Source organism: Rhododendron vialii, chromosome 3a (assembly GCF_030253575.1).
Source record: "Rhododendron vialii isolate Sample 1 chromosome 3a, ASM3025357v1".
Classification (NCBI taxonomy): Eukaryota; Viridiplantae; Streptophyta; class Magnoliopsida; order Ericales; family Ericaceae; genus Rhododendron; species Rhododendron vialii.
In genome coordinates this window covers 28,638,191-28,777,675 of record NC_080559.1, presented here as the reverse complement: position 1 = coordinate 28,777,675, position 139,485 = coordinate 28,638,191, and the positions used below count along the sequence as shown (strand labels likewise).

The 139,485-nt window shown below is 38.4% G+C and overlaps 15 protein-coding genes, 2 long non-coding RNA genes and 1 other non-coding gene across 23 annotated transcripts; 12 read left to right on the top strand and 6 right to left on the bottom strand.

Annotated features, from left to right (window-relative positions):
• Positions 1-10,978: 10,978 nt before the first annotated feature.
• On the bottom strand, positions 10,979-13,359 carry LOC131319642 (scarecrow-like protein 8). Its single transcript, XM_058350000.1, has one exon. It carries the CDS (start codon positions 13,152-13,154, stop codon positions 11,268-11,270), a length of 1,887 nt encoding a protein of 628 aa, XP_058205983.1. The 5' UTR covers positions 13,155-13,359; the 3' UTR covers positions 10,979-11,267.
• Positions 13,360-15,312: 1,953 nt separating this feature from the next.
• On the bottom strand, positions 15,313-17,754 carry LOC131321316 (uncharacterized). The gene is made up of 3 exons (XM_058352313.1): positions 17,738-17,754; positions 17,589-17,675; positions 15,313-15,736 (listed from the first exon to the last, which is right to left on the bottom strand). The coding sequence occupies exons 1-3, from the start codon at positions 17,752-17,754 to the stop codon at positions 15,313-15,315; spliced, it is 528 nt and encodes a 175-aa protein (XP_058208296.1).
• A 19,622-nt stretch (positions 17,755-37,376) lies between these two features.
• LOC131319641 (rRNA 2'-O-methyltransferase fibrillarin 2-like) lies at positions 37,377-41,334 on the top strand. Its single transcript, XM_058349999.1, has 7 exons — positions 37,377-37,519; positions 37,621-37,946; positions 38,816-38,911; positions 39,037-39,114; positions 39,219-39,395; positions 40,732-40,800; positions 40,982-41,334. Exons 1-7 carry the CDS (start codon positions 37,504-37,506, stop codon positions 41,156-41,158), a joined length of 939 nt encoding a protein of 312 aa, XP_058205982.1. The 5' UTR covers positions 37,377-37,503; the 3' UTR covers positions 41,159-41,334.
• Positions 40,171-40,241, top strand: LOC131321434 (small nucleolar RNA snoR60). The gene has a single exon (XR_009198480.1). It is a non-coding gene; the product is annotated as a small nucleolar RNA snoR60 (small nucleolar RNA).
• Positions 41,335-41,922: 588 nt separating the features above from the next.
• LOC131319640 (pectate lyase 1-like) lies at positions 41,923-44,572 on the bottom strand. Its single transcript, XM_058349998.1, has 4 exons — positions 43,417-44,572; positions 42,734-43,089; positions 42,461-42,593; positions 41,923-42,317 (listed from the first exon to the last, which is right to left on the bottom strand). The coding sequence occupies exons 1-4, from the start codon at positions 43,852-43,854 to the stop codon at positions 42,087-42,089; spliced, it is 1,158 nt and encodes a 385-aa protein (XP_058205981.1). The 5' UTR covers positions 43,855-44,572; the 3' UTR covers positions 41,923-42,086.
• A 143-nt stretch (positions 44,573-44,715) lies between these two features.
• On the bottom strand, positions 44,716-48,192 carry LOC131319638 (small ribosomal subunit protein uS9m-like). The gene is made up of 4 exons (XM_058349997.1): positions 47,491-48,192; positions 46,342-46,782; positions 45,472-45,552; positions 44,716-45,207 (listed from the first exon to the last, which is right to left on the bottom strand). Exons 1-4 carry the CDS (start codon positions 48,107-48,109, stop codon positions 45,116-45,118), a joined length of 1,233 nt encoding a protein of 410 aa, XP_058205980.1. The 5' UTR covers positions 48,110-48,192; the 3' UTR covers positions 44,716-45,115.
• Positions 48,193-51,503: 3,311 nt separating this feature from the next.
• LOC131319637 (BAHD acyltransferase DCR-like) lies at positions 51,504-54,130 on the top strand. Of its 2 annotated transcripts, none has more exons than XM_058349995.1 (3): positions 51,504-51,621; positions 52,550-53,008; positions 53,115-54,130. In XM_058349995.1, exons 2-3 carry the CDS (start codon positions 52,856-52,858, stop codon positions 53,934-53,936), a joined length of 975 nt encoding a protein of 324 aa, XP_058205978.1. In that variant the 5' UTR covers positions 51,504-51,621; positions 52,550-52,855; the 3' UTR covers positions 53,937-54,130. The 2 variants fall into 2 exon arrangements, with proteins under 2 accessions (XP_058205978.1, XP_058205979.1); XM_058349996.1 differs by having other exon boundaries at positions 52,524-53,008.
• A 1,856-nt stretch (positions 54,131-55,986) lies between these two features.
• On the top strand, positions 55,987-57,245 carry LOC131319636 (protein SRC2 homolog). The gene has a single exon (XM_058349994.1). The coding sequence runs from the start codon at positions 56,112-56,114 to the stop codon at positions 57,033-57,035; it is 924 nt and encodes a 307-aa protein (XP_058205977.1). The 5' UTR covers positions 55,987-56,111; the 3' UTR covers positions 57,036-57,245.
• Positions 57,246-61,736: 4,491 nt separating this feature from the next.
• On the top strand, positions 61,737-65,014 carry LOC131319635 (UPF0496 protein At3g49070). Its single transcript, XM_058349993.1, has 3 exons — positions 61,737-62,075; positions 62,296-62,378; positions 63,740-65,014. The coding sequence occupies exons 2-3, from the start codon at positions 62,333-62,335 to the stop codon at positions 64,912-64,914; spliced, it is 1,221 nt and encodes a 406-aa protein (XP_058205976.1). The 5' UTR covers positions 61,737-62,075; positions 62,296-62,332; the 3' UTR covers positions 64,915-65,014.
• A 7,329-nt stretch (positions 65,015-72,343) lies between these two features.
• LOC131319634 (BAHD acyltransferase DCR) lies at positions 72,344-77,608 on the top strand. Its single transcript, XM_058349992.1, has 2 exons — positions 72,344-72,905; positions 76,297-77,608. The coding sequence occupies exons 1-2, from the start codon at positions 72,447-72,449 to the stop codon at positions 77,176-77,178; spliced, it is 1,341 nt and encodes a 446-aa protein (XP_058205975.1). The 5' UTR covers positions 72,344-72,446; the 3' UTR covers positions 77,179-77,608.
• Positions 77,609-80,726: 3,118 nt separating this feature from the next.
• LOC131319632 (N6-adenosine-methyltransferase non-catalytic subunit MTB-like) lies at positions 80,727-87,891 on the top strand. 3 transcript variants are annotated; one of them, XM_058349988.1, is made up of 8 exons: positions 80,728-80,904; positions 81,745-81,864; positions 82,627-84,799; positions 85,624-85,707; positions 85,836-85,940; positions 86,048-86,156; positions 86,558-86,709; positions 87,314-87,891. In XM_058349988.1, exons 2-8 carry the CDS (start codon positions 81,815-81,817, stop codon positions 87,503-87,505), a joined length of 2,865 nt encoding a protein of 954 aa, XP_058205971.1. In that variant the 5' UTR covers positions 80,728-80,904; positions 81,745-81,814; the 3' UTR covers positions 87,506-87,891. The 3 variants fall into 3 exon arrangements, 2 of the variants coding, with proteins under 2 accessions (XP_058205971.1, XP_058205972.1); XR_009198009.1 differs by lacking the exon at positions 87,314-87,891 and having other exon boundaries at positions 80,727-80,904; positions 85,836-85,899; positions 86,558-86,710; XM_058349989.1 differs by lacking the exon at positions 81,745-81,864 and having other exon boundaries at positions 82,582-84,799.
• Positions 87,770-91,196, bottom strand: LOC131319633 (sec-independent protein translocase protein TATB, chloroplastic). The gene is made up of 6 exons (XM_058349991.1): positions 90,822-91,196; positions 90,606-90,727; positions 89,349-89,408; positions 89,092-89,251; positions 88,262-88,408; positions 87,770-88,191 (listed from the first exon to the last, which is right to left on the bottom strand). Exons 1-6 carry the CDS (start codon positions 91,054-91,056, stop codon positions 88,130-88,132), a joined length of 786 nt encoding a protein of 261 aa, XP_058205974.1. The 5' UTR covers positions 91,057-91,196; the 3' UTR covers positions 87,770-88,129.
• A 6,198-nt stretch (positions 91,197-97,394) lies between these two features.
• Positions 97,395-102,400, top strand: LOC131319629 (uncharacterized). 2 transcript variants are annotated; one of them, XM_058349986.1, is made up of 2 exons: positions 97,395-97,653; positions 100,775-102,400. In XM_058349986.1, the coding sequence occupies exons 1-2, from the start codon at positions 97,561-97,563 to the stop codon at positions 101,981-101,983; spliced, it is 1,302 nt and encodes a 433-aa protein (XP_058205969.1). In that variant the 5' UTR covers positions 97,395-97,560; the 3' UTR covers positions 101,984-102,400. The 2 variants fall into 2 exon arrangements, with proteins under 2 accessions (XP_058205969.1, XP_058205970.1); XM_058349987.1 differs by lacking the exon at positions 97,395-97,653 and adding an exon at positions 97,729-98,506.
• LOC131319631 (uncharacterized) lies at positions 98,513-99,607 on the top strand. The gene is made up of 2 exons (XR_009198008.1): positions 98,513-98,893; positions 99,029-99,607. It is a non-coding gene; the product is annotated as an uncharacterized LOC131319631 (long non-coding RNA).
• A 3,430-nt stretch (positions 102,401-105,830) lies between the features above and the next one.
• On the top strand, positions 105,831-109,274 carry LOC131319628 (silicon efflux transporter LSI2-like). Of its 2 annotated transcripts, XM_058349984.1 has the most exons (4): positions 105,831-106,072; positions 106,431-107,640; positions 107,752-107,941; positions 108,877-109,274. In XM_058349984.1, the coding sequence occupies exons 2-4, from the start codon at positions 106,525-106,527 to the stop codon at positions 109,137-109,139; spliced, it is 1,569 nt and encodes a 522-aa protein (XP_058205967.1). In that variant the 5' UTR covers positions 105,831-106,072; positions 106,431-106,524; the 3' UTR covers positions 109,140-109,274. The 2 variants fall into 2 exon arrangements, with proteins under 2 accessions (XP_058205967.1, XP_058205968.1); XM_058349985.1 differs by having other exon boundaries at positions 105,872-107,640.
• A 6,020-nt stretch (positions 109,275-115,294) lies between these two features.
• On the top strand, positions 115,295-123,382 carry LOC131319626 (mitogen-activated protein kinase kinase kinase YODA-like). Its single transcript, XM_058349981.1, has 12 exons — positions 115,295-115,589; positions 117,705-118,428; positions 118,610-119,308; positions 119,590-119,677; positions 119,794-119,856; positions 120,245-120,405; positions 120,568-120,643; positions 120,899-120,958; positions 121,043-121,150; positions 121,284-121,523; positions 121,892-121,983; positions 122,194-123,382. The coding sequence occupies exons 2-12, from the start codon at positions 117,872-117,874 to the stop codon at positions 122,711-122,713; spliced, it is 2,664 nt and encodes an 887-aa protein (XP_058205964.1). The 5' UTR covers positions 115,295-115,589; positions 117,705-117,871; the 3' UTR covers positions 122,714-123,382.
• A 371-nt stretch (positions 123,383-123,753) lies between these two features.
• Positions 123,754-129,613, bottom strand: LOC131319627 (short-chain dehydrogenase TIC 32, chloroplastic-like). The gene is made up of 8 exons (XM_058349983.1): positions 129,314-129,613; positions 127,725-127,956; positions 127,501-127,580; positions 126,848-127,001; positions 125,806-125,884; positions 125,118-125,202; positions 124,479-124,525; positions 123,754-124,203 (listed from the first exon to the last, which is right to left on the bottom strand). The coding sequence occupies exons 1-8, from the start codon at positions 129,417-129,419 to the stop codon at positions 124,045-124,047; spliced, it is 942 nt and encodes a 313-aa protein (XP_058205966.1). The 5' UTR covers positions 129,420-129,613; the 3' UTR covers positions 123,754-124,044.
• Positions 129,614-130,374: 761 nt separating this feature from the next.
• LOC131319625 (uncharacterized) lies at positions 130,375-131,877 on the top strand. Its single transcript, XR_009198007.1, has 2 exons — positions 130,375-130,522; positions 131,064-131,877. It is a non-coding gene; the product is annotated as an uncharacterized LOC131319625 (long non-coding RNA).
• The last annotated feature ends 7,608 nt before the right edge of the window (positions 131,878-139,485 follow it).

Below are 139,485 nucleotides of genomic sequence, written 5' to 3'. Positions count from 1 at the left end.
TCTTAATCACCAAGTCCTGCATGTTAGAGGGACGTGGGGGCTCTGCTGCCCAAAGGGCGCAGCAGCCCCTACCCAGACCACTTAAACGGCAACGTTTTGGTTAAAAAAAAAATACTTACCATCAATTTGCAATCCTATGGAGCAGAAACGTGATTATGAGAGCCTTAGAGACAAAATTTGATTATGTCTCTTTAGAATAATATGATCAATAATAAGATCTTCACATCCATTCAAACGGATTAAAAATTAGCATATTTTTTTAATATATAAACGGTCTCAAAAAATTAAATGTTCAAGTTTTCACTCCGTTTGAATCGGTGCAAAGATCTTGTTATTCTTATCATATTATTCTAAAGGGTCGTAATTTATTTTTGTTTATAGAGCTCTCATAATCACATTTCTGTTCCATAGTGTTCTAAATAAAGAACATATACTTAATATGAGAGCCCTAGAGATAAAAATAAATTACGACCCTTTAGAATAATATGATAAGAATAACAAGATCTTTACACCGATTCAAACGGAGTAAAAACTTGAGCACTTAATTTTTTGAAACCGTTTATATATTAAAAAATATGGTTAAAAAATTAAGTACTCTAATTTTTAATCCGTTTAAATGGATGTGAGATCTTATTATTCTGATCATATTATTCTAAAGAGACATAATCAAATTTTGCTCTAAGGCTCTCATAATCACGTTTCTGCTCCATAGAATTGCAAATTGATGGTAAGTATTTTTTTTTTAACCAAAACGTTGCCGTTTAGTGATCTGGGTAGGGGCTGCTGCGCCTTTAGGCAGGAGAGCCCCCGTGTCCCATGTTAGAGTTATGATTTGTACACAATCAATAATATATCATTTCTCTAATATTCACACTATAAAGTTCAAGAAACAACACACAGTGCCTAATGAATAGAGTTCATGCTAGTATTTGACTGAACAAAAACAAAAAAAGAATCGGAATTATCTGTTTGCTCAACAAGGAAACAAAGAGGAAAACAGATTAGACAAAAAGACGTACTTTGAAACCAAACATAGATATGAAACTAGGGTTTGAGATAGAGAACTCAAGGGCGACCAGATTTGAGATCTTTCTTGATTGCAGAATGGAGTTTTCTTGGGCTCTCCAATTGAATCGTTTGTTCAGTTTTTGAATTTGATCTCTTGTTCTTTTCGTATGCAATGTAGTTTTCTAGACGGCCTTCAAATTGGGTTCGCCTGTGTATGAGAAGCAGTGGAGTTCCAACGGTCAAATTTCTCGCTTGCCTAAACGCTCCCATGGGTTTGGAATGTTCAGCGAACAACAAACACTTATTTGCTTTACAGAAAGACCACTAGTACAGCAGTACGCAGGCAGACAGCGCGTACAGCGTGCTTTTTGGTCCGTCTTGGGTCCAAAAAATATAATCGGAGCCCCGCTCATTTTGTTTAAGGTTTCCATGAAAAATCAACTCTATCCGAAATCGATAAGGGCATTTCCGAAACGTCCAAAATCACTCCAGAATTTAGCCAAATCGCTTCAGAAGTTGGGCTAAATTCTAAAATGATTTGGGACGTCTCGTAAATTCCTTTACCGATGTCAAATGATTTTTTACGGAGATCTTAAACAAAATATATTAAACAAAATGAGAAGTTCCGATTATCTTTGTTAGATCTGAAACGGGCCAAAAAGTGAGCTATACGCGCTGTCTTTGCACGTACTGCTATACCAGTAGCAGCTCTCTTTGCTTTATACACTTGACCGAACCTTTGGAATTAGCCTACAAATAATGGGTTTGTTTGCCTATATCTATCTCAAATGACAACGTACTCCATGTGAAGGAGAGAAAAATGCACCACTAGTGGCAGAATCAGGATTTTGACCCAAAGGCATCAGCTTAGCAGACATATTTTTTACTGGAACTTATATTTATTGTCTCATAAAATTTTTATTTTTTAATACATTACATTTATTCATCGAAATGATTATAACCTAATATAGTTAAAGTATACCAATCATTTTATTTTTTTCTTGAAGTTACTTCGACTGTCACATGTTTTTTTATTTATGAAAGAAATTGAGAAATAAGAATATAAAATGTCGGATTTTTCATCAAATCAAACCAAAAATATTAAGATTGTAAGTAGCTATACACGAATAATTATCAATAATATTCAAAATCAGGTAAATATACAAAATAAAAATCTTGAACGCAGGAACACGGGGTTCCGGGGCCGAGGGGCCTTTGCCCCAACATAGCTCCGCCCCTGTGCAGCAACACGCCAAGCTGGACAACACACTCATACTATTTCTTTCGTCTTTTTTTTTTTTTGAAAAAAATGAAAGTGCATGTTTGGTATCCTGTCACATTTGTCACTAAGTATTGCTCAATCACGCCACACCATTATTTATAGGGTACCTTCCGCATCTATCTCAGGATCGAAGCTAAAATCTAACCACATGTAAGTGGTGTTACTGGTATGTTTAGCCCCAATGATGAATTATTCGAACTTGAACCCGAGTCTTCTCCAACTAAATTCAAATTTTCAACATTGAACCAATTCCTTGTTGGTGACACCCCTCATGTTTCATTTATTTGGGATTACTCATGGATGGCCTGGGATTATGAATTTATGAGCATTGGGTAATGTAACAATTAATGGACTGAAAATGGTATTTGGACGTTCTAAAAAGGGCCGGAGGCCCATCTGAATTTTTTTCCCCCACGGAAGAGGCCCATCTGAATCAGTGCTCTTTTTTTCGTCGAATAGTATCACTAATGTTTCTTTTAATTTATTTATTGGAAAAATGACGGCCCAGGACGTGTTTTGATAATTAATACCTGCTAAGGACACACTGAGACATACTGAGAACATTTGTTAATGCTGAAAATGTTCTTGACGGATATTAATTATCAAACACATCTTTGGCCGTCATTTTCCCTAAGAAAATTGTCATTCCCCTCAACTCTCTCTGCGCTTCGTTCTATTTGGAGGGATAAAAAATTGTCTTTCGGAGGGATGGTTGGTTGAGTAGTTGATAGGTTACTCCATAAATCCGTTAAGAAGCAAAGTTTCAAAATCCGAAATGGACCAACCAATTCATTGTCGACCGGCCATAGCTCTACTCTGCTCCAATCCAGTCGGCATTGGTGTTGAAACCCAAGTTGAATTGCTCGGAACCGATGACCTGAGAGCATCCACAATGGGTTTACCAATTAGTGTTTTAATTGTCTATGTTAAGATTTAGCAAACGAAAAAATAATTTTTGTGCCACAATTCTTGTATTAGTGTGTGTGCTAGAGTGTGTTCAATCTTATAGTGTGCTAAGTTTGACAACTATACTAACAAACAATAAATGGGTCTCACATTTACGATTCAAACTTCAATCATAAAATATAAATGTCTATATATATACACTTGTGGGACCCATTTTTTTATTCTAACAAATATTTTAACAAACAAATTTATCAAACTCATTTTTATCCTAATACACATCTATATTATAAAATAGAGCAGCTTTTGTCTATCTCTATTATAAAACAGAAAGGTGTGGGGACAAGTTATTGGAACGGCTTAGATTCATTTGATCCAAAGGCTGTAGTGCATCCTCCCACTTTCTGGTTAAGTGTCCACGGTTTTTACCTAAATCACACAACTGTCATCCCCTTTCAACCGGGATGCGTAGTGCCGTAGGCACGGGCTAGCACTAGTACATATAAACTCAGCACTCTCTACAATCATCCAATCAATATTTCATGTTAGTTGTAGCCGTCCGATTGAGAGAATACTTCCTAATATAAACTCCTGTAAACTTATGACTGATAAATTCTTTCACTTGATTACTTTTATGTTGTTTACTTTTAAAAATGTTTTCTTATTTAATTTTTCTACATCAAACTCAATAATTGCTTTTAATTTTGTTTCTTTTTAGGTTGATTTTTCTACATTCAAAAAGAAAACAAACCTTTTTTGATTCATATACTAAAAGGAAACAATCCTTCTTTAAAGTTGATAATTACATTATTTCCTTAAAACGGAGTAGCATTCACAAACGTTTCCCTTCAAGAAATGAATGTATGTTTTCCTTAATAATCTAATTCGTAAGCTTCTCCAAGAAGAGAATATAGCCTCCTTCATACCTGGATTGGAGAAAGAGAGAGGGTCATTACCTCTGCTTTGACAGAACAAGAGATAGTCAAATTTTTTTATTTTTTTCGTTATTCTAATTTCTACACATTCTCTCCCTCTCTCTAGGTTAGATATTTTGAGGCACTTTCGTGTCGTGTTGTGTGGAGTAGTACACTGTTTCTCTCCATGGATGTATTTTCTTTTGTATGAAAATAAATGAGATGTGTTAGGGTAACATCTATACAGGTAATGATCACCCGTGTTGGGATGAATAAATGAGATCTATGGTTAACGTAACTTATTTCATCACCATTTTGCTTTACAAGAGGGAATTCTTACTCATGTAATTATTTTTTGTATGTTTTTATATTGTTATTCATGTTCTTAATTTTGTTCTTTAGATGAAGTATATAGGTGTGTGTTCAAGGGTGATGTAGACAATTGATGATATTTCGAAAATTGATGACGATAAAGTTTAAAGACATTCATGGTTAGAAGTGACAGATAAAAAGATCGGGAAGAAGTATACGAGGAAGATACCTCTTTACACTTCTGTTTTGATATTCATTTTTTGTTTTGTTTATTGGTTAATATTCCATGTGAGATTTATTTATGTTTTAGGCATTTCTAAAGTATTACAGCAAATATGCTATTTTTTGACATATTTTTTGGGTGCATTGAATTGATGCATGCCATAATAAATTAGATGAAATCTAAGCGTAGTTGATTAGATGAAATCTATTTAAAGCATATCTGAAAACACTACTTTTAGGAGAAGTCAGTTTAATTGGCGGTGTGGTCAATAATAGAGAGGAGTAATATATTTAAATGGTGTTCAGAACACATTGCTTCATGCCTTTAAGCACATGCAATCTCTAGTTTTAACAAATATTTTAACACACAAATATACCAAATCCATTGCGGATGCTACGATTGATATGGCCACAGTTCAAAAGAAACGGTTGGACCAAACTTATAAGGCAAACCATGTAACATTTCATGCCACGAGGCACTTGCTAAACCAGGAACTAGTCTTGAAAAATTATTAATTGTATTTGAAGCACGGCTATGTGATGCTCCAAGAGCCTTCTTCACCACACATTAGTGTGATCTCCACCTTTAAGTGACTCTCACACAAATATGTGGCAAAAATTGCTCCTGAAACACCATATGTCAGTGCTTCAAAAGCATTGAATAATCACATTACCAAATGAGGTGAACCTGTTCCTGTAGTTACCGATGTGGGACTTATGGTAATGGCCTATCACCTTCAGAAAGGAACAGAAACTCACATTTCTTCTTTTCGTTTAGATCACCTCGTAAATTAACATTGAATACAAATATTGCCACTCTTAATTTTCTTCGATAATATGTCTTTTGGTTACACCTTTTTACTTTTAATTATATAATTTTTGACATAGATCATTATGACGTCACGGCTCAATTCCAGTTCAACCACTGTAGAACCAGTAATCCGTTCACCCAATTTTGTTTGCCATTCACTCCAATTTTTGATTTTCACAACATTGTTAAGAAGTATCAACCTTATTAAACCATAGTCATTTGAAAGAATCTCACCACATCTGTATCAGATTCGATTAAACGTCTCACCACGTGCTACGAGCGGGAGAGAGTATGCTTAGGCCCAGATTTGAACTCATTCAAATGTGGCCGGCTTGCTATAATCCCATTAACAACAAACTAAACTTGAGGACAATGTAAAAAACTCGTTAATTGTTTAAATTAAGTTCGAACTTAACAATCATCACAAAAAAACTGTACTAAAAAAAAAGAGTTACACTGCCGCTAGTGATCAGATAGTAATAAAATTCACTTAAGATCTAGTTGAATATTTATTAATTCAGGTCGCGGGATGTCTCCCCTTCTTGCCGAGTAATAAATAAACTTATTCCAAGTACATTTCCAAAGCTCATCACATTTTAAAATCGAATGTAAACAACTCATCCGGGTCGGGAATTAGAAGACCGGTTTTTGCACTCTGATGGACTTCTGTGATTGCATCTGATTTGCTGCGTTTGACTCTTTCTCTAAAAAAATAGGTTAACACAACGGTCGGAGAGCGGAGGGGTATGAAAGTTCCATTTCAGAGAAGGACGACGACGTTATTCAACTAGCCTCGACGCATTTACCATTCCATATCCACCAAGCGAATTTCGGTAACGATCACTAGAGAGGCCTCCCAAACACCTTACTCGACGGGGCCATGTCAAGTTTCTCAAAATGGGCCAAGTTGGGATTAGATAGGTGAGTAAAAGAATGGTTATGGGTGGATAATTATCCTATCCGCAACGTGGTTGCTTACCCGCAAAGGAGAAAGAGGTCTAAAAATCCACCACCACTGAAAAAATATCCACCCAACTTTCACATTCCTTTTTTTGGTTGTTGTTATGCAGGGTGTCCCGGGCCAGCTTGTTCGCACCTTGGACTAATCCCTACAATCCCATCCACAGCCGCACGCGTGGGGTGAGGTGGACCCAAGAGTTATTGGCAAGGAAAATCGAACCTAAGACCTTAAGATAGAACAAGCAACCAAGTCTCAGGCCAAGACTACTTGGCCAAACCCCTCGGGGTTGCTTCTTTCACATTGTTTGGACACCATTCACTTTCCCTTAGCGATTCAATGTGCCTTTCCCTCCTCCATTCAATATGGTTTTCAATTTCTACCCATATAAAGTCATTAATTTTGTTGACAGCTGAATCCCATTTAATTTTTCACTTTACTTGTCTCCTTTATGCGGTTTTCCTACTCTCTCTCACTGTGCACTGGATGAAACATTCATAAGTTACTGGTCGAATGTCTTTACTTTTCCACCACCTTGCAAAATGCCCTGTCCCTCAGACATTACTATGTACTAATATCCTTGCAAAAAAATATATATAGTCCATCCAACCTACTTTTCCGTAATATATTCTAACAAAAAATGTTAAATTCTTTTGTCCTTAGAAGTTCCTCCACCATCCTAAAAAGATTGCATGGTAAAACAAAAAAACTTTAAAAAAAAAAAATGCATCTTGTGACCAAAAAAAAAAACAAAAATTAAAAGACTTAATTCATATCTAGTAACTTTTGAATTTTTTTGACAAAATGTATAATATTCACGTTCTCATTTTGCTGACTAGACAAATTTTTTTTGGGGCAACGTACAGCAGAAGGAAAAATGGGCTTCAAGAAATTGTGCGCAAGCATGTAAATGCGATTGGTAGCTTTTTCACAACCACGTACTGTGCAGGGCACAGCACGGTGCTGTCTCGGAGCCCGCTTTGGTCTCGTTCCGATAATTGAAAATGTTCATTTCGTAGAGTTTGTCGAGTAGAACAATTATGTAAAAAATCAGCTCGATCGGATATTATTAAGTGCTTGATTGAAATATTTTTATTTTGAAAAAAAAAGAATGGATCCGAAACAATGGATCAAATCCACTGGATTCCATTATTGTTAAGTTGTATGTGCTCGAATCAGGCACTTAATGACATTCGATCGAGCCGAGTTTTGCATGGTTGTTTTACTCGACGAGCTCTACGACGTGAACGTTTTCCGATCGTTGAACCGAGACCTAAGCGGGCCCCACAAAGCCGTGACAGCACCGTACTGTCCCTTGGAGGGCACAGCACGGCCCCTGGTTCCCTTTTTCACAACCATATATTCAATTCAAACTCGACTGGCTTGATCTCTACTCTGAAAAATCCAGGCCCAGAAAAGATTTATTAACCCACTACTCAGAGAGAAGTAAATAGTTCAACATAACATTCACCTTAAAAAACAGATCTCCAATGGTTGCATCATTTTCTGGGCCACTGGGGTTATCCGGTCATTAACTTTAGGCCACCGGAATTAGTCGAACTACAAATACATTGGCCTAGACATCCGGGTTATCGAAAAGAAAAACAGTGTAAGATTAGCATATTTAACATTTTGAGGACAATGATGCATAAGAGCAAGTTCACCGGTGGATTTTAAAATGATGTTGTCAAACTCATGGTTTAGCTTGTCATAGTGTTCAAAAGCTTAAAAAATACTTACAATGTTGCTGCACCGACTCTGGGATATTTTGGCTCAATCATGAATTCAAACTATTGAATTATATAATAAAACCATAAAAAATAGTGATGTTGCTGCACCAGTTTACTAATATTTCGGCACAATCTCATATTCAAACTATTGAATTAAACTCATCTCATTTTTTCGGTAATGCGGTAAATCAAATTGACAAAGTCAAAGTTGCTAACGAATTTTTAGTACCAAAGATGAGTTTTGTCACTTTTTGTTCGCCCTAACATTTTCACAATGACAGAATATAAAGCATTTTTCTTTTCAGGAAACAACATAGTAATATATATATATATTTCTATATATAAATATTTCCATAAACTAAATATATAGTTACAAAAGAATCACCACTCTCGAAAATACAACAAGAACTTAGAAGGTCCGAACAGAAAAACAAAATGCAAGTAATTGAAAATCTTAAAAAAGAAATTGACATCTACGATGTTAGAAACCACTAATCTGCTCATGGATGCGGCTGGAGGAAGTTGGAGGAATCACATCGGCACTGGAGCACATCGCCTGGTGCTACCACAATTGCTATTGGAAAATGCATTATCCCGTCACCAAGACTGATCAGATCCGAGAGTCAAACAACTCATAAGTTTTCTATTTCTTCTCCGAGAGAAATGAATATTGTAATTTATTTCCGGCTTCGCACAATTTTGGCTGTCTATTTCGGCAATCAATGGTTTAGATATATTTTTTAATTTTGACCGATAACAATCAATTTTTACCGATCAAAATTAATTTTCAATTCAGATTGTCCAAAACACTTTTGGATGCATGCGATTAAGCGCAATAAACTTTATTTACGAGTTGCTTCGTAAAGAAGTTTTTCTCTTCTTTCTTCAGAAGGTGAGAGCATTAATGAGAAACCCATCACGATCTCCTACCCCCACCCATCAACGAGGAGACCATTACCACAGTGACAACAACAACAAAAGTTTACACTTTCCACAGGCGTACACGTATTTACAGTTCGCTAGTGGAATCGCATTCTATTACAAAATATTCAAAATAAATTACTGTATACGAGCTTATTGAAATTAAATTATACGGGGCAGGATCTTTTATGTCAAAAATAACTCATGTGCTTTTGTGCTAAGAGATTTTTCAGTCGTTAAATTTAAACCATAAAAAAAATCACATAATTCAACAGTTAAAAAACCTCTCGGTATAGAAATTTTCGGAACAGAAGAGATCGCAACGTAAAAGACAAACAAATCCAAGTAGAATCAAAGCTTAACACGCGAACGTCAAATCGAATGTACCTGTTTAACAAAACAATTAGTACTGTAATATGCATTAGAAAAACAATAGTAATAGTAAAACGAAAAGTGGGTATGGAAGCCAATATAAAATAAAAACATACTTGTATCGAAAACTACCTAAAAACGACACCTACCGTACGAATAAGTATAATCTAAAGCGGAGCCCTCTATTGGCGGCGAGCTCAATTGAATTAATGCATGTCTTTTTCCATTCCATTTACTTAGCCAAGGAAAAAGAAAAAAGAAAAAGAAGTCGTCTATTTCTAGTATTTCTTTTCACCAAATAATAGTAATTAAGAAGAGGCAATCAATCAGCGTAATAACCTCATTTGGACATGATCATAGGAGTTTCAAACAATTAACTTATGGTTGTGGAATGCTACCTCTTGCGAGATAGCTGCCGTTCTAGAGGACCCGTTTCATCCCCACAATTTTAATAAAGTACGAATTAATAAACAAACGTGTGATTCACAAGGCTATTATCGCAAGTGGATTCAAAATCAGGATTGCATGAAAAGGGCGGGAGTTTCACCTCTTAAACTTGCGGATCAAAAAAAAAAAAAAAAAACCTCGTATACTCTTATCTTTACTGTATTTTCAATTGGGGAGAACAAGAGATAGTCAAATTTAGACTTATTTCCTTGCAAAAATGGCTCCAAACCTGTTTTTTTTTTGGTACTAATTCGTAGTTCAAAAGAAAAACGTGCATTCTTCTTCTTTCCATACTTTGAAAAACAAGGCAAGAGACAAAAAGAGAGAAAAAGGAACATGGGATCGAGTTGAAGTAATCGTTTTTTTTTTTAATAACATCATGTTTGGCCCAACTTACATGTATCTCGACTAATTTCTGAACTCTGAAAGTAAAGACCGGGGCATAACCTCCAATGTTTATAATATTTGGCCTTCATAAAAATAGAACATGTGATCTCAATGAAGAGCACTTATTGCTTTCTTACAAACATTTGACCAAGTCCCGTGAGGTTTGAGTTGAAAGTAATTGTTGCCCGTATGAATCCATACAAGTCAAGCAAATGCAAAACACTACTTTCACTGTTTCACACCTTAATCCCTATGCTATGTTTTGCCGATATGAATCCATACAAAGTCATTAAAAGCGAATTCAAATTAAAATACTTCTTTCACACCTTTTCCCATTTGGGTATTAAAATAGGAGTACAAGTTAGCGAATACGAGTACTTTTTTATCAGCTCACATCCAAACAAGCCGCTAGTTTTAATTTATTTGTTTTGTGTGCCTTTCTTTCATGGAAACCTATATGATATAACATTCATCCAATGATACACAAATTTTTTATATACTATTTATTATTATCAACGCGGAAAAATTAACGAGCGAATAGTTACTTTCCCATACAAATTGGCGGTCCATGAAAGCCAATAAAATAAGAAAATACTATAAAGTACCCATGAAGCGAAAGGCTGTCAGTGAAAGCCAATGAATTAAGTATGCGTAACCGGATCACATCTAAAAACTACCTAAAAAAAAACAGACGAACCATAGACAGAAGAAGAAGAAGAAGATATATAATCTATTGAGTGGAGCCCTCAATGCCACTTAAACGTGAGCTCATTCCATACAAGTCAAGCAAATTCGGGAAAATTACTATTTGCCCCTTACTTAAAAAACATTACACAGGTTTCCTCACATCCAAACACGCCGCTAACTTAGTTCGTTTGGCGGGTCCCTTTTTTTTTCTTTTTTTTTCCACGAAAAAGCATCAGATAATATTACAATTAATTACTCTCCCATAATATAATTCTCCCAATGAGAGAGAAAGAGGAGAGAGAGAGAGAGAGAGTTAACGCCAAGCAGATGCAACTGAGAGTGTGCGTCCCATCCAACCAAAGCAGATCCCACCGCTCTCTTCCTTCACGGTAAAACCCGGGTTGCCACACGTCTCCGAGTTGAGCCGGACACGTAGCGAGTCAGCGACGCTTTGACCCAGCGGCTTCAACGCAAACCCGGCCATGCGCATCCGGGCCCGCCACTTGCCAAACACCTCGCACCTTTCCACGCGGTCCCTCCCCTCGCACGCAACCGAGTTGGCCGCCCTCCGGCCCAGCCCTTCCTCGATCCTGACCCGGTCTGAGTTCTCCAACCCCGCCGTCGCCTCCAGCGAGTCGAACAGCGCCCCGTAGTATGCGCACGCCTCCGCCACGCGCGCCGGGAACGGCGCCGTGTTCCCGTTCATCTCCTGCTCCACCACCGTCACCACCGCCGGGCCCAGCCCCTTCACGCGGCGGAGCAGCTCGTCGCGCAGGTTCTCCGTCGTGACGCTCTCATCCGGCAGCTTGTACAGCTTGAACGCCAAGTTCACCGCCAAAACCTCACCCTCCTCCACGCCGAGTTTCTCCGGACTCAGATCAGTTACCTTCAGAGATAGAACATTGAAATCGAACCTAATTCCGTTTTCAGCAGCCAGCGATTTAAGTCGGTCTCCAACACGCTTCAACCTCTCTTCACCACCGTTTCCAAAATCCGCAAACGTCGTGATCCTCAAACAAACCGGATTATCGGCGGTACGACCGGCGAGCGTGTAAATCAAATGCTGGTACTGCCCGCCGTTCCCGACGTCGAAATCAACGACGTGGAGCTTGCAATTCTGCAGCTGCTGCGACGTCGCTTCGAGGATGGCGAGATTGGCGGCCCTGAACCCTAGCTTCAAACACTGCGATTTCTCGTACAGCAACTGGGTGGACCCCACGTGGTCCTTCCCGTATAGATCCGAGACCGGAGGGGGAAACTCCGCGGGGTTCACGCGCGACTTGAGGGCGGAGGCCATGTAGGCGGTTAACCTCTGCTCGGATGTTCCCCTGACGTTGGACACATTTTTCAGGCGCGTGAGTATCTCGGCCGCGACCTCTGCCTTGCCTTCGGAGATAGCCGACGCGGCCTCCATCAGCGACTGCTTCGGGCAGGAAATCGGCGGGGAGGCCGACGAGGACGAACACGACGACGAAGACGAGGTTGGAGAGGGCGAAATCGGCTTGATAAGATTCTGAATCGTTTCGGACCACTCGCTGTTTGTAACTACGGACACAGCGTCACCCTCTCCTCTTTCTCCTCCTCCTCCTCCTTGTACGCCGTCGATTTCGTCGTCGTCGTCGTCTAATAGCTGTTTCTCGAGCTCCTGGAGCCGGTTCATCATGTGTTTCTTCTCCGATTCCTGCCCCGGCTCCTGCTTCACGGCGAATTTCGGATACGATGCCCCGGAAAAGTTAGGATTATTCAAAGAAAAAGAGTTAATCCCGTTACCAAACAAGATGGGTTGCTGGAAAGTGCGTTGAGGAATTGGCAAGCCGTAGCGGGAAGAAACAGAGGAGTTATTAGAGGAAATTGAGGAGGCGTCAAGGGAAATCGAGGCGGAGAAATCGACGGGGGGAGAGATGGGAGATATCGGAGAAGGTTGTTGGAAAGTCCGTTGCTTTATGTTCCTGAGATAAAGCCCCAGAGCTTGTTGTTGTTGCTGGTAGAGGTGGTTTTGTTGCTGTTGCTGCTGGTTTTGGAACTCGGCGAGAGAACGCTTCCCGATCAAATCGGGTCTCCGTTGGTGGATCTGCGAAGCCGGGTCGGTGAAAATACCCGCCGTGTAGAGATTCTGGGGAGTGTTTGTGGCCATGGATCGTCCCGTGAAACCGCCCGTGGTGTAGAAGTCGTGACCCGTCCCGGAGAATCCTGACGACATTCTGGCCGGTGAGAGAAAATTAGAAAGGACAATTACAACAAGCTTTAGTTTTTACACAAGCCCATCGTAGAGAGAGAGAGAGAGAGAGAGAGAGAGATTGGAGGGTGTGGGTGGTTTGAGGAGTTCCGCTTAAGCTAATGGATTGATTGTTATCATTATAAACAGAGTTGTATGAGAGAGAGAGAGAGAGGTTTCCAACTGGCCCATTGCACTCTGGTTTTGTGATTTCCGTGCGTTATTTTTTGTGAGAAACTATGCTAGTCTACGATCAGATGCACAGAAGTAGGTGAAGTCTAAACTCCTGACCGTTCGATTGTCCGAAATTTGGTCAACCGAACCCGATGAAGGGACACAATTCTGAATTACCCCTATGCAACAGGTACACCTCGTATGACATCCTATCAAAGCTCCGTCGGAGTTAGGAATTTACACTCTTCCCACGCCGAATATCACCTCGTGCAGCCCACGCACAACATATTTCACCCAGAGCGTGTGCGTCACGAGCATTTATTGAGTCTGGAACTACAACTTCCCCCACCCTCTGAAAATGAGATGATCTTTATGCATGTTTGATCACGTCACCACAAAAAGCACAATGACTTCCTCACAGCCAAGCGAGGACAGTCCACTGCGAATCAATCGACGGTCCGTGAGAGTTTCGAACGTTACGGTGGCGTTACTTTTACGCAGGACGAATCTGGTTTGGCGAATTCGAATTCACCGCCGATAGCCGGTTGGTAGGCATGGGGGTGCGCGCACACGTGTCGGTGGACAACTGGCGTTACGTCTGAAAAGAGAATTTTTTTGTTTTTTTGGCCCGAAACCTAAAGGCTGTCTACGTTGGCAAAGCCCCAACCACTGATATGGAAATTACGCCACTTCCGACATCCAATTGGAATAATTTCAACGCATGATTATTAGTACTAAGTAATAACCAAAGGAAAAATTAAATTTTGTAGACCTAAAATAGTGCCGAATCTCGTATTGAAAAGTAAAATTTTCAGTCTATATTCCGCTAAGCCCCGTTCCACAGCATCTTCATAAAAAAATATATATATATATATTCATTTCATATTTTCAAACTCAAAAATTATTTTAAAAAATAATAAATTTTTATATTTTTTTGTACTGTTCAAAAGATTTCAATGAGATCTATCAAATAAGATCCGTATTACTAAAAAAATTATTTGCGTAAACACATTATAGAGTATCTTTGAGATTGAAATTGTCTTCTTAAAAAATAATTATTTAAACAAAGTTATGGAACACACCAAGGATTCTTAAAAAAAAAAAAAAAGTATTTATTTTATAAGTTTTAAGTTTTAAAATAATGAACTTATTTAATTTTTTTTTTTTGCAATATTGATCTCCTTGTTCGATAGATCTCTAATTTTTAAGCTTAAAAATAATGAACTTGTTGAGATAATTTTTTTGCATTATAGATCTTCCAATCCGACAGATTTTGATGAAATCTTTTGAACGATGCAAAAAAAAAATTATAAATATATATTTTTAAGTTTAAAAATTATAAATAAGTACTTATTTTTTAAAAATCCTTAGCGAAACAATACAGGGTTGCTACCCCAAATGACACGAATGCCATGCGGTTACGAAAGTTACCTACCAATTATATTCTGCTCAAAATGTTCTTAACACGTTTTTATTTAGGCTACGTTCCGCTAAGAAATTTTTTAGCTTTATCAATGATATTACAAAAATAATTTGGGTACACATAAAAAAATTTCAATTTCTCTCGTCGAGACGAACCAATAGAAGTAAAAAGTTTGTCACAAAACAAACAAATGCAAAAAAATTTAAACAAGAACAAAACAAAAAAAACCCAAAAATCTCTTAGTGGAACTTACCCTATGGGATATTCTAGAACTCAAAACAAATCAGTGTTCCTCAAATCATCGATTCCCACATTTTACGCCATCTTGTTTCCGGATATATTGAAATAAATATTATATTTTCTCATAAGAACACATTTAAATAGAACTTACCTCTTTATCTATGCTAATTCGGTCCATTTTCTTGGTTTAACTACTTCTTCTTCTTCTTTTTTACAAAAGGGAGAAGATTTTATTAATCTGAGAGACGGAAAAACGCCTAAACATCAGAGAGAGAGAGAGGAACCCCATGGGGGCAAGGTAGTTGTCTACAGATCAGACAAACTACAAGAAATGGCTTTCTTTGCATAAGCATGTGCAGCCCTATTACAATCACATTTGACAAAACTAAATTCACACAACTGAAACGAATCCTTCAATGTTAAACAATCTTGTACAAAAACTGCGATATCAAAGGGTGGATCTTTCGACATGGAACAGCTTCGGACGATCGACTCCGCATCCGATTCAATGAGAACACGTCCTACATTCAAAGCAACACTCAAATTCATACTATTTCTAACTACCATAGCCTCCGCAAGCTGTGGAGAGGTGAGACCTTCATATGACTTAATAAGGATTCCCAAAATGGAGCCATTCGCATCCCGAGCAATTGCTCCTGTTCCAATAGTGCTCGTTACCTTTGATACCGCTACATCAGCATTAATTTTTATCATGCCTTCATCATGTCTCCTTCAAACCAAAGTATCAGAATTTGAAGAAGCCACTTGATAAGTAGGGAAAGGCTTGACATTAGTCTCTAGAAACTCAAAAAAAATCTGCTTGTGCCTTTCCATTATCTACCTCCGTAGGCCAACTTGCTGGTGGATCTGATTTAACTTATTCAAGTTGGATTATAACTAAAAAGCTTCCCACTCTAAAGGACGTACGATAGTGACCATTATAAAGCTATTGGTACCGGCGGGTACCATATCGAAAATGGACCGACAATTGCGCCTGGCCAACTCCAGCCACCGGATGGCCGATCCTAGCCGTCCAAAAATTCTATTAAAAAAAAAAAAAACAAGAGTGCTTACGTGAGAATCAATGATATCCGATATGTGTAGGTGCTCGATCCAAACACTCCATTTTTTCGTATATATTGCTCTTTGATGAGGGGGTCAGCTAACATTAAGCATTTTAACTTGAAAGAGAATGGTGTGAAGAAACAAACGTTTGATGGAAAGAAGTTTCTCGTTTATACATAGAAAAAGCATGACGACTCAAGCGTGTAAAAAAGAATAAAAACTCAACAATCCGAACAGAGGCGTGAGTACTTAACACACACGGAAATACTCCTACGTACCAAAATTGCTGTCCATCACTTAGTTATTATCATCTCTTTATTATACGCATTACAAGGACTAACATTAATGTAGATGGCACATGTCAGCGGTGTGTTAATTAATTTGTAATCTTAATTAATTAATCGTCCATTTTTTATACACTTGAAAAAAAAAGTGAGGCAAGGTTAAGTCTCTAAAACTCAAGTTGGACATTGTCATCAATCATGAAACAGAGTGATCAGTGCAGCAAATTGAGTGGGAAAACAATAGAGTGTATTTGTGTATTATAGTGAGTGGTTTGTTTTTTTCTGACTGCGATGTCTAAAAATGAGGGAATAAATGGACAAAGGCAATTACTATTGGACATGGGAGTAGCAACCAACACAAAGAAAGAGAAATGACAACATTTATTGGGACCCAGGGGTACCACATATTAAAATCCCATAATACCTACATATATATATATATGTACACTTGCTTCCTCATAATCCTTTTCTGCTCTCCATTCCTTTAGAACCCTGTTGGGTTATTTCGTAATCGAAAATGTTAGGATACATAATTCATGGAACCCACTTTCATGTTCTGTACTAGTTCTTACTCATCACATACAAGATAATGGGACCCACTCTAGTAAATGCGAACTTCGAGACCAATAATATAATAGTTTTTAATGGAGTAAATTTTAGGTGCTAAATGGGTATATGTAACCTTTTCCTATTTAAATTAAGGAGCACAATTGTTGTGACAACCTGCTCCAGTCCTCCTTGAAAATTTGTTGTTGCCTAATCGCGCGACTCAAAACCGAGCTAGCGAATGTCTGTCTGTGCCTGAAGGCACGAGTGAACATGGCGTAATATTGCTTCAATTGACAACACCAACTAATAACATCAATTGCTAAATCCTGATCATGTCAATGTATGAATCAAATTTAAATCTATCAAATCAAATTCTCCATCAAATTTAAAATGCAAAATGGAAATGAACTACCAAAACATGTGTTAAATCTTTTAAAGATTTAGCCGCAAAGAGTATTCTCAACAGGAGAGAGACTAAAGGCACATATAGATAGTGAAACTCTACTTATATATCCCATATTACATTGGTAACCCACCAATGTGGGATTATTATGTACTTATCAAGATAGGATGCTACAATTATATTACGTAATTGAAGAAGCAAAAAAAGTATGTAGCCTATGGTTTGTCGTTGAATGGGCAATTTTATCAAGGTTTAATAACATGCGGCACACAGATTCTTACCAGATAACGGAACTCACGTGAGCAAATACTGCGAGATCCATAGTGTTACTCTCAAGGGTTAAAACTTTTGATAGTATGCAGTAACATCTTTCAATTTCAAGCAAAAAGAAAATGGAGTAGTATTTGTAGTTCTACTTGCTAACTCTTACAGAAAATAGCCGTACATGGCTTATATCATTATATATTTATATGGGTGATTTTTACTAGGTTGATCAAAAGAACAGTAAGGGTAGCTTTAGTTAAAACATATTTGCTTCAGTGCACTATGTTATAATCCGAACAATAGATGGTTCGTATCTATAGATCTGAGCTATTCGTGTCGAGACGGACGACCGGATTGATCATACTACACGGTGTAGTGCTGCTGGTGCACTACCGTGTTTCCCATTCCCCACAACTCATGAGGTAACTGATGACATTTCTTAGTAAAGGTTGCGTGCAGGCAAAACCCAGGAAGAATTGGTTAGCAACCAAAACACTATCGGAAAACCCACCACTCACAATTTCCTATCCTACGAATAGGCATTATAGTAGTAACAAGTGTCTTTCATACTCACTGACCCACCTGTCAAGCATGGGAGGAAAAATTGTGCTCTCACTTATCTCATGCCTAACCCAACCCAACCTCTCCCTCTGCCACACAAATCCTTTTCTCCCCCCAAAAAAAGCTCTTTTATTAACTCCAAAGTTACCTAACTATTCCCTTAATAAAACTCCAAAAACTTGTCACTCTAGCTTGCTTCGTACCCAATACTCCACCTAAGTTGTAACTAACCAATTATATAGTATATAATCTTGCTCCAGGGGCATTTTTGTCATTTGATGGGTACCTGTTGGTGGGAAAGCTTTTGTTTATGTGCACCTACTTTTTTGTCTTCGTTACAGACACCTTCTCATGTCTACTTTTCTTCTTGGTTCACCTGATCACTCTATCCTCATCTTTAACCTCCAAATGCTACTCCTAGCATGGGTGGGTGCCGACAGAAATGAATGGGATCCTCTCCGGCCCTCTGAGACGGTCTTGTACGGGTCGTTTTCAGGCCTTTTTTTTAGGTCTATTTTGATGATCGAGACAACTTAATCGAAATTTTAGACATCGTCGAGAACATTAGGTACACAAGAAATCACGCTTATCGGATGTCTTTCGATGTGTTATTGTAACATATTTGGCTCTGGAGAATATATTTTTATCCAGTGTCATACAATGTTTTATGAACCAATTTTTTTTTCCGAGAGAAATGTGTTTCAAAAATATATTCAACGATATTCGATTAATATGAAATTTGAACATGCCTAATGTTCTCGGCGAGGTCTAAGACCCTAAAATATCAATGATCTTGACAGTACCGGCTCATGGGGTAAGCCGAGGAAGCGGCTGCTTCTAGCCCCACATTTGAAGCCTAATCAAGGGCCCCAGAATTACGGTAGAGCCCATATATATGTTATGTTCGGAATTAATGATTATACAATATTCACCCACCGAAGTGTTAGGCACAACATCAGAAACAAAAGAGCCATCTTGCATTTCTTACTCATAGGTGTGCTAGATCCACCAAATGCATATTTATAGCAGCTAAAAGAGTCCTCTTTCTTACACTATCAACGTGGGATAGAAACAAATACTGTATAAAACTGTAAAGCAAACTTATCGCCTTCACAAGCTTGGCAGGTGTAAAAAATAGAAAAATAAAACCTTCTTTGAAATGAATGCAGTTTAGATTTATTTGCTTGGAGATTGTATTAGACAACACTTTATATCATTAAGAAGCGTAAAAGTCCAGCTTTTTTAATAGAAATGCGTGTGTGCCTTTAGTTTGAACTTTGGAATAGTAAGGCGAATTCCATAGCAATTACATATTCTTTATTTGTTTCGAATTTGCTATTTTGATTTCTTTTAATAGAAAAACGTGTATAGACTTTATTTTCAGAGTGCGCTTCCGACCCTCGAAAATCTTGAGCCGGCCCTGGTCTTGACCACCATAATAAACTCAGGAAGGGCCCGAGACAAGACCGCCCAGTCCCTTTTCACGAGGAGAAAAGGTCGTTTACCAAATGCTCGAATTGTAACGGGGAAAATAATTGAGCGCGGGTAGTGAAATAAGACGTGCATGCAAGTATGAACTCTCTTCGGGTTTTTTTCTGGGAAAAAAAAAAAAAGCCGTCCGTTACGAGAAGTTGGTGGAGACGGCCTAACAGAAAAAGCGAATCAGCCAAAAACTCGCGCGAGCCGGGGGGCAAAATGGTATATTTGCGCAGAGGATGTGGAGCCCTGTTTGGTTTACGTTGTTTTTTGTTTTAAAAAATGTGAATTGACTAGGAATTGGATGGATAGTTCTCTTCTTCTCTGTGTTGGATTCCATTAAAAGGAAAGAAAGAAAGAAAGAAAGAGGCTTGCACGCGCCTTTGGGAGGCGTGGGTGGCAACGCACGCACAAACACGACGTTAGGGCCACACGAAATGCACACTTCTTCTTGTTGACAGGATCTTTGAGAGGTTTTTGATGGGGACAGAGAGAGTTGTGTACAGGTTAACTGGAGCCACCTGTCTTTGATATCAACACTGAATATGTCAATTTATTTATGCGCGGCGCTCTGTTTCACCGCTCTTCCTACCGCAGGGCATAATTTTACCGTCCATCTAGACAGTCAATGATCCGGACAAACTCTTTTCTTAAAGAGTCTTTTAAAATCCAAACTGTGCAAAACACTTTTGAACGATGAAATCGAGAGCGGTAAAACAGAGCAGTAGAGGTAGACTTTCTGTTATCTATATGCTTGTGTTGGGAAGTTGTTTACGAGTTAGTATTTTATTGACAGCTCAGTGAAAGGAAATGTCAAAAAATCACATACCGGAAAGCAATTTTTTCAATTCTTAATAATATACTTTTATACATTTTGTACATATTTTAATATGGAGTACATTTTTTTCGACCTTAATTACAGCTCATTGGACTATTTCTAATATTTTTCTTCACTTTTAAGGATTCAAAATTTTTAGCGACATAATATCTCGCACACATTGTATTTAGAATCATTTCCGTGTATATTAAACCACTCTAAACACAATTATATTCAAAATTGTATTTGAAAATTTGTTCCTAGCAGTCCTGTACATGAGTAGAGTTACCTTAATGTTTCTATTCGGGTTTTTTTTGTTGGTTCTTTCCGAGTCCACTTCCAAAATTGAAATGCGATCAGAATTATAAATGGAAATCTCCAATCAAGAACCTTAAATTAAAAAAATGTTATGTCAAATGAATGAATTAACGTCGGTTAACTCCTGTCAAATTTTATACACAACAAAATAGGGTGTCAAATCTTTTATTACTTTATTGTTCAAAATTTATTCAGGTCTCTAAAAGGGAAAAATTGACCTCCCTAAAATTCAAGTCCCCTTTCCGCTTTCTTTCTAAACATTTCTTTTCAAAAAGAAAGTAATTTCGAACTCACATATTATGAAAATAAAAAATAATTTTTTGATTTTTTTTACATTGTTTAAAAGATCTCAATGAGATCTATCAAATAAGATCCATATTGGTAGAAAAATTATTTGCGTAAACACATGATTTTTTAGCTTGAATTTACCTTCTTTAATTTTTCAAAAAGAACTTTTAAAAAGAAAGTGGAACACCTCTTTAAAAAAAATAAAAAAACTGACCTCCCTAAATTCAAGTTTTTTTTTTTTTTTGACAAGTCCCTAAATTCAAGTTCAATGTGGGAGATGCTTTATGAAATGTCAATGGCTGACCGTTCCGCTTTCTTTTTAAACCTTTCTTTTCAAAAAGAAGATAATTTTAAGCTCATATATAACAAAAATGAAAATTAATTTTTCAATTTTTTTTACACCGTTTAAAAGATCTCAATGAAATCTATCAAACAAGATCTATATTGGTAGGAAAATTATTTGCGTAAACACATGATTTTTGAGCTTGAAATTACCTTCATTTTCTAAAAGTTCTTTTTCTTCATCCAATTATAGGCAACTGGAGGTGCGGTTCCACCGAATTCGTGACTAAAATTCAATATCTAAGTCGGCCAATCAATTCAGAACACTACCTAGCGTGGTTGGTTCTTTACTCTCCCCGTTAAAGAAAAGGTTCTAAGTTCAAGTCCTCATGGAAGAGGTATTCGACTCTCGTTGTAACACCTAACAACTAACTCGTAACATTCTGTCGTCTGGAAAAAAAAAAAAAAAAACTATTTACCATTTATGTTTTTAATTATTATTCCTTGGGAAGTCCACGTGTTTTCGATATAAGGTAGTCAGCTGTTTGTTGAGTGGGAAATCGCTGGCCCTCACCATTCACTGGAACGTACGCCAAGTTTTGGTTCCAAAAGGATATTGTTTTACTTGTAGATAGATAATTAAAGATATGTAAATTATTATTCCTCCATATGATCTTTAATATAATAGTTGATCAATTTACATATCTTTATTTGATTCCCCATGATATATATCCAATCCAATCCAAACAATAACATAATTACTAGCAAAAATTATGAAAAAGCTTTGCGGTATTTATTAAGTAAGATCCTATTTTATTTATCAATCCAAGGAGTATTTGTGCATTTAATTTCCCTGAAACTAGAACCATTCACAATCTATGTTTATGCTACCTTTGAAAATAGGGAGACTTAAATATTCATCCTCATCGGTCATGCCACGTAAGTTTTCATCCCGCCCATTTTTCGGAGTTATGTTTTCATCATTTCAGATGGTGAATTACCTGTCTTACCCTTTTAATAAGATATCCATATGTGCATATAAATTGACTTCCTAAATTACTGGGATTCAGCCATTTTCTAATTTAGTGGGATTCAACCATTTTCTAATTTAGTGAGATTCAATATTTAAGAACTCCTTGAAAGGGAGACTTAAAAAACTCCTTGAAAATATGATTAATGTTAACTTATTGCTGATAAAAGTTCAAGAACAATAATTAGGTTTTAGAAGTGAATGTTAAGTTTGAGGTTTAGAGTGAGTTTTTTTTTTTTTTATAAATAGAGTGATGATTTGGAGTTGGCTTGAATTGAGTGACCTTCAAAACTAGTTTTCTTATAAATGATACTTCCTCCATCCCCAAAATAAGAAGCTAGTATTCCATTTCTGCCACCCTTAATAAGTACAGTAAATTTTTTTTTTTGAAAAGTTAATAAGAAAAAGTTTATGCAATTACGATTTTTGTCTTTCTGAAAGTTAATATATAGGTAAAGAGTTGATGGATAAAAATGAAGGATAATTTTGTAAAAATGGAGGTAAAAAATGATATGAACGACATTACGCACAACGCTACTTTCAAAATCTAGTGGGGAAATTTGGTAAAATATCAAAATGAAAAAAAAAAGTTGCTGATTTTGCCACTTTTTTTTTTTAATAACGACATTTCCTTGCAAGTGTATTTTTCTTGCAGGAAAATGACGTTAACAAAAAAGGATTGACAAAATCATTTTTCAAAAAAAAACGTTGGATTTTTTTATTCGGAAATCTGAAAAGTAAAGATTTTGAAAAGTAGGAGTAGCAGCAAGTTGTGGTAATCGAAGAATATGGTCTGGCGGGCCCACCGGCGGCAGACGGCTGACGGCTTGATGTCACGAGAGCCGTCATCACCTTTGGGCTTATTTTAATAACGGAGCGCCGTAAATCAAAGTACTCGCATGCCAGAACCTCAACCGTTGGATATGATGTGATAGGTTCGCCAGAGAACTACGTGTCGATGAATTATTGGGTGATTGGAAGAAACGCCTCACGCCGTCAACGGCCGGACACGCGTTCTAAAACATGGTTGACTCGAATAGTCGTTGTTGTTGTTTTTTTAACCTTTTTGGGCTGCTTTTTTTTTTTTTGATCCGCTTTTTGGGCTGCTTATTGATGGACTCGTAGAAGGAATGGGTTAAAATCGGTTCGGTTTGATCTGGATTTTTCAACAAATTTCGCAACCAAACTGGTTGATTCAGTTTGTCCTGCTGGAGGAGGGAGGTGGAAGTAGGAGGCAGCTGCACCCCCAACACAAACCCTAAGGGCCCGATTGGATCCAGTATATCTCGGGTGTATTCACTTATAACCCCGGATAAGGGGTGATGGGACTGGTTTAGGATGCTTTGGCATCGCTATTTTGCAGCTGTATTCGCTTCTCCCCCTTCTTCGCGTATTCACCCCAATACGGTGGAAGAGGTACTAAACCTCTGGACCGAGCAATAGATAATCCGGCTGTATACAGCTGATTTTCTGACCTTTCTGCCCTCCCTAATCCCCCTCTTCATTCTCGGTCGCTTTATCTCCTTTCACACTGTACAAAAACGCAAAAAAGCTGTCTTTTGTTGTGCGATTCTGTGTGATTTTGGTGGTGATTTTGAGCGATTTCTTGCACAATTCTGGTAAGCTATACACCTGCTCTTGATTTTGATTTACACTAGCAGGAACGATCTGTTGTTATTTGTGATTTGTGATTAGGGTTTTTGATTTTGATTTCGATTTGTAGTTAGGGTTTCGATTTCTGTTAGATTTCTTGTATATGAACTTGATTATGGTTTCGTTTTTGTTGATTTCAGCTTGATTTGTTGGTATTCTTCTGTTAATCCCAGAGAACAACTGTAAACCCCAAAAAAAATCTACTGTTACTTGAATACAGAACATGCAAACCAGAAAACAGTAGATTATGCCATTTTTTGGTTAGGATTTCCTGATATTGAGCATCAACTGGTTTTGCAATATATACGTCTAACTCTGTATATACTAACAGAAACAGATGTGCTCATTACAAAAAAATAAAAAAGAAGAGAGAAAGAGATGTGTTCCTTGAAATTTGGTAATTAAATTTGTATCTCAATAATCTTGTACCAGATACTTCTTATTTCTTAGTTTTACTGTCACCGTTGCATTGCATGTATATCACTGATAACTTGGTTCCCATTGTAGTTTTCCTGTCATTTTGAAAAAAATTGTTAGTATTTATTAATGGCAACATTCTGCATTGGAAAACATATTAAAGAAAAATTTGGATATGGTTAGTAGTGTCCTTTTGTGATTAGGTTGCCTGGTTCGGGCAAGATGTGTTTGTTTTTTAGGTCCATTTTAAACTCCATTGTACAGGTAAAGGTTTTGGTGCCTTCAGTTGATCATAGTTGACGAAACAAGTTGAGCATTAGCCACATTGAGCATCAACTGCATTTTTTCCCTCATCTTGCTCTGTAATTCCTTTTCCTTTTTTCCTTTAATTTTTATTGTTTTTTTCTTCTTTTCATGTTTTAGTAACTCATTGAGTCTGTGTTTCCATGTGCAAGCATGTTTGTAGATTCTGAACTAGTATACATATATGGGTATTTACTAATTATGTATATTGAGGCATACGTGCCTAACGACATACAAACGAGAGAGAGAGAGAGAGAGAGAGAGAGAGAGAGAGAGAGCGCTAACTGAGGTTGATGTTGCCCAGAGAGAGAGAGAGAGAGAGAGCGCTAACTGAGGTTGATGTTGCCCATTAATTCCCCCCTTGGGTGGATTAAATAGTCCCAGGCATAACTCATCCCGGTATTGAAATGGGCTGCCAAACGGCAAACCTTGGTTTATGTGCTAATCTGGGCAGATAAGCTTATCCCCCTTGCTAAGGCTGCATCGAATCGGGCACCTTATTTGTTATTTCATATATAAGTTAAAATAGTGTCTTGATTGTATCTTGCTGACAGATGAGAGAGAAGAAACAAAGCTATGTGTTGATGCAAATAGTTGGTTAACTAGTTTGGGTAGTTTGAGAGTTGAATATAGAAACAAGCTTATGCTAATAATTCATTGAACTAAAATGTCCACATCTCATACCCAAATTTAGATGGTTTGTGTTTTAGATATATTTGACCGTCCTATATTTTAGGATAGAACTTTATGCGAGTTGTTTCTCACCTATTGAACGTCTCTGCTTTATGGCTATTGTTCTTTAGGGTTGATAGGATGACAAGATTAAACAAGACCCAAATAAGGAGAAGAAGAAACGAAATGGCAATCATGGCGTTATTCGCCTTTGTTAGTTCTACATTGGCTGTGTTTTGCCTCTACTTCTTCATCACCTCCACAAAACGACGTCCATGTCCACACTTGTCTCTTAATCCGAACTTTTACCAAACCCAAGTAGATAACCTCAATAGGCTTGTGAGGGGTAATGAAAGTGATTGCTACGATCAGTTAAGGGTGAATAGACATACATTTATGAGGTTGTGCTTTTTAGTCCGAGGTGTTGGATTAGGGGATTCACGCTACGTATGTCTTGAGGAGAGGGTTGCCATTTTCTTGTGGATCATTTCACACCATACAAAGCAGAGGCGTACGAAATATGAGTTTTGGAGATCGGGTGAAACAGTAAGCAGGCATTTCAATGTCGTGCTTCAAGCCATCTTGCGGCTTTACAACATGCTCTTAGAAAAGCCCGAGCCTATTCCTCCTAACTACCACGACAGTAGATGGAGTTGGTTTCAGGTACACTCGAATTCAATGAATGCTATTTCTTTCATTTTCAATCATAAACTCTCCCATAAGTACGCTTCCCCATAAGTTCTCACTTCACTTATTTCATAATTTCTTCTAGAATTTTCTTGGGGCTTTGGATGGGACATACGTACCAGTTAATCCCCTGGCAGTTGACAAGCCACGGTATAGGTCAAGGAAGGGTGAGATCTCTACTAATGTCTTAGATGTTTGTACTCGAGATCAAAAGTTCTCTTATGTATTGTCTGATTGGGAAGGCTCGGCCACAAACTCTAGAATTCTTCACAATACCATTACAAGACCCACTGGCTTGAAAGTCCCGCATGGTACATTTCAAATTCTAAGTTCATGTTTTCTTTTGAGTCCATTACATTTTCCGCAGTCAATGTCGTAACTTCCATTGGTTACAGGACATTATTACCTTGTGGATGGTGACTACACAAATGGGGATGGTTTTCTAGCACCGTACCGTGGCCAACGATATCACATTAACATTTGGAGGCAAGGTGGCGTCCCGGCTACGAAAGAGGAGTACTTCAACATGAAACACTCCCAAGCTAGAAATGTCATTGAGAGAAGCTTTGGTGTTCTTAAGATGCAATTCGCACTATTGAAATGTGCCTCCTATTACCCCATAAGGACTCAATGTCGTATTGTGACAGCTTGTTGCCTTGTCCATAACCTCATTAAGAGAGAGATGCCGAACGATCCTATTGATGCCGAGTATACGCAATGGGAACAAGACAATCTACATAATGTGGAGGTTGATGACAACATTGGTACCGTCGAGGCTTCCAATGAATGGACTGCGGGGAGGGATGCATTGGCTACCGCAATGTTTAACAATTGGTTAGGCAATGGTGGGAGACTTATGGAAAATATTTGAGACATTTGTATATTAATACGTGTTTGAAGTATTTGTAATTGAACTTAGTAATTGTTGTGTGCTATGATCTTGTAACTTTCAATGCTTTTGTATTGCGACATCCAGCTTTCCTAGTTAATCGAAGTCATTATTCAATGTCATACTCCTTTTATATACCTTGTACTACTTGAATGCACTTGGCAGCAATGATTACCGAAGAACCCGAACTTGTTGAAATTGAAGGTCCTTCCAAAAAGCCCCGTAAGACTTAGAGGCAAGTGGAAGAGTATACCTTACTCAAGGTTATGATCAATGAGCTTTCTGAAAAGTGAAAGTGGCCTGCTGAAAATGGGTTTAGACCCGGGTTCTTCACACACTGTGAGGTCGAGTTGACAAAGTTGTTGCCAGATGCACACATTAAGGCCAACCCCCACATCGACTCAAAAGTAAGGTATTGGAAACAAACATACCATAAGATACTTGACATAACTGGTCTTAGTGGGATGAGTTGGGACCATACCAACAAACGCATTTTGGTCGATGACTCAACGGTGTGGGCGGAGTACAAAAAGGTAACTATCAATGGTTTATTTGATAGTTAATGCATCAGATTTCGTACTAATAACTTACAATGTTTGTGTAGGCCCAATCAAAAAAGGCCAAAGGCATGAACATAAAGCCATTCCCAATGTTTGATGATTAGGTTGTCCTCTTTGGAAAGGATAGGGCAAAGGGGGAGGGTGCGGAGGATCCGGTGCAAATGGCAATGCCGGATGTATTTGGTGGACCGGATGATGTTTACATGCTCCACTTTGGTCCAGAATTCGACGGTTCATTCTTCAATGAAACCCCTTCCACTCCCACCCTTACTTCCACACGTCCGAACTCCACACCTCCGGCCTCCACACCGCATAGGTCACTCCCGACCACCACTCCCCGACCGACCTCGACCCCGGCTAATCCTGTTCCTAAGAAGGGGAGAAATAGGACAAGAATGGGTGAGGAGGAAGAATCCTTCCATGCAAACATGAATGCTTTTCTGAAGGATACCTCTAGCCATATGGGGGCAATGGTGAACTCAGTTGGGTATGAACGATACCTATCAGAACGTCGATAGAACGTTCAGAACGAGCTCGGGAAGCTTAATATCACACTTACACAAAAATTCAAGTTAAGTGTTGTTATTTGTGAAGAGGAACAGAGGGTGGACAACTTCTATGGGTGTAAAGAGCAGGAGAGACAAGAATATATTGAGGCCATCCTCAATGGTGAGATCTATGGACCAATTTGAAGTGGCCAAGAGTGAGAATATTGGTACCTATTTTTTGAAGAGGCCAATATTGCAAATGATATAAATAGGGTTGGCATTTTTTGTGTAACTAAGTAATTTTATAACTAGTGGTACCAATTTTTTGTGTAATTAAGCGCCGATGGATGTGTAATCACTAAACTTTGTAATCTTTTGACACTAAACCTTGTAATCTTTTGACACTAAACTTTGGTTCGATGATGTTATGTATTGTTGCATTTGGTGTACCTTTTGGTAAATGTGAGATTCTAACGGAAAAAATATTTGCATGACAGGTTATGGGCAATGATGAATGAGTTCACTTGTTAATGAAGGTAGATACCTTGGTGGGGTAAAATTAAATGCAGCCATGAGTACCATTTTCATTGTCAACTTATATTTGCTGAGCCATCATCATTTTTTAGTTGTGCTTGCTGGCAACTAGACAGTGTGTGTGTGTGTGTGTGTGTGTGTGTGATTGCAATCCAGTGCAAAGTGCAAGTATCACAGGTTTTACTTAGCACTAGACACTATGCTAAACTGCAGAAAACAGCATGCCAAACCCAGAAATCAACTACATGCAGCCATGAGTACCTTTATCTGGGCAATGATGAATGAATTTAATGAATAATTAAGGTAGATATCTTGGCGGGGTATAATTAAATGCAGCCATGAGTACCTTTATGATTCCTAATTTATATTTTCTGAGCCCAAAAAAGTTTTCAGCTCTGAGTACCCTTTTTGCAGGCTATGTTCATGGGTTTTCTTGTTGTTTTGTGCTATTTCTGGGTTTACCATGCAATTGGCAGGCTGTGTGTGTGTGTGCTCAGTTAAGTGCTGTGTGTGCAGCAGGTTTTTGGTTCAAAAGTGCAGGTTTTGTGGTTAAAAAAAAGGCAGATTTTTTGTCCAAGTTAAGTCTTGGTTGATGATTGAAAATTCAGTGGTTTGTTGGTTAAAAAACCCCATGAACAACAGGTTAGTTGGTAAAATTAGTGGATTGGCTATGATGATATTTGTTCTGAGCCTAAAGATAGGTGGTTTGACATATATTGGTGGATATTAGGGCTGTTACTCGAAACCGGAAAATCGATCGAAACCGAAAAAATCGGACCGGACCGGATTTTTAAAACCGGTTGAATAATTTCGATCCGGTTCCAGTTTATAAAATTTTATAAACCGAAAAAATAATTTCGATTCGGTTTATGTGTTTTAAAAACTGGTTGAAACCGGACCGGTTATATATATGTATAATATATACATACATACATATATATATATATATATATATATATATATATATATATATATATATATAACATAGGGGAGGGGTTGAATTATGAATTTTTGGTTGATATTTTGAGGTGTATAATGGTCTAATAAATATATTTATTATATAAAAACTATTTTTATGGGCTTAATTATGTTTTTATGGGTTTTTTTTTATGTATTGGGCTCAAAATTGATCTTTTTTTGTTGAGCTCAAAAAAAAGGGTTGAATTATAAATTTTTGGTTGATATTTTATGGGTTGAATTGTGAATTTTTTGATGTGTTGAGCAAAAAATATGCCCCATGAATGAAAACCGGATAAACCGGACCAAAACCGGTTGAGCCGGTCGAAACCGGACCGGTTTTATCTCAACCGGTTCCGGTTTCTAAAAATCTCAAACCGGATATCCGGTTTCGACCGAAAAATACACCCAAACCGGTCGAAACCAGACCGGTATCACCCCTAGTGGATATGGTCTGGCTATGACTAGCTTAGCTTTCTGTTTGTGCTGTTGCTGCTGGTGTTTCAATTGCTATGTTAAGTGAGTGTGTGTTACAAGTGGCTATGATGTTGTAAAAGTTGAGCCAAATTTGATTGACAATGTTGTTTTCGGCTGTTACCATGTTATTTTGTTCTATTTGAGGGCAGTTTTCTGCTGTTACCATGTTATTCTGTTCTGTTGGAGGGCAGTTTTCTGCTTATGAAGTGATATTTTCTACATTGACCATGCAGTTTTCTGCTGTTTAAGTGTTGTTTTCTGCATTTACCATGCACTTTTCTGCTGTTTAAGTATTGTGTTATGCATTTTTCTGCAGTTTTTATGGGTTATGAAAAGGTTATATAGTTGGCTATGATGTTAAGTAATCTGAGCCAAAAGGCACAAAAAAACATGTTAGGTACTGCCGATATCATAATCCCACTTCTCAAGTGACTTTGGATTTAAAACCAGTGGGGCAGATTTTTGGTTCAAGCTTATGTGTACAGCAGGTATTTGAGCATGCTTTTTCTGATGGGTGTGTGCGTGTGCGCGCCTCATCCAATGTGTGCTACTGTTTTCGGGCATCGTTGGGGTGTGATTTTGGACTGTTTTTGGGCTGCCCCTCTGATTTAGATATATTTGACCGTCCTGTTGTTGTGAGTGTGTGCATCAGCAGGGCTGTATGTGGTTGCCACTAGACACAAAACAACATGCTAAATTCAGAAAACAGCATGCTAAACTCAGAAAATAGGTATATGGGCATGAATGTGTGTGTTCTCTTTATTTATGGGCAATGATGAATCAATTCTATTATTAATTAAGGTAGATACCATGGCGATGTATCATTAGATGCAGCCGTGAGTACCCTATGATTCCCGAATTAAATTTTCTAAGCTCAATCCAGTCTAGCTATGGGTTTAGAAACCTATTTTCTTGATCTGCATGTTGTTTTCTGCAATGTAGAAGGCTGTTTTGTGGGTTTGGCAGTGATGATATTTGATGTGAGCCTAAGGTTGCTTTCAAACTGCATTGGTACCTGTTTTTGGACTGTTGTGTGTGTTGTGTTGTGTTGTGTTGTGTTGTTGCTGCTGCTGTTATTTTTGGACTGCTGAAAGTTTTTGGACTGTTGCTGCTGTTCTGGAAAGTTTTGGGTTACACTTCGGCATGCAGTGTGCAAGGTTTTTTTTCAAATTGATTGTTGTGTGTGCAGCAGGTTTTTGGTTCAAACATTTTGAGGTTTGAATGCAGTTTTACTGCACATTGCTATGCAAGTGCAACTGCTGCTACTGCTCTATGTGTGTGTGTGTCCAAACTGCAGTTTTAATAGGGATTGGAGATTGTTCTAGTGCAATTTTTTGAGGGATTTGAGCAGGTGTACGTGTGTGTGTGTTCTAGTAGGTGTGTTTGTGGTTTTAGCATCCAAAGAGGTGTTTGTGTTGCTGTTGTGTCCAAATAGGATACACCTTTTACAAAATCTGGTGCTGCTACTGTTATGGCTGATTTTTTGTTCAAATTGACTGTCGTGTGTGAATCAGGATTTTTGTTCAAAAAATTAAATGTTTGAATGCATTTTGGGTTCCAAACTGTGTCCAAGATTGTGCTTGATGTATCAACCGGGCCCTTATCTAGATTTTTTTTGGCTATGATGATAAATTTTTCAAAGACGTGTTGAGGACTTAGACGGGGCAACATTAGAAGGTCAAATTGGGCACTAATGTTGCAGCCTACTAGTCCTTAAAAAAGTGGTCTTGAACTTACAAATTATCTAAGCCAAATGTTAACAACTGTTCGATACGTATCCAAACACGCCACCGAGTCCTACAGGAAAAAGAAGCAATGGAAGACCAAGAAGAGGATGAAGCATTGCAATTTTTTCTTAGGTTTCATATGTTGTATTTTGTTGGCACATTTTATTCGATTCAGAATGAAGGTGTAAGTATAAGTTTGAGAATTTCGAAATGAAGATTGTCTTATGTAGAGTAAAATTTTGTGAATGGACACGAGTTGTTTATTTCTTGAATGGAATCGAGTTGTTAATTTTGAATTTCTTCATTGGATCATTACTATAACTCTTTTTTTAGACAAATGATTTTTATTGGTAAATTGCGTGTCCCTCATGTGTCTAACTCGTGGATTCAGCTACAAAAAAAATACATGAACAATATGAAAAATCTTTGCTAAACAAGAGTGTATATAGAATTGCAACATCTCCTCCTCCTACTCGCTCCAAGCCCGGTGTGCCATTCAAATGATGCAAAAAAAACAAAAATGTAAAACTAGATATTTAAATGGAGATTTGTGGGATGAGATAGGAATAATGAATGCTATTTATAATGAAATTAACCAATATTAATGAAATAAAACAAAATATAATAACCCATTTTAAAAACAAAATTTTCATATTATTATAAAAATGGAAACATGTGGGTGGTATTTAACTAATTTAAAAAACGAATTATATGTTTAAAAAATGATTTTTTAAATATTATTATATTACTTAACGAATTTATTATTGATTATTTGTGAAAAAATTAAATTAAAAGTTGGATTTCATAATTATATGTTTAACGTAATAAATAATCAAATTATACACTGCACAAGGGCAAATGAGTCATTTGACAGCTTTTTACATCATACACCCAATTTATCCTTCATCCAAACCAAGTATTAATTTATCCTCCTTCTCTAATACATCATCCAAACCATTTACTTTTTAATACACCTTCTATAAATATCACATCAATGTGGGTCCTCATTTCTTAACTAATACCCCTTACTATTTTATCCTCCCTTCATAAATAATACACCCAAAACTCATACCGCATCCAATCGGGCCCTAATGGTGGAAAAGTAGAGAGAAGCAAAAGCTAGCGTTATTTTGTAGAAAGCGAGTCTTTGTTTCGGATCATAGTTTATTATTACTAGCCCTGGATTTCCCTCCCCCTATCTAACTTGATGTATCCTTATCAAAAAATTTTAATAAATTTTTGTTTGCCGATAAAAAAAATGGTCTACAATTGAGATAACCACATAGCGATGAAAAGGAGAACAATGATATGCAGAGGTGGAGCCAAAAATTTATATTAGTAGGGTCAAAAATATTTTTTATATCCTAATCTAAAGTGTAGTGATATTAAGATAAGATATTATTTATAAGATAGATTACACTAATAATCTAAGTTTGCTTTACAATTGGCACCAAAGACTTACGGAGTATTATATTTTGGAAACAATGAATGATAGCCTCATTTATTATATTATCAACTCTCGAAAGAAAGAGAACGCATGTGATTTTTAAACATTTGAAGCAAGTTGGTGCAATTTATCGAAAAATCTTGGGAACACAATTTTGCAGACACGCTGTATTTAGAATCATTTTCGTGTACATTAAACGACTCCATATAAACACAATTATATTCAAAATTGTATTTAAAATTTTTTCCCTAGCAATCCTGTACAGGAGTAGAATTACATTAATGTTTCTGTTCGGGTTTTTTTGTTGGTTCTTTCTGAGTCCAGTTCCACAATTGCAATGCGATCAGAATGATAAAAGAAATTCTCTAATCTCAAATTAAAAATGTCATGTCAAATGGATGAATTAACGTCTGCTAACTAATGTCAAATTTTATACACAACAAATATGGTGTCAAATCTTTTCGATCTGTATTACTTTATATTCTTCAAAACTCAATTCAGGTCTGTGAAATAAAAAAATTGACCTCCCTAAATTCAAGTTCAATGAGTCTGTGAATTTTTTTTCTTAACCTCCCTGAATTCCAGTTCAATGTTTGTGATGCTCTATGAAGCACGTAATTTTTTATATCAAAAAAAAATGTGGGGGACTCAATGGACAAAGATACGTACTTTCTTGAGTTTCTTCATCCAATTATAGGCAACTGGAGGTGCGGTTCATGTGCTTGGTATTAGTTTTATACTTTTATTTTCTGCGAACCTGATTTCGCTAGGTGAGTTTGAAATAGGACTGCACATACTGTGTTCTGATTGCCCTTTTTAATGGTTTGTCCGGTCTGTGGATGCCCATTTGCCCTAATGAGGTTCCTCTTTCTTGTGTAGGCTTTCGCCTCACAATCGAATACAACTGCTCACATTTGAAAAAAAAAAAAAAGGTGCGGTTCCACTTCCACTGAATTCACGACTAAAATTCAATACCTAAGTCAGCCAATCAAACAATTCCAAAAACCACGAAGCGACATAGCACGGTTGGTTCCTTATTTTCCCTCTGAAGGAAAATGACCTAAGTTCGAGTCCTCATGGAGGAGGTGTTAGACCCCGTTGTAACAACTAAAAAAACTAACCCATAACATTCTATCGTCTGAAAAAAAAAAAAAAAAAAAAATTCAAGCAATTCTACCATTTTTATTTTTAATTATTATTCCTTGAGAACTCCACGTGTTTTCGATATGAGGTAGTCAGCTGTTTGTTGAGTGGGAAATCACTGGAACTGCAAGTTTTGGTTCTACAAGAATATTTTTATAGCTAGTCTTTCCTCCATATGATCTTTATTTGATTCCCCATGATATATATCCAATCCAACAAAAACATACAAGTAATTACCAGTAAAAATTATGAAAAAGGTTTAAAAATTTCCTTCCATTACGGTATATTTAGATCCAATTTTATTTATCAATCCAAGGAGTATTAGTGCATTTAATTTTCCTAAAACTAGAATCATTCATAATCTATGTTTATACTACCTTTGAAAATATGATTAATGTTAACTACTGCTAATAAAAGTTCAAGAACAATGATTAGATTTTAGAATAAAATGTTAAGTTTGTGGTTTAGAGTGAGTTTGTTATTTTTTAAAAAAAAAAAATTAGAGTACTGAATTGGAGTTGGCTTGAATAGAGTGACCTTCCATTTAACTAGTTTTCTTATAAAAGATACTCCCTCGATCCCCAAGAAGCCAGTATTCCAATATTTCTGTCGGTCCCTTAATAATTAGTATTTTTTTTTTTTGAAAAGTTAATAAGCAAAAGTTTATACAATTATGATTTTTGTCCTTTTGAAAAGTTATGGGAAAAGAGTTGATGGATAAAAGTGGAGGATAATTTTGTAAAAGTGGAGGTAAAAAATAACGTGAAATGTGTAATGATGATGTCTATTTAATAAGTTAAACTTACGATACTTAAAAAGGGAAAGAGCATAGTTCTTTGATACTCTTGAATAGAGAAATTAATGCAGGTAAAACTAGAGTATTGTTCAGTAGACGCTCTAATTACATGACGCCTGTAAACATTTAATTTCAGTAGAGCGTCTACCATACAGTACCCTTTAGGCTCCACATATCTCCTTTCATCTTCACACATATAATTTCATCTTTTTCGCTTAATCAATTATAATCTGCAAATAAAACGCGGCATTTATTAGACTACAAGGCTCTAGTTTTTTTTTTTTTTTCATTTACTAACCCCATGACTATGAGAGCATCAAGTCGTAAAAATATTGTATGGATGTATTCTTACAAAAATTTATCAATTGATCAGTTGAATTTTTGTCCATTAGATTTTTTTTGTGTAGTCACTTTTATACGTTTTCGATCAAGGCTAGGCCAGCTTTGAGTTGTTTTGGAGCCCTGGTGAATTTTCAAAAAGGACACTTTCATATTTTTCAAGAAATATAATTCGATAAGATACATATATGCGGTAAAAAAAAATCAAAATTTAAAACCACAAAAGTTGCAAATTACAATAAGAATTCCAAAGTACAAGACCGGATTGGGCTTAATGAATTTATATGTCTTTCGGATTGGGGCCTTATCTGTAGGCTGTTTTGGAGGGGGCCTAGTGGGTCTTTCCATAGGGTCGAATATACTAGAAAATAGTATTTAGTAGAACGTTTATAACTCGGTGGCGACGCAAGCTGGCTTGGACGTATGATTATGAAGGAAATAATTACTATTTGTAAGTATATGTTGAAATCAAATGTTTTATATACTTCTAAACGGTGTTATGTTGGAGTATTTGCTAAGAGAATAATTGAAATTTTAATTAATTGAGACTTATTAATACTCTGTTTTGCTTGATTTGCACTTTGAAGGGTTTTTTTTTTTTTTTTCCCCTTTTCGTCAACTCACTATTGGAATTCATACTTTTTTTTAGTTGAATGACATTACGTGCAACACTACTTTCAAAATCTAGTGGGAAAATTTTGTAAACTAACCAAGCGAAAAAATAAGTTGATTTTCTATTCCGAAAACTGAAAAGTAAAGATTTTCTCTAATTTTTTTTTTTTTGGAATTGAAATGTACACTACTCCTAGCAAGTTGTGAAATCGAATAATATGGTGACGGGGCTGCTGGCTGTAGACGGCTTGATGTCACAAGAAGTAACTGTAACCTTCTTCACCTTTGGGCGATTTAAATATAACGGTGATACACCCATCACACACTTTCATCGCAATCCTAATCTCACCGTTTGTCTCGGTAATCAATAGTTGAGATTGTTTTTAAATTTTGACCGTTAATAAGTAACTCTTACCGGTAATAGTCCATTTTCAATCCGGACTATCCAAAATACTTTTGAAATATGAGATAATTGTAGCGGGCTGTTCACAACCTCTATGCGGTGGGCGTATCATTTTTTATTTAAATAACGGAGCGCCGTATATCAAGTACTCGGATGCCAGCCAGGACCTTAACCGTTGGATGTGCTGTGATAGGTTAGCCAGAGAAATGTCATTCCTTCGACTTCAACCATAGACATTTTTTTTTTGAACCGCTTCAACCATAGACTTTGAAAACGACTTCAACCATAGACTTTGCAAACTTACCTAAGTGCCCACACATGACTGCTTGAACTACTGCTCTGGGCTGATAGGGATAAATTTTGGTATCTCTATCATGTTCATATAATTTGTTTATTATCTAATAACATATATTAAAACAAATTATTTGGTTTTCAAGTCTCCTATTTTAAAGAGAGAATTACAACTTACTATGGAAACTGGTCGTCTTATCAATAGAAGAATCCTTATGTGTTATAAAAAAATAAATAAATCAATAGATGAACGTCTATTCTTTTCTCTCTCTTAATTGAGTTGAAGTCTTATTTTTTTGGCTCATCTCGTCTCGTCGAGACAATCTAGTCAAACACAATAATTTGACATAAATCTAACAGATGCGAAAAAAATTTAAATAACAAAACAGAAAAAGGCCCAGAGCCTCGGACTTTCTTCTTTTTTCTTTCGGGAAACTAGGCCTTACCCTAACTTATTCAACCCAAGCCCAAAAAAATACGTTGGGCCTCCGCCCCATCAAAATCCTATTGCCATCAAGTAGGGCAACTGTATGCCACATCACAGTGAGCTGTCGTTTCCTTACTGGTCCGTTCTAAAACCCTTGTGCACACCGGCGTCACCTAAACAAGTTGCAAAATTGACAAAACCCTAAACCCTAATTCCCCCAGTATAAAAACCCTCGCGACCCTTCTAAAGTTCCGTCGCCTCTCTACCCTCATCTCTCTCTCTAGACCGATATTCTCTAATCTCCACTACTGAATCACTCCAAGTACTACTTTGCAGACATGAGACCCCCATTGAGTATGCATCCTTCAACTCCAAATCACTACTTCTTCCTAATTTTTCATCGGTTTGGAAACAGTCTTTAATTTGCGTGAATTTTGTTGAATTTTTTTTTTCAGGCCGTGGTGGCGGCTTCAGAGGGAGAGGTGATGGAGGCGGCTTCAGAGGGAGAGGCGATGGAGGCGGCTTCAGAGGGAGAGGCGGAGGCAGAGGGAGAGGCGGCGGCGATAGAGGTGGAAGCACGATGAGAGGCCGCGGTCGTGGCGGCAGCGATAGGGGGAGGGGTCGCGGCCGCGGCGGAGGAATGAAGGGAGGGAGCAAGGTAGTGGTGGACGCGCATAGGCATAAGGGAGTGTTCGTTGCTCATGGGAAAGAGGATGCGCTTTGTACTAAGAACTTGGTTCCCGGTGAAGCCGTGTATAACGAGAAGAGGATCTCTGTTCAGGTAGTTTTGAGTAACGTATATTTTCCGGCTTTCGATATCAAATCGGTTCTGCTGTAGGTTATTTGTGTCGAGATTTTTGATCTAATTGATTTTGGTAATTAGTATTTTGGATGAAGCTTATATGTGTTGAGTCTGTTGACCCTAGTATTTGTGGGCTTAGGAAGCTGGTTGAATAGAATGAAAATGTTAAATGGAGTGAAGCACTACAGTAAATGTGTTAGAATTTGGATTTAGTAGGGAAGTTTATTCTGAGGCAGAAGAGATCTTTTGGTTTATCTCACAAGTCTGCTGTAGTAGTCAAAGGAGGCTGCACTTTTGATTCTTGCCATGACAGCTATCATTACATCATTTCTTATGAAAAAGATTGTGCTTTAATATTTGTTTGTCATGTACTCTTTTGTATTTTTTTTTTCCCCGGGTTTTTGTGTATAAGTTTTTCTGAACCGATTCTAGTTTTTCAGGGAATCTTCGCTTTTTTTTCCTCGATGCTTTTAAGGACTATATATTGTACTAGTGCTTTTTAACTTATATTACCCTTAACATTGACTTATAAGGTTTAAGCCTTAAGGTTTCCGTTTAAGATGCTAAGCCCTTGCATGCCAAAGAGTTTATCGGTCAGCGACTTGGTTTGTTGTAACTTGGTTCTTCGTAAGTGCGATTGAAGTTGGTGTTTTGCAATGTTGTAGCTATCGATTTGCAATGTCGTAGTTGTTGATTAGTAATTTTGCATTGCTGAGTTTTTGTTCGTTGGAAAATTTAATTTTGCAATTGTCCGAGATGGTACCTTTGGTATGGCCCTATGGGTATAGATTCATAACCTTTGCAAGTAATATATCTCCTGATGCATGTAGTCATTTTTTCTCCCACAGAATGAGGATGGAACCAAGACTGAGTACAGGGTCTGGAACCCTTTCCGCTCTAAGTTGTGTGCTGCGATTCTCGGTGGAGTTGATGATATCTGGATTGTAAGTTTGTCTGGTTCTTGTTTATTTTGCCTTAAGTTTTAGATCTTCAAGTAGGCATTTGTGAGTTATAAACTATCTATTGATCGGTGCTTGGATCTAATTGCCTTTCTTCATATTCAAACAAGGTGCCTGGTGCCCGGGTCCTGTACCTTGGAGCTGCTTCGGGAACCACTGTATCTCACGTGTCAGACCTTGTTGGCCCTGTAAGTAATCCTGGAGCTATTGTTTCCTCTATCTATTACCTACCGGGAGCTGCAGTTATTGATTTTCTCTCTCCCATGTTTCTCTTGCTCTCTTTTATTGGTAGGATGGAGTGGTCTATGCAGTGGAATTTTCTCATAGAAGTGGTAGGGATTTGGTAAACATGGCGAAGAAGCGAACAAATGTTATACCTATCATTGAAGATGCTAGACATCCAGCCAAGTACAGGATGCTGGTGGGCATGGTTGACGTAATCTTTTCCGATGTTGCTCAGCCTGATCAGGTTTGCTTTCTATTGCTAGCGTCATAGAGTGAAATTGTCTGCTAAAGGATATTGTAAGTCAATATCTGATGGGTTTTGGTGATGGTTTGAGAGGGTTTCACCCATTATATTCCAGTGTTCTAAAACAAGGAATTAATTGCCGATTAATTGTTGGCGGCGCCTATCCGATTAGGTCCGAATATGCACCGGTTAATTGCCGATCGCTTGAAGGTGGCTGACCGACCGACTAGCGCCGAACGACTTTTAGAACATTGATACATTCTTGGTTCACCATTTTAATGCTCATTAAGAATTTGATCGACATTTCTTTTTCCGCAATAGCATATAGTTTATAATCTTAAATTTTATTTCCTAATCTTGTTTTCTTGTAAGATATTTGCTTTCCCCTACTATAGGGTTCCTTGGTGAAGGTATCCCCACTTCTTGCTTCTGCTCACAGAAGCTAAACTGTATGCTTTAGGTTCTTAAATAAAATTAAGTTCATGTTGCAAAGCCTAATGTTTTGGAACTATGTTTGTATTTTTGCATGCGTGGTGGTGTGACCCTTTCAAGTAAACAATAGTGCATTTGGAATTCATGGCTTTTCAAATTTTCTGATTGTATTTTGTTCCTCCTCTTCTTGATGATATTTTTTTTTCCCTCTTTTTTGAGTTTCCTTTTTGGGGTAATCTTGTTGATATTTCTTGAACTTGACTAAAACTTGGTTTCAAAGATTCCATTCTATTTTATTTTACTTTCCTTTGCATATATTTATTTTGAAAATTTTGTTATCAGCCTGCATATGATGAGTTACTCGGATTCCCCTTCAAGACATCATGAGTGATGCAAAACCGAGTTTCTGATGCGCTTGTAGATATGGCTTATAGATATGGTTTGATAATATGTTTGTAATTTTACCCCTTAATGAACCTATCACCGCCTCTTGTATAGTTATTAAGTTTGTTATCCAATAGTGCGTGAACACTATTATTAATGATGAATATATATCATGTGATCAATATATTGGGTTTCACTTCCTGACTTGTATAGTTGCTTGCTTACTTACTAGAATTGCAGTTCAACCTGAGCATGTAAGGGTGAGATCAAAGCTCTGACTTTTTTTGCGTTGTGGGACTTCACTTTGCTGATAATCCTCTTCTGTGTCCAATACGTTGCTAAATTGCTCTAATCGATTCAATCTTCTATTGAGCTACTGCAATTATGTCATCTTTGTTCTCAAAATATTGGACACAGAGAAGCAAACAAGTTTTAAAACAGACTCTTCAATGAAGTTTCTTACCAGACTTCCTCTATGTATTATGCTTTTATTTTTTTGCTTATACCATTTCCTTTGCAGGCTAGGATCTTAGCCTTGAATGCATCATATTTCCTGAAAGCTGGAGGCCATTTTGTAATATCAATCAAGGTTTGTAAGTTAGGATTAGTGTGCATCACTTTTCCATTGACAACACTTACACAGATCAAATATTACAGGACATGTGAAATTGACAAAACCTTTTTTGTTAATCTTTTGTTGTTGGTTATCTTTAAAATGTTCCTATGAGCTCTCTATGTGCTGATTTTCTGTTTCTTTCCAATGTCTTAAGGCCAACTGCATCGACTCAACTGTTCCTGCTGAAGCAGTATTTGCGCAGGAGGTGAAGAAGCTGCAGGCCGAGCAGTTCAAGCCCATTGAACAGGTCACTCTTGAACCTTTTGAGCGGGATCATGCTTGTGTGGTTGGTGCATACCGCGCGCCAAAGAAACAGAAAGCAGCCTCCTAAATAGCAGTGCGGTGTTTCCTTTCCTCAACAGCATGGGTACTAGAAGCTGATGGGATGTCTGAAATTTCTTATGAGTGGGAATGTATCGGTTTTTAGGTTATTTTGTTGCGCCTTATTTATTCTCGCATTTGTCAAACAGGATTTATTTGTTCCAATGTGAAACTCTAGTTTAGTAACTTCGTTTGGAATGTGAAAAACTATGCAAACTTTGTTGATCGTCCACCTCGTTTAGATGCCGAGCAAATGAAACGCCTGTATTTAGAGAAAATGAAAAGCTATGATGCAATGGAGCGAAATTATCGGTTCATCCCAGCCTTTGTGCTGTTTGTTGCTAGTCTGGTTGGCATGGCTGATGATGGAGTTCTAATAAACTGGAGGACAAATTTTTTTTTTTTTTTTAGAAAAATGAAATTACACTTAATGTTATAGAACTAGTGAAAATTAGTTTTAATAACCGGAAGACACTTTTTTCTTTGAGAAAAGTGTAAATTACACTTGATGTTATAGGATTTTGATTTTGATTTTTTTGTTTTTTTGTAGTATTATTTGTGTTTGAATAATCAGCTTTTTATTATATAAAATTAGAATCTGGCTTGTCATGCGCTTCAGCTGATTGCAACAGTCGGATAGTATTTTTAATGGTCTAGATTTGTTTTCATATTTTTATCGGTAAGAATTAACTTTTACCGGTAAAAATTTCAGCAAATCTGAACCATTAAAATACATTTGTTCACATATAGAGATCATATGGGCATTGGCTCCAAGTCCTACAACAACATAAATACATTTGTTCATATAATTTCTTTTTGATCTCTTTAATACTACCAAGTACCAATGCAATTGTAATCTCTACTGCCACAACTGCTGAAGTTACGAACTTGAACTTCCATTTCCAAATCCGTCCCAAGACACAAACTTATCATCCCCTTCAGCATCTTGATCTTTCGGAGCACTTCAAAACTCCAGAACACTTCGTCAACGACCTCACGGATTTCGCATCGGCCGCCGGGAACGCTTCGTCGCGGGTATAGTGCGGGTCCACGCCACCGTCATCACCGCCCGTCGTCTGGTCGAAACAAGCTCCGTTCTCGAAAACGTCCTTCACGGATTTGAAATTCCAATTCGACATTCCGTCCTCATAGTTCTTCTTCCATGTCACCTGTCAATCAATCAAGAATTCCATCCATGAGTTTTCCGAAGAAAAACAAAAAAAACAGTACTAATTTGCTCCCCCCCTCCGACCAACATATTTGAATGAAAAAGCTAGCTAGCAATGGCAAAAAAAAAAAATTGTTTTTCCACCTCTTTCTTCCATTCTGGAGCGACGAAAAGATTTGCCTGACTCTTGACGCTTGGATTCATGCTTCCTCCAATTGCATAGAGTCCCCATCCCTGGTATAGATTGTTGACAACGTGTGCGTATCCATGGCGAACCCTGCATATTTTCCATCAGATGATTGAAGCACCTACAATTATGACTGCTAATTTGAAAACTTTCATTGCTATATCACTCTCAATCGTTTTTCTGAATAAAAGTTCTACTATTTGCAAAACCATTGACCCAGAAATTGTTACCTGGGCATCCTCTGATGGCAATTAGGGCCGAAACGATTGAACATGACGGTAACCTTCATATTATGGTCTCGGAAGTACCCATCGTCGTGACCCAAAAGCATGACCTTGTTCTGGTCCCTGAACCAGTTATTTGAGATTGTAACATTGGACGAGCCACGAGTGACGTCGATGAGACCGTCCTGGCATGAGTACAGGGTGTTATGGTCTAGCCAAACTTTGGAGGAGGAGACCAACCTAATCGCATCGCCATCCATGGGGCCAAGGCTTTGGATCATCCCGTCGGGACCCATCACCTCCCCTGGCGGCTGGGACCGGCAGCTGTGGATCCGAAGCCCGTGGATGATGACATTGTTCACCTGACGATACAAGTTTCATTATTAGCATTGGGGAAATGTACAGGATTTTACAAAAAAAACTTGCAGTTCTTTGATAAAACATGGAGTTAGTTATATCAGTTATTTTCTTCAAATACTGGTCAAAGTTAGTTGAGCGGGTTAGTTGGAATTACCCTCTTGCCCTGTACTCAAAACTGTTACAGTATTCTGCTAAAGTTTCTTCTTTTTGTAAATTCCTATTTCCAAATCATTTTCCTTTACCGTAGCTACTAGCTTGGGTTTTTGGTAGAAATATAGGGTACTTGCAAATCGTTGAAAACAATATAATGAAACCCAAAATACACACACCTTTTGTACGGTAATGCATGCACCACCGACGATATCGACGTTGGCGCCACGGCCGTCAATTGCGGTGAAGCTGCTAACGAGGAGCGGCTTCTCAAGCTTGATTTTCATGTCCTTCTGGAACGTGATCCAGACCTTACCCTGGACTTGGGTCGCCCCGTACCTCAGCGTTCCAGGTCGTGGGTTCAGTGCGTCATCAGAAGGATCCGTCACTTTGTACTGCGTGACGCCCCGGCCCATGTTGTTGAGCATCTTCCCAGCAAAGCCCACCGAGCAGGATGCGAGGTGGTCCCTGTGTTTATGCCAATGCGGGTCCCACCTCCAGCAGGCATCGATCACGTTTAGCTCTTTCGATCTCTTGGCAAGAGTGGCGGTTGGACACAGGAGGAGGGTGGTGAGGACAATGGCCAGAGCCAATGTTTGGAAACAGAGGGAAGCCATTTTCGAGATGTTTGGAGAGAGGATTAAGAGAGGGAGACAGAGAGAGAAAGGGAAATGGTTGTGGAATGAAGACTATTTGGGTTGAGGGGGGTATTTATAGGTGGTAAGGGAAAGGGGGTTTAGGGAAATGGTTTTTGATTTGGTTGGTTTTTGCTGGAGTTGTAGATAAAGATGAAGCTAAGTGTGGCAAAGTGAATGGTTTTGCTGATTCATGCCCTTTCTGAACTTCGAACCGATTAGCTGTACATTCTAAATATGAAGAGAGAGGTAGGGAGAAGTGTCGTTCTTGATCAGAGACCTAAGCTGTACTTCTAAATTTGAAGACAACAGCGAAAAACATGGGTAAAACTGTCTCCAGAAGTGCAGGAATTGCAGAGATTAGCCAAAATTAACAAAGACCATCTAAGTTTAGCATAGCGTAGTTGCTGGAACTAACATTGTACAGCATTCTAAGTTAAGTATACCGCAGGTAATAGCTGGGAATAACATACATCATCCTATTTATGGCTTTTCTGGGTCCTAAAATGGTGCATTAGATAAAATTGAACGTGAACAGAGAGAGAGAGAGAGAGATTCTAGCAAAGTGATTATTCGGTGCTCCACGAGCATTCACATGGCATCCCAATCTCTTTCCCCACCGCACTCCCATATAAGATACTCGAAGTTATTGTAGTTATCGGCCAACAAGATTGTGTGCTGGGGAAGGGCTTTGGCTCTACCCCAGGACCATCCAAACTAAGGGATCTCAATCGACATCATGCTGCAAATCTGAACGTTTAAGATGAATATGAACTACAAAATTTAGCAAGCAGCCTCTGAGCATCGATTTGGCAGATAAAGCAAAAATAGAAATAAACCATGTTGAAGAAAGGAAGCAATTTCCCAATAATTTTATTCAATTGATATTCCTTCAACACAACCTTTTATGTCGACGTCAAACAAAGCAACCTTTCAAGTCAATGTCAAACAAAGCAAGGTACAGTATAAGCAACGAAAAAAATCTACATCCTCAAGGCATCAAATACAGCGACAAGCTCATCCGGTAGAGACATTTTCTTGGCCAAAATAGCTCGAGTGATCACATACTTTAGGAAAATGAAGTCTTCATTGGCATGCATAGTATCAGCAAGAACTCTGGCTTACAGGCTACACTACAGGAGAGATGACATGTTATCTGATAGGATATCAACACCTTACTGCAAGGAGGCAATGTGACAATGCGTCGATCAAAACTGTCCGAATAAGATCTTCCAGCCATCAATCAACGCTTGACCCACTGGAAGCTCTTTCTGGCTTTTGCTTGTCCCGGTTTTTTCCTTTCCACAACTCTAGGGTCCCTTGTCAGGAAACCAGCTGGTGGGAAGATAGAGTAGGATGGTCAGTGTGAAATCAGAGGACGAAATGTACACAAATCTGCACCTGTATCTAGCAATTTTAATATGAGAGTAGTACATATTGTCTATCAGTTTATGGAAGAAATTTGCGGACAAACTCAGCCTACGGCCAAGTACTATTACCCCATATTGCTTTTCCCAAGCCCTATAACCAGGAAAAGCATAGCTGAAACTGAGGAGAAAAGGGAAATAATGGTAATAACCATGCTTGCATAAGTTGTACCTGATCTGAGAGGTGGACGTAGATCTGGTTCCCAGTTTTGCAAGGCTCTGCTGATCCCTAATTGAATTGCCCCAACTTGACCTGTTCCATGCAGAGTTTTCCAATTTCAGGAATAATCTCAAGAACTGATAAAAAAGCCAGAAACTTGAAATGCAATAAACAGAAGAGAACAGCATAACATGTCTAAAGTATTCCAACTGCAACTTCTACAATAACTTTTCTTAAACCAACTTTGTCAATCAGAATACAAACCTCTCCTCACTGATAAGAAAATCTCAAGATGAAAGAACAACATTTTGTTGGATTCACATAATGAAAGATGAGTTCTCCGGTATATAGCATGGAGCTACAGCGAGAACGCGATGGTAAATTAAGAACAACATACTAAGCATTTCAAGGATATAACCTAGAAAAGATGTTATGCAGGTAGCCAATGCCCCTGAACATCTTCACACTTTCTACATGCAATTCCTGGACGTCAATTTTCTTTACTCGACGAGCATATGTCATTAGGTTGAACCCTCAACTTCAAGATAACTAACATTCATCCCCACATAAGAAACACACACAAGAAATATGTAAACTACAAATTTCGTTATACAAAACAGGTAATTGGGCACGCACAAGTCTAACAAACAGTGCAGAATAGCAGCAATATTGTCCTCAAATGTCCTGATCTCCTTCCCACCATATACCCCAAGCAAGTATAACATAAAGGTAAGGGGAAAAAAGCATCATAGTATGAGGTTCTTTTACCATAACCATAAAGAAACATAGAGTTTACTACTTTACCTTAACAAGAATTACTAACTTCCGAATAATGATGCTAACCAAATCATAAGATATGATAGGACAAAGAGTTGGGCTTACCTGAGACACCACCTCCTTTCACAGTACAATCAATGTTCCACAGACCCAAAGTCTTGGTCTCAGAAAAAGGTCGCAGAAGAGCAGCACGATGATCAAGCATTGGGAAATAGACATCAAACTCTTTCTCATTAACTACAAATCTACCATCTCCAGGTTGAATCCAAACACGGGCAATGCTGCATTTCCTTCTTCCTGTGCCATAAGCCCTCCCTTTTTCATCCACTTGTCTCACTCTTGCATTGGCAACTTCCTCCTGTTTTTGGCGCTCTATTTCAGCTCTTGTCGACTTTCGTGTAGTTCTTGCATAGCGCATGTCTTCTATTTCTGCAAGAGGCGGCAATCCTTTAATGCCATCCATATCCTTGAGAGCCATCAGACTATCCAGGATTTCTTCTGTGATACCAGATGCTGCAACTAGGTCACCAAATGCACGATTTGGACCTGCAATCACACATATTGGACCAGTATGATCTTCAGTCAGACCCTGTATGGACTAGTAGAACTTGGATACATCACAAAACCTTCAGTCACATCTATTCTACATTATAAAGGGAGAGCACACTTTTGTATGGACTCTCCTTTGAGGCTGCTCACAATTTGCTATTCCAAAATTGGACAAAAAGGGGAAACATTTTACCCTTGAAATTAACTGGTGCCCTCAGTAACGATAAGGGCAGGCATTAGAGGGAAAACAAATACTATAACCACCCCCCATGAACTTGCTGCAGTTTTTTTAACCCTTCCTCCGCCAACTGCTTCAGCTTTTTGGGCTAAAGGTTACTGAAAACTCTTCCTACTGGGCCACTGGCGTCCACTTCACGGGTGTCCTCTGTGCTACCAACTTGCACATATGGGTGGTGGACAGATAGAACGAAATGGGGAAGACTTTAACGACATCTGTTTTCTTGAAATTTTACTTCATGTTTGTGACAGAAACCCATATCGAAGATATAGGAATTTACTATTATGAAACCGCACAACCAAACTAAAAGAAAAAGTTCCAAGATGATTTGCACCCGGCCTCTAGTTCTTTTTAAGAACATGGGTAAGGCCATGTTGCACATATGTAAGTTCTTACTATGTCTTTACATATATACAACATATCAAAATTTTAAATTCAGAATAGAAAGGTGAAGGATTGGAGCTTGCCTTTGAGTACATCAGAAAGCACTTTCTCTTCCTCCTTAAGCCTCCTCTCCTCTTCAACCTTCTCCTCAAGCCTCCTCTCCTCTTCACTCTTCCCAATCTCCACTCTTTCACCCAATTCCACCCTTCTCAGCTCAAACAAGTCGTCGTCGCCGAAACCAAACACGTCATCAACCTTATCCTCTCCTCCCCCCAAACTCCACGGCCCGTCCACCGTCGCCGGCTCTCCACTCTTACCCCCCACCTCCACCTCCTTCTCAACCCCCTTGAAAATATCATCCTCCGCGTCGCCCCCATCCGCCGCAGGAGATCTCAACCACGACTCCTCCTCCGCCGGTTTCGCGTCCTGGCCGGAGATTCCTTCGAGAGTTCCTCCGGCGTCTTCTTCGAACACGGATTCTTCTTCATTATCCGTGGAGAGCTTCCACAAATCGATCTTCGGAGTGGGGTAATCGCTTCCGTCGTTGTTTCGATTGGTGGAGAAAGATCGGGGGGCGGAGAGGGGGAAATTGGAGTTAGGGTTTGTGAATGGGGTTTTGGGAGTTGAGAAGTGGGTTGGGGAAGAGATTAGGGTTAGGAAACGGAGGTGGGAGGAGGATCTGGAAATGAGGCGACTGAGCATTGTAGACGGAGGACGGGAGGAGTAGAGAGAGAGGGGAAGCTCCGGTCCGGTGGAGAGAGAAGGGTTTTTGAGTCTGTTTTAGTGGGGTTTTTGAGTCTGTTTTAGTTAGGATCTGCTTACTGAAAGCCCATCTAGTTGATGGGCCATTAATACTGTCAGGCCCATTCTTGTTTGATCTTGATTTGAGACACAGCCTTCGAGTTTCGTGGCTTCTCTGCCTTACATTGGATCAAAAGTCCGCCGGGACACAAGCAATGAGTGTGCAAATCGAATTTTGATAAAATATGCACAATAGACTTCCGGTTATTGTTCGATCGATTTTCGACGAAATAGGGAAAATGACGCACATGATGTGTTTTGATAATTAATACCCACCAAGGACAAGTTAAGAACATTTGTTAATGTTGAAAATGTCCTTAACGGGTATTAATTATTAAAACACGTCATTGATCGTCATTTTCCGACAAACTATGCAAAATTCGACTTGCACACTCATCGCATGTTTCCGGTCTCTAGTTTCTGCATAATGACAATGTATAGTTAGGATGCATAAATTTTGTATGGCTGAATAAAAGCCCACAACATGTTATGATTGAACTCTTTGGACTTAGATGACACATAGTGTGAGAAGCTAGCAAAAAGCACAAAAAGAAATGAGAGGAAAAGTTTGTTAATTAAAGGAGAGATTTTGAATCACATAATTAGGCATGATGGAGAAGATAAACATGGACTGCTTTTGTTTTTGTTTTTTCCCCCCTTAAAATAAGATTTAATTAATTATGTATCCAAACATTTTAGTTTTGCCCAAAAAACTGCACCATAATGAGTTCTTTATTTTTAGAGATGCAATTATTTCCAACGTTATATTGTCCAATATTTCATATTTTGTTCCACTAAATTTTGTATCGAATACTCGAATTATATATGCTCCCGATTTAATTACTCCCTCCGTCCCATAAAGTTTGGCACTTTCACTATTTTAGCTTTATAAAAAAATTAACTATATCTTTTAATCCGTAATATCTTTTATTAGCAATATGGATCTTGTTTGATAGATTTTAATTTGTTCTATTAAACAAAGTTTAAAAACTCGCCTAAAACATTATGGATTGAAAAATATATGTAATTTAAAAATGACATGCATTCCTGAAAATGCCAAATGTTATGGGACGGAGGGAGTATGATACAAGGAGTGTTAATGAAGTTATTTCAACATCGAGATACGGAATTGCCGCTATGGTAAAAAAAGTTTGTGCATCGCACAGGTAATCACTAATTAATGTTGTAACTGTTGTTTAGATAAACTCCCTTCGTTCCATATTGAGAGTCTCATTTTCTCTCTCTTATCATTTTTCAAACAAAAAAATCAACTATTTCTGTGTATAATTTTTCGAATTATTGCGCACCGTATTAGGAATCTCGATTAGTACTTTCATTTGCTGTGAAAAAATTTAAAAAATTATACATTGAAGTAGTTGATTTTTTGATTTGAAAAATGACACTACTTTTCATGATGAACTATTAATATGGAACGGAGGGAATATGAGGAGTCTACACAGATTAGATTTTTCTTCAAGCGCGCTCCAAGAACATATAATTTTCAATTGAATAATTCTCTTAATTGAAAAGGTTTTATTCAAGGTAAGGGAGTCTTGGTCAAGAAGACTTATTGGTTAAGGAATTTCGATTAAGGAAATCATATTGGAACAAGGAAATTAACGAGTGGCGACCACCAAGCAATAGGGTTTCCAATCGGGATTAGGGTTCTTTGTGTGTGTGAGAGATATACACAATTGGTGAGAGCAAGAGAGAAAAATATATTGTGAGAGTTAGAGAGAGATAAAAATAATAATAGTGAGCGTGGGCTTGGAAATTAATATTTTAATTTCTATCTCATTATACTCAATTAATATAGTAGAATTCTCTTTTTATCCATAGAATAGGTATTAAGATCGAACCACATAAATTCTGTGATTGCGAGGATAATATTGCTCGAAAAAATGGAATTCGGGAAGTCGGAACTACTGCCACAGATCAAGAGGATCGATGATGAGGTGATGATGAGGTGATGTTCAAAATCATCTGCTATGAATCGGAATCGGAGTATTTTGATATATAGGGAGAAATACAGAGCCTACCGACCTCACAACTGGTGGGGTCGTTTTCCGGGCAGTGGAATTCTCCGAACGGACATGGGAAAAGACTTCGACAAGCTCGCTCAACTTGCTGTCTAACTCTTAATTGAGAAAATTTTCTTTACAGCTGTTCCGTAAAGAATAAATTACGGAGTTCAATCGCAACCGTCCAAAGTGTTTTTGGACGATCCGGATTGAAAATCAATTATGAACCGATAGTAATTGATTGTGATTAAATTTTTTCCGGAAAAATTTCATTAAAATCTGGACCGTCCAAAACCGAAATGGACGTGCAAGATTGAACAGCTTCGTAAAAAAAACACCCTCCTCTTAATTATCTTTTTGTATGTGATGGATTGTGTTCATGAATTGTTTTACGGCATTAATTACTCCTGGCCTTCGTCCATTTTGTTAGCAATATATGGGAAACTCAACTTTTTAGGGTTAGTTTGCTATAATATGGGAAACTCACGTTTTATTAGGGTTAGTTTATGAAAAAGTACCAACTTTTTTGTTTATTTTTCAAAAAATGTAAATATTTTAAGACATCCCAAAATGAAAAGGTAAGCAAATAAATTAGGACGGAGGAAGTAGTTTTTTGGAATTTGGGTGTACATATATTCAGAAAGCTTAATGCCTTCTACTATCTCCGTTCCAAAATATTGCTCACTCTTTTTGGGAAATCATGCAGTTTGCTCAAAAAATTATGTTTTTTGATGATATTTTTCTTGTAAAAAAAATTACATCATTTTTTTAAAATTCTCAATGAGATCCTTAATATAGTAACCCATCAGAGATTTGAAATGAAAACCCAACATATCATTATGGATTCTTATTCCGAACGAAACTAGTTTCTATTTGTCTTCATTGTTGAACAAATTGATTTAATTAACTAGTTTTTCTGGTAATTTCAGCAAACCTATGGAACTCTTTGGAATTGGTAAGAGATTCTTGAGTGATTCGAAAGATCATACATACATGCTGTGATTGATGAATTAGATCGAGCAGGTGTTGTATTAGATTTGGTGACAATTAAATTCCGGTGATTACAAAGTGAAGTGACGTCCTGACGGGCATCTTTCAAATGCAACGCTAAGCGAAATAGTTATATTTTGGTTGGTGTATGGATAGATGAAAAAGACATCTAAACTTTTTATACAAACGACAATTTTTATGCGTCCTTACTAAAATAGGAAAAGTCGTCGAGGTTGTTTTATTAAATGAAATGCAGATGATCTCCATGTGTTATATAATACAAAAGATAAGCCATCAATTTCACTTGAAGTCGCAAGTAGCTCATTTTCCAAACCACAACCCCAATCGCAATCAGCCTGCTCGCAGAGTCCTTCTCTGAGCAAATTTGATTGACATTTCAAGGTAATACACGTCCATTTAAAATACATTAATTTTCAAGGCATTTATCCTTGTTCTTACGAGCAAAAGAAAGAGATACTAGCATGTTTCACTTTCATTTAGAGGTTCTTCATCCAGCTCTTTTGGTTTGTTCTATAGCTAAAAACTTGTCTGAAAGGTTCATTAATATTTCATCTTATATTTTGAAAGCCTTTCCTTTGTTCACCTCCACCTTTTTACGTACAAATTAATTTAACATAATGATATAGGCCATTGGTGTAAACTTAATTATTTAATGAAAATTTTGTTCGCTGTCTCAAAAAAATTGGTGTAAATTAACATGTCCTATGGGGTTTTTAGTATGAAACAAAAGTACCACAAAAATTTGGATCACTCTATGTGGTTACGTATGAAAAAGTCTGTTTAATGTAGCACATCTAGCATTATTCTTTTTGCATCTACTGGTTTTCTTGTTCTTTGCAATCTAAAATTTCACACTTGAAACTTCGAAATGAATATCAGAATTAGTGCTAGGATCAAGAAATTGCTTTCCTTGAAGAAAATTACTCCTGCTTTACATACCAAAAATACAAATAAAAAAATCCTGCTTTGAGGATGAACTACACCACAAATCAGGTCCATCAAAGATATATAAAGATTTAGTCAAATCGTATTTGTTTGAAGAGAAATTAATAGTCATAGTCTGACTGTCTATTTATCTTTGTAATAGACATGCTTCGTTAAGACAAACACGTCTTGGCCTATAAAATGAACGGCCTTGATTGTCAATTGAGATTGAGGAGAGTTTTATTTTGTGTCTTATGCGCGACCATCATATAAGAGGATCTTGATTCATTCCAAAAACCTAATCACGAAACGCAATAATTTCTCGTTTTCACGTTAACTTTTTTTGCCTCTATAATTAGTTTCTTAACCCTGCCAACTTTGGCAGCTGAAGTTGCAAAGGAGGAAGAGAAAAATGATGGGGGTTAAAATTGTAAGCAAAGCCCATGTCAAGCCCAACAAAGCAGTAGGGAGGAGAGAGTGCCAATTGGCCACATTTGATCTTGCCTATATAGCCTTCTAGTACAACCAGAAGTTGTTAGTTTACAAAGGGTGCGGTACTGAGTCTGATTTTGAGGACAGAGTGGAGAGGTTGAAAGATGGACTTCGTGAGGTTTTGGGAGAGTTTTATCAACTGGCTGGGAAGTTGGGGAAAGACGAGGATGGGGTGTTGAGGGTGGAGTACGATGATGATATGGACCGCGTGGAGGTGGCAATGGCAACGGCGGAGCAAATCGAGATCGGTGATCTCGTGGCAGAGGAGAGCGCTAGCAAGTTGAAAGATTTGGTGCCCTACAATGGGGTTGTAAATGTGGAGGGACTTCACCGGCCTCTGTTGGCTGTTCAGGTAATGCTTGATCGTGAATTTATGGATTTTTAGTACAAAAATACTAGTGACCGACTGTATCTTTTCTCGAGTTAATTATATTGATCAATTTTGATCGATGTAATAGTTTACGAATCTGAAAGACGGACTAGCAATGGGGTGCGCATTCAACCACGCGATCCTAGACGGGACTTCCATGTGGCACTTCATGACCTCATGGGCCCAGATCTGCAGCGGGTCCCAAACCATCTCGGTGCCACCGTTCCTCGACCGCACCGAAGTCCACAACACACGCATAAAACTTAACCTACCCCTCGCTCCCGAGACCAGCAGCCCGGCCCCACCCCTTAGAGTGAAGGTCTTCAAATTCTCAGAGTCTGCAATTGACCTGATCAAAGCAACAGCCAACTCAAACCCGAACCCGAAACCCTTCTCCACGTTCCAGTCTCTGTCCGTGCACGTGTGGCGGGCCGTCACCACCGTGTTCTACGTCTTTGCCAACTGCCGGCACAGGGTTGACCCTCCGATGCCGATGAACTACTTCGGCAACCTGATACAGCCTGTGGTCACCAGAACCTCCGCCGGGTTGCTATTAAAAAACCCGGCGGAGTTCGGTGCCGGGATGATTAGGAAGGCAATCGAGACGCACAATGCAAAGGCCATCGAGGCGTGGAACATAGAGTGGGAGAGCAAGGTATTGGGGTGGAAGGACGCGGAGGAGAACTGCGTGGTGATGGGGAGCTCGCCGCAGTTCAAGGTGTACGACGTGGATTTCGGGTGGGGGAAGCCGGAGGTGGTGAGGAGTGGGAGCAACAACAGGTTTGACGGGACGGTGTACATGCATCAGGGGAAGAGTGGAGGGAGGAGCGTTGATTTGGATATCAGTTTGGAGGCTAATGCTATGGAGAATTTGGAAAAAGATGAGGTGTTTCTCATGGGGATGGCTTGACATCTCTCTGGTATCAAAATGTCAAAATTGAAAGGAAGACATATTGTATTTGAGATATTATTGGAGCATGCCAAAAAGTAGCACTTGATTTTTTCGTAATTTTGTTATTGAATGAACCACTTGTCTAGATGTTCTAAGAAGGATTTGTATGACCACGAGCAGAGCAAGGGGTGCAAGCGGGGGCTAGGGTCCCGTGTTACTTATATATACTCTGTTTGCCGTTGAAGTTGTATCTTTAGTCAGTCGTAAACTGGGTAACTTTCACCTATTGTACCTCTGGGTTCTTTTGAATCTTAGTTTTGATCCTTAAATATTACTAATGATTGAAATGATCCGTTTCAACTTTCATTTTGTTTTTGATCTCTTAAGTAGTCCAAATATTCCTAATGGCAGTTAGACGGAGTAAAAGTTCTTTGGCCAGTGGCCACCACAACCCCAACACATGCAATCACCATCTCCCTCATCTCCGGCCACCATCACCGGTACAATCACTTGTTATTTCCTTCACCACCTGTGTGAAACCTCCACTTTGCTAACTAAGCCGCCTAATTGTCGAACACCCACCACCACTAATGTAGCGGCCATCTAAACAACTCAATTCAAACCTTAGTAGCTACTCAGACCTTATCAGCAAATTTACCACATCAAACTCAAATCTTTAGTTTTGCATGGAGAGACCAAACTAACATTGCCCTTCGGGCTTAATTGCTCTTCAACAAATTAATGAACTTATTTTTGTTTCTTTCTGTTTTGGAAAATGGTAAAAACGAATAACTTGTACGTTACACTTTCTAATGTTAAGAGACAGAGATATATCTATATTCAAAAAGTAATAATATAACAGCACACTATACCAATCATGCGAAAGGTCAGTAATTAATAACACGCCAAGAAATAATATCACACAGAAGAATTAAACAAGCAACGAAGGATTTTTATGCACATTAATAATCAGGTTTTGAGTTCTTCAATGAACAAAGATGGCTAGTTAAATTAATCCTAGTTTGCTTCGTGAAAACTGAAAAGTGTATCATTATGTAATACTAAAATGCATGGAAATGTATAAATTTGGGCATTTGGATTCCGATGTTTGGATATAGTTTCAAAATCTCTGCAATGGGATTTTTCAAATTTGGATCATATATTGGTATATAATCAATAGTTCAAATTTGTTCAAAGACTCCTTCCAGTGAGAGTCGTCCGAACCATTAATTATATCAGTGGACGTTCAAGATTTGGACCGTTCCATCGAGGCCAAATTAAGAATCAGAGAGGATCAATTTTTATATTTATCGATCTATCTCTTTAATTCTTATATTTTCTTTTGGAAAGCCTTTGCTAAAGCAACTGATTGAGGAAACGATGATCCACCCCATTGGTAAGGGCGTTTACCGCTTTGTCTAATACTAGTGCTATAATTTAATTTTAAAATAGTGAACTTGACAATTTTTAAAATGGGTCATGTCTCATATGATATTAATATACTATCACCCAATCACCAAGGTGAGTAAAGATTGTCGCTTTTACAAGCTCTATCCTGCAAAAGTACTGCAAAGAGGTATAGGAGCACTTTGTAATTTCCCTTTTTCATCTACTCCATTTCCGTATGATAATACTCGATTTTCACAAATCAACTTCCTCGTTAATTTGTTGCTCTAGTTTTCAATAAGGGCCGCGTAACCGCGTGGTGATCTCATCTATTTTTCATGTCCGGCCAGCATCGTTAATCTCAGTTTTGTTACAAATAAATAGTAGTAGTATATTGGATGTTCACACGCAGGAGTATTCAGCCAATTCGGTAAGCCCACATTCTTTAATCACCAAGTAACCAACCACCCCCAAACAACACCCTCCTAAGCTTCTATCATCCCCAGAAATCATTCAATCCATCCGGAAAAATCACTTGCCCAAAATACCCTCACCAAACGCATCTCGACGTGAATGTATCCCCCATGTCAAGGGCCTCCAAAAGTAATTTCACCTTCATTATTGATCAATCAGCCATTTTAGCCGCTGGGCAATACTATTTAAATACCCAAGACAGTGATGAACCCAAACGGCTACTTCTCCATTGAAAAAAAACCTTATAAATAGCCATCACCAACACCAATCCCTCTCACATTTCCAACACCATTTCTCTTGTCAAGAAGATATTCCATTATTGCCCTCCCTCCAATGGCTTCCCGTTACGAAGTCGAGGTCACGATCGTATCGGCCAAGGATCTGAAGAACGTCAACTGGCGCCACGGCCGCCTGAAGCCGTACGCCGTCGTCTGGGTCGTCCCCAGGAGCAAAGTCACCACCAGGGTGGACGAGGAGGGGGACACGTGCCCCTACTGGGACCAGAAGCTCGTGATCCCCTTCAACACCCCCGTCGACGACTCCTACCTCTACATCGACGTCGTCCACGCCAAGGCCGCCGAGGGTACCAAGCCCCTCGTCGGCTCCGCCCGCCTCCCCCTCCGCGACGTTGCCCTCGGCGAGCGAGCCGTCAGGAAGCTGGAGTTGACGCGCCCCTCGGGCCGCCCGCACGGCAAGCTCGACGTGAAAGTCGCCGTGCGCGAAACCCGCTATCAAGCGCTGGACCCGTACTACGCCCAACCCTACGGCGTCCCACCGCAGAGCTCTAGGGACCCGTACTCTGCAGCTCCGCCGGCCTACGGTGGCAGCGCCTACGGGGCACCGCCAGCGAGTCCTTACCAGGCGGGTCCACCTGCCGGGTACCCGTCTTACGGTCAGCCAGCTCAGCCGTCTTATGGGCAGCCGGCTCAACCGTCCTACGGGCAGCCGGGGTACGGGGGATACGGACAGGGGGAAACACAGTACGGGCAGGGTGGGCAACAACAGCAGCAGGGAGTTTACGGAAGACCGGAGCAGAAGAAGAAGGGTATGTTTGGAAAGATGGGGACGGGAACGGGATTGGCAGTGGGGGCGCTGGCGGGGGTGCTGGGTGGGATCGCGCTGGTGGAGGGGGCCGAGTTCGTGGAGGACAAGATCGCCGACGACGCAGCGGATCGGGTGGAGGACCGAGACAGGTACGACGACAATAGGTACGATGATGGCGGGTATGGCGATGGTGGTTATGATGATGACTACTAGATTGGGTCCTCCCGATGAAATGTGTTTGGTTTTTCTTTTGTTCCGATCCTGCGAAACATCAGATCAGAACTTCTCTCTTTCTCTCTCTCTCTCTTTTTCCTTGGAAATCTGATTCGAGTCGTTTGACTTTTCATTGGCTTGGCTTGGCTTGGCTTGCCTAGTGTCGTCAGCTTCTACATTACTAGAATAAACGCATTTGGCTTGCAATTTCGAGATTTGAGCAATCCTAAAACTCATCGACGAGCTCGTCTTTGTGACCGGCCGGCTTGCGATTTCGTTATTCGGTGAAAGGGTGACTTGGTGAAGGTTCCATCGCTTTGGACGGAACTGGTCCCCCATTATTTTACTCAATTATTGGTGAATACATGAGTTAACCTAACCTGTCCAGAAGAATTTGCTTTAAAATAGATCACCAAATCTAGGTAATGACTGACCTCAGTTGATCGCTGTATCATTAGAATTCAAAGACAAACCCCCCTCAACCAGGGGTTGGCCAAGTGGGATACAACTCCAAGGGGCTTGGGGTTGGTTAAGTGATTTTCGTCTCGGACTTAAGGTCTCAAGTTCGATTCTTTTTGTCAATAATTTTTGGGGCCACCTCACCCTCACGTGTAGAAAACGACTGTGAGAGATCCTATAGGGAGTAGTCTGAGGAGCACACAAACTGGTCCGGAATACCTTGCATTACCAAAAAAAAAATGTGGGATACGGGATCATTTTGGTGGATGATAGTTTCTTGCGGAAAGATGTGCAATTTTTGAACTCAGGATCCTGTTGTCCCAACATGGTTACTGTCCTCATCCAAGTCGTCCATACTTGACAATAGACGGCTCAAATTTTATTTCAACAATGCACTGCGATTTGTTCAACTGAGGTGAAATTTAAGTCATTCATTGTTAAGCATGGACGGCTAGATGGGGAAACACTCATGTTGGACAACAGAAACCCCGACTTCACATTTTTCAGATAAAAAAAATATTCTGTATTTTAGTTTCTTCCCACCAAATTATGGGCCTACCAGCTAAGGAATCAAATTGATTAGAATATAGAGAAGTACGATTCGAATGGTTTTGTAATGGTCATCGTTATTCGCAGGAAATCATGGTAGAGGTTTTAGGGCATTCTCGAAAGGGAAATAAATATTTATTTTTTAGGAATGTAATTTTAAATTTAAAAATTATGTACTCACGTAAATAATTTTTTTATCATTATGAATCTTATATGATAAATTAAACAATTATATTTGAGTTTGAAAATTTAAAATAAATATTTATTTTTTAAGAATGTGTTCCGAAACGAGACCTTAGACAAAGAAGAAACAATGGTGGGTGGCATATGCTGGCATCGATCCTTCTGGCACAAGTAATCAAAAGTAGAAGAAAAGAAACGTTACGCGATCTACGGAAACAATATCTATCCAATCCCATCCCATCCTACCTAGCTGCCATTACGCTATAACCTTCTGGCACAAGCTCCCTCGTAATTTAAAAAATGGGATGATGAAAACAAAACAATGCAGCATAAGTTTCTTCTTTTATGGTTTTCATGTCACTTTGATTTCTTATTTTTTTCGATTGACTGAAACTCATGGCTCGATATGATTTGGTATGAATTTTTATTATTCTAAGCAAAACTCGGTCCAACTTCTCTTTGTTTATTGGGTGGTTTGCTTTGACAAGTTTTGTAGGCAACTTCAGCAAGCCTAATGGAAATCTTGAGGACCTTGATATACGTTTCGAGGTAAGCTTGAGTGATTTGAAAGATTATATTAGGGCAGGGAATTAATAAATTCCCTCCATTCCATTTTGATAGTATTGAGGATTTTAACTTTTTGAAGAGATTATACTGATTATATCAAAAATTATTTAACTTTCCAATTAAGTCCTATCAAGGAATGATTTGATTGATGTAGGTAGGTGCCGTTCCGGTTTTAAGAAAAAAGAACTTTAAAAAAAAGAAGGTAATTTCAAAGTTAAAAATCATATATTTACGCAAATAATTTTTTTACCAATGTGAATTTTATTTGATAAATCTTATTAAGATCTTTTAAACGGTGTAAAAAAAATTTAAAAATTTAAAAATTATTTTTATTTTTTTTATATTTGAGTTTGAAATTATCTTTTTTTTGAAAAAAAAGATTTTGGGAGAAAGCGGAACGGGATCGTAGTCCTACTTCAGTTTAAACATAAGAGCAATAATGAAATTGGAAACTGATTTTCGCACTCCACTTTTTACTAATGGCGCTCCAACTTCATGAACAAAATGGAGCAATAAAAAATAGAGCGCGAATATCAATTTCCAATGAAATTTTACCAAGTTTCTATGATTGATTTTAGAAAGTATACACGTATTTTGGGACGTCCCAGAATAAAATATGGGATTGTGTAATCATGTGACGTCCAAAATATTCGTCTTTTCAATGTAGCTAAATATAGTGGATTGATTATATTTTGGTTGCGTAACAAAATCCAGTAAATCGGAATATGTCATAGTACCTTGGAAGAACTAGTCTTCCTACTTGAAACGGGGCAGAGGCAATGTATGAGCAAGTGGGGTCAATAAACGCTAGGGATGAAAATTCCGTACAAACGGTTGGTTTATCGAACCAGACCGAATCGAACCGATTTATACAATTTTGAATCAAAATTTTAACCAAAGTTTTCATTTTGGTTACTGAATTTAAATAATCGGCCGGTTCAATTATGGTTTCAGTTTTATAGGATAACCAAAACCAAATTGAACACTGAACGGCAACCATAATCGAATCAAAATATAATCACATAAATACCCTTATATATACCTCTATATACTGAAACACACCTCATTTTACCTCAGTTAGAGATTCTAAAATCAGTCTTCCACCTCACACTCTCTCCCGTCTCTCACTCGATCTCCATCCATCCCGCATCATTTTCTAAAATCATTATTTTATTGATTTGACATGAATAATTAGTGTTGAACATATGGTGTATTAGTTTATTGTCTTTTTGGATATTTGCTTATTGCACAATGGTTTTTGGAGTCTTTGAAGCTGTGCTGTAATAGTGTAATCATTTGTTGGCTTTCTTTTTCATTTTTGTGTGTGGACATTTTGCGTTTTAAATCTATTAGAAATTTTGACCATCGGTTTTAGTAAAAAACCAAACCGGTAACTATGGTTTTTGTTATGGACCTTATGGTTTAAACAAAATGAAAACCGTCAATTTTGATTATGGTTTTGGTTTTAGGTAAATGTTCCGGTTTTGGTTTTGCCAATAACCGAACCGCACCGCACCTTTGTCATCCCTAATAGACATCACCCAATTTCTACAAATTTCAATTACTGCTATGAGTTTGCAACTTAATTAGTAAATTTGACATCACAAAAATTATGAACAAATATTTTGCATTTGAACAGAAATCGATTGAAAAGTAGTAATAATGTACATGTCTATAAAAAAGAAATCTCAGTTTTAGGTATAACAAATGACCCTTTCTTACATGTAAAATGTCAAGGTCCATCGGAAGTCAAATCAACGAGGCAACTAGCTTAAAGAGAGATGCTAGTTAACTCTTTTGGGCTCATTTTAGAATTCAAAAAAATATTTCAATCCGTTTATTTTGTTCAAAATATTTTTTCTGGGTAAAGTTTGTTTAAAATATTTTGTTTAGAGTCTTGCAAAAAATCAGCTAAATCGAACATCAGTAGAGACGTTTATGATACATCCAACTTTGTCATAGAATTCAAGCTTGAATTTTGAAGCAAAGTGGAATGTATCGTAAAAGCTTATACCGATGTTTAATTTAGCTTATTTTTTGCAGAGATCCTAAACAAAATGAGCGGATTAGATTATTTTTTTGGAAACCAAATTAATGGACCCGAAATTGGTCTGTACCTATTGGTACAAAAACAAAATTTGTGTTGATATCATTTTTGAGATGTAAAAGACATCGTAATTTTTGACATAACGAATGAAACTTTCATATATCATTATTTCGATCGATATGAAAAGTGGGTTGGAATTGATTCATATCGTATTTATATACGTAAGATTTTGTATCTTTTTTTTCTAGAATTAATTTTTCCATTATGAAAAAACCAATGTCCTTAGAGCATGTGCACAAGAGTCTCCAAATTGTATATTTTGGCTCTTTTGGGGAGGCAAACGAAGAAAAAGGGACTTCAGAAGGTCTAGGCACACACTATTAAAACACAATTTCGGATCGAACACAACTGTGTCCAGCACCATTCGATGTACATGGGTCCAGATGCATTAAACGATTATGGACACAACTATGTATTGAACAGTTGCGGACACAATTGTGTTCGAGGTTGTGTTTTACAAATGTGTGCGTAGAATTGCTCAACGAGAAATGCTACAAAACAACAAAATGTAGAGTCTAACTGCTATTGTCATGAGTTCCATCACCCTCTGTATCACTTGCCGTTGAAGTTGCAAAGTAGCCAAAGCTTAAACCATTACACAACCCAACAAAAGCAACAGCATTGAGTTGGAACACCCTCTTTTTTTTCTTTTTTCTGTTAAAATATCATTTACATCATGTATAAAGTATAAAATATCAATGTCCGGGCCACTACATCAAAATGTGAGAGTCCACGAGATAATCAAGCTTTACAACTCAACCAATATAAAAAAATAAGTCCATCATAGGAAAGAAATAAAGGAAAAGCTCATACAAGGGGAGAACACCCACACGCAGGCCGGTCATGGCCTCTTAATGAGATGCAAGAGTCCGGACTAACTAAGTTAGCCCCAGTTTGTTGAGTTGGGATCAACCTCGATGAGTTGTTTTTTGACATCTCTAGCTACATGTCCCTTTTAAGTATCAGAAAATATGGAAATACTTCAATTTGAAGGCATCCGTATTTGTTCTCGCAAGCAAAAGCAACAGCAGCTTCCACTTTTTATTTAAAGGTTCTTCATCCATTTCTGTGCTTCTTCCCCTGCCCATCACAAGGCTCAAGGTATATATTAAAGCTACAAACTTTGTCTGAAAGCTCACACGAAGGTGCATGATCAATATTTCAGTTAATGTATTGTACGTTATTTTCTTCGTGCGTTTTCAACTTTTTGTTTTCTGATACAAAGTAATTTAGAAACAGAAAGATAAATTAGAGTCATTCGCGAAGGGTGTTTTAATAACGAAATGCAAGGACCGCTAAAAGTTACATAATTCTGTATCAAAGTTTCGTATATTAAAATGTGAGTATAATAACATTACGCTTTTTGCGTTTACCGGTTTTCTTAATTCTTTGCAGTCTTGATTAGTTTTACATTTGAAACTTCAAAAATAAGATGAGGATTAGAGCAAGGATGAAGAATTTGCTCTCGTTGAAGAAAGGTATTCCCTGCTCCTTCGGCTTACTAATTTATCCATGGCTTTCTATGGCTTGGGCTGGGCCAGACATATTATATAATAATACTTCTTTTTCAACTGAACGTAACATTTGGATTACCTTCCTTTGTACGTTATTGATCCAGACTCAGTGAAACAAAAACACAGAGGGGAATTTAAGGTTGTTCCTCAAGTCTAAAATTAAATAACGGGCCGGCCCAATACAAAAACCTTTCTTGTTTTATTTTTCTTTTCTTTTTTTTTTTTTCCGCTTTTGCCCCCGTCTAGCCCTTCAGATGCATGCATGCAAGTTACTCATGTCCAATGCAAACCTGATGGTCCTGGTATTTTGGGCATAGCTTAGGCTTGTCCCTTAGCCTTCGTTCATTTGTCGGGAATGTACTCAATCATACCTCACAAAGTTAAGAGATTTCTCAAAACTGTCCCCACAAATTTTATAGTTTCGCCCCCACTTTTCAAAATAGCATGTGTCGTGTTGGGTTTATGGCTTTTAGGCTTTATGCTCTCACTACACAATAAATCTGATTCCGCTGGAGCCTGGAGTGGTCGAGGTTGTCCCCATTGTCATCTGCCGGGTTCTCCTGAATACAGGAAACAAGCAGGCGAAAATCACAAAAATAATATAGCTACAGAACAGCTGGCAAGATGGGCCAGAGCTAGAGCATGGATCTCAGTGGCCCATAAAAAAAATTGAGAAAAAATAGTCTTTTGAATTTTGATGGCCAATTAATTAAGGACTGCTGTTGTCACATGGCCGAAACCCATACTTTAGTACCCACGTCCATGTGTTATGGAGTACTTTAATTGAAAGATTTTTACTCTCTCTCTCTCTCTCTCTCTCTTTAAAAGCAAACAGAGTAGATGGAATAACTGGGTAGTTGGCATTGATTCAAGTGGGTTGAGCTAGATGAACTGTTTCATTGAAGATAGGTCCGGTGTATTAACCACACAATCATCACAATATTTCTCAACGGGTCCACCGGAATTATATTCTTTCTGCTCTGGGTCCTAAATTTGGATTGGACGTGACAGTTCAAATCTGAATTGTTTAGATTCAGATTATCTTATTCAGTCCAAAACTTGAACCGGAGAGAATCTGAACTATGAAAAGGAATGCAGTTTCCATGTTTTCCGTCTTGACATTCTTGTTACTCCTATATGACTTGGCTTCATAACAACTTTGAATAAACAGACAAGGCAGGATAATGTGAGACAACCCCAATTGAATGGAAAAAAAAAAAATGAAATTTTGGTTTAAGCATTGTCGAATTCCATGCTTACATGTAAATTATGTCCATAAAATAAAATTATTAAAACAGATTTTTTTTTGTATGCATGTTTTGCAGTGAACCAATCCAATACTACGCACCCTACAAATGTGGATGTTCGGGAAGAATATGCTAATGCCTTCCGCACGGAATCATACAACGAGTTTTGGAAGCGTGTCCTAGCATTGAACGTGGCAGAATCCGCCACGAACAGAACTATGGGGTCGACTACAGCTGATCGGCTCCCATCCTATAGGCTATTTGCAGAGCATCTCCTGGATCCAGATCAACCCACCATTAATCGGGTTCTTGCTTCATTAGCCAGAAATTGCCCAGAAAATCACACCCTCTTATCGGACTATTTCTCAGAAACCACCGATGCTTCAATCCTGTGTGGCCTCCTTTTAAAGGACATAGACCATACTCGTGCCAACTACCGCTCCCTTAAAAGAACCATAAACACTCTCGAAACCACCCATTTATCACGAGCATCAATGCTACTCACACCGCATTTAGATACTACATTTTTTACTTCAGAAGCACAAGTGTTATGTGGTGTCACTAAACTTTCTCATTTATCACTGGTGAACAACTTTCCTGTCATATTGACCCGATTAACAAAATTCTTCAACTCCGTCAACCCATTTGCCTCTACGGCTGCATCGCAACTCCGATTTCGAGCCGTAAAAGCCGGCTGCACCCAGTTACTCAAACGGCTTGAGTCAAGCCGCGATGAGGCTCGAGCCAAATTGCGTGTAATCCAGAAAGTAAAGCTTGGCTCGGCTATTTTTCTCGTGGCTTTCACCGTTTCGTTGACAGCCATCATTGTTTTTCATGCTTTAGCCTTGACGGTGGCAGTGCCGGGTCTCATAGCGGCTTCGCTTGAGTTGGCTTCAGCCAGAAAGCTAGTTAGGTTTTCGGCTCAGCTCGATGCAGCCGCCAAGGGGGCTTATACACTGAACAGGGACTTGGATACGACAAGCAGGCTGGTGGCTCGGCTTCACGATGAGCTGGAGCATGTGCGAGCCATGGTCGGGTTTTGGCTTGAGCAGGGAGAGGAGCGGCTCCAAGCCAAAGGAGAAGTGGCGCGCCAGCTGAAAATGAATAACTCCAGCTTTAGGGAACAGCTAGATGAGCTGGAGGAGCATTTGTATTTGTGCTTGATGACTATCAATAGGGCCCGAAACCTAGTGGTAAAGGAAATTCTGGATCCGGGTAAATCCGGCCCGGCTCTCAATTTGTTGTCAACGTAAACTACCATATGTCTTTCTCCAATTTCGTTTCTGCAATGCTGCTAACACAGATTTAATCGAAATAATTCGATATATGTAAATCCTACCCGTTAGACGTGAACCTTCTCCTCTTGCATCGGACTGTTGCGCACACACATCTTTGTTTGAATGTGGATCTTGACATCTGTGTCTAAATCATTTCCCTTTCTGCTTTCGGTGAGTTAGCTTTTCTATAATTTTTCTATCCTTTGTTTTTAGCGCACTAAGACAAAGAGTTAGTTGTGGTCATAAATTGCATTAATTTGTCACTTTCGAGCTAATTGTTGTCAAAATTCCAGGCAATAGCTACATCTAACTAATTTAGTTAGGCCTTGTTTCTCTAAGAGTTTTTTGGGATTTTTTTTTTTTTTTTGGTTTTTTGGGTTTTGCTTTTATTCAAATTTGTTTCGCATTTGTTAGTGTTGCATCAAATTTTTTGTGAGTTATTATTTCGTCTTGTCGAGACGAATCAGAGAACTAAAAAATTAGGAGTATGAATTTTACCCTAATATTTTTTGAAATATCCAAGATAAAGCCCAAAAAGAATTCATCTCAACAAGACAAATTAATAATTCACAAAAATTTGATGCAAAACTAAAAAATACCCCAAAAGCCCAACAAGGCCTTGGGGTATCCACAATGCTATAATCAATAATTGATAACTAAATGTTGTCACATCAGCTTTTGATTATTCATTTAAGAGATTGCTAAGGTTAGCAATATAAATGTCTACAATGGCATAATCAAAATTGGATAACTAAAGTTTGTTACATCATCTTTTTAAACTATAAAAAAACTAAAAACTGTGAACAGTAGACAATAGTTTTTCTAAAAATAGTTTTGAAACTAATAAAAACTATTTACTAGAAATAGAAAATAGTTTTTGAAACTTTTTTTTGAGAAAAAAAACAATTTTTTGTAAAATATTTTTTTTGAAAATATTGTTCGAAAAGAAAGAGAGGAAAATGGAAGAGAAATAGAACATTTTTGTATAATGATTGGTGTATTTGATTGAGATTATGTAAGGTCTATTAAATTTGGTTATTATCAAAAAGTTACTAGTTTTGGTTATCTAAAACCTAAAATTTGATTATTTCTAAAAAGGTTGTTAAGTTTGATTATAACATTGTGAGCCATATTTTACTTCAACATTGTTAATTTTAAAAACCTTTTACTTTTGAATATAACATTGTGGATACTCTTAGACTTGGCTTTATTCACTTGTTCCTCTCTCTCAACATCTCTCTCCGCTCTCCACTTATTACCCTCAAAACTACCAAGCAACCTCAATGCTGCTAAACTTAATTGTATCGAGAAAAAGTGGAATCCATTATATCGCTGCATCATTTTCAATATATTGCCATGTTGTGTTTTTTGGATATAAAAATGGTAAAGAGATTAATAGAGGGGAAAGCAACACATAGAGAAAAGCGATAGATACTGGTACGATTAGCTAGCTTCACATTTTTTTTATACTTCAGTTGTTCGGGTCAACTTACGCGCACCTCAACTAATCTATTAATCTTAGGATCTGATCTAAACTAATCTATTAATCTTAGGATCTGATCTCTCCGTTCATATGCGGGGAACCCAATGAAAACAGGAGCAACGTTCATGCTCTTGCATATGCATGCATGCATTTTGCTTGCTTGACCCAGAAAAACCAACTACCTAATTTAATTAAATGTCGATCACCCCATTGTTTCAACTCTGGAGTACTATTCTGACGACTTTTGGAATGAAATCACATGCACCGATTCAGAGTGATAAATTCTCAGAATAATTGAAATTGATTTGTTTCGGTGCAGTTAAATGTTCATGACCTAATTGCCATAATTTATCACTGACAGTCCTCGGCAATAACTCACTGGTGGAACCGGGGACAGGACCGGCTCATAAATTTTAGATGTTGGAAGCGAACATCTTGAATGAGGCCTTCTGATATCTACCCTCCCCTTCGACTCCTCAAGCGTCTGCGTTTCTTTCTTCTTCTTTTTTTGATCGGCTGCGCGGCTTTTGTTTTAGGAGTTCTTTTTCTCTCTAATTCCCTCTAACTATAAAAAATTTGATGATCCAACATAGATGGTAGCGTAGGAGATAGGGCCAGATTGAGTACTTTGCAGTCGCCGAACTGAAAATATCTTCCAGGCTCCAGCCGTTTTTTTTTTTAATGCCTTAGTGTTACTAATGAGTAATTCCATCATTTGGGCCTATTTTGTGGTTCATAAATTTCAATTGGACCTATTTTGTGTATAAGAGGCTAGTGCAATTTTTTTTGGACCATACATACATACATATACATATACACACACACACACACACACACACACATATATATATATATATATATATATATATATATATATATATACACACACACACACACACACAGTCCCTCTCTTATGAGGACCACAACATTTTAATAAAATGCGGACCTCCCTTTTCCGATCGAATTTCAATGATTCGATCCGCTCAATGTGTTCAGAACGTGATTTTAAGGGTGCCTGGGAGAAATCAGCAAAAAAAAATGACCTGGAAGGGTTTCATCTGAGCAGTTTTTATTTGTTTTTTATCGAACGGTTCAAACAAAAATTGCTCGGATGAAGCCCTTTCCGGTCATTTTTTTTTCCGATTTCTTGCGGGTACCCTTAAAATCACGTTCTGAACACATTGAGCGGCTCGAATCATCGAATTCCGATCGAAAAATGAGAGAAATGAGGAGGTCCGCAACTCCCTCATTTGAGACTGACTGTATGTGTGTGTGTGTGTATAGTTAGGTTCCGGTGAGGGATCCCTCATTTTATTAAAATGCGGGACTCCCCTTTCCGATTGAATTTCGATGATCCGAGCCGCTCAAAGTGATCAAAACGTGATTTTAAGGGTTCCCATGAGAAATCAGCAAAAAAAATGACTGGGAAGGGCTTTATCCGAGCAGTTTTCATTGAACGGTTCAAAAAAAACTGCTCGGATGACGCCCTTCCCGGTCATTTTTTTTGCTGATTTCTCACGGGAACCCTTAAAATCACGTTCTGATCATTTTGAGCGGCTCGGATCATCGAAATTCAATCGGGAAGGGGAGTCCCGTATTTTACTAAAATGAGGGATCCCTCATCGAAACCTAACTCTATATATATATATATGGATCATAAAATTTTAAAGATCCTCGTTTTTAACTTTTTTTTGGGGGTTGGAAGCGCAGGCTTCCCTGGCCTTGGCCATAAGCCGGGCCTGACCGGGGAAGGGGCCGATAAAATTCTTAAACTGCATGGGGCGTAGATAGAAAACACTATAGGCCCATCAAAAGGATAACGGGATTTAGTTTTTTTTTATTTATCCGCTAAATGAATTTAGGCCCCGTTCCGGAAACCTTCTTAAAAAATAAGTAGTTTATTTTATATTTTCAAACTTAAAAATAAATTAAATGAAAAATAATTTTTCAATTTTTTTTGCATCTTATAAAAGATCTTATCGAGATCTTCCAAAAAATATCTATATTGCATATTTTTAGATTTCAATAAACCCATAATATTTGAGTTTGAAATTGCATTCTTAAAAAATAAGGGCTTTTTTTTTGTTCCGGAACGGAGCCCAAATTGATTCCGTTGTTTATTGCCAAGCTACAGATCAAGATTGTGAGGCTCTTCGAAGAATTTCTGTAATTCCACCACTACCAAAAAGCTCTTGGGTCAGTGGAGATTTTTCTAGTCGCTGAATTTTAAAAATAATGGGATTAGTTGATTTGTGCGTATGCTGCCACAAACTGATAATTAAAAAAAGAGATATCCAACAACTTGTCGGGGAGCAACTTGGACGTGCTGATTGTACTTGATTAATTAGACGGAGAGATCTTTTTTTGGTTGTGAAAATGACCCAATTTGGAAATAGCAACTATTCCTACCTAGTTCATCGGACAAACCTAGCATTGCTCGGTGGAAAAAGTTATACAATGCCCTTGGGCCACCACCACATGTAGAGATGATAATTCAACCCATCCCGTCTTAATCTGATCGGTGCAGGTTTTTGTTTTATTTTTTGGAGGTTAGGGAGAACTGATGAAACCCAGTCAGGGTCGGGTTGGCGTTACCCCATTTGGTAACCCAGCCTGCCCTGAAATTATTTTATGCATAAAAAACTATTTCTATTCTTGTATTTTTACTCTTAAAACTAATATACCACATAAAATATTAACTATTTCTTCCATTTTACTTTTAGATAATAGATTTTGGTTAAATTATAATAGTTATTTCATAAACTTTTATTGTTTGTGCTCACTTATTTTAGAATTTAGAACATATTTTCTCAATAAAAAAAAATGAGCGAGGGCGGGTAAACCCAATACCCGATAGGGGCAGGGCGGGAATATCCATAAATTACCTGGTCCGAGTTCGAGACGAGGTCGAGGATGGGACTAAATTTTCGGGTCAGGGTGTGGCAAAACCCGTCCCGCCCCGTTGTCATTTCTAACCACATGGTGTCCTTAGACCTCTTTTCTTCGCACATTTAAGTGTGGGCCCTTTGCGGTTGAAAAGGGCTTGGGACACTAATATCCCAGAGGCATGGAATAACCTCTCGCTTGGTAGGGGACCATTGTATTGTACAAGTACTAATTGATGCGCTATAAATTTTGGACTGAGAAATCAAATGGAAGGACAAGTGAGCGTCTAACGAACTTGACTGCATCACATGGGTCATTGGCCATATCGATTGTCTGTCCATTAATTCCGAGACTCCGCTATTTTGAAATGGTTTTTTTTTTCCTTTCGGGAGTGATTTTCACACTTTCTTTTTTGTAATTCACTATTTATAGTTTATACTATCTTTTTTGTCATTATGCACTAGATTTTACTATTATGTCATTTTTTCAATATATTTTATCACCCATTCAAGGACAATATTGTAAATTTCAATGAATAAAAACAAAAAAGAGAATGTGGATTGTGAAAAGTATGGATGGCAAATGGGCGAGTTTGGGCCAAATTAGGTAAGTTGTAAGTGAGTTGGGTCTTTAATGAGTCAATGATCCATTTAGACCCATTAATTATGAGTCTAGTTACCCATACACAGCTCGACCCATTTATTTAAAAACAAACCCAATCCGCCCATTAGCCCAATTACATACTACTATATACTAAAATATCAGTGTACACTAAAATGACCATATTACCCCTATAAATTTAAATGACTAAAATATCCACGTACACTAAAATTAACATAGTATCCCTCTACTCCTTAAATGACCAAATTACCCTGTACACTTAGGGTGGATTTGGCTTCATAAGTGAAATAGTAACTTATTTTTTTGTCTTTATTCAGTTTTTTTTGCATTTGTTAGTTTTGCGTCAAACTTTTGTAACTTATTGATTCGTCTCGACGAGAGGAATTAGAAAAGTATAAAATTTTGATCGAAACTCATAATGTTTTTTTTAAAAAATAAAAATAAGTAAAATAAGTTGTTTTTTTTACTTATTTTTCGTCTTTATTCAAAAAATTATAAGTTTCGATAAAAAAAATTTATTTTTCCGATTCCTCTCATCTAGATGAATCAATAAGTCACAAAAGTTTAATGCAAAATTGATAAATGCTACAAAAAATCAAAGATCTGTCTGAACGAAATTGTCACCTAGAGTCTAAACAAAACACAGATGAGAGAGAGAATATTTGCGAGTGTGGTAATGAACTCTGGCTCTCTCATCTGTGTGCAAAATTCATAGAGAATTTTGACCCAAGTGAACAAGTACTCTTGCTCTGCCCATACTCTTTTGTGAGCAACGAATAATTTTTGAGATAGCTAACTTAATTTTGGTTGGTTTTTCTGTTTTTTGTTAAATCTTGCTAGAATTTCTTAATTCAAAGGAATTAACCGAGTCACATACGCGATTGATGTGACAGTTGAACGATTTGTATGGTTAATTAGCTTGCTATGGGATGGACATTGCCAAACACATATGAGAGAGAGAGAGAGAGAGAGAGGGAGAGAGGGAGGAGGAGGAGGGGGAGGGGAGAGAGAGAGGGAGGAGAATCATGAGTGGATGAAGGGTTTTTTTTTTTTTTGTCATGTTCATGACTTATTGGGTCATGTTTAGTTTACCCAATTAAGACCCAATTAATAAATGGGTTAGATGAGTTGGACCCATTCTAACCCAACTAATAAATGGGTTGGGTTGGATCCATTTTTTAGTGGGTAAATTTGGGTTGATTAATAGGTTTGGGTCCAATGTACCACCCCTAGTAAAAAGGAAAATGTCAAAATCATTTTCCTTATTCTTTTTGATAGAAAGGAAATAACTAACACTACCAAATAAAACGTCTAAATACATGAGTCTTGGACATAAAATCCTTGGTTCATCCACCCTTATTGAAAAGAAGACAAAGTACTAGGCATACTACTAAGTACTAACTAACGGGTGAAAACCGAAACCTTTTGGAAACCAAAACTTAAAAGGCCCCGTTTGGTAACCCTTCTACGGTTCTATCCCTTAGGATTGGACTACCAATTTTAAGGGATTATCAATACTTTACTTGATAACTCAAAATGAGTTTGAACTATGAATCCTATGGACTAACAAGCCGGGGATTAGGGGGTATTAGGAATATCCTGGGGGAGAGATGGTATTAATAGTCCAAACCCAACCCACTCGACCATTCTTATTATCAATCTCTTCTCATTACCATTTCTTTTTATCAATCTAATCACATTTCAAACAAACATGATATTAATAATCTTATAATCCAATCCTATCTCAAATAAACATTCTCATTACTAATCCCTTCTCATTATCAATCCATTCTCATTGTCAATCTCAATTCAAATCACATCTCTTTATGAATCTCACTCATCTATCACTGTTATCAAACGAAGCCAAAAAGTATCCCATACCGAATGCCATTTTTTGTAGGATTTGTTGTCATTTCCATAAATTAGATGTAAGAAAACCATTTTTTTTCAGACAATTAATTCACAAAGCTGCCTCAAAAGTTTGTTACAAAGCAACTTATCCCTCCAATAATTATTCTAAGAGGGAAAATTCTAAAATCAGCTCAATAGGTTGACAATAACAAACAGCATATGAATATATATATTAAAAAATACATAAAAATACGTGTTTTATTTGTCTTCTTGTATCTTTATTGTCAGCTCACAAGGAAGATCGATGAAAATAAACTTATCTCTCCAATAAATACCATCTGATTTCAAACGCGGTTTCACTCACCTATCTTTTCTGCATTTTTCAAAAGAAATAAATTCTCAAGATCAGAGCTGTGCTTAGCCAGAAGTGAGAGATCTCCTTTACTCAACCCCCACCCAAAAACTCAGCAAAAGAAAACAGGGCCATTAATGGGCCACAACTGCTCTTATGCAACCACCATCAATGCACTCCAACCTACTCGAATCAAAGCTCTCCTATAAGTCCATCCCTGAAACCCAATCGCCAAACCCACAAAAAAAAAAAACCCCTCTGCTTCTCTCATTCCCCTCTGATCCTCTTCAGTTTCCAACTCTTCGAGTTTCAAGAATGGCTCCTGAAGTTGCGAAGGAGGAGGAGAAAATGGCGGGGGTGAAAATCCTGAGCAAAGCCCATGTCAAGCCCAGGAAACCAATCGGAAGGAGAGAGTGCCAGTTGGTCACATTTGATCTTCCTTACATAGCCTTCTACTACAACCAGAAGCTGTTGATTTACAAAGGAGGGGAGTCTGACTTTGAGGGCACGGTGGAGAGGTTGAAGGATGGGCTGGGGGTAGTTCTGGAAGAGTTTTATCAGCTGGCTGGGAAGTTGGGGAAATATGAGGATGGGGTGTTTAGGGTGGAGTACGACGACGACATGGACGGCGTGGAGGTGGCGGCGGCGAAGGCGGAGGGGATCGAGGTCGCCGATCTCGCGGTGGAGGAGGGCACTGACAAGTTGAAAGAGCTGGTGCCGTACAACGGGATTTTGAATGTGGAGGGGCTTCGCCGGCCGCTTTTGTCGGTTCAGGTAATGCTTTGAATTTGTTACGTTGCCGCGTTTTATGAGTTATTAAAATGGCAATGGTTTTTTAAATAAAACAGTAATTTATTGAAGATTTTGCTAAAGATATGTAAACACTTGAGTTTCTTGGACGATTAAGCCTTAGGTTGATTTGTTTTATGCTTTACAAATGATAGCAGAATCCAAGTTTGGTGTCAGACGGAAGATAACTTTATGGTGCCGAGCGGATACTAAATGATAGTATTTGTCGACGATCCTAACAGTCCAATAACACGTTTGGACGATTGAGATCGCCGACAGAGTACTACATGTGTGGTACCGCCGGAACCCAAAAACTTTTCCATATGGATACTGGAAGACAAAAGTAGGGTTGAAATTAAGGTGTAGTCCAAAATTCCAGATTTTATTTGTAGTGTGCGTGGATAAAGTGGAGCGGGGAAGGATTAGGGATAAATCAAAGAATTGTCCTCATCCAAAAAAGGTTTGATGTGATTTGTTAGATGTTCAATTTCTGATATAGATGGCTAATTATACGGAGTATTTAGCAATTGACTAGAATTGACCCAAAAAAATTTGGTGGAATCTGTTTCTTTAATCTCATTTTATATTTTGTTAACCTTTCCCACTCTGCATAATATGATCAAGAATCGTGGGGAAAGAGCTCATTCCACTGTTAGCATTAAAGTATCTCCTCTCAATATGTCTATGACCACCACACGCCGTCCACCGCATGTTATGTGGGGCTTATTTTAGGTCCCAAAAAAAATATAAAAAAATATTTATAAGTTTTTAAAATAATTATTCATAGATTCTGTAAAAAATCAATTCCAACAGAAATCGATAGATATGTTTTTTGAATTTGTAGATGCGAAATCAGATTGTTAATTTTTTAAAAGGGCACTAGGCACTCCCCAAATCAATTCTCAATCAAACTAAGTTGATTTTCGTACTCTCTAAATTGTTAACTTTTGGGGATCACAAAAATCAATATGATTTCTCAAATCAATTCTCAATCAAAACAAGTTGATTTTCGTACTCATCAAATTGTTAATTTTTGGAGAGTGCAAAAATCAATGTGAGTTTATTTTGGCACTTCTAAAAGGAGTGCGGTTAGAATTTGGAGAGTGTCAAAATCACTCCTCGGCATCTATTCCCTAGCAATGCTACACATAAGAGATGCTAGGGACACATTACTTTGTCACATCACAACTACACCCCTCTCACATACTTGCGAGTCCCATTTTAAAAAAACAAAAAGTACGAGCCCCATAGTATATTTCAAAAAAGTTTAAACCATAAAAATTGATGGGAAAAAAATGAACTTTGTTAGCATCTCTTACAAGTGTGGTAAGTTTCACACAAATACTTGTCCACTATGGATGAAATCGATTCGATTTGGTCGGTTTTCTGCAACTTTTGGGACCGAACCGATGCAGTCGGTTTTCAATTATCAAGAACCGAAATTGATTATTTTTTAAGAAAACCGTTCGGTTTGGTTTATTTATTATCGGTTGGGTTCGGTCAGTTTTGGGCTTAACTATGCCAAAAACCAAATCATGGAGAGAGAGAGAGAGAGAGTTTGCAATCTGTTCGTCGGTTCTTCTGTCTTCGTTTGCTCAAAGAGAGAGAGGGAGAGAGAAGTTCCATTCTCAATGGTGGGTTTGAAGGCTCACGAACTGTCCCAAATCAACAAACGCAAAAGATTCAAACATTATACAACCAAGATATTCCTTGAAGATATTCCTTGTATGAGAGAGAGATCAGCCATGGATGTTTAAGTTTCGAAGGGGAAGGGGGTTCAGATCCAGTCCAGTCTTCAAAAGACCAGTTTGGTCCAGTTAACGGCTAAGATTAATTGTACAAAATCCAATGCTTCACATGCGGCCACGTCAAGTCTTACTTTTTGCTCTAAAAAAAGGCACGGAACGGAAGTTACGCCAGAGTTAACTCTGAAAATGCAAAACTCCACCCAAGTCACGTGTCACATCACACACGTGCTTGCCACCTCAATAAATGACCATAAAATTATTATTTATATGATTCTGTAAAAAATCAATTCCAACAGAAATCGATAGATATGTTTTTTGAATTTATAGAGGTGAAATCAGAAATCAGAAAACATACCTACTGAAAGTCTATTTTGCCCCTACGAATTTAAAAAATATACTTACCAATTTTTATTGAAATTGATTTTTTACAGAATCATATAAATAATAATTTTTTATATTTTGTAGGGCTCGAAATAGGTCTCTTGCGGTGATCAATATCATTTCAATTTAACAAGATCTTACTTTTATTGCACTTTACCACCTACACGTATAAATGCCCACCGTCTGTCGGTCTGTCCCCATAGTTTGAAGTGCCTCACCACATCTTCGACGCAGACTGGACAATTTCATAGTGGGCCAATAATGCTGTCCAATTTAAGTTAGTTTCAATTAATTTGGGTCATGTAGGCACTAGGCAGGCATCTTTGATTGGAAAAATAAGGTAATGATTAGAATTGAAAAAATAAGGTAATGATTAGAGAAAGAAGTAGGATAATTGAAAAACAAAATTAAAATGAGAACGAACACAGCCATTACTTTGCCACATCTCAACTACACCCCTCTCACATACAGGCGAGTCTTATTTCCAAAAAAGCAAAAAATACGTGCCCCATAATATATTTCGAAAAAGTTTAAACCATAAAAATTGATGGGAAAAAAATGCACTTTGTTAGTATCGCTTACAAGCGCAGTGAGTTTCACACAAATACTTGTTCACACTTGTCTCTGTGAAGTAAAAAATACGATCACAGAATATGGTGCCGCTGGACTTTCGAGTTACTTTCGACCAATCCACATCAAGAAGGTAAGAACTTTATTGCCATGAGTCAAAATCATGTGGGTGTCACTGGACTTTCCAATTTCTTTCGGTCATTTTCCTAATCCACATCAAGAAGGTAAGAACTTTTATGGGCTCCAATCCAGTCCATTTTTTCCGGACCAGTTTGGTCTATTTGGATGTATCTGGTATTTTGGACGACTCAGATTTAAAAAATATATTTTTGATTTTTTTTATAAAAAAACTCCCCATTAAATCTGAGCCACTTTTGAACGGCTCGAATGGACCAAATTAATCAGGAGCAAATGGACCAGATCTGGTCCCCAACTTTTATGGCCATGAGTCGAATCCTGTGGTAACTTCACCCCTCGATTTTTATTTCTACCGATGGAATATTTGAAAGAGTAACTTCTCAGTGAAAATGCCTGTGATGCCGCAACCCAACCAAACGTGCAGGTTTCAGTGTCCCACTGCCGTGCCAAATCTGTTGCTCCAATTTGTATCTCCACCGTCCAAATATTTAACTCCCGGCCCCACACTGATTTATTGTTAATATACTTTGATGCCGTAGGTCACCAAGCTCAAAGACGGACTAGCGATGGGGTGCGCGTTCAACCACGCGATCCTCGACGGCACCTCCACGTGGCACTTCTTGGGCTCGTGGGCCGAGGCCTGCAACGGAGCCCAATCCGTCTCGGCCCCTCCGTTCCTCGACCGCACCAAGGCCCGCAACACGCGCGTGAAGCTCAACCTCCCGATGCCTTCCGAGCACTCCAACGGCGACGCCGCCAGCCCGCCGGGCCCACCCCTCCGCGAGAAAGTCTTCAAATTCCCCGAGTCAGCGATCGACAAGATCAAGTCCAAGGTCAACGACTCGAACCCCAACCCGAAGCCGTTCTCCACGTTCCAGGCCCTGTCCTCGCACGTGTGGCGCGCCATCACGCGCGCGAGGGGCCTGAAGCCGGAGGACATAACCGTGTTCTGCGTGTTTGCCGACTGCCGCAAGAGGGTGGAGCCGCCGATGCCGGAGAGCTACTTCGGCAACCTGATACAGGCGGTGTTCACAGGGACCGCGGCGGGGCTGCTGGCGGCGCACCCGCCGGAGTTCGCGGCGGGGACGATACAGCAGGCGATCGGGGCGCATGACGCGAAGACGATCGACGCGCGCAACGCGGAGTGGGAGGCGAACCCGAAGATATTCCAGTGGAAGGACGCGGGGGTGAACTGCGTGGCGGTGGGGAGCTCGCCGCGGTTCAAGGTGTACGACGTGGATTTCGGGTTCGGGAAGCCGGAGATCGTGAGGAGCGGGAGCAACAACAGGTTCGACGGGATGGTGTATCTGTACCAGGGGAAGAGCGGTGGGAGGAGCATTGATGTGGAGATCAGTTTGGAGGCCGGTGCCATGGAGAATCTGGAGAAGGATGAGGAGTTTCTCATGGAGGTGGTGGCTTGAGAACTCAAAAAAAAACTATTGAGATATATGTAGGTATGTGTTGTGTATTGTGTATTGTGTATTTTCATATCAAATAATGCTACCCTCGCAAAGATTTACCACAATCAGCCGCAACTGCTGATTCTGAAATAAAGAAAACGGTAATGTCAACTTTTTTAAGGCGTGTTGAGTCAGCAGTTGTGGTTGATTGCGGTAAAAAATTGTATGTGTAGCATTATTGTTTCCACACAGGAGAGTGTGCTAATTTGTGTTGTTTTTTATTTCCCTTTTTGAATTTGCTTTTGATGTGGGTTTATGTTGTCTATTTTCAACTGGGGTAATATCAGGTCGGAAGACTTGGAAGTTGGTTTGAGTTTTACATTGACATCTACTAGTAGTAATTAAGGGGGTGTTGGACAAATAAATCAAAGTGTCTTATTTTTTGTTCTTATTCAAATTTTTTTGGCATTTGTTAGTTTCTTGTCAATTTTTGGGGGATTATTGCTTCGTCATGACGAGAGAAATCTAAAAAGTAAAAAAATTCGATCAAAACTTAATTTTTTTGAATAAAGACAAAAAAATTTATGTTTCGCAGATTATAATTTGTAATTACTCCAATTCACAAGACGATATTCAAATTCGAAAAAAAAAAAAAAAAAAAAACTCTCAGAACTTCTCGTTCGTCAACATGAAAAATGAAAATAGTCTTCAAGATGGTTGAAATCAGATGATAACAAGTGATGGTTTTATTCACAATGACGTATCTCCTTAAAAAAAAAAAAAAAGCCCTCTTTTTTTTTTTTTAATAAGTCAGTCAACTTCATTTCATTACAAAGTGTCCATCGGACAAATACTGGAATCCACCAAAAATACAGAGATACAGGCTAAACATGAACATCAGGTAAGAACCTAATCTCTACCATCGAGAAATAAGCACATGCTGCAAAGCAGAGCCGACACACGAAGTTCGACCAATAGAGTCGTTCACTGTAATAGAGATTCAGCACCTCCGGAAACGGAACCTAATCACTGAATAAGCAAGAAAGCAGGAGATCCCTTTTCATCAAACCAATCTTAACCCCGAAAACAGCCACCGGAGCAAGGCGACCATAATCAACCCACCATCGTCAGACAATCCTCAATAGGTCCCGAATTATTCACCTACCATCCCTGAAAAAACCTCGTTTATGCCAAAGGATTCATGGCTTACTGGCAAATCAACGATCCGTTCCTAATACTACATTCATTTTTTACTTACCCTCCGCGCTAATCAGAGAGCCTTATGTCAAACAAACAGAGAGGGAGACCGTATTGCTAGGTCCCACGTACGCAAGCCACAACCGAGGGACATACATTACCATCGGCTACGGGACGATTCAAACATGTAAAGAAATCAACTTTTCCATGTCTCATGCACCATCCAGCTCTAATTTTCTATGTAGTATCATTCAAATTCTCGGTGTTTTTTTAGTTGTAATACGCCATTTTTTTCTTTGTTTGCAAGATTGAATTGCTCGCCCATTTTATTAGAGGGACTGGACTACCGGTCAGAATCGGCGAAACCCTTTTCTCTCGGTTAGTCGCATGCTTCTTCTTCTCTCCGCCTTGCTTTGTAGTTTTGTCGATCATCAATCCTTCTTGTGCGTTGCAATATCCTTCTTTGACGTGGTGCGGCGACACAAAACTTTCAAACTAGTCTAACACATTCTTTCCATATTGGGGACTTTAAAAGTTTGGTTTTGTGGTCCTCATTGTAGAAGACGAGTCTATTTCCAGAGACCAAGAAATGCATATGTGAAAGAGAAAAGGAACAACAACTCAGCTAGGTATAATCCCAAGGCACAAGGCTCCTGTTTACTATAGCTAATCTCTTATGATTAAACACATACTATTAGACACATCTATAATATCATGCATAATGGCCATTTGGATGCTTTCCTTTTTTGAATTGTTGAACACAATGAAAATTCTGCCTCATTTACCTGTACCTATTCCTCCCTACTAATTAGGGAGTGTTTGAGAGGCTACTTTTTAGCTTTTCATTTTCAATTTTTTGACTATTTTAATTATAGTCATAATGTATTTTGAATCTGATAAAGTGTTTAGATGATATGTGCAGAATGTATTTGCAACATGAATAGTGTTTAGAAGATATGTGTAGAATGTATTCTATAGGTCTTTTTATTAATTAACCAAAATGAAAAAGAGTGAAAAATGAGAAGTCAAAAAGATCCTCTCCCCCTACTTCTTCTCTTTTTTAAACCCAAAACCCGAAAAGTCATTTTGCCTACACCCAACCAAACACCTAAAAGTTAAAAATGAGAAAATGAGAAGTGAAAAAGATGGCGCCCAAACAGGCACTAATTTGTGTCATCCTTTGCTCTTATGATCCATACTCCCCCAGCTTGCAACAAACCACCATCCTTATTTGTCAGTCTTTTTGGGGAGTTCCTACCATTTAAATTGCTTATATCTTCTAGTTTTTTGGCCATTGATAATATTACTTTCCAAATTTATAATGTCACTCCCCAAATTTATAATGACACTATAAATTTATAATATAACTTTTTTTTCAAAACTTCGTGGCCTCGATAAAAGTAGTTGAAATACATGAAACAAGATCTATATTGCATTTAAAAAGTTTTATCAATGAAAAGGCATAAATACTTATTTATACTGCTAGAATAGAACAAGGGACAAACAAATTGGGAACAAGGGACAAACAATAGGGTCAATTGATCTTTTTAACATTTTTTTTTAAAGATATATTGTCAATTGTTCTTTTTTTTTTTTTTTTTTTTTCAGGTATATGTTTTTTTTTGGGTTGAAAAGTATATCTTTTAGGGAAAATGATGGCTCAGGATGTGTTTTGATAATTAATACCCGCCAAGCATATTCTTGGCAGATATTAATTATCAAAATACGTTATTGGCCGTCATTTTCCTTATATTTTATTTATTTATTTCTTAATGTCAAAAGCCCATCTTATCTTATGGAGCAGACACGACTAGGCCTGTCAATTGGCTCCGATCCAGATCTGAATCCGATAAGACCCAAATCCGATCCGGATCTGATAAGACTCGAATCCGATAGTGGTAATCCGGATCCGAAAATCCGAATCCGATCCGAAAACTTTTTTTACTTCAAAAATTTTAGCAAAAAATAAAAATAAAAAAAATAAAATAAAAAGTAAAAATAAAAATAAAAATACAACTTCCTAAACATTTTTTTTTCAAAATTAAAAATTTACTGTTTTTAAAAAAAATTAAAAAAAATAAAGTTCGGATTCGGATTGATAACAGATTTAATCCGATCCGCATCCGATCAGAATTTGAATTACTGGATTCGGATGATCGGATTGACATTATCAGATCCGGATCGGATTTTTCGGATCGGATCCGGTCCATTGATAAGCCTAGACACGACGACACCACTCCATTTGGATCGGAATTCCAAAACCCAAGCCCAAGAGCAAGCCCAGTAAAGTATAATTTGACCCGAACCACTCCCAAGCGCCCAGCACTCTTTTTCCCTTCTAAGTATATATAATTTATTTACGGATCCATATTTTCAGATTTTTTTTAATAACCAGTAAAATTTCACTTTAGTCAGTTCTCTCCCTCCGTCGGCGGAGTCCAAATCTCAAGCCTCCGATTCGCTCGGCAAATCCGGCGGCTAGGGCAAATCGACGGCGGAAACGGAAATAGCGGGCGAAAAAGTGAAGGAAACCACGGGAAAGCTATAGAGGTACTTTCGAATCTTCTGGAATTTTTAATCTATCTTTTTCGTGGATAATTAACAGTTTCAATTTGCCCGCTTCCTTCGTCCAGTGAGTTCCTTGCACCCTCGAATCTCCATAAAAATTTAATCTTTCTTTTTTTTCCTGTTTTTGCTCATCGTGTGTTTTTCTCTCTTTCGTTTTGCTTGTGGGTTTTCTGCCATACGGGAGCAGAGGGGGCCATGATTGTAAATATTACCATATTTGGCTTTTTTTTTTTTTTAATGAACTGGTAAATTCATACTACTGTACTATGTTTGAAACCCTTTTTTGGGTGGTTGTTTAGTTGTGTTCTGAACTCAATGTGGTTCAGAATGCTGAATCAGTGATGGGTCCAAGGTGGGGCGACCAAACCCTCAAAAATCATCTTTATTGTTCATACTGTACTTATTGTTTCCATGATATTGAAGAAATAACAAGGGTTTGCTCTCAAAGTTGGGATCATGGAGCCGTCCCTTCTGTTCATCTTGTTTTTTTGGCCCCAGTCCAACGCATGTTTTTTGTACAGTGAACCCCTCTTCCTTTATGAACCCCATACGAATTGGATACTGTTGTTGAGAAATCGGTCAAACCAACAAACACACAACGTGCAAAAAACAATAAAGAAGAAAAATAGGACGAAAGACGTTGAGATTTTTACGTGGTTCCCCAACTGTGTAGTTGAGTACATCCATTGCTTTGCACCAGTTTCCACTATGAATCGAATGAAGAATGAAGTACCAGTTACATCGAGTGCATATGCTATAAGTATTTATTACCTATGGTTTACATCATCAATAACCGTAATAACCCTGTCAAACCCCGCACAGTGAGCGAAGCACAACTTAAACCGAAACAGGCTTCACAAGCCCAACAATTGATTCATGAACTTTTGTTAAGATGTTGATGATGGAGTCATGGACTCAAGCCAGGTGGAAGCAGATTAATAGGTACGTTTTGTGGTTGAGTGCAGCTCTACCCTGAGTTTGACAATTTGTATGGCTTCCTTTGGACAATTGACTTAAGGAACCATTGTTTATGTTTATGTTTTGAGGAGGTCCATATTTTTGTTTTAGGAATTTGATGACTACTCTTAGGTCTAGATTACGTACGTTGTGTTGCTTGTTTGTTGTTTCCGTTCCAATTTTTTTATATTCTATTTTCTGGTTTGTGTTTACCATCTAAGGGTCATTCATAGGAAGAACATCAAATTCCTATAATGGTTACTCTTTGAAGAACACTGGTTTTGACGTTGGTCAGCTGGTGTCATGTGTAAGTTTGTTTGGAAGTTAGTTGGATCCATAAGGTAATTGCTTGTCTGAATGTTACGTGCAACTACTGGCATTTTATTGTATGTTTTTATATCGTTTTCACCACAAGTTTTTATATTGTTCCCTATTTTGTTCTAAATTCTAACAATCCTATTCTGATGAAGAAGTGATATTTTTTTATTCAGCTTGTCTTATGAAGCATTTCTTTGATTTTTAGTTTGCAAGTACCAGTGTTCTAAAAGTCTGGTCCAACGCCTACGTTAGGCAGCCGAATAGTCGGCATCTAGCCCCTTTTCCGCCTCACTAGTGCCTACCAATTTTTAGAACAGTAGCAAGGACTAAGAGAAAGCAAATCTTCTGTAATTCCCTTCTAATTTTTCTTTACTTTGGTTTCAGGATGTGTTTAGTGAACTTAAACTGAACAGGAATCAACCATTTCAGGAACTTTCGTGCAATGAATTCACCTGAACGGGGTCAGAGGTACGTAAAACAGGACATAGAAGATAGTCCAGTTGTGAATATTGATAGTGACAGAGAGGATGAAGTATGGGAAGGGGATCATAAGAGGAAACAAAGGTCAAGGAAGCCTCAGATTGGAGAGGAGGCTGAAGGATTATACGGTGGTGGAGCGAGGAGAATTATTGGCCATGGAATTGATAGCCAAAATAGGATAGGTGATTCAAGCAGATTGGGTAGTGATGAAGAAGACTATGTAACTAGGGAGAAGCTGCGTGTTAAGCAGATGAGGAGGAACCAAGGAGATAATACATTGGAGAAATTGAGCAATTGGTATCAAGAGGGAGAAATAGGGAAAAGGCATGATGTTGTAGACAAGTCTGGGGATAGGGATTTTGAATCAACTGCTGACAAGGATGCAACATCTTTTGACCGGGAAGGTAGAAAAGTTGATTCTGAGAGGAGTAGAAGCAAGGGGAGGTCAGAAGCTCCGGAAGAAGGCAACAGGCAACGTTCTTTGACCGTTGAAGATACATCAGGTAAGGAGAGATTCGATAACCATAGAGAGCAGAGACTTTCCATTGGTCATGGTATTGATGGCAGTCATGAAAGGTCTTTTGCAGAGGAGGGTGGCAATACAGGGTCAAGAGACAAAATAAGAGAAATAGATCACTCCAACAGGTCCAAGACACCTGAGAGGAGTGGGAGGCAACAACACGAATCGGGCATGAATTATGAGCAAAGCACTTCTTTCAAGCGTAAGGAAGCAGACAGGGATGTTTACGGTGAAGATAGCTTAAGAGGAAGAGCAGATGGCTGGAGTGACAGGAGTAGGGACTGGGAAGGTTCCAAAGATAATTGGAAAAGAAGAGAAAGAAGTAATTATGATAAGGATACAAGAGACGGTGATATTTTTTCCGATCATGGCAGAGATTGGGAGATGCAGAAACGCGGTCGTGAGAGAACCGACGGCGAAAGGCCTCAGGGTCGTTTCACTGGTAGAAAAGACGGAAGCAGAACCGATGCTGTGAAAACCTCATCGAAGTACGGAATTTCGACGGAGAATTATGATGTGATAGAGATCCAAACCAAGCCCTTTGATTATGGAAGAGATGATTCTGCTTCTACTTTCTCCAGAAGAAATGACTTGAATCAGGAATCTGATACGAAACCAGCACCAAACGAAGATTGGTCTTATGGCGGTGACATTGATACTCAGTCAGGGGTAGGAAGAGGCCAGCAAGGTTTACTTAATCGCGCTACTGGTGGCCAAAGTTCCAGAAGTGGTTCACAGCCTCCATATGGAAGCCAGGACACAGGAACCTCTGGTAGAGTTGGCAGAGGATGGGCACGGCCTGCTGGGAGAGACACCCAACAGACTGGAGGTCCAGTGCCCATGATGGGCTCACCTTTTGGACCGCTTGGAATGCCCCTTCATGGACCTATGCAACCACTAAACCCTAGCATGTCACCTGCTCCCGTTCCCCCAATATCTCCAAATGTTTTTATTCCACCATTTTCACCTCCTGTTGTTTGGCCTGGACCTCGTGTTGTTGACATGAATATGTTAGCTCTCCCTCCTATGTCTTCTGGAACATTTGGACCAAGATTTCTTCCTGATGTAAGGACTCCACCAAACCCTGCGTTGTTTTTTAATCACCCTGGTCCTGGAAGAGGAATTCCTCCAAATCCAAACTCATCTGCCCCAGGCTTTAACACCATGGTACCAATTGGACGAGGACAGACACAGGATAAACCCATGGGCCCCGGGGGTTGGATGCCTCCTAGAACTCAAGGGTCTGCTGGTAAAGCTCCTTCTAGAGGAGAGCAGAATGATTACTCCCAAAATTTTGTAGACACTGGAATGCGCCCTCAGAACTTTATTAGGGAGCTAGAGCTCACTAGTGTGGTGGAGGACTACCCCAAGCTTAGGGATCTCATTCAAAGGAAGGATGAGATTGTGGTGAACTCGGCCTCTCCTCCAATGTATTATAAGTGCGACCTCCGTGAGTTTGAGCTGTCACCAGAGTTTTTTGGAACCAAGTTTGATGTCATCCTTGTGGACCCTCCTTGGGAGGAATATGTTCACCGAGCTCCTGGAGTCACTGACCATATGGATTACTGGACATTTGAAGAAATAATGAATCTTAAGATTGAGGTAATCTTGTCTCCATGATCCTGATACTGACTTGATTGATATTTAAATTTGGGTTCGTATCGTGATATTTTCTTGTGTTCATATGAAATGATTATTTTCATGTGCTTCATGATGTAGTCTACCATTTCGATGTGTTACTGTCCTAGGAAAGGGAAAAATTATGTTTTGTTTCGACCAAAATTACTGAAAGGCTTCTTTTCCTAGAGAACCGAGAACATCAATGGAACCCAAAATTCCATTGAAGCAGTTCGAAAAACACTGAGACATTGAGCTATTTCAGTCCTATGGGGACTATCTAACAAGGACATTATTGTACCATCCCATAATATCTTTCTAAGCATTTGATGTTTCTGTTTCCTGGCTAACTGGAACGATCTGCCAAAACGATTGTTTATCCTCGATCCTATGCTGTGACAACTGAATCTAGCTAATATAAACATGAATTACTTAAAAACCATTTTTCTGGATTTATACGAGAAATGTTGCTGGATCCTGAACGTAAACTAGTGTGTTGACAGTATTCCTTTTCATTTGCACAGTTAACTACTTGCTCTGTCTTTTCAGGCAATAGCCGACACGCCTTCTTTCATTTTCTAAGCATTTGATGTTTCTGTTTCCTGGCTAACTGGAACGATCTGCCAAAACGATTGTTTATCCTCGATCCTATGCTGTGACAACTGAATCTAGCTAATATAAACATGAATTACTTAAAAACCATTTTTCTGGATTTATACGAGAAATGTTGCTGGATCCTGAACGTAAACTAGTGTGTTGACAGTATTCCTTTTCATTTGCACAGTTAACTACTTGCTCTGTCTTTTCAGGCAATAGCCGACACGCCTTCTTTCATTTTCCTTTGGGTTGGTGATGGAGTTGGCCTTGAGCAGGGCCGGCAGTGTCTAAAGAAGGTAGACAACTGAACCGATGAGGAAATGGAGTTTAAACTAACGAATATCCTCCTTTGTGCTTACCATAAACTTTAAAGTATTGATTTGCATTGAGTTTGCTTTCCAACTGTGCTTTCTTTCCTCCGTAGTGGGGATTTCGCAGGTGTGAGGACATATGTTGGGTGAAGACAAACAAAAGTAATGCAACTCCAGGTTTGCGCCATGATTCTCATACTTTGTTTCAACGCTCAAAGGTTGGTAGCTAATTTGATTCTGAAATTTACCTGTTTATCGCTATTCTCATTTTGGTTCCTATAAATGCCTTTCTCCTGAAATGTATGTTGCCTTGTCATTAATAAAGGAACACTGCTTGTTGGGCATTAAGGGAACTGTTCGTCGGAGTACTGATGGTCATATAATCCATGCCAATATTGACACTGATGTTATTATTGCTGAGGAGCCTCCTTATGGTTAGTTTTACCTTCCTGTCTGGCCTTTCAACTACTTTAGAGTTTTGTCAGTTGGAACGTGGTTTCCCCTCCCCGACTTTCCCTCCTCTTCTTCTGAATATGGTGTTTGTGGGCATAACCAGAAAGAAAAAAAATCCTCAATTGTCTGGTCAACTTTTTTAGGAATAACTTTGCAAGTGTTTGAATGTTGATAGGGTCCTACATGTAACCATTTGAGGTCATTCTGGTCCCGCATTCAAGCCAAAATCCTTCATGAATCAACATTTTGTATGATCTATTTTCTGCATAATAATAGGATAAAATATTTTGGTGATCCTTCACATTTCTCTGCACCTCGGAGATGCAGTTCTTATAGCATTATACTTTATAAAATTCCACACTTTCTCTGTATGGAATTGCAGGTTCAACTGCAAAGCCGGAAGATATGTACCGCATAGTTGAGCATTTTGCATTAGGCCGCAGGAGGCTTGAGCTCTTTGGTGAAGACCACAATATTCGGTCTGGGTGGCTGACTGTTGGCAAAGGACTATCGTCGTCAAATTTTGATGCTAAGGTACGAGCCTTGTCAGTTTTGCAATGGGAAGAAAAAAAGGCATTATTGCTTAATTTTTTGGGGCCATCGGCTGATATCTTTCCTGGAAATGGCTGTGCTTGTGGCGATTAGGCTTCACTTGTTGGAATAGGGACCATTTAATAGCAAAAACTGGAAATCTAGTTCTTGTTGTCTAGTGGTGGGCAGAGGTCAACAGTAACGTTTTATTAGCTAATTTCTGTAGTACCCCAATCGTCAAAATATTGGTCTTTTGCAAAGGGCTTAGGCTGTTCTGACTGGAACCTTTTCCGCTGAAGGAAAAAGAAGGCATAATAGTTAGTGCCAACCATTGCAATAGAGGAAAAACTCTATGAAGTGGTCTAGATCATGATGAGGGATCGAGGAAGTGGGTCGTCCTTTTTTACTGCTCTTTGATACAATGCCCAGGACTAAATAGGATTGAAAAAGCAATTTATTCCGCAGTTCTTTTCTAGGCAGCTAACAAAACACATATTGTGCGCTGTGATCAATGGTGGTTTTAGTCGGAGTGTACATGCACTTTTCTGCCAGCATCTTATTGTCTGTATTTACTGGATTTCTGGCTGGGAAATTGGAATATTTTCAGGCATATGTGAGAAACTTTGCCGACAAGGATGGTAAAGTATGGCAGGGAGGGGGAGGACGAAACCCACCACCAGAAGCACCTCATCTTGTTGTGACTACCCCTGAAATTGAGGCTCTTCGTCCCAGATCACCAATGAAGAACCAACACCAGCAGCAGCAGTCGGCATCCATTCCTATTACGACAGCAAATTGAAGCAGCAAAAGGTAAATTAGAAATTCACCTCAATCATAATTCCCCTAGTCTGAACCAAGAAGCTTGTAGCTCTAGTCATTCAGCTCCAGGTCCTTCAATGGAGAGCAGTTGGGATCGAGGCCGCAGCAATACTTCTTCAGAGGACAGGGTTACATTGGTGGTTACGTGCCTCCTATGGGCTAACAAATGGAGATTACCTTTGTTATGAATCAATGTATAAATCATTTTGTGATAGAAAAAATTTCAACATTTACTTGTGTAATATTATTTTGTGATTTTTTCCTTTCAACTCAAATAAACGGAGGGGACATTGATGTCCTTTTGTAATATGATCCTGGAGGGGACATCAATTCAAAGTTCATGAAGCAGCATCCATGACTTACTAATTCACTATGAAAACTACAGCAGAATAAAATGTACGTATACAAGAGAGAGAAAAAACCATAGCCCAGATATTTTGGTTTTCTCTCTTGTAATGGGTTACTAATATACAAATGCATACCCCCAAAATGGGCTTATAAATTCCTAAACTTCATCGTCGTCCTTTAAAACGCACTTGAGGACTATCAGGGCAATCAAAACTTGAAAGGAAGAAATTGGAGGAATTCTTCTTGCACGGAAGCTTCATGTCTCACTTTTAGGCTTCTGGTCTGGAGGCATCACAGCAGCAGCTTCTTGAACAGCATCTGCTTCAATGTAGGTGGTGAGTAAAGATCTCAGAGAGAGAGAGAGAGAGAGACGTTAGAAATGCCGAACCTTGTGGCCGAGTTTGCAGTTCTGACTTGCTTTCTCCTGCAGGGGATGTTTGTGCCTGCTGTTGGGCAGCAGCTGCTTTCAGCTGCTCCTCTGTTATCTTCAAGTAGTCTTCGGTGGAGTATGCTTTGTTTGGAGAAGGTGCACCATCTTCAATTTAAAGGAATTTTACCACTAATAATCAGTTTCCTTTTCCACAAAATCAAAGCCCTTGGATGTCTAAACTACATACAATAGTACTTGCCAAATACTAAAAAGAACACCGCCAACAAGCATGTAACCACTATATATAAGGATTAAGGAGTAAGAATTAAGAAGAATTCCTTGATCTCTCTCAATGAATAAGAAGACCGAGTTCTAATGAAATGGAAAAACATCATCTCCACTATAGGGGAAGTAACATTACCATTAAGCGATCCAATGTGCGAATAGCAAATGTATCAATCAGGAAATAAACCTTTCTTTAGCTTTTACTCATACCTAATGTATCAATCAGGAAATAAACCTTTCTGTAGCTTTTACTCGTACCTGAGCAATGATAGTTTCATACAAAGGTAATCCCTGGTACGAAAATTCACTCCAAAGAGCAAACTGACAAATGATAAAAGTGTTGCCTTCGGGCTTTGAAGTTTGAATGAATTTGCCATGTACAAAAAGAAGAAGAGAGACTGACAGCTTAGCGTGATGACTTGTCGTTTGTGTCATGTATGTCGCAATTGTTTGAATATGCAATGCAATAGTAGTACACATGTACCAAAAAAGTACCAGTACTCACATGGTATCATAAAAAAGATAAAAGGGAGAATTCTGAACACTTATCAGTTATCACTCACTTGGGTCAACCACCGTCTGAGAATCTTCAGGACTCAAGATTGATGAAGGAGTTGAGGAAGTTCTGGTTGCGTTTGAGCTGTACGTGTTTGGTGTAGAGCCTTGGATTTCATCAAGACCAATCTCTCGTTCAAGGGTGCTCTTGAATTCCTTTGAAACTTCCTATGAGAGGAGAAAACGTCATATCACCAGCGTAAGTATTTCGTCAAGGCTATGAAAAAAAAAATCTACAGATGATTCATGTAAATGGTAAACCGACCTGAAGCTCTCTGATTGTGGGTTGAAATTGACGCAAAGTTTTCCCCAAGTTCCGAGCAACCTGCATTTAGACAACTTGATTGCTTTGTGGACATAAATTAAAAAGGGAAGACAAAAGAAATAGGAAGAAAGGTTAAAAACACACATGCGTGCAAGCAATCTCAATATGCTACATGCTGTCATGATCAGGACTACTGCGTTGGCAGAAAATAACCATTCTCCTTTCATTGCCTTTATGAAGCTGAGAGTGCAAAGACTAGACTTTCCACCTTTTTAGTAACCATTGAAGGTTAAGTTTCAGCAATCAAAAGATTGGTAGGCTCCTATAAGGAAAAGTTATTAACAGGGGTCTTGGGAAGACATGCAGTAATTTTGGAGACTGGAGAATCGAGACTTGTTTCTAAAGCAGTCCCCATTTCTGATGACGGCCTGTTCTTCTTTCAAGGATGCTATGTGAGAATTTATTTTAAATATGAAAACTTCATGTAATGGAATTTGAAAGCTGAGATTTCCACTGTTTCTAGAATTTTTTTCAATGCCGCTAATGGGTGCCATGAGCATCACCTCTAGATGAAGTACTATTGCTAATCGGTGCCATAAGTGACATGGTAATTATATACCTGTTTGATAGTTCCGGGAGCTTAGTGGATGAACGGGTATGACTTACTTGGCGGCTGGCGCGTTGGAAAGAGAGGATATTTAGAATGGTAGGAAGTATGAACCTATTTGAGACTCACAAAGCATATTTAATTCGAATCAAGTCAGTAGCAACAAAATGGCTCAAGAGATTACAAAACTGCGAATGGATACAAGTATACAACACAACTACAAAGAACGTAATGACCATGAGGCGTGAGCATCTCAACTTCCTTCGGTACAAATTAACTACTTTTCAATTCTAGTATATCCTTATATGCTTTTACTCAAAGAACTTTTATCGTCTCAATATGGTTTTTCTACAATCCTGTTAAATTGAGATGTTCAATCACACGCGCATTTTAAGTCACGATGTCAATTGCAGAAGTACAGTCACCGTGATAAAATTATTTCACTCCACTGAAAGTATACTTTGTTGTATGGAGTTTACCCTCTTTATACTTACTATCAAGATCTTCAACCCACTCACGGAATCATATGGACACCAAACCCTTAAATTGGTCAACTACTTCATTCATATGATTTGTCTTCTAGGAATATAGATATCAAAAGCATAAGAGAAACTAGGCCTGCAAAAACGAGTATGAAAGCAAACAATCACCTCAGCTAGCCCTTTGGGACCAAAAACCAACAAAGCCACCACTCCAATCACCAAAGCCTCAGGAGCCCCAACTCCAAATAAAGATGCATACACACCCTTACTTTTACACCGTCGGTTCCTTTCTGTACCACAAGTTTTTCACCTCAAATACTTACCACAAACAGAAAACCAAGAACAATTCTCATAAACCCAAATGAGAAAAACCAAAAAAATTACCTATCTTTACAGGTCGCGGTGAGATTGAGGTACCCAGATGCCTTAAACCATTGCAAGACGAGAAGCGGGTCAGACCCAGTTGAGGAATCCATTTGGGTACACAAATGCTCTTGGTTTTGGGGTATGATTGCACAGAAGTAGATAGGGCGCAGAGAGTAGGATGCTTACTCGTTGATGAATATGAACAAAGGGGAGAGGTAATACGAATTGCAGAAGCCATGGAGGTTATTTGCATAATGCTTTATGAGTTGAGTTTCGCCTGATTTTTTGTTGAGTCATGGGGTGTTGAGGATATGGTCCAAAATCCAAACAGATTAAACACCCAAATCCTGTAACGAGCAACGGGTGAAGTAGGGAATCGCGGAAAAGTTTTCGCAATTTTTGTGTCTGGGCAATTGTGGGTTTTTGACATCCATGTGGTGGGTTTCATGATCGGGCTGCTTACTGGGCTGCGGCCCACCTTATGTCACGATACATAATCGTTATTCGTTGCTGGTTTTTCTATTTTTTGAATTGATTTTGATCTTGAACTGTATGATCGATAAAAAAAAAAAAAAATAGAGGGAGAAAAGAAGTGTATGAAGTTTCCCTCTCAACAAACTGAGACGATGCATGCAAATCAATTCAAAGTTGGACAGGGAGGATTCGAATGTAAAAGTCATTTGCTTTTTACGAGCCCTTAAGGACCTGTTTGTTTGACCAGATATGAGCATCAGATTAAATCATATGCTCAAAGCAGCCAAATATTTGATGTTTTTGGTTAGCATGTATACGCTTTGATTAACATGTCGCGGATCTAATAATCGTAAATTGGGATATGCATTACTATTGGGTGAGTGGTATATCCAGAGGATATTATATTATTCCACTATTAGTCTCGTTAAACGAATACTACTACGTAATTGGTAATGGAATTGAAAAAATTTACACATTCTTTACAATAGGCAATTTTACGAAAATGGAAAACTATTTAACGTAGGTTAACATTGTGGTAATTATTTAATGATTCTGGACACCGTCACATATATGATGCTCCAATCTTCTTCACAATATCTAAGTTACGGACCCATACACTGCAAAGTAAAACCTGGAGTATGTGATCATGCAAGAGATAAAAACACCACGTGACGGTGTCGGGACCCAATAATTATTAGCAATGTCCTTGTTGTGGCATCTCAAGTCATCTAGCAGAAATAGAGTACGAAAGAAGAGGAAAAACTGGAGCAGTCCCATCTTTCTGAAGTCAGGTGAATATCCAAACAAAAGGCATACTGGGCTTGCAGAGCTTGAGTTTTTCCAAGCCGTAGCCCAGACCTAATCTTGGGCTGTGTTTACATTTCACCCCCAAAAATCAAAATGAACCCACTCACAGGCCATTAATGACCTTAGGCCGAGTTCTTGTATACTTTTCTGTTTATAATTTTTTCGGTATTTTTATTTTTTACTTTTGTCAACTATTTAATGAGTTTAACGTTGTAATTTTTTGAATTAATCATTCGTATCGACAAGATGAATCAGAAAAGTATTAAATTGTATGAACTAATGTTGAAAAAAGTTCATATAAGATGACATTTTAAACAATAAAGACAATAAGGTGCCTCATCTATATGACTATAGTTGCTCATATTGACGTCTAAATATCATCATGGTGCATTGGAGATTTGTACTAAATGTACTTCTAACACCATTCAAAGGTGGTGGGCAATGACGGAACTACATTGGGGCTTATGGGGGCCATGGCCCACGAGTCGTTCTGTTTTTTTTTTTTTCCTTCCAAATTTTGATATTATTATTAGTTTTTTTTTTTTTTGTTAAGAACACCTATATATTGTATTTGTATTGGATGTTATTTAAACAGTAAATATTTTAAGAATGTGTTCATTTTGGGTTCCAAAATCCAATCTCTCTTTGGGCACAGTCTTCCCTAAGTTTTTCCTTCAATGCTTCCGTATCGATAATGTGCGGCAGGATCCCTATATCTGGTGGATTGTATGACGGGACAATACTCCCTAGCGGGTGTGATAGGTACCATACATACACTCTCATTTTTTGGGGAGAGAGAGGGAGAGAGATATATACTTCCCCCCTTGTTTCATATGATAAAAAAAGAAATGTATCCCCATTTCTCCAACACCCTCCCTCAAAATATGGTGATTTGTTTATCAAAAAAAATGTGGCTCTTGGGAAATATACAAACTTATCTATTAGTAGTTAAATTACAGATCAACTACCACCTACCCAAGCATGTGGTATGCCGGATTACCCTTTGCCGTGTAGGGTCATAACCTTAGCTAGACCAAGCCCACCGTACCCCATGAAAATAATGGTCAGTTTGTGAAAAATGTCCAGTAGTGGCATGTCCCAGTGTGGACCCAATTGAACAAAACAAAAAATTGACCCATTTTCTTACTTTTATTTGTGTTTCTAGAGTTTTGGCCTTTTCTTTTTGTTGCATACGTGGGGATCTATTAATCATTAGAATTTTGAAACACCTAAGTCCACACTTAGCCATTAAAGAAAAGTGCATGTGAAAAGGGGTTATAAAAGATTGAAAGTTATAAGATTCAAAAGCCCCATGAAATATATGCAGAAAGTTAGTAGAAAAGATGAAAGTAATATAAAGGTCCTTTTTTTTTTTTTGATCCGCATATAAAGGTCCTTTTTGCTTTCACTTATTAATTACCAATCCGAACGAATATGGTAAATTACACTTTGCGTTCCCAAAGAATTACCCATTTTTCACTTTCACATTTAAGCTCTTTTTTTTTTTTCTTTTCTAAAATCGATTGTTTTAGATCAGGGGTGGTGTGGTTATTTTTTCTTATGAACTTATTTGCTTATTTGTTTATTTTAATTGTAAATCAAGACAGAAAGTAGGTAAAGACTCGGGAGCAAAGAAAGTAAACAAGCAAGAATGCAAGGGTAACAAAACAAAACAAGGCCTTAGTTTCGTCTAATTGTTAATTGTCAAATCTTGTCACCAAAATATATAGTAGTACTACATAGTAACTCCGAGAGATTTGGCCAAGTGAGCATGAGAAAGCAATAAGAGTTTGTCGTCTATGAGATCACATGTTTGAGTTTCACAGAGGCAAACATTCCAAACGTTGAGGTCACTAGAGGATTTTTCCGATCGTTAATTTTAGAATCCCGAAATTATTCGAGGTACACACAAACTGGTCTGGACATCCATTTATATATATATATATCATAAAAAAAGAAGAAGCAAAACTCTATCCTCCACTTATTAGGTGCAGGATAATAAGTGGAAAAGTGTAACGATATAGAAAAAAATGTATGGATATTCATGAAATGTGTATTAATATTCGAATTTATTTTAATTTCATCAGATGCTGATTATTTCTCATCCAGTGAACAGAGGTTGACAATACCGTAAAAAAAAATGAGGGTTGGAAAGAGGGGAAGGTCAGAAGGTGTGATATCGATGTCAAAGTGGGGAAAAGGTGATGTTAGTGGAATTAAGCAGATGAGATGATGGGAGCCACCCGTGCAAAGCTGTAGATAAAAATTTTAGGGGCGGATTTTGTCCGTCACTATCTCGCACACGTGGGGGGATTCGCACGAAAACCCCAACAGTTGTTCTGCACACGTGCACGCTCGATGCCCATGCCTTTTAGAGGGACAAAAGTTACCCAAAAAGGAGGAATAGAAGGATTTTTATCCGGTCTATGCCCTCGGCATTTACTAGATTTTACACGCAAAGAGCGTTGGAAATTGGAATAAATGACCAAAAGAGTGTACTTGAAGTTCAAAAAAGTTCAAAGAACAAGAGAGTTCTTGAGTTTTGTGTTTATATCATGCACGTATTTAAATACTCCCTTCGTCTCAATTTAATAGTCTTTTTTAGGAGTTTGTACATTTTTTCAATTGATTATATCTTATAATTTATAATAATTTATGTGATTTCGAAAATACTGTATGAAATAACTAATCGAGATCTATCAAATAAGATCCATATTCGATATGAAATTCATTACGAATTTAAAGAAATAGCAAGTTTTTTAGCCGATTAGAATAGAGCGATGGACAATTAAATCCGGACGGAGGGATTAAATAAGGGAATTGATTTTGCCACTCTTTTTTTTGGTTAATGCCACTCTCTTTCTATCACAAAACAAATCATGCATCTAATAAAGATCCATTCTCTCACAAAACTAATTATCTAATAAAGACACAAAAGAAAATGACATTAACAAAAAGTGAAGTGGCAAAATCAGCATCTATGTGTTTCCCATGTGTTTGTTCTCACATTTGCATGTAGGTACTAAAAAAAGAGCTGTGCTACGTGCACAGCATGTTGTGCACAACAGCTTTGCACAGATCCATTTTTCTTCCGTCTCGGGTTGCACAAAGATGATCGGAGCCGCTCATTTTGTTCAAAATATGTTGTTTAAGGTCTTTGTAAAAAATGAGCTTCGTTCGATATCGTTAGAAGCGTTAACAAAACACCCAAAATCACTTCAGAATTTTGGGGTGTTTTTGTTAACGCCTCTAATGATATCGAACGAAGCTCATTTTTTATAGAGACCTTAAACAACATATTTTGAACAAAATGAGCGGCTCCGATCATCTTTGTGCGACTTGAGACAGGAGAAAAAAAGATCTGTGCACAGCTGCTGTGCACGTAGCTTTTTTGCTAAAAAAATTTATCGTAGAATACTAGAATGTCATCAGGGTGGTTGGCCTAACCTGTTTGAGATATAAAAGACGGAGAGAGAAAAGTGATCATAATTCTAGACCGCACGCACCCGTGGTTGACAAAAAGAAAGAATATTTTAACAACTTCTAAGAAAGTTTTGTATTTCGCGTAATTAAGTTAAAAATACAAATACTTTGCATGAACTTGAAGATAATAAAGGTTTGAAATGATTGAAGGTGGAGTGGTGGACACAAATTTAATTTTCATGTAGGGTTGCATAGTTAATGTAGCCATTCCAACGTGAGGAGGAGGCATGCCCTTTCGTACATTTGTCACTCCTCTAAAATGTAAATACAATAATCTTAATTTTGAATTGAAAATTTGTACCGCAAAAATGTATTATAGAATAAATATATACAAATCCCTTTAGCTGCCACAAGGTACAACATTCCGCACAAGACTCTAATATCACAACACCATCATGGTTGCGCCTCCGCATAATAAGTGCACTACACAATCTTTAGTCAAATTGATGACATTGGCCGCATGAAAGAAACTCGTAGGCTGCCCAAACCATCAAGAGGCAAGTTCATACTACATATCCTGCGATAATGAATCTCGATTGGCAAAAGCACATGTTGCCTATGTCATTTGCAACAACGTCCCCATACGCCAAACAATGAATGTACGTGCGTCTTTTAGCTAGCTAGCAAACGAAAGCAATATAAGCGCGCCTTTTCGGCATCACAGCGCCGTTTACCATTTTCGTCTCGTGTAAAAAGCGCTACAGTAATAATTACCATGGATAGCGGACCATTTTCGTCTCGTGTAAAAAGCGCTACAGTAATAATTACCATGGATAGCGGACAGCAAGCATGCATCCCTCGGGCGACCAGGGACGGCTCATAAGTTTTGGAGGTCAGAAGCGAACTTCTTGAATGAGGTCACCCTATATTTTTTTATACAAAAGTGATCTATAAATTTTACCAATTAGGTCAACTGGTTAAGATAATAAAAAACTTACTTGGTAGAGGTGGAGAGTTGGAGATAGTAAAAGAGAGGCCTCAAGAAATTCCTTGTGCAAGTATTTTCCTTTCACAGTCGTTGGTTGTTGTCTTCCCTCCCTTTCGACTCCTCAAGCATGAAGCGTTTCTAGTTCCTGCCGTACTTATTCCTTATGATCGGCTATATCTTCTTCTTTTTTTTGATTTTTTTTGATTGGCTATATCTTCCTTGCTAGTTCCTGCCGACCCTTAAGTTATTTTCTTTTTCTTTTTTTTTAATGCATTAGTGTTTCTAATGAATAATTTCACAATTTGGGCTTATTTTATGACTCCTAAATTTCAATTGGACCTATTTTGTGGCTCATAAATTTAAATTGGATCTATTTTGTGTAAATAAGTCTGGTGCAATTTTTTGTAGACCATATATATATATATATATATATAGGAATCCTAAAAATTTGAGAGCTCTCGTTTTTAATTTTTTTCGGAAGCCCGAAGCGCTTGCTTCGCGCGCCTTGGCTATAAGCCGGCTCTGCGGACGACGCCGTAGAACCTCCACGCTGCCCACAAATGGGATCAAATCAATCGGGTTGGCAAGACAACTACACAATCACGGAAGTCACGTGATAGGAGTGAAACTTGTGGAACTGTACGCCAACGGAACAAAGTAAAAATCAACATTTAATGAGAGGGGTGTACCCTACTCCACCTGGCGTCAGCCCCGACTTTAAATCCCCGAATCGTCTATCCTGCGCCGTCCCCACTCCCAGGGCAATCTCGTCATTTCCACCTGACACTTAATCACTACCATTATCCACTAATCACCCCCTTAACGATCCTCTCATAATCTCATTACGTTCAAATCTTAGTAGTTAGTTATCACTCTCTCGACCCCACCACCAACATAATTACAAAATAACAGCTATAGAGAGAGAGAGATGAGAGAGAGAGAGAGGGAGGGAATTCGATAAGTACTATATCGGTTCGTTCATAGACGTCACCTCACGTCCCGCTCCTTTTCTTCTTCGCTGACTGTGGCGATCGAATTCTGGTGAATTTCTCTTGTTTGATCAGTATGAGCGCTGCGCAGAACACCGTGGAGACGGTAAACGCGGCGGCGACTGCGATTGTTACCGCAGAGAGTCGAGTCCAGCCAACAACAGTTCAAGTATGTTGCTTATGTTTCTCTTTGTCTATATTTGTCGAGCTTTTCGATTCATGAAGCATCTGTTTTGAGATATTTTTCCCGTTACTGTTTGGTTGAGTGGTAGAATTCCAAAGTAGTATAAGTTTTTTTTTTTTCCTGTTACGGGTTGCTGTGAATATATGTGTGCTTTCTGCCTTTGTTTTACTTTATACTCCATCTTGCAACTTGTCGTGGTTTTTTCGTATTGTCATTTATCGGATGTCTAGGTCAGCTTGCATGCAGCTCAACTAATTCAGGTCACTAATTCGGGACGGGACCTGAAGTTAACGACCTGACAAAACTTCTATAGGGACCAAGGTTTGTAACGTCCGGCCTTAGTAGATTTGACCTTGTGATTCTTGGGGGCAAGCCCTTTAGTTGTTGTGTCATGCCACTTGCCCAAATCCCTTGGGGTTATGATTTTGAGGTTGTTGCACGTTTTAGTCTTCAAATTGAAGATCGAAAAGATGCCTTTGGAGGTAATCTGTGGCTTAGAGATGTTAGTTGGATGGATTGTGACTCAAAGTTGATCCCTGTTTTCGAGAATGAGGTTCATAGAAGAAGCAGAAACCTCCAAAGATAAGATGTTTTATCATTGATGTATCTCTGTGTTAATTACAAAAGATGTCTGTGAGGTGAGGACTTCTTTTATTTCTTCCTCAAATGAGAGGTACACTTATGGGGCTCATACTGTGTCTATGTAGTTGAGTTCAGTTAGGGGCGCGTAACTTATTTTGGGTGGGTCCATTGGAGGTGATTTTGCGGCTGAAAGGAGAATATGTTGCTGTGGACAAAGCCATACCAGAATCCTGATTGTCCTTGTTTAGAAATCACGGTTAGGAAATTAAGTTGTTCCATTTGAGAGAGTGAATTATTATGAGTGCATAAGTATACTACTGAAAAGGATCCTCTATTTTCCTGTAAAGTTTATCAATGATTTGATCCCTTACATATATTCCAGCCTTCACATCATATGGTAAAATAGAGTGGAAGATTGAACCTACAGGGCATGGGAATGTTGGTAATTAAAACACGATGATGTCTTTTAGCTCTGTCCTCCAATTGTATTCCTGCCATGGATTTCAGAAATAAAAGAGATTCTTCCAAATGCGTAAACTAGATAGAAGATATATCTAGATGACTAGATGGCGGGTTTTCCTTGACATGATGAGAATGTGAAGATGACCTTTAGAAAAGTACCAATTGATAATACCACATAGGGGTAGTCTCCAGATACAAAATTTTGTTGATCGTGCCACATGACTCGTCTCACTAAAAATGTCATTGCATTTCGTCATATACGATGATGTGCTGCATTCGAACTGCTATAGTTTATGTGACAATTGCTGCCTCATAGCTATGAAGTCTTGAGAACACCCTATCTGGGGATGAGTAGCACTTAACACTTAGGTCATATAATCCTCCGATAGGATCCTCCACTCCCGTTCTCAATTCTTTCTCTCACAAATTTTAGTAGTAGGGAATGTCCACATTAATGCTAACTCCATTATTGTGTTGTATTCATGGAAATAATTGTCTTAGAACCTTGCGCAAGCTGCTTTAAGCTGAGTATATCTGAAAGCAACTTCTGTTATAGCACTGCTGCTGTGAGGGTTAGAACTGCTAGATTGTCAGCACAAGTGGTGCAAATAAAGTTATGGAAGAATGCTTGCTTGGATAGAACTGATTACAACGACCATAGGAAGTCCAACTTGCATCTTCCCAAGCTTGACTAAGTCAAACTATCTGCACTATAACAGACAGCAGGTTGAGTTGCAATACATCCTGATTTCAAGATTTGGATACAGCATGGATGCAAGTTGTTAGGAGGATACAGTAGGAAAGTTTCTTGGGAGCGTTCTTGCGAGCTTACTAGAAGCTTAGAGAAGGCATATACTGTACTGCTGAAATAAACTCCGAACAAGGCAGCATTGAGGTAATCTACGATAGGCATGGCCCACATATTTAGCTCTACAAGAGATGAATCAGTAGTTGGACTATAGCTATCAGTTAAGATACCTTGTTTATACACAATATAAAGCTAATTTACGTAATAAAAAATGATCATAGAGCGTGATTTCAGATACTGGATGTATGTTGTGTGCCAATTATATGTATGTTGAAGTTCGTAATAAGATAAATAAAGATAGAATACTATAGGAAAGTCCTTGGTTCTTTCCAAGGAGCCTCCATTTCTAGAAGGTACATAATGAATTTGCGTGGTGATCCATTTGTAAGATCTGTATGTTATGAAGGGCCATTCTCAAGGAATGAGGAACCCTACATTAGGAGGAGCAACAGAGTAGGATCTTCAGGCCTAGGTTTGTTTTGCTAGACGCAACATAAACTCGGCAGAATAGTCAAATTTACTTGACTGGCTTTTACTTTGCCTTTAGAAATGAATTTGGTTGAGCTGAGCTGGCCATGGACTAATCGATTCATTAAAGATAAGGAGTGATGACGAGTTTGGCCATTTTTCCTTTGCTTCTTGTGGCCCTAACGGAGGGCAATGCCTGGTTTAAAAACATACATGGTGATTCAGACTTTCATTGCCAAGTTGGTAATTTTTATCCAATTCAGAATTAGGGAGGTATTCATATTACGATAGAGATATCCTATTTTCCTTTATGTTGTCATTATGGATGTTGGACGTTCATTTGCAAATCAGTAATGTATTTCTGCTCTCAGTGCCACTAAAAATTGGAGAAGATCTTCAGATGCATTGTACTAGCTAGATAATTTCCTTCCAAAACGTACTGTAGTGTGTTTCTATGATGTTTTTCATGTGTTTAGCTAGCCATCACATGACAAATGTGTATTCTGATATGCCAGCCTCAGTCATATATTTACACTTTTAAATAAACTTTTTTGCTAGCATCTTACCTAAGCCTAGTAGAACAAAAGAAAAACGTTTTTCTTCGGATATCATAGGTGAAATGCAAACTTTGATCTCTCTCTCATTCTCTGTCTGAAATCACGTTTGAATACACGAGATGATCTAATTCCATAATTCTTGCACCGATCGAGTAAGGCTCTTATTAGATGGATTAGTATGTTAGTGAGACTACTTATTATAACATGCTGTTCTCGTGTCTTACATCAGAAGAAAAGATGGAGAATCTGCTGGAGTCTATACTGGTGTTTCGGAACTTACAAACAAAGCAAGAAAATCAGCCACGCTGTCCTCATTCCTGAGCCCGTAGTACCTGGAGCTTCAGCACCTGTTACTGACAATCCAACCCACCCAAACACCATACTATTACCCTTCATCGCTCCTCCCTCTTCTCCTGCATCTTTTCTCCAATCAGACCCTCCCTCCGCCACCCAATCACCGGCCGGGACCCTATCCCTCGCTTCCCTTTCCGTCCATGCCTATTCCCCATCTGGTACCACCAACATTTTCACCGTTGGCCCTTATGCTCATGAGACCCAACTAGTTTCCCCACCTGTCTTTTCTACCTTCAACACTGAACCATCTACTGCTTCTTTCACTCCCCCTCCTGAACCAGTGCAACTCACAAGCCCTTCATCGCCAGAAGTGCCGTTTGCTCAACTTTTGGCATCATCGTTGGGCCGAGCCAGAAGGAACAGTGGGCCAAATCAGAAGTTCACTTTATCCCAGTATGAGTTCCAGCCTTATTACTACCAAGGGAGTCCCATTAGCAACCTCATATCACCTGGCTCAGTAGTTTCAAATTCTGGCACCTCTTCGCCTTTTCCTGATAAACCATCTATTGTTTTCCGGATTGAGGAAGTGCCCAAGCTCCTTGCCTTCAAAAACTTTTATACTCGTAAGTGGGGTTCAAGATTAGGTTCTGGATCATTGACTCCAGATGGCGTAGAACCAGTGTCTCGAGATAGTTCCCTTATAGAGAACCAAATATTTGAGGTGGCATCAGCAGCCAACTCAAAGAGTGGATCTCAAAATGGCGATGTTTTAATTGATTGCAGGGTTTCATTTGAGTTGACTGGTGAAAAAAATGTTTCAGAATCTTTATCACATGTAGCTGGCAAAGGCAGTCTGGAGAAAACAGAGAATTGTAGTGAATATAGTGTTGGGAAAGTTCTGAATGGAATGCCTAACGAGGTTTTAGGAGAAGGGGATGATGATGAGGAGCATTGTTCTCAAAAGTATCGGTCCATTTCTCTAGGGTCAATCAAAGAGTTCAATTTCGACAACACCAAGGGAGAAGTCTCGGAAAAACCAGCCGTACGCTCTGAGTGGTGGGCTAATGAAAAGGTTGTCGGAGAGGAGTTTGGGCCTGATGATAACTGGACTTTCTTCCCGGTGTTGCAGTCAAGAGTTAACTGATGGAAAATTCATCAGCTAGGCTGGACTTCCCTTCCGTTCTCATCAATGCATGAGCTTCAAAGTGGATTTACTGAAATTGTCATCCAGACAAATCAAAGGTATACTGAAAGCAAGGCGATTTTGGAATTTTTCATATTGTAGTATTACACTAGCTTATAGTGAAACGAAGCTTCACGGTTTATGATACCCTCATCATGCGGAGACGACATATAATTGGGGAATCATTGGATTGAGTTTGGTATATTTCTTTATTTATTTATTTATCCTCTTTTACTATTTTTTTTGTCATGGAGTATGTGTCCGTATGCTTCAACAAGTATACATGTATTATAAAGTCATCACTTTGTGTGTATGAAGAAAGATATCAGGACATTTTGGACGTGTTATCTACTCAGTACTTACCATTGGATTGCTTAACCTGGTTTTCTCTATCTGCTTCCGCTCATGAATTATGTAATTCAGTGTTCAAATAACTATTCAGAGTTTCTAGAGCTCCTGTAAGGCTTGTTGGAAAACAAATCAAAAGAAGAAGAAGAAGAAGAAGAGCTCTTTATTCGTTAAGGTTGAATAAAACTTCAAGGAGAATCGATGACTGCATCTTTGATGCACTGCTTGGTTGGAAAAATGATCATTCTCGTATATTGCAGCGCTGATTTTAGGCACTGAGGTTGCATGCTTTAGGAGGAAATGTCTGCAAAAATTTCAGTTTAGTTGTTTACGCCTGCGATTTTCATGTAGCGTCGAACAACCTTAGGCCATACTGGATGCAGATGCAACAACAGCGTAGCATACTCGACCACTAGATGAACCATGCAAGAAAATAGAATAGTACATCTCATCAATATGCTAGGTTCAGAACTCAAATCTATGGATTGACAGCGGAAATTTATGGAAAGGAAAGGAAAAAAAGGAAATTTTTGACGGTAAGTAAAGCCAAAGTAACGGTAGTATTCATTCGTGGGTGTGACCGGTTAAACTTTTATTTAATTTCGTCGATAGAATGAGAAGAAAGCTTGATGATCACCCGCGATATCTTCTTTCACTAGTTAGTAGTTACTCTGGAAATTATGATGTTCCATTTCATTATGCCATACAAATCCCCAGATACAAACATATGTGGAAGGAATAGGGTGAATTCTGTCTGGATTGAACAGTTGGGTATGATAAATGTACTTCTACTATTGGTCCCCAGGATTGGTTGAGATGCGCGTAAGCTGGACCGGATTTTCTACGAGACGAAGTTTTAGGCAGTGAACTTCATCATATGGGGGGTCCAAAACCTTCCCATCAGCATCTCATTTCAAAGTAGCAATAAGTTCAGTGGGTGTGCCAATCTGTCATTTTGGTCTCTTTTGGGACACTACCCAATTACAACCAGTACTGCTACAAGTTGTGATAAGAGGAGTATTACTATCCATGACACTAGGAACATGAAAAATGTCTATGAAAAGAAACATCTGGCTCGTCCATTTCTTTTCATGGACGTTTTCATGTTCCAAGTGTCATGTATCCTAGTAACATTTTGTTGTGATAAATCACCCAATTCTCATTTCTCAGCACCGATTATCCCGAAATGGTCATTATGCCACAATATTTCATTCGTTATTTGCAGTCGTTGATGGAAATGCTAGGGTGGAAAAGACACCAGAATGTCATAGGAGAAATTTTTAGGAGCTGCGTGGGTCGCACGTGGTACCCACTCTTCGCTCGGCACATCCAAACAATCCAATATACTTCTGGACAACTCAGATTGAAACCCCCTCTCTCCTTTTACCTCAACACTTTCTCTATCATTTTTCTCTTTCCAAATTCGAGCCGTCCAAAAATGCAATGAACGGTTTGGATGCGCCGAGCGGACACCACGTGGTACCCATCCGGCACTGAAATTTTTTCCCACGGTCAGAAATAATGTTAAGTTTGTAAGATTACCTGAGCTTATACCCAATGATATGGATGGAGGAATGTTTTGCTAAACTTTCTGTTTTTTTCCCGAGCACTTTTATGGGGTGTTCTTTCGACAACTTTCATTGTGTTCGGTTGCTAGTTTAGTTTTAATTTTAGTTTTGTTTCCAATCATTATTCTATATCTTTTTCCAATCATTATCCTATATCTCCAATTATTAATTTCATTTTTCTCTTTATCTCTTTCCAATCATTACCCCTCTCTCCAATCATTACCCTATTTCTCTTTCCACTTACTACCAAAACTAAACTACCAACCAAGCAAAGCATTGATTTTCATACTATTAATTAGTTCGGGCTACTCATTTGCGGGGGGTCTCTCTCTAGTTTCTATTCCTCGACTAGCACTATTGTCTCACTGTAAGTACCGTTTGCTATTACTCTCCCGTCCTAATTTGTTGAGTCTATTTTGATTTTCACGTAATTTAAAGAAAAATCATAATTGTATTGATTTTGTATGAATTTTACCATTTTACCCCTTTGTAACTTATGACTTTTTGTCAACTTTCTTGTCATGTCATTAATTTGCTCTACTTTCCTTTTAAATTAAGTTTAAAATTTGAATTTGGGAGAGAGAAATGAGGGGTAATATGAACATCAAAAATTGGAAAGTTTTGAAACAAGCACATCATTCTGGGACATCTCAAAAAGAAAGAATGGCACAACAAAGTCGGACGAATGGAGTATTAAAAATGAAATTTCTGAGGTTTGTAAAAAAAAAAAAAAGTACGTATTGGCTGGCTGGAGGACCAAGCACCTTGGCGAGATGGAGACACTATAATTTATTTCTCACCGACCAATTTTATTTTATTTTTAGCGGTTAATTTTAAGACTTTCAAATTATTCAAACCGCCCACAAATCCAGATCTGGAAGCAGTCATGACGTCCTTGGCGGTAGATAGATTCACAATATCGAATTAATTAATGGAGTTGAATAAGGGCTAATTATCTCTTTCATACCCAAACTATTACGGAGTACAAAAAAAATTAATTTGTCCCACAACTATCAATTGAACTTATGCAGACCCTCAATTATCCGATTGATTTCGATTGTTAACTATTTCGACGCCTCCAAAACTCGGATAACTTTTATATGAAACTTTATATTGATCCCAACTTAAAACAAGATTGTTCGGTTCGCAAAACAAGAACTTCAATTATGATTTAATTTTTTGTCAAAAAAAATTCAAACTTTTTACCTCTAGTTTGGAATATTAAATATCAACGAGTTCTATTGATTTATCAAAAAATAATGAATTTTTCTTAAAATAAATTTTTTAAGTTTTCGTTTTGCAGATTGGATATTCTTTTTAGGTACAAGGGAGTACTTAGATACCTATTGATATTTGATAAAAGTTATTTTTCGCATATGATACCAGAAACATATTAAGCTTGTAGTAATAGAATCCTACTATTTTTTCTTATAGGGCATGATGAGAAGACCATTCATTCAAAATAATATATTTGTCAGATATCGAGAGATAGTTAAACAAAAAGTTAAGTATAACTAATTTAGAGACACATCCATTTTCGATTAGCACAACTTTTTTATAGTAATAATTTTCTAAACTAGCTTTACAAAATGAACAGTTACCATTCAAGTTGGAATCAATACAAAAGTTGGGGTAAAAATTGTCCGAGCAGAATCTCTCTCTCTCTCTCTCTCTTTTTTTGTTGTTGTACATTTCGTCTAAATAATTAACAGACTATTAACGGCTTCAGCAATTGAACAACATTGAAATTTGAAATCACTTGGACAGCTGAGGGACCACATGAGTTCGATTGAGATACTCGAGGGACAAGTTTAGAAAAATTGGAATAGTTTAGGGATGAAAGAGATGATTAACTCGTTGAATAACTAGAATTTCAACTATCGGAGATGGCATGATGGTTAAGGATATGGCTGTGACGTGTGATGGAAAGGTTTTCCCGTAAAGCCCAAATCATGTCTTTTCACCAAATAAAGTTTCTCAGAATCAATCAAGCCCTCCAATCCCCTGGCCATGAACAACCAACAAGCTCCAACTAGGCTTTCACTCTCAAAATATCAAAATGAAAGGTCTTTTTAAGGTCCCTACTTTTTAACTTTTCATGTTCAAGTCTCCGCGACTGGTACCGCTGGTTGAGGTGAGCGCATGCCCGTGCTTCATAATAATCTGATTTCAGTTTTCTTGATTGTATAAGCAATTTTCTGCAACTGGGTCTTCTGGGTTTTTTTGAGATGTAGCTTCTTTTTAAGATTGGAGATGGCTCTTAGCACACAGGATTTTTGTCTTTGGGTGTTCTATAATTGCACTACTCCAGTATTTTTCTTGTAACCATATTTACGGTCAGCTTACGCATATCTCGATGACTAATCCTTGGGCCTAAAATTTGAATAATTGTATTATTTGGGCTGTCCGTCGATTGTACATCTGTGGGCAAATGTTTCAAATTCAGAAAATTTGTTCATAGCTTGATGTTTGGGTCCATTTTCCTATTTCAGGTACGTCTTACCAGATATGGATATGAATGTATGATACGCTGGTAGGTTAAGTTTCAATTTTCTTAAACGGTTTTTGACCATTTAAGTTCCAAACATGGCCATGGCTTCAACTGTGAAGGTGGTACTTGGTTCAATTGCTTTTGCAATCTTCTGGGTATTGGCAGTTTTCCCAGCTGTTCCTTTCCTGCCCATTGGAAGGACTGCTGGGTCTCTCTTAGGAGGTATCCTCATGGTAATTTTTCGAGTTATAACATCAGATCAAGCATATGCTGCCATTGACCTTCCAATTCTTGGCCTTCTCTTTGGTACAATGGTTGTAAGTGTGTATCTAGAAAGAGCAGACATGTTTAAGTACTTGGGCAAATTGCTTTCGTGGAAGAGCATGGGAGCCAAAGATTTACTTTGTCGAATCTGCCTGATTTCCGCCATTTCCAGTGCTCTCTTTACTAATGATACGTCCTGTGTTGTTTTAACCGAATTTGTGTTGAAAATCGCGAGGCAACATAATCTCCCACCTCACCCCTTTCTATTGGCCCTTGCCTCGAGTGCGAACATTGGGTCTTCAGCAACCCCAATTGGGAACCCTCAAAACCTGGTTATAGCTGTTCAAAGTAAGATTAGTTTTGGAGACTTTGTAATCGGAATTCTACCAGCAATGCTAGTGGGAGTTTCTTTGAATGCTGTATTTCTACTATGTATGTATTGGAAGTTGTTATCAATTCAGAAGGATGAGGAAGATGCAGCCATGGAAGTGGTTCCTGAGGACGATGTGGTTTCCCATCGCTTTTCACCAGCAACATTGTCACATTTGACGTCCTTAAATTCACAAGAATGGAGCTCTACATTGGAATCCATGACTATCCGCAGCCCTCCAAATGTCAATGGGAATACTGCTAATGTTGATACTCTTAGGAACCGAGTAAGTGCTAGTGAGAATGAAATCCACAAGGCCTCTAGCGGGGAAATTGAGTCTGCAAGGGGATCAAATGCATCTAAGGAGGTTTCAAATGATGGATTCTCACAAGGAGGGGACAAACCTGACGTGAAAGAGAGATGGAAGATAATACTCTGGAAGACTTGTGTTTACCTTGTGACTATTGGGATGCTTATTTCCTTGCTTATGGGTCTGAATATGTCATGGACTGCTATTACTGCTGCACTTGCTCTTGTGGTTCTTGACTTTAAGGATGCTAGGCCATCCTTGGAAAAGGTACAATCTGTCGCACCATATAAACTTTATTTCTGGCCTAGCCACATAGAATTTGCAAATTGATTTTGCTGGTTGGCCAAAGGAAGTAATTTAACTTCATTCTTTATCCAGGTATCTTATTCCCTTTTGATCTTCTTTTGCGGAATGTTTATCACTGTTGAGGGATTTAACAAAACTGGAATTCCTAGTACTTTGTGGGAACTTGTGGAACCATATGCACAGATTGATCACATTGTTGGGATAGTAGTTCTTGCTGCTGTCATACTTGTTCTCTCGAATGTGGCTTCAAACGTACCAACTGGTATGGTGCTGCTTTCCCGTCTATTATAATTTTGATGAGCTTTATTGTGACCTTGTAACATAACAATGCATGTAGGTTGTTCTTTTTTTTTTTTTTTAAATATGAAGAAGAATTGTCTTTTAGAATTTTTTATTTATCGGCAATTGTCTTTTAGATTACTAGCAGCAATTTCATTTGTTTCCTGGTTTACAACACTAACTTATAATTGTTGTTGGTTGCATGAACTGCTTGAAAGCAACTTAAAATCGAAAGGACCTAGCTCGACTGTGATGAAAATATATGTTACTAATAAAGTTTTGTTTTCTCTACACAAGTATAATAGCTGAGTTGAATTGAGCTTGCTAGGTACCTTGGACAAGTAGATGGAACTTTCTAAGGGGAACTTCTATGAGAAGCCTTGAAGATCTATGGCACCACAAACATTGTGAAACAAAAGCAACTTTGTTGCCAGTGTGAAAAGATAAAAATACCTCACCTTAGCCAAGTTTGGATTGGAAAGTCCTCTTTCTAGCAACTCAACTTGGAATTAGGTCATTCTACGGCTTGGAAAGAGCTGCGGAAAAAGTTGTATGGGCCAAGATGCAATTTGGTTGAATTACTTTAAACAGTTACTGTGTCATGCTGTTAGTGGAAGTACCATAAGTCTTTAAGAATTAATTTGCAGAAGATAAACTCTCGTTTTTACTGGAAAATTACCTATCTTCCAGTAATTTTGCAGAAGATAAACTCGTTGAAGCTTTAAAATTGCTGTTTGTATCCTGCAGAAGATTAGTTGGTATATTTGCGAATAATGTTCGCAATTTTTGTTCTAAAAAAGATAATGGAAGAAGCACTGATTGGAGATGCCCTGATATGGATGAAATTTTTTCTGCCTGCTTATAGACTTTTATGCTTTTCTGCCTACTTATAGAGTTGAATGCTTGCAAATGTCTCAGTTCTATTGCTTGGAGCACGGATTGCAGCATCCGCAGCTGCAATATCCCCAGCAGACGAGAAGAAAGCATGGCTTATATTGGCTTGGGTCAGCACAGTAGCCGGGAACCTCTCTCTATTGGGATCGGCTGCTAACTTGATAGTATGCGAGCAGGCTCGTCGAGCTCCAATCTTCGGATACAACTTATCTTTCTGGAACCATCTTAAATTTGGAGTGCCCTCTACTCTTATAGTCACTGCCATTGGTTTGGCACTCATAAGATAGTGATTACTGAATTCTGAAGCAGTGTATATCAGGTGAATAAATTTTACACATGAGATCACTGATGCCTTTGTTTTTTGACATTCAGAGATTTTGAAGGAAAGAGGTTTGAAGAGTACCATTTTTTTTATCCAGAAATTTATGGTTCCTTTCTCTTCAGAAGCTTCATGGAGATTCTCACTTTCATGGAGTCATTGTTAGTTAGTTGTTTCTTCACTTTCTTGCAACTTAGTTGTTGGTTCATTAAAATTCTGGTAATCTGGATTATTTTGACAATTTTCATCTACCAATCCCAAGTTGCCAAGAAATTTGATAGGACCACATAAGGGATTGGTCGAGGTGCGCTTAGGATGACCCGGATACACCTGACCGTCGGACCCAAAAAAAAAGAAGAGAAAAGAAAAGCAATGAAACGTGACAGGAAAGGGATATGGGACCATTGTTAGGCACATACGAGGGAGATTTTGGTGGTGGGATAAGCTGGGGTTACCCCACAGGTCTTTCCTCATCAATCATATACCCACATTCATCCCCCCCCGTTGCATGATTTGGCTAGATTTCAGGCCTCCACCTCTCTCTTATGGACATAGAAATTGTAGAATGCAACAAGTGTCTCTTTAAAAATTGCTAAAAATGTACTGTTTGCTTATTATATTCAGTTCCAAGCAGCCGTTTGGGCAATGATGCTAGACTAAGACCTACTCACTTTTTTATTCCAGAAAAATAGAAAGTGGCAATATGCTTCCTTCCTATAAAAATAAAAATAAAATAAAAAAGTGACTATATGCTTCTAGGGCTATGGCGCACGTTCGTGTCGCGAAAATCAGCTTCTACAGGGAAAAAGAAAAAGTGGCGGAAAAGACTACCCTTTTTTTTTTATCTTCCGTAGGTCGGAATTCGGTGCTATAAGCCCGATAACTAATTGCATTTTCGATTTCGGCCCTTGGGTAAAGCAAAGCCAGTGAACAGGATTTGTTGTGGTGCTAACTATTGCTAATTGAGCCCCTGTGTGCTCTGCGGTAGTTATACACAAAGGTTATTCGTAATGCCCTTTTACGTGGTGCGGGTCCTGCGTATTATTAGTAGGTCTCACCACACGTGAAAGGAAGATGACAATAATCCTTGTATCTAAATTTCTCGTGCTCTGTAAGCGAAGTGTGAAACATAGAGAATCTCTCAGTAGTTTCTGGGTAAATCATGAGAATTTCTTCTTCCACACCTAAAAGCGTGAGGGATTCCCTACTGTGAAATTTCCCGCATTCACATTATTTGTTTTATGGATGTATCTTGAAAAAGGCTAGAAAAAGCTTTTAAGTTGCTAAAAAAGGTTGTCACTTTAAAAATAAGGTGCCAAGTCAAACAACTGCATCCAAACAAGGCCTAAAAATCAAACCTATTTTTTCCTTCTAATATCTGAATGGAATCTTGGAAGTTTATGGGAGTAATTCCTGAATAACTGTTTCCATGTGCACCAAGCATTTTCCCCCTCCCCCTCCTCTCATATACAAAAATCATTTAAAACCTTCTCTACTTTGGTATTCCATTGCATCAATTATTTTATTTAAAGATGCCCCACCTAATGCAAACTTGGACCTGAACCATTGTCGATTAGAAAACTTAATCTATTGCAACTACGGTTAGTTAAATATATAAACTTGTGATGGCTTTGATTACTCACTTCACACGGTACTAATGCAAGTCAACAAAGTACCCAAAAAGGGTTCCCCAAGATTAATCTACCCCCCAGTAGTGGAAGAGGAGGCTAAGAATAACTTGCAATGAGCCATCTCATCCACCTTTTTTTTTAAACTTGGGTGTCCGGACTAACTTATGCGCACATCGGCTAATTTTTGGAGACCGATTCCACCGCCCACTTGTGGGGGTCTCAATTAAAGTCAAAGTAAAAGCTTTGTATGGACCGACTCCAAAGAAGTTGATAATACTTGAGAGGTTTCGAACATGAAACTTTAGAAGAGAGCAACCCTAGAGTCACAGGCGTTGAAATGATACCCCTGACAGATTTTTTGAGTAAAAGTGTAAATACAAGTATGTATATGTGTATGTACACATACATGACAATATATGATTTATGGCTACTATCTTCTTAGTGATTATATCAGTGTCTCTTGTAGCTGAGTTTTTTTTGGTAAAGATTCATTTTTTCAAAAACATAGGACATCAACCATTATAATAAATCTTAAGAACAGTAAATATTGGTGACCTTTTTAGGGTTAATTTTGATCTATAAGCAGAGATCATTCCGAGCCAAAAAAGAAAAAGAAAAGCCATTTAAGCCACGGTTATAAATTAAGTTGCACGAATACCATATGAAGGAAGAGGCAAAATTTTGTGCTAAATACATATAGAGTTTTCTGGTGTTCTACTTTTAAAAAAAATACTTTTTTTTTCAAACGAATGTAATATCAAACTCAAATATAATGAAAATGAAAAATATTTTTTCAATTTTTTTTGCACCGTTTAAAAGACTTTAATAAGATCTATCAAACAAGATCCATATTGGTAGAAAAATTATTTGCGTAAACAAATGATTTTTGAGTTTGAAATTATCTTTTTTTTTTTCTAAAAGTTCTTTTTCTAAGAAACCGAAACACCCCACCAATGTGACAAGTTGAAGAGTCATCATGCTTTGCCCGGCCCCATCTTCCCTTTCTACATAATACAAAATAGATTAATAGTTTCTTGCATAGAAAATAAATAATCGTGAACCGTTTTGACTTTGATCATCCGCAGCAGTTTTAACTTCAAATATTTATTTAACCACTTTATTGGCACCTTCTGATACCCCATTATCGACAATTTTTAATGTGTAAAGCAATTGTAAAAGCTGTACTCCTACTGCTGCGATCAATGAAGGGCATATTGCATGGTTGGTGCTTCTCAATTCATCAATATGCTATGTTTAGGTGATATCTGTCACATTAAACAAATGAGAGAGTATCCCAGTTTCCTGATTTCCTATTTTTTTTTACTATCCAGATCGGCTTGCGCGCACATTGGCTAATTCCGGATCCTTGAATTAATTGTCGGGCAAACATTTCAATGGCCCCAAAGTTTGGAATGTTTTATCCTCTGTGAGATTCGAACATACGACCTCATAGATGACTACTCCGTATTTGTTTTCTTATGCTTATTTGGCTAAACCCCTTCAGCTCCAGTTTCCTGATTTCTCCTGCTTAACCCAGAATAGAAAATTGTTAGAATTTTTTCCTTTTGATAATTAGTTGCTTGTCAATTAATTAACCCATACTTTTTGGACAAACTATTTGCGTGAAATATCTTGATATTCGAATATACTCCACGTAAAAAGGTGGATTTCAACTAAATTCTTTGATGAGGTTTTTCTGTTTGGATAATAGTTTGCAAATCATTCAGAATCTAGTAACATTTACAAGTATGGATTTTTATCATTATATAATAGTTTGGGGCACTAATGCAACGAACAGATCTTTTAGTGCCACGAATATTTGTGGTATTTTACGTTTTTACCCCATCAAACATCTTCGATTGCCCTTTAGATCAAAAATCTCAGTCCTCTTTCTTGAAGTCATCGATTACGAAGATAGCTCACCCTTCTCTGCTCACCCTTTTCCTACATGCAATCGTCAGCTATCCCTCCCGCTAGTCCCTTGACTCCCATCTAGTCACGATGTTAGGGTTTTGCCGCCGGCGAGGATAATTTGGAACGTAAACCCCCATAGCATGCTCTCTTCGTTTGATAGCCTCCAAAACCAGCACTCTAGCATAGGGATGAAAACGAAATAAGCAACTCCATGTGTATAACTCACGAATTGGCGGTAACCCAAATCTCCAAATCCGACCACTGCAAATGTGGTCTGTCACCACTGGAAAAAATGGGTCTATGTATAGATTTATGTTTTTTGGTCTCCTATGGAGAGAAGAGGAATAGAACAGACGGGAAAATGGAGAACAGATCAAAGATTCGAAAGTGTTGACGAGATATATTTGGTCTCACTCTGAGTAAGATTGATTTTATGTTCGAAAAAAAAAAAGTAAGATTGATTTTAAGGGAAATACACAAATATAGCAAGAGCATAAACCATTCGTTTAGAGAGAGAGAAATGGAGGAATAGTGAGTTTGAGAGAGAGAGAGAGAGAGAGAGAGAGAGAGGGCAAAACAATGGGATGAACGAGATTGGGAGACGCCGGAGAGGTCGGTGGTGGGCTCCAGAGCCGTAAGGGACAGAGTTCAGATGACGAGCGTGACTGAGATGGGTAAAAATGTCAGATGATTGAAATAATCGTGGCACGTACAAAATCTGTCGTGGCATTATCGGCTCCCTAGTTTGATTATTAGTTCTCCTATATCTTTTTGGTGCTAGTTTTATTTCTTTCCATAGGGGGCCACTACGTTAATTGTTGTATATTAGACTTAATTTAGTTGTTGCAGACCTCACATGATTGATGAAATGTCATGTTACTATAACTTCCCTTTGAATGCTATTTTCCTTCCACTTGATATCAAAAGAGAATTTACATGAGCCGTCTCTCAAATCTTTGATAATTAAAGTTTGAGTAAGATGCTTCAACAATTAGTTTTATTTTCACATTCCCCTTTTATCTGTTAGCACTTCTTTTTTTGTCCTTATTTACTTAAAATTACTAAAATACCCTTACTTTTTGAGTCATTTTTTCAGAGAATAAAGACAAAAAAAATAAAGGGGGAGTTTAAAAACCATTCCCCGTAGTTAAAAGATGAACAATTACGATAATCGTAGCAGGTCTATAATAATAAAATCCATAATGCGAATTAATACATGTTTAATTTGACTTAAATTGGAGGCGAAGCCCAACTCTTTCACACAACATTTCGCATGATTCCATTTGACAACTTGCAATAACATGCCAAAAAAGGACAAATTAATCAAAAGAAAAGAAATGGAAAATAGAAGTGTGATTTGGGTTGACTGATGGGGCTTAAAAGCACACGTTTTGTATGACTTGAGCACATTAATTAGGAATAATTTTGCCATCAATTCGGTGATGGTGACTCTAAATACTCTAACCCAAAAACACATAAATTAGGAATAATTTTGCCATCAATTCGGTGATGGTGACTCTAAATACTCTAACCCAAAAAAAAAATTAATTAAATTAACAGAAAATGCACCTACAAGTTTTTCATCTAACACCTTTACTTGTCATTGTCACGTTAAGCACCCCTTTTTTAATGTACAATTTACCTTATTCAACACTTCAATGACTTGGAGAGAAAAAGAGCTAGAAAGAGAAAGAACACCCCCAAATTATTAAATAAAAAATTAGAGTAATGAAGCATAATATTGTGCTTTTTTCTTTGGGAGTGATTTTCGAACTCCCTAAATTATTAAGCGTGCTTTCCAAAAGCTAATAACTTGAGGAGTGCGAAGATTAATATACGAAAATCAATATGAATTTATTTTCGCACTTTTCTTAAGAGTGCGATTAAAAATTTGGAAAGTACAAAAATCACTTTCCATTTTTTAAGTGCAAAAATCACTCCCTTCAAAAGCCCTGTGAGCCTTAAGACCCTTGCGCATCGTCTCACATCATTTGAAGTAGTCAAATCCTATGCACCCGAATTCCCCTTTTTTACCTGAATTCCTTCGTATATATGTTTTGGTTTATTTTTTATTTTTAAAAACACTTTATTTATTTTAAAAGATTTTCACATAATTTAATACAGTAGCTAAAAATACACCAATACGTGAAATACATAAGAATTTTAAAATAGAGTTGAAAAACAGGTGGAGGTTGTGAGAAATAGGGACCATTTAATATAGAGATACACTATAATGCACAATTTGAACCGTCCAAAAGTATTTCTATGATCTTGATGGACCGCTCAAACCACGTACCCTTGGAGGAACAAGGCCGTAGTGTGGGAGTAATTGCTTCTTCTTCTTTTCTTTCTTTCCTTTTTGAAATTGAACTTTAATTTCTTTTATATTTCTTTTTATATCAATTTTTTTATTATCAAAGAATTGTGATTTTAACATTTCAAAAATTAACAGAAGAATTTCAAAAACTTTAATATATCAATACACAAAATGACGTTGTTTTAAAGCCTTTTCAAAATGCTAAAATCAATTTCCATTATCAAATTTATCACTCAGACAAGACCCCTCTGTACTCAGGACATACTGCAATACAAAACACACTCTCTACTCTCTTTTTTTTCTCTTTCCCTTCCTCTCTCTCTCTCTCTCTACATTTCTTCAATCTCTCTCTCTCTCTCTCTCTCTCTCTGTCTCTCTCATTGCTTTCTCTACGCGATCTTTATCAAAACCCCCCGTGAAATCGAAATCCTCCCAACTCTCCTCTCCATCGCTCTCTCCCATTCTTAATGTTGTTGGGGTTTCGCTTACTCACTCCCCGGTTCGATTCGCACTCCATATCTCAGATTCATTCCTGTCTCAAGCTGTGGAATTTGAGGTGAGTCCTGTTAATCTCACATGAGCTAACCCTTATCTACTTACAGTTTAATGTTTATCCGTTTACTGTTCGTTCTATTGTTGAGATCTGTCCTCAAAGGCAGTGTCTTGCTTACAGCAGTTGAGATCAAGCTGATTGCTGACCTAAATACTGAAAACACATGATATGATGAATTGATGAGCTGCTTAGCTCTTTGTTAGACTGGAAAGAAAATAGAAGCACATGAAATTTTGATGCTTGCTTTTTGTTAGTAAAAGGAAAAAAAAAAAACCCAATATTGTCAAACTAATGATCAGTGCTTGATTTGACTCTTACGCTAATTTCTTTTAAGATGTTGTTGGCACAAGGGTTGGATTCGATATCAGATGCTTTGAAATAGTAAAAGTGAGAAGGTTGCCTTAATCACTTTAACTGCACAGTTTGGATAACTGTGGTTTAGAAAAGAGAAAGTCTACATACACACCTTTCAACCACAACTCCGGACGCAGTAGTTGTGGTCGAAAGGTGTGTATGTAGCATTCCTCTTTGGAAAAATAAAGTGGGGATTTTTCTGTTTTCAAGGACTTCCAAAACTTGCTTCCTGAACATATACATGAAGTTAAATCCAAAGTTTTCGAGATCTCCTTTATTTACCCAAACAATAGCAATTCAAAAACTTTATTCACAAAGAAGTGTTTGGGCCTTATATTATGGTCCGTGCTTATCTTCTGTTCACTAAAAGTGCACATGCAATGAAATTTTTTTTGTGAAACTTTGACAGGTACAATAATTTTCCACCCTGTGAACTTTCATAAATTAGGGTATTGTATGTAAAAGTTAGTTCATGGTATCATTAATAGCATAGTAGGATCAAAATGCAATTGCGTCCACATGCTGCGTTGAGTAGTGTATTGAAGCTTCATTGCGTTAATGAAACATGTGTTCCCGTTTTACCTGTTTATCTGGAACAGAGCAGCATAACAGTACTAGAAACTGGTCTGTAGTTGAGAAAAATACTGGCATGAAGTTGACCACTATCTCAAAGCGAGATTAATGAATTCAATATTAAAGTCATACAATGGGTTCATTCAACAAAATAGGTATGATAATGCAAACCCAGAAGTTTGTTACCTCGAGGCTTGGTTTTTTTGGTCAAAAGGGACACAAAGATGTTTGGATGTTACTCTCTTTGTTGTTTATATCAGGAAATCTTAATTTCATTTTTGCAAATTATCCGATAGGTTATGCAACAGAAGTTGGAACTAAACATAGGAGCATAATTTTCAAGAGGTCTGTTTTATTTTATTACTTGAGAGCTCAAGGATGTCAACAGTACAGTGGTTGACGCAGACCATGAATTTGTGTTTTCATAACCAAACCAAACCGAGCCTTAAAGGAGGATCCTGTGAAAATTGTCTTAGGAACAAACCTTGGCAGGGCTGTGCTTTCATAAATTCTTAACAGACCGTTTTAAAGGAGTTTTTGCTAAAACTTGTACTCTTTCATCCCTAAGAACTTAATATATTTCATTTCCTTTTTTCTCATGATGATTGATTTATCTCCATGTTGGATGCATGCGTTTGCTGCTTCAGTGCTTTGTATTTAGATTTATTAATTCCTTTTCTTTTCCTCTGACTTTGATAAGAAAGATCCTTGATTGTTCCTCTCTTCATATTATGTGTGCCCCAAAGCGTCAGTGACTTGGCTATTTACCCCTTTTTTAGCATTCACGATGAGTAGCAGTTATCTTTGACAGAAGCCTTGCAGCCGCTTCTACAAAATGTTTAAGTCACTATTTTAAATTGTAATGTATATTGACTATGTGATAAACGTAAGTCTTTTGGAATTACCTTTGAGTCATTCGCACATGTTTGGGGTGCTTTTAAATTTTTTGTTTGCTCTCCATTTTGTTTTGGTTTTAAGTTGTTTCTCATATATGGCTTTATGGACTGTTTAAATTGAGCTTACTCTGTGTTTTCCAGTTTTGGTGAAACCAAGGCATTCCAGGGTTGGTGAAGTACAAAAATAGTGCCTTCACCCCCGTTTCCCCCTTTTCTTATACTGGTTCGTAGTTGAATGTGATATGTTGCAAACTATACTTGAGTTTGGCTGATGTTTCAAAAAATTTGGTTGTAGGTATTCAGAAGCACTTTGGGGTGGGTCATTGTTTGATTTAAGAACAAAGAGAACATCATAGGCTCTAATAATGGGATATTGATTTGGTTACTCCTGTAAAGTTGTTCATTAGGCTACCTTCGGTGGATGAATATTGCCATCAATTTGTGCCTTTTGGTATAAAAATCATGCCTTCATGGTGGGGGAAGTCATCATCTAAAGACTCAAAGAAGAAAGCAGGCAAGGAGGGTTTCATTGATTCATTACACCGAAAATTCAGGATCCCATCAGAAAGTAAACCTGGCGGTAAATCAGGAGGGTCTCGGAGACGAACCATTGACACTGTTTCAGAAACGGGGTGTCAGTCCCTAGCAGCGTCAAGATCCCCATCACCTTCTAAACTAGTAGCAAGATGTCAGAGTTTTAATCGGCCTCACCCCCAACCTCTTCCCCTTCCAGGACTGCACCGTGTTGGCATAGGTCGTACAGATTCTGGAATCAGTGTACCATCAAAACCAAGACCAGAGAAAGGCTCCAAGCCCTTATCGTTCCTGCCTCTGCCCAGATCTGGATGCATAAGAAGCAGGCCAGATCCTGCAGATTTAGATGGAGATGTGATCAATGCTTCTTTTTCTAGTGAGTGCTCCATTGATGATAGTGAAGATCCAACTGACTCACGCCAGCGTAGTCCCCTGGCATCTGACTATGAAAATGGCAGTAGAACTGCTGCGGGGAGTCCTTCAAGGTGAATTTCTTGTGAAATCATAGTGTATAAAGCTGGCATACATGTTTTATCTCCAGTGGATTTGTTGTTGATTGTGCACGAGTTTTGTGATGGCCTTTCGTTGTTATCGTTTTTCTTTCGTTTCTACATTTGTAATGTGCACGTAGAATTCGTATCTAACTTGCTTTTTATTCTTTTGAAGTATGATGGCAAAGGATCAGTCATTCATGGAGCTAAAGTCTAGGGAGGCAATAAAACCAGCTAATCAGGTCTCTGCTTTGTCGCATAAAAGGAGACCATTGAGTAATCAAGTGGCAAATCTACAAGTTCCTTGCCGTGGTAATTTTTGCAGTGCTCCAGATAGCTCAATGTCAAGTCCATCCAGAAGTCCAATGAGAGCCTTTGGCGCTGAACAAGCCATGAATTCTGCTTTCTGGACTGGGAAAACGTATCCAGATCTTCCGCTCCTTGGATCTGGTCAGTGCTCCAGCCCAGGCTCAGGGCAGAATTCTGGTCACAATTCAATGGGAGGCGATATGTCAGGACAATTGTTTTGGCAGCCCAGCAGAGGTAGCCCAGAGTATTCACCAATTCCTAGTCCTCGAATGAATAGCCCCGGCCCCAGCTCCAGAATCCATAGTGGTGCTGTCACACCACTTCATCCTAGAGCTGGAGGGCCAACGACTGACGATGGGAAACAACAAAGTCACCGGTTGCCTCTTCCTCCTATAACAATTTCAAATTCTTCTCCTTTCTCTCATTCAAATTCAGCGGCGACATCTCCTTCTGTACCTCGAAGCCCAGGAAGGGCAGAGAATCCAATTAGTCCTGGTTCACGCTGGAAAAAGGGAAAATTGTTGGGAAGGGGCACATTTGGGCATGTTTATCTTGGTTTTAACAGGTACACAGCCAAATGATTGATTCTCTGATTCCTTCATATTTATCTTTATTTTCTGTCTTTTGATGTGTTTTTGATTTTGCATTTAGTTACAACGAAACTGAGGTGAGTTATCATGCTCATTGACTTTCGTATGCGAGGCATTGCCTTGCAACAGCATGATGTCCTTCCTGCATCCAGTGTGTTTGGTTACAGTAGCATGTGTACTTTACTTCTTACTCAAATTTTGCTCCTCGTTTGAAGCGTTCTTACCTGGCCTCGTGCCCTCATCTTCAATGTTGCAGTGAAAGAGGCGAAATGTGTGCAATGAAGGAGGTTACCTTATTCTCGGATGATCCAAAGTCGAAGGAATGTGCAAAGCAACTGGGGCAAGTAAGTTCTGTTGGATAAAACTGCTCATTTCATGCTTAGTTATTTATCTATTTGCTTCTTTTCATGGATCTTCTATTGCTGTTGGAAGGAAGTTCTTATGTTGATTTTATTTACAGGAAATCGCATTATTGAGTCGCTTAAGACATCCAAATATCGTGCAGTATTATGGGTGTGAAGCAGTAAGTTTTATGGCTCCCAATTGCTTATGTTGATTTTAAAAAATGGTTAATGCCTTTCATGGGTTAATAGGTTACTGTTTATTGGTAACTTTGTGTCTCCACATGCACTTGTTCATGTATTTGTCATTGTTATCATATTGGTGTGAGTCATTGACTTAGACAGACATGTGTCGCCGAGTCCTTGTAATGACTATTAAGAATCTTCTGTTGCAATTTCTTGTAAACCATGAGTTTGGCCATTTATGGTAATTTATTTGATAAATGTGGTGCCTGTAGGCACAGTATTATAAGTAGCTTTTTTAGTAATGCAGAATCATAGGGAGAAGTATCCTATTTCTAGAGCTCTTTTGATCTATTTCTAATTCCGGACTAAATGTTTTTGGAGCAGGTGGATGATAAACTTTATATATATTTGGAGTATGTGTCCGGCGGTTCAATCTACAAGCTTCTTCAAGAATATGGAGTGTTTGGCGAATCAGCTATTCGCAGCTATACTAAACAAATCTTGTCAGGGCTTGCATATTTACATGCTAAAAATACTGTCCACAGGTGAATCCAGTTCTCCATTTTTCTTTTTCTTTTTTTTTTGAACAGCAACCAGTTCTCCATTTTTCAGTTATGTGAAGCATTATTCTTGGTCGACATAGTACTTGTTTGGGGCCCTATTGTCTCTTACTTTAAACATTAATCATATTTTCGCAACCATCGCAGGGACATTAAAGGAGCAAATATCCTCGTAGACCCCAATGGTCGTATCAAGTTGGCAGACTTTGGAATGGCAAAGCATGTAAGCCTAGGAAATATATATACTATTTTTGTAACGTTACCAAACCACTCGAGTATTTGTTATGGTTGAGTTGAGTACTGAATTCTAAGTTCGTATGCTTGTTAGAAAATCATCATTCTTTTAGTTTATGCAGAGAGATAGAAAAAAGAGTGACATAGTATGATGTCAAGATTCTTATGCTCGGACTTAAACCCTGAGATTGCCTATTTGAATCCTGCTTTTCAGAAAATCTGATTACGTGCTTCAAAATTGCAGATCACTGGGCAGTCATGTCCCTTATCATTTAAAGGAAGTCCCTACTGGATGGCACCTGAGGTCTGCATATACGTACTGGACTTAATTTATTTGTTATGACATGGTTTGCATTTTTAGTTAACTCCGTTTTCCATGTTTACGCAGGTTATAAAGAATTCAAATGGTTGCAACCTTGCTGTTGATATATGGAGTCTTGGATGCACTGTTTTGGAAATGGCTACCACAAAACCACCTTGGAGCCAGTTTGAAGGGGTTAGTAATCTATCTGCAGATGTAGCTTTGATCATTCTCGATGTATCCATTCATCAAAGGCCCCTTAAGTTTAGTTTTGTTGATTTTGTTCTTTCCTTTTGTTACGTTGTGTTTTTGCATGTTGTGCCTGAAGGTTGCCGCCATGTTTAAGATTGGAAACAGTAAAGACCTTCCTTCCATTCCTGATGACCTACCAGATGATGGAAAGGATTTTGTGAGGTTGTGTTTGCAACGTAATCCACTGCATCGTCCTACAGCTGGTCAGCTTTTGGAGCACCCTTTTGTGAAAAATGCTGCACCTTTGGAGAGACCCATTATAGGTCCTGAGCTTTCAGATCCACCTGCTGGGGTGCCAACTGGAGGGAAATCTCTGGTATGGTTATCTGTTGTTTTAAGTTGTCTAGATGACTAGATCTCACTAAGCTCAAACTGATGCCATGTTACTCTTGTATATGTGGTCTATTGATTCTTTGATGTTGATTGTGAAATCTTATTTTTCGCACGTTTAATGTTGTCAACTTTCTCATTCATTTACTACAATATATACAGCTGAAACTTTGGAATACGTTTTACAAGCATAACCATCAAAAGCCCAGCAAGGGGGAAAAATACATAAGAAGATTCTGCAAAAAAATAGGAGTAAAAAAATAAAAATACAAAGAGCGAGGTTTTATGCATTATTTAGTTTAGTTCAGCCTCTTAAGGTTTTACATTTTCTACGTTTGTTTGTATGACCTTCAGGGCATTGGACATACAAGAAACATTTTGAATTCGGAACCAGAAAGACTTGCTATCCATTCATCAAGAGTCTCAAAAAGTGGTCTTCATTCCAGGTCTCTCTCTCTCTCTCTCTCTCTCTCTCTCACACACACACACACACACACGCGCGCGTGCGAGTGCCCGCAGATCCAACCTTTGCATTTCGATGCTTTTCGTTCGGAGAAACCAATTTAAAGGTCATGTTTGATGTGTATTAATGTTTTACCCATAAATGACAAAAAACAATCAGCCTTATTGTCTTATTTCCTCCTTCTGTTCTCCAGTGAAATACATATTCCAAGGAATATCTCATGCCCAGTATCTCCGATTGGAAGCCCTCTTTTATATCCACGATCACCACAACATCTGAATGGAAGAATGTCTCCTTCGCCTATATCTAGTCCACGTACCACGTCAGGCTCATCCACGCCTCTCACAGGCGGTGGCAGTAGTACCATCCCATTTCATCAACTTAACCAATCAGTTTTCTTGCAAGAGGGTTTTGGAATCAAGCCAAAGCCTCCACAGAGTCCCTACATCAGTAGCCCCTCCTATCATAGTCCAAATCATGATATATTTCGAGGGGTGAACTCAGGATCTCAAATTTTCCGGGAATTGTTATCTAGTGAAAGTGATACTTTTGGAAAACAGTTCGGAAGACCTAATCATGGGGAACCGTACGATGGGCAGTCAGTGTTGGCTGATCGTGTGAGTCAGCAGCTATTGAGGGATAACCCGAAGTTGAGTCCATCACTGGACCTCAGTTCTTGCTCTCCTTTACCAAACCGGACGAACGGAATTTAACTTCATTTGTACTTCTGTAGCGTGAAGGGCAAGCTTTTGACACGGCCTTTTGTCTTCAGGGTTTAGAAGATTAATTTATTCATTATATAACTAACTGAGGAAGAATCTAATTGTAAAATAAGTGCTAAGATGTACAAATGAAAACTACGTGGGATGGTGAGACCTTTTGAAGATGAAGAGGCTGAAGCAAGTAAATCTCTTATGGCATTTGAACGGACTGTGTAGGATTCCCGGAAACTGAAGACTTGCCGTCTAAATATAGATGTCATATGGCTTGTATAAAGGTGAGAGCATAGGCCACCTTCTGACACTTGACTATCTGCGGGTACAAAGGAATAGTAGATTTTGCCGGGGGAAGGTAGCTTCGAAGTTCGAACAGTCAACTGTATAGCAGATCCTTCAAACTGAAAGGTGTGGTATCAGAATACTGTAAGTTATATCCTTGTAGAACAATAAGTAGCTTTAGTAGAACTTTTGGGAGGTGACATTGCCATACAGAATTTGTGTCATATTTTGTAAAGAGGCAGTTGCAGATTGTGCCGAATCCGGCCATTTGTTGCAACAGCTTTTGCTTGGCTCAGGTGTAACCACCAATTTAAACTGTTCTTATCTGATTTTTTGGGTGTACATGACCTTTTGAGCATATTAAAGGAACGAATTCAGAAGACCCATTTTTCTTGCTTATTACACTCGGTATTTTGGTATAATGGGTTTGAAATTGTACATACAGTCCATTGCCTCGCTTACAGTAACTTTGGCAGGGCAGGGATGAGGAAAATTGAGGATAGCAGTGAAACAAATGGGAATTGATTTTTGCCCGCTTTTTTTAATTTTGTATTCATATTAATTTACTATATTACCCCTTCATGTGAGAAAGTCAAAGGACAAGTGTCCAATAATGAGGACAAAAAGAAAGTGTGAAGGGTAATAACGGGAGAAATTAACAGAATCCACAGCATTTTGCTTTACAGAGTCCTATTCAAATCCATTCTGTGCAAGAAATTTTTGATAGATCCTACCAATCCTCGAAAGCTAGCCAATTTGCCAATAAGTAGATTTATTATGTGCTTATAAGAAGTTGTAAACATTATACACGAGAGTTTTGATATTCCTTCAGGCTACCACGGGGATGAGCCACCAGAATGACTGCGCAACTCCTCTTATAGATCTAGTATATCGAAGAATGAAAGCAACTCAATATACATAATACATCTGCGAAAAACCTAACAATTCGGCAATACATTTAACCATTGTATCTACGCCTCTGTGGTAGCAAGCCGATTATGAACCGAGAAACCCTTTGTAGTCTATTATGATACATATGGGGTGCTTCACTTAACCAAGTTCATGCTGAAATCCCAGAGCTTCTTTGCCAAGTTGACATCCGTACCATGTTTACTTGCTTTTGCCAAGTTGCTGTCTGCAAAATATTCGCCAGTTATCCCCTTGACTTGAGGATGCAATGCCACATAGCATGTCGTTGCCGCCCCCTACAGACATATATCATGCAGCGAAAAACAAAATCAAAACCTGAAAAACGTGTGCAGAAGTGAAAATAAGAAAATACATGTGCTTTTCCATTCTCTTTCCCATTCTACTCTTCCAACAAAGCAATGTTGTTCCTATCTTAAAAAAGACAAAAATGGGAATCAAAGGATCTAAGAAAACTGGTAATTTGCAAGTCGAACATTCAGTCACAAAATGAAAACAATCTATTTATAAATCTGCATTATGTGTATGTATTTGAGTCCAAGACAAGGCTTACCTGCTGAACATTCTTCAGCACATAAGAACCAAGCTTGCTAACAAGACCTGCACCAAACAGAAAAGCAGCACAAGATAGCAATGGGTAAGTGTTCGAATCCTTGGCTGCTTGCAATTAGAGTTGAAGATAATTCTTCTAGAGCAGAGGACTTCAAGAGTCACATATACTGACAGCCTAACATTGACATCAAACAAAAAATGGGATAACAAATGTAGCACTTTTAAACTAAGGATGCCTCATCGCAATAGCATAACACTACCATCTTATACGTTAACAATTATGATACAAGGTCCATGGGGAAATTGTGGCCAACTGGCCTCGGAATTTAAATAGGAAGTTTTTTTTTTTTTTTTTGCAGAAAAGTTTATATTAGATGAGGTAACCTGATCATTTGAAGTAAGCAGAGACAAGCATTCCAAAGGCATGGTACGAAAGCAAGAACGACGGAAACTAAACTTGAAACAAGTAAAAACCTGGGTACAACATGGATGTACATGACTACGGTGCAACCGAGCAAATATAACAAATGATGATGGTGACTCAACACAAAAAAACACATACACGCAGAGTATACGTACATATGGCTGATTCCTATATCCAATCAAGTTGACAACATAGGGTCAATGGGTGTAGAAATACCTTCAACAAAGCTGAAGTGACGGAAGAGATTGGTAGTAACTGGTCCCGGGTGAAGTGAATTTGCAGTTATTTCTGACCCATCTTCCTGTTCAACAAAGACAATAAAATACTTGAGTATCTATCTAGTCAGAGTAAAGTCTACATGGGAGGTTCTGGCATCCTATAAAAGCACTTGCGTACTGAATGTCATACTCACAACAAAATTAAAACTAACACTGGTAAAGATTTTTGTGTAGAAGGATTTAATGGACAATCTATTTACTGCAAAAATGATAGCTTCATAAGTTTTTTTGAATTTTTTTTTTTTTTTGGTGTGGGAACACCATTTATCCAATAGCTTCGTAAGTTGAAATTCTTTTTCTTCCGAAAATTCATGGCCATTGACTAACAAGATAAAGGAATTATGTTGTTATTCCTTTAAGCCAGAGATTTAGGCCCATACGACCAAAAAATCAATAAAAGAGTGGAGAAAGGAAGTATTCAAAAGTTGAGTCTAATAGCGACCCAGAATTCTCTCTTTTAGAGTCAATAAGATGCATTATTAGGGCATACCAATAATTAAACAGAACAGAAGAAAAAGCAACGATATCTACTGAAAAGTAATTTTACTAAGTGGTACACACCCACCATCAGTCTACAGGAAAAAATTGAAATCAAAGGATAACTAATCTAAAAGTTCAGCGGATACCTTTAAGTGCCTAGAAAGCTCATTAGCATGCAAAACATTAGCAAGCTTGGATTGGCCATATGCTAATACACTGCTGTACCTGTATGCATATAACTAACCCAACTTTAAAAAAAAGATAAAGGTTATTCATTTCAGATAGTTATTCACTTATTGGTGGATAGGAGCATATTCTGGATCGAATACATCAATTTTTTCAATTGCAAGTGCACATATGTGCAATGCAACTATCCTCTACATGTATGGGTATGGATATGACTCCGAGGGTTAAAATTTAGTAGCATAAATATGGGGTTAGAATCCGAAAACCCAATAATAAAGGGGTTTGAAAAGTCTAAAGCAGGCTCACCTTAGGTTGCTCAGACACTGATCTAGGGCCACAAGTTATTTCATTTGACCAAAGAGTAATGCCTACTACGTCACATGGGTATATGCATAAGAACGCTTTGACAAGAGATGAATTGAACTGATGACTAGAAAAAGTAAAACTTCAATGATATTCAACATGTTTAAAATAAGACAACAGAAATCTTTGATAAACAAGTGCATTTGTAATTAAATTTTGAAGTATCAAATCAGAGAGACACAACTAATGGTGTGGTTAACATTGGTGTTTTGTCGTTAAGAACTTAATATTGATAAATGATAAACCCATGCGCCAGTGGAACTAAATTTTCAGGCACCGGATTAGATGGACACAACCAACTGATTGTTTAATGTTGGTGTGTTATACAATTACAGCTTATTTACAGTATCACACCATGTTGACTATGGTAAAAATAGTAGTAACAGCCATGCCAATAAAGGGGAAAAAACTTTCAGATGTCAAAACCGTATGTAGATTGTTAGTGTCAAGCATGGGCAGTTCACTCAGATTTCTAACTGACATGCATTATGAAAACTTTTTTGAGCACAAAAAGACAGTTTGTTTGCACATGATGATGAACATTTCCACTCCGCAATTAGTACATATTTAGCTGACAGTAGCATGTACTACTCTAGAATGTGTTCAATTAACCTCAGATCAAAGGGAACAAACACTTACCCTGCTTGATCATTAATTTTATCAAAGCGCATTCCTTCACCGTACGTATACTTGTGAGCCATTGACGAAACATTCACAATTCTTCCCTCTTTTTTCATTTTAACTGATGTTTTCTTCATGGTGTCCAACAACAGATTTGTCAAAAGAAAATGACCTGCAATGTAGTTCTAATAAATATCAATACGGTCGGAAATTATTTTTAAGTTCCATAGTCCAAAGTGCAAGTGCACGAACAACAATTACATGTTGCCTATTGAAAGCAGAGAGGATTCGTATGTGGAAACTTTATATCAAACCCAAAAGCATAAGCAATTAGGTGGAGGTTCCAACATTCTATTAAGTGAACTGTGAAACCCCATTCCATTCCCAAGCTATGTGGGGTTCTATTCTTTAACATCGTAATCGTATTCTATCTCTCAAGACATATCATAATAGGAGAGAGTGCGAAGATTACGTTATATTTTCACTGTACGTCTTTAGTTCCGTAGTTTCATCTGTTCTGCAAAGTTTTAACAATTCTTTTCCCTAATTAGAAGATGAGTTACACCTCCAAGCGCATTACAATAACAATTATCATTGAACAAGGAATATCGAAAATCAGGATCTTCCGTTTTTTGCCTCATGGTGAATAAGGACTAAAGAGAAAAGCATACCTATGTGGTTCGTGGCAAACTGTAGTTCTATGTTGTCTTTGGAAAGCATGAAGGGAGTTGCCATTATTCCTGCATTGTTACTTACAATAAAGAAGGCAACATTTAATCATCATCTCCAATTAAGGTAAAGATGCACTTAAAAGAGGAAGCATTACAAGAAGATATCTATAACTATGACGCAAAAGTAGAGACAATGTGATTTACTGCTCCTATCATTCTCTTACATTAGAAGGTTTAGAGGAAGATGCGAGGAATTGAACTCTGATGCAAATTTTCTAACAGATGCCATTGAACTGAGATCCAACTCCATGGCATCAATCTTTGCAGCTGGAATTTCTTTCGCTATAGCTTCTTTAACCCCTTTGCCTGCTTCCATATTCCTGACACCCATGACAACATGGACACCACGCAATGCAAGAACGCGGGTAGTTTCAGTGCCAATACCACTTGATGCTCCTGTGTGCAGGTAAAAAAATAACAGCGAAAAAATTCCAAAAGTAGTGAGATGCAGTACCCCATTCATTTTAGCTAGTGTTTTCCTGATGAAAGGGTTTACACAAAGAAGAGTGACAAATGGCTTTTGGCCCAAGGAAAGTTAAAAACTAAAAAGATAATAATAGTCTTGAGACCAACCACAAAATTCATGTGCTCTGCTGAAAGAACAGCATGGGTGGTTAAGGAAAAAAGAAGAAGGAAGTAGGCCCTGTTTGATCTACAGATTAGAGGGTGGGATTGAATCACAAATCCTGTGGGACACGCATTTCCGCTTTTGGGTGCATGTAGACGTATTACTTATCTATTGGATAACCAATCTCGCAAAAAAACAAGAATATCGAATGATAGGCTGTTTGACATTGATAATCCCAGAGAATGGGATTACTCCGCTTAGTCGTGGGGGTTTTGTATCATTATCCCCTCCCTCAATTTAGTCCGGGTTTTGTATCATTATCCCCTCCCTCAATTTAGTCCACCAATCAAGCAAGGCCTAAAGGCAACAAATAATGCTCAAAACCTCGTGCACATCTGCCACAAATTCTGGGTTCACAATAATCGAGTAGATTCATGTGAGGCCGTGGTAGAAGTATTATATGACCACTTGATGGCAAAGCAAAAGAAATTTGACATCTGTCTCGAAGATACCTTGCTTCAAATTATGTTAAGCTTCCCAATCTACAGCTAAAGAGAAAACCCGACCCTGTAGCCATTAGTTCTCAGTACATTCTTCCTGGTTATAGCTATACCAAAACTTTCATGTGTATGTCTACCTGTTGCGTATCGGGAGTTGGGTTTGAAAGGTGTGCATCTATTGTTCTCTAACTCTAATCCGGTAGCAAGGAATTCGAGAACAACATATGCAACTGGGTTGTGTGAATGAAAAGTGAGGCCTCAAATGTTGTGCAAATAACAATCATTTGCTGAATTTTTTGGGTTTTTTTTTTTTTAATTTTATGAGGCAGACTCATGGTGTTCGTACATCAATTTTGTGTTAGAGAATAAGTACTCCTCCTACGAGTAAAAAGAAACTCAATCTTTAATTCATTGAGTTTGAAGGCTGGAGATGCTCTAAGTACTCCTCCTACGAGTAAAAAGAAACTCAATCTTTAATTCATTGAGTTTGACCAATGATTTGGAATGTTTTCTGTGAAAGAAATGGAAACGGAGAATCTTGAGACAAACCCAGCCACAGTAAACATCAAAACAAAACTGAATACTCGTGAAAAAATTGATATTCAGTAGAGCGAAAATTAAACCCAGAAACTAATCTTAATAGAAAGAAAAGCCACAGAGCAAAACCAGCGATGAAGAGTGTGACCTGTAACAATGGCAGTAAGGCCAGAGCCGTCGATTCCCTCTGTGACTTCCTCAGCTGTAGAAGAATAAGAGAACCCAGAAGGCCCTTTTCTCCTAAACCACCACATTTTCTCCTCTCTCTCTCCCTCTCTCTCGAATTTGGATGATAATCAACCACCGTGACCAACTTTTTAAACTTCACCAGTTTTGTTTAACTTGTGTAAAAATTACTACTCCATAAATAGTACTCTCATTTTTTAATCTTCAAAATGAAGCCGCAGACTTCAACGGGCAACTGGTAAGGTTTTTTAATGGGAGTAATAATTTACGGCAGAAATCCCTCCTGTATATAAAGAGCCAGTTGGGCTTTTGAGTTTTGGTACGGGGATATTACCAAAACACCCCCCATCAAAACAATTTTGACATTGGTTATTTGTTGTGTTTGTCAAGACGTGGCAGAGTGATGATCTAACACACAGTAAAGTGATCTTCGTCCAAACCGTACACGTGGATTATTCATCCTTTTGTTTTTTTCAATCGTTCTACCTTCACACTCACTTACACACTCATACTCACAATAGGAGGTGGAGCCCGTACACACGTATTATGAGTATGAGTGTGTAAGTGGGTGTAGAGTTAGAATTTTCCTTTTTTTTGGGGATTGTCAGTAGTGCTACAAGTGCAGCAAATCCTGTACAACAATCGTGTACAGATCCATTTTTTTGCCCGTCTCGAGTTTCTCAAACATAATTGGAACCGCTAATTTTGTTCAAAATATATTGTTTAGTGTTTTTGTAAAAAATCATCTCAATCCGGTAAGGGCGTTTACGAATCATCCAACTTTGCTTCAGAAATTAAGGCCAAATTCTAAAGCAAAGTTGTATAATTCATAAACGTCTTTATTTATCAATTTCGGATTGAAATTAGACCTTAAGCAAAATTTTGAACAAAATGAGCGGCTCTGATTATTTTTGTGGGTCCGAGACAGGCGCAAAACGAATATGTGCATGGCTGTTGTACAAGGTTTGTTGTACGGTTGTACCCTTGGCATTATTGATTGTTCATCCATTTGAAGTATAATCTCCATTTTCCCCTTAGAGAGTACAGAAGAACCAGGAGAAGACATAGAGCCACAGACGCCGCCGTCGCTCAATTGATGCTCGTCAAGGCTGTTTAATGTTTTCTTCTACTTTCTTTCTACGGTGCTTGAATTTGATTGCAAGACGCGCAGGTCAGTTCAGTTGCTGCACTCTGGAACTCCAATTTCATGCTGGAAACTCCAATTTAATTTCCTCCTTTTTTTTTTGGCTTCTATTTGCTTGCATGTACCATTCGTATTCTTGAAAGGACAAATTCAGACGAGATGAACTCTGCATTTCTAGGTTCCGTATACTTTGCTTCAATTGACCACTCTGGAATTCAGTTTGGATTTGGAATTCAGTTTGGTTTCAGTTTGGTTTCCTCTCATAAATAGTATTGCATGTCCTCAGTTGATATGGTAGCAATATGGAGAGATGGGCACCAGCTGTTTGATTCAATGCCTCAATGAGTATTACTTTTTGGAAATGATCCAAAACTCAAGCTAAACGTTAATTCAGATTCTAAGTTGCTAAATAGGAAAAATGTCGGAATCTTTTTTCTTTCCAAGAGTTGTTCTAAGCTTAGATATGGTCAATTATGTTTAGGATTGTTAAGGAAGTTTTCATCATTAGTGATTGCATGTAGAATTGCAGATTATTAGTTTTAGTTGAGACATAGATTCCGCATTTCAGATAATTAAATGGACGATGAAGTGCAAGAATTGCGGAATCGACTGAGACGAGAAGCATATGCTAATAGGCGGCTAAAAAAGCAGAGTGAAATTTGAAGTACTGTTGACCGATGCTTCTGGTTCGATAATTGCAACAATGTTTGAGAATCATGCTGAAGAATATTTGTTAGTTGATGGGAGAACACTTCTGAACTATGCTGCAGAGGTGAATTTCAATTCTGCAAGTTAGATTAAATTCGCAATTCCAGATTTCTATTGGACAACTGAACAACAAATTCTACCCTTAACAGAACAACCAAAATATTGTTGATATCTTCCCAAAAGTGGCCATAGAAAATGAATACCTGATCCAATTGATACCATGAGAATACCCATCCCATGGTGTCAAGCTTCTCACATACAAAATCAAAAGCATCAAACCTGCCTTGAGTAAAGATAACTCAAAGGAAGATCCAGCAACAAAGACAGAAAAACCTCCATTAGTTGAAACCAAAGTGAAGAACAAGCTCTTCCAAGAAGATGACCATCCCACAACCATATCAGAAGAAACTCTTGAATCACCATAAAAGCCTAGCTCAGTAAGCATGCTAAAACTAGAACTAATCACCTACTTTATTTTGGTAGGCATTGTCGTTGGCGTATAGTCTTTTGATTTACGGTTCCTTGCTACCACCACAGCTGTATATATCTGATAGTAGCTGTTCTGAGGCATTGTGCCTTCCTTTTTGTAACAATTGCTACTATCCCTTCCAAACCGGAGCTGTTGGTGTATAGCCTTTTGATTTGTGTTTCAATTTCTTTGTGTTGGGCCTCAATTGCATGCCTTGTGCGCAATCATCTCACTAGTTATTAATAATGTGGCCCTTACGTACATATTAAGGCTCCATTTTCCTTAAATCTTTTGTCTTGTATTTTTTGATTTTCATAATATTTTGTTTAACTTTTTGCGTACACGTAGGGATTAATTATTGGCTGGACGAGAGAAATAAAAAAACAATAAATATGTGGACCGAAATTAAAAAAGTTCATATAAAACGACATAGATTGCCAGAAATACCAACTATTTAGTAGTATGTTTTTTATTTTTTAATCCTTTTTTTTCCTTTGGTTTTGGTCAAATTTTCTAATTTTTAGACTAATCTCGTCGACATGAATGATTAATAACAAAAAAACTAACGTGAATCTATCAAAAATTCAAAAAAAAATGATCAAAAATGCCAAAAATTTAGGAAGAATGGTTGATAAGGTGGATGTCGCACTTGTGTGACTAAGGAGTAAAGATGTGGCGCAATATTTCAATAACTTCACCGTTTTCCTAAAGATGAGAGGGAAAGATTTTACACATCGCACTGACATTGGTTAGCTCAAGTGATAGCAATCTTTTGATACGATAACTCAAGATGTTCGAATCAAGTTATGTGCACTTTAACTAATTTTTGAAGAATCAATTGAGCCGTCCATTAGCTGGACTAATTAAACCAGAACAATTGAACAAAGATCTGTGTGGACCGACCCTCAAAAATTGTACTCTCTCTGTCCCGATTTGTTTGTCCATTTTTTGGAACTCAACTTTTTTAAAGAACATAATGATTACACTTACAAACACTCAACTTTCCAACATTTACCCTTTATAAACTTTTTTAAAAAGTTACTTTTTTTTTTGAACAAAGCAAGGGGCAAAAAGGACATTTATTTCATTAAAAAGTCAAATGGATAAATATTTTGGGACATAAAAAAGTCAAAAAGTGGACGAACAAATCAGGACGGAAGGAGTACTAAAAAACAACTTGTACATATGCAGAGTGTACGCCACCAAGAAAAGGAATTTTGGAGACCCCATGCATTGTACTACTATTATCATAGTTATTGATACCGTTCCGTACCGGCCGGTACGTATCGTTTTGATGAAGAATCGGTACCCTAACCCCCCAATTTCGTGCCGGTCTCAATACCAGTTCTTACCAGTCGGTACCGGACTTTTCGAAAAATACCAGCCGGTATCGGGATACCAGAAATTCCGGCCAAAATTTTGCAGAGTGTATTTTTTTTTTACGTTACGTTATTCTTTTTTGGTCCCAAAAAAAAAAAACGTTTCAGGATTTTTTTTCCCAAAAAAATTAAAAAAAAAAATGTTTTTCAAAATTTTAGCAAAACATGGGCTTTGTAACGCCCCCAATTTTGGGTACGTTAAATGAGGCATTTATTATATAATAAAGAGAGTCTGGCTCATTATTACATCATAAATACATCATAAGGAAAAGGTACATTTATTCAACAAGAAAGGAACTCGGGTTCCTAACACTACTCTGCTTGCTCTTCCATCCTAGCAAGCTCCTCTGCTCCAAAAGCTTCCACGGTGTACATCTTATCCTGTTCATCTAAGGAGTCTGACACATTATACCAGCGTCGCCACCGATATAATATGTCAGGGTCACCAAAAGGTAACACCGTGAGCTACAACGCTCAATAGAACAAACTCATACCCGCTAACCCATAACTTACAAACAACAGGTTATACAATCATCGATTTCCACATGATACATGTATATACAGCTAACAATGACACATCCACATTCGTTAATCATCTATCGTTGGTGTCCAAGATTTTCGTGTTTCTCCTACGCGACTCATCGTAGACCGTGTCAACATTTCAACCTTTCAAAATCATTTGTATTGGCTCCGTACCGCGGATAACCAAGCTACACACCCAACCTTTCAAAATCATTTGCATTGGCTCCGTACCGCGGATAACCAAGCTACACACCCAACCTCGGTTCCGCCGTTCCGGTCTCCCGAGTATCCTCACAATGGTTCCGCCGCACCGGGTTCCCATTGGTACACAATTGCATTGGCTCCGTAACGCGGATAACCAAGCCACACACCCAACCTCGGTTCCGCCGTTCCGGTCTCCCGAGTATCCTCACAATGGTTCCGCCGCACCGGGTTCCCATTGGCACACAAAACACACACCACACAATGGGCTACCATGTCCGGCCACATTGCGGTTTCCAAAACATTTCACCTTTTCAAAACACGTCTTTTTGTTAACCACACCCTAGGTGTCATGTTTCTAACTTTCTCGATTTCCGTGTCACGTTTTCATGCATAGACTCCGCGGTAGGACTTTTCGCATACGCAACCATAAATCATTCATTGTAATCTAACAAGATCATCCAATTCTATATTACTAAGCATGCTTGAAAAGATCAAAATATGAATACTTCAAATCAAGCGTTAAAATCTTATCTTTCGAAAATCGTTATATCTTACTTTTTGAGAAATTCAATACAACATATGTTTATTCAAGACAAAGTCATTTATCCAACATGTTCATACCTCCATTAGTGAGATAAACTTATTGACAATCATGCATTTTAAACGATAAGCTTATTCACTTGAAACCAAACAATAGATAATCTTATCTACGATATTGATACTTTGAATCAAGAACATGCTACTTTCTAACGTAGATTCTATACTATACGTAGAGTTATTGGACTAGGGTTCTACGTATACTTAGGGAAGTGAGTAGAGAAAATCTACATGATCGTAATGTCATTTCAAGATTTTGTAAAACGAGCTTGCTATTTATTCCTAATACTTTAACTTGCCCTATCATAAGCAAAATAACTAAAGTTATACTAGGGAAAATGAGTAGAGATTTATCTACCTTGATCCGAAACTTAGTCGGGGCCGAATAAGCTAGTTGGAAGATTTCTACGGGCGGTGAAACTTGCAAATCTGGACCAAACTTTGGATGGCAGTAACTCGATCAATATTTGGCCGAATACGATCGTTCTTGGGTCAAAGTTGAAGCTCTCGAAGTGCTCTACGACTTTCGTGAAGGAAGTTGATCCTAGAAACTACTTTAGGTAGGAGAAAAATGGTGATAAAGGCAGAGACAGTATGCTGTCTGGAAATGGAAATCCGAGATTTTTACTGAACTTCGGATGCCAATATCTTTGTCATTTCTTCACCGATTGGGATGGTTCTTGGGTCTAACTTGAAGGTTTCGAAGTGCTCTACAACTTTCTCGAAGGGAGTTGGTTCTAAAAACTACTTTAAGCAGGAGAAAAATAGAGATTCGTGGAGGGCAGTAAGCTGCCTGGAAAAACAGAAATGGTTTCTAGAGAGAAGTGAGAGCAAGAAGTGATGGTGTGAATTGAATGGAAGGCATGGGGTGCTATTTATAGCCAACACTTGAGCTCCTCCTCCCTCCTCTATGGCCGGCCCCCCCCCTTCTCTCCTTTCTCCCATGGATTTGCTCCATTGTCATGTCCAATCAAGCTTGAAAGCATGCCAAGTCTTCCATGAGTTGTCACTTCCATTGTTGGCCAAATCTTTAGGTCATTATGAAGGGTTTTGGACTTGTCAAGTCTATGGGGAGGTTGCTTGCAAGAAGGAATATAATCATGGCCTAGCTTTGTACTTTGAAAGACTAGAATGGGTTGGCATGTAGTCAAAAAAATAGGCTTAAGGCTATAAATGTTGCTTGTGTAAGTAATCAATACTCATGCACACACTCCATCTCACTCTCTCACTTTCGGCCTCTCTCTCCCTCTCTCTCACGGTTCTCTCTCTCTCTCTCTTGGTCTATATATATATGTGTACAAGTATATATATGAGTGTCTAGGAAAGTAAGTCTAGGATTATTAGGTTTAAGGCTAAAATCTTAGGGTTGCATGCATGCATGGTTAGGTTAACTAGTCTTGGAAGTAAAATGATGATATTCTTGGCCCATGATTTTGTATGGTCAAATCAAAGCCTCATTGGCAACTTAATTGCTATTAACCAATGGTCAAAAATTCTCCTAGCATTTATTAACCATTGGTTAAAGAAGGTAAGTATGGGCTTGAATGACTAGTCAAATCTAGGTTCTCATTATGGCAAGTCTAAGGTTGCTTCTTTTGGAAGCAAAATGATAGGATTCTTGTATGACTTGTCTTGTCATGCATTTTGGCAAGTCAAAGGTCTAATAACCAAGGGACAAAAATTCCCCTAACAATTATGGACCAAGGGGTAAAGGGATATTGGTAATAATTTGATATGACTAGTCATGGAAATCTATTGTCCAAGGGATAATATTTTCCCTAACATTTATGGACCAAAGGTTAAAGTTTTCCCTTGCCTTTATTATCCAATAGGTAGGGTAAGTAATGATGCTAGGTAAAGTGAAATGACTAAACATAGGAATAAAATGATTACTCCTATAGTCTAATGGTTCAATTAGGGTTCGGGGGTTCAAAAGGCTCAAAGACGGTCAAAAAGGTCCATCTAGGATTAGGAAATTGTAACTAGATTGAAACGGTAATTAAGGTTTTCTAACGAATTGGTTGGAAACTAATTCTACTTGCCAAGTAGGATTTCTAGCCAAGAAATATAATTTAAAGATTTTATTTTAACTCACTAGAAAAAAACTACGAGTGCTTCTACAAGCATACTTGTCTTTAGTAAATGACTAGATTGCTCGGCGTGAAAGATATAATTTTATAAGTTTCAAATCTAATTATGACGGATTATTAAAATTAAAAAGAAATTTTTAGTAGCAAATCCAAGTAATTAAAATAAAATTTAAATATTTAACGAAATTTTTATTTACCAAAAATCAGGGTCGTTACAGGCTTAACTATAGTATGTGCGCGAGGCTCAGATCCCGAATTTGCACCCCCCTCGCACGAATAACCCGTGATGCGCACCCGGTTAATTGGGTTCCGAATCAGTTTTTCCAAATTGCCTTCGGCTACGGTACATTTTTCCGAGCGCGCGAGACCTCTCATTGAGTTCTCATTCACAAGTTCACTAGTGTGCAAAGTAATTTAAAGTGGAAAAGAGTTTTGTAACTAAGCAATATGAGACTAGATATTTTATGATGAATTGTATAATATGGGAGATTTTTTTGAATTATAATTATATATAATTATTATATATATTGTAGTTGCGGTAAATTCGAAACGGTACCCGGTACCTGACCGGTACCGGTACGTACTGTACCAGTAAGAAAATCTGTATCTGGTCCAAAACGGTATTCAGAACTATGACTATTATGCACCTTACAATTTACTCGAGAAGAAAGAGTGTGTGTCCAAGGTCAAGATAGTTGATGGAGATTGATCAGGCCCCATTCCGTTAAGATTTTTATTTTTTAAGTACTTATTTCTCGCTTTACAAAACAGGTCATTCTTTCATAATATATCACATTTAATTCAAAAAATAACTATTTATTTTTTCTTAGCAGAACGGACCTGAGATGACAATTTATTCTAGAAGAAAGAAAAGGGATTGGGCATATATATGGATTGTTTGTATTTGTAGAGTCCGTTTCCAGTGAGGGATCCCGCACGGGCTTACCGTGCGGGACTCCCCTTTCCCGACCGAATGGCAACAATCCGAGCCGCTCAAAGTGATCAGAACGTGATTTTAAGGGTACTCGTGAGAAATCAGCAAAAAAAATGATCGGAAAGGGCTTGATCCGAACAGTTTTTTATTGAACGGTTTAGTAAAAAACTGCTCGGATCAAGCCTTTCCCGATCATTTTTTTGGCTGATTTTTCGCGGGTACCCTTAAAATCACGTTCTGAACATATTGAGCGGCTCGGATCATCGCCATTCGATCGGGAAAGGGGAGTCTGTGGGCAGCGTGCCCTTCGGAATTTCCGGATTCCAAAACGCAAGGGGCCCGATCGAGGGAGCGCGAGCGGGGAAGCAAGCGCTCGTAAAATACAGAGTTGCCACTTGGGTTTGAAGGTCCGACACCCAAGGAACCATATTTCGAAGCGCTTGCCGCACTGATTGATTTGAAAAAGTTAAGGAACCAGTCCGTCATAACCATATCTGGGTTCGGGAGCCAGGTTACGAGAGGGGAAGGGTTTTATGGCATCCCTCTCGTCCAATCCGGAGATCGGTCTCTACTTAGGCATTTGCGAAAAACGTTTGTTTTGCGATTCTGTTTCATTAATCAATTTTTAGCCAATTAGGGCGGGGAACAGTTAATCGGGGATTTAAAACTGTAACAGTTTGCAGGATGTGATAGATATGGCATGGATGGGCGAGATAACAAATAGTAAATGGAATAAAGTCCAAAACGTCGATCATACATCAAGACGGTGCTGTGTATGACTTTGGCACGAACAAACGGCCGGCTTGCATGCGTGAATCCATCTGCATGCAAGCAAACCGTCGCGCGACAATACCATACACTCGCGCGAGTGTTGATGCCTCACCAATGGTTTGAATTTTACTCCCTTCTGGGCTCTGGAAGGACCAGTGCTCACCCAGGTGCAAACCAAGCAGTTTATAAGTACTTGAAAGTAAACAATATTACAACAAACAGATGGAAATATTATGGAAACACGACCCCTAAACAGTGGGGGTGTCTAAACAGAGGCCAAGGCCAAGCTGCTCATGCAAGGGCAGTCCCTGAAAAACACAGAACCGTCGCGCGACAGAGTGATACAGGTGCGCGATTGTTCAAACTGGACTTCCAGGAATTGCTTTGCATACTTAGGGCTCTGAGACATGTTCAAGAGCATCCCAAGAGCATTCCGAACCAAGTGAAGTTATAAACTAAGCTAAATGATGATTTTTAATATGCAAAACAGTGAACTAATACTTTTAAAAGACTTGAAAGCAATTATGAACACAACAATAAACTTAAAGACCAGCATCCCTTCCCCGCGTGGTCCAATCTCATGCAGACAGAACTGTCGCGCGAGTGTGTGGGACTATCGCACGAGGGAGTGCTTGGTAATGGCTCTTGAAACCTTGCTAGCTTTAGGGCCAGAACTGGTATTGATTACCAGCCTTGACCCTGCCAGCCCCCCTCAGGGGTTCGAATAGTGAGCAGAAAGGTATTATACCTTTGCTTGAGTGTCTTGGAGATGGCTTGAAGGAGGTGGTGAGGCTTGGAGAGTGATTATGTGGGAGTGAGTGTAATATGGGGTGCTTGTGTTTAAGCTTTCCTTCTTCTTTCTTAAGAGAATGTTGGTAACCCTTTGAAATGAAGGATGAGGGAGGGGGGGGGGGGGGTTCTTATAGAAGGAGGAGTTGGTTGGTGGCTAGACAAGGCCATGCAACCAGCCAACAAAGCTGGTCACAATTGCTTGGTGGAGAAGTGGGGTGGCAAAGGTGATGGGAGAATGGAGTAGAGGTGGTGCAAGGGGAGCCCCTCAGAATGCTGTTCAGTCGACGAAACGGGGTCACATAGGCCTGTAGCCCCCTGATCACCACGAAATCAGGGTGAAAATGACAGGTGTTGACCCTCGTGCGATGGTGTGGAAGGGTCGCGCGAGTGTCAAACAAGCCCCGCGAGGGTCAACAGTCAAAACTTTGACTTTGACCACCACCTGGCAAGTGAAGCATCGCGCGATGGTCCTAGTGCATCGCGCGACTGTTAAACCCATGGTCCAGGTTTGGATTCAAGGGTTT

Coding starts and splice junctions, on each gene's coding strand:
- LOC131319642 (XM_058350000.1), bottom strand. CDS start 13,154: ATGTCGTCAGGATTCTCCGGGACGGGTCACGACTTCTACACCACGGGC.
- LOC131321316 (XM_058352313.1), bottom strand. Junction 15,737..17,588: donor CACGTGAGTTCCGTTATCTG/GTAAGAATCTGT, acceptor TTTGGTTTGAAG/GAGACATGATGAAGGCATGA.
- LOC131319641 (XM_058349999.1), top strand. Junction 39,115..39,218: donor TGTCAGACCTTGTTGGCCCT/GTAAGTAATCCT, acceptor TTTTATTGGTAG/GATGGAGTGGTCTATGCAGT. Junction 39,396..40,731: donor ATGTTGCTCAGCCTGATCAG/GTTTGCTTTCTA, acceptor TTTCCTTTGCAG/GCTAGGATCTTAGCCTTGAA.
- LOC131319640 (XM_058349998.1), bottom strand. CDS start 43,854: ATGGCTTCCCTCTGTTTCCAAACATTGGCTCTGGCCATTGTCCTCACC. Junction 43,090..43,416: donor CATGCATTACCGTACAAAAG/GTGTGTGTATTT, acceptor TTGTATCGTCAG/GTGAACAATGTCATCATCCA. Junction 42,318..42,460: donor CTCCAGAATGGAAGAAAGAG/GTGGAAAAACAA, acceptor ATTGATTGACAG/GTGACATGGAAGAAGAACTA.
- LOC131319638 (XM_058349997.1), bottom strand. CDS start 48,109: ATGCTCAGTCGCCTCATTTCCAGATCCTCCTCCCACCTCCGTTTCCTA. Junction 46,783..47,490: donor GCTTTCTGATGTACTCAAAG/GCAAGCTCCAAT, acceptor GTGTGATTGCAG/GTCCAAATCGTGCATTTGGT. Junction 45,553..46,341: donor GAAAGGAGGTGGTGTCTCAG/GTAAGCCCAACT, acceptor TGCATGGAACAG/GTCAAGTTGGGGCAATTCAA.
- LOC131319637 (XM_058349995.1), top strand. CDS start 52,856: ATGGACCGCGTGGAGGTGGCAATGGCAACGGCGGAGCAAATCGAGATC. Junction 53,009..53,114: donor GGCCTCTGTTGGCTGTTCAG/GTAATGCTTGAT, acceptor TCGATGTAATAG/TTTACGAATCTGAAAGACGG.
- LOC131319636 (XM_058349994.1), top strand. CDS start 56,112: ATGGCTTCCCGTTACGAAGTCGAGGTCACGATCGTATCGGCCAAGGAT.
- LOC131319635 (XM_058349993.1), top strand. CDS start 62,333: ATGAGGATTAGAGCAAGGATGAAGAATTTGCTCTCGTTGAAGAAAG. Junction 62,379..63,739: donor TTTGCTCTCGTTGAAGAAAG/GTATTCCCTGCT, acceptor CATGTTTTGCAG/TGAACCAATCCAATACTACG.
- LOC131319634 (XM_058349992.1), top strand. CDS start 72,447: ATGGCTCCTGAAGTTGCGAAGGAGGAGGAGAAAATGGCGGGGGTGAAA. Junction 72,906..76,296: donor GGCCGCTTTTGTCGGTTCAG/GTAATGCTTTGA, acceptor TTGATGCCGTAG/GTCACCAAGCTCAAAGACGG.
- LOC131319632 (XM_058349988.1), top strand. CDS start 81,815: ATGTTGATGATGGAGTCATGGACTCAAGCCAGGTGGAAGCAGATTAAT. Junction 86,157..86,557: donor TGCTGAGGAGCCTCCTTATG/GTTAGTTTTACC, acceptor ATGGAATTGCAG/GTTCAACTGCAAAGCCGGAA. Junction 86,710..87,313: donor CGTCAAATTTTGATGCTAAG/GTACGAGCCTTG, acceptor GAATATTTTCAG/GCATATGTGAGAAACTTTGC.
- LOC131319633 (XM_058349991.1), bottom strand. CDS start 91,056: ATGCAAATAACCTCCATGGCTTCTGCAATTCGTATTACCTCTCCCCTT. Junction 90,728..90,821: donor ACCGCGACCTGTAAAGATAG/GTAATTTTTTTG, acceptor CTTGTGGTACAG/AAAGGAACCGACGGTGTAAA. Junction 89,252..89,348: donor CCACAATCAGAGAGCTTCAG/GTCGGTTTACCA, acceptor CTCCTCTCATAG/GAAGTTTCAAAGGAATTCAA.
- LOC131319629 (XM_058349986.1), top strand. CDS start 97,561: ATGAGCGCTGCGCAGAACACCGTGGAGACGGTAAACGCGGCGGCGACT. Junction 97,654..100,774: donor TCCAGCCAACAACAGTTCAA/GTATGTTGCTTA, acceptor GTCTTACATCAG/AAGAAAAGATGGAGAATCTG.
- LOC131319628 (XM_058349984.1), top strand. CDS start 106,525: ATGGCCATGGCTTCAACTGTGAAGGTGGTACTTGGTTCAATTGCTTTT. Junction 107,641..107,751: donor CTAGGCCATCCTTGGAAAAG/GTACAATCTGTC, acceptor TTCTTTATCCAG/GTATCTTATTCCCTTTTGAT. Junction 107,942..108,876: donor GGCTTCAAACGTACCAACTG/GTATGGTGCTGC, acceptor CAAATGTCTCAG/TTCTATTGCTTGGAGCACGG.
- LOC131319626 (XM_058349981.1), top strand. CDS start 117,872: ATGCCTTCATGGTGGGGGAAGTCATCATCTAAAGACTCAAAGAAGAAA. Junction 119,309..119,589: donor GTTTATCTTGGTTTTAACAG/GTACACAGCCAA, acceptor TCAATGTTGCAG/TGAAAGAGGCGAAATGTGTG. Junction 119,678..119,793: donor GTGCAAAGCAACTGGGGCAA/GTAAGTTCTGTT, acceptor TTTTATTTACAG/GAAATCGCATTATTGAGTCG.
- LOC131319627 (XM_058349983.1), bottom strand. CDS start 129,419: ATGTGGTGGTTTAGGAGAAAAGGGCCTTCTGGGTTCTCTTATTCTTCT. Junction 127,002..127,500: donor GTTTGCCACGAACCACATAG/GTATGCTTTTCT, acceptor ACTACATTGCAG/GTCATTTTCTTTTGACAAAT. Junction 125,885..126,847: donor AAAATTAATGATCAAGCAGG/GTAAGTGTTTGT, acceptor ATATGCATACAG/GTACAGCAGTGTATTAGCAT.